The following is a 144,179-nucleotide window of genomic DNA, read 5'->3' as shown; positions in this document are numbered from 1 at the left end:
TTGCTTCAGTAGATACTTAGTCAGTGGTGATTATCAATCATTTTATGCTACTTGTTACTGACTACTGAAGCAATAAATTCTTACTGAAAGTTTAACAGAGTGCACAGTGTTATTGTGATTCTTTTGGCTAACAGTTCTTCGTTAGGATTAAATGTTTTGTAAATGAAAACTGCAGGTTGGGAAAACCCTAAAAGAGTTCCTAACAAGTCTTTACTAAATGGCCAATGTCTATGGCTATGAAAAGTTTACCTGTTTGTATAATTTGATATCTAATCTTGGGTTTTAAAAACACAAAGCAGCAGCTTCTTTTCCTGGTGGAAAGTATTGTGAAGAAGAAGGTGTTGTTTTAGATTTACAAAGTTGATTCTTTGCTGTTTTTTTTTTCTTCATTGGATAATTCCTAAAATAACCTCCTTTTGAGCTGAGCAGCAGTGTTATATCCTCAGGCTGTTCTAGCCCCGTCTACCATGAATGGTAGCGCCGGTGTGAGCAATGAGTCCAGCTTTTAGCGGCACCAGCATTCAAGAGGAAATATAGCAACAGAGAACAGAGACAGAAAAGAAGCAATTTCAAAAATGCTGCTAGTGTTTGGTTTAACTGCATAGACTTATGCAAAACAAAACACTTTATTATGAGTAAGGTTTGATAATTACACAAATTTCAATTTGCGCTATTCTATAATTTTTAGTTAACATAGACAAAAAATCTTATAGGATTATATAAATGCGACTATATTTCTTTACACAAGGCTAGGCAAATGCTGAACGTTGACTAAGTTAGATGTTATTTTCACAGTTCTGTAAAACACTGACATGATATGATTAATATGGTCATTTAGATTTTGTCTGTCAGCCTAATGTTGGTATTTTCATCACTTTAAATGCAGTTTTTTTTAAATGATGCCTTTATAAGGTATAATCTCCATAATATAGTGGAATGCCCTGATCTCTTTAGACTGGTTTGGTGTCTACACAATAACTGGTCATCTCTTACACTTTCAAAGCACAATCTTTTAACACTTTTTGTTTGTCTGTCCTTGATTTAAACTCACTTCTTGACAGTTTTTTGTTGTTTTTTTATATCTGGAATATTTAAACTGTCTGTATGCACATTTTGCACAAAATTTACACATTTGGTCAATTTTGTCTCATTTCCTCTTCAATGTTTTTATATAGACAGTTTCATGTCGGTTTGAGTCACCCGGCATCTAACTGAATACTGTTTCTCTTTAAGAAGGTTTGAAGAACCAAAATGTGTTCAGTATACCCAGGACCAGCCCAAGGCATATTCTAAAATATGTTCTAAAATGTTACCAACATTTTAGAAAACATTTTTTTACTACTAGTAAAAAAATAATGCAGGAATTAACTAAAATTTATCATCAAAATTCTGTAATTAGCTTAAACATTTTTGTATGTAGATACATTTTCTGAATCGCTTTAACGTCTTTTAGAGGTTTTGAATCATGTTTTTTCCCCCATTAAGGTTAAACTTAGGCTCTATTAGTAGAAAGTTTTACGATTATTTGGCTAGTCGATCATTAATGCAACCCTAATCATTCCTCTAAGATACATATAAATGAACCACGGTATGGATGAATTGACTGCAACGATACACATCTTTTTGAAATTCAGTGTTCAAATTTTAATGGCCATTCCCAGAGTTGCTTACTGACAGACCTTCACAATCAAGAATCACTTTAACAGAACATGTCTGACAACATGAAGTTGGCTTAAAAAACAAATCAAACAGCAAAACGTCAAGACTGTCTCTAAAAGAAATTCAATAACATGTGGAAATAGAGTTAACTATTAATCTGTATGTGGTTAAAATTTATGTTTGATGATTTATGGCACCAGTGGACCAAAGTGCACGTAGTACTTACTCAGTTTATCTTTGGTTTAAAAATGTGCTCAATAATCTAAAACAAAACATATGTTTGATGGGAATTTGCTTTTCATGGGGCTGATTTACAAAAACAGTCTTCAGATGAAGACTTCTTCAAATTTACTATGATACAGACTGTAATGAGTTACAACATTTAATTTCACCAAAGGGAATTTAAATGTTGTATTTTTGAGTTTGAATCTGAACTGAATGATATATTCTGTAGTGTTCCAGCTCACCCACTTCCATTACTGTACATCCAATGACAGTTTTGATTCAAGCAACCCTCAGGATGTCGGTGTCAGCTTCTTTTAATGCAAAACAGTCAGTGCTGTCATGTAAAAATGGCAAAATATGACAGTCAAGCAAAACTGCTCAACCCTGCCAATTTAAAATCCAGCCCACTAACTGCATCTTTGATAAGGCTTGGAAGCTATCTGGACCATGAAGAGTGTCTTGTTGGCAGATGGTTAACAGCTCCTTACAGGGGAGAAAAAATCAAAAGACTCAAGCAACAAAAGAGTATAGTTCTTATAACTCATTCATCGGAGAGTCTGTATTTCTCCCCTCTGCCTTCGGTCAGCTTATTCTCCACTTACAAATCCAACAGCATCTCTTTAAAGCGAGTCGCTCTCCTCTTACTCACACAAACAAGCTTAGTTCTCCCTGTGTTTAGCCTGTGTGCAAAGACAAATGGCTCCTCTACATTTTCTAAACACCCACTGTTAATATTGGCAGGATAAGCTCTCTAAGAATGAGTCCCACTCAGCCAAATCATTGTGAACAATAGTGACGGGAAAACTTTTTGGCACTGAGGAGCGCACTTTTGAGCTGTATTTTTTCTCTCTGGAGTGAATGTCATTAAGACACAGAGGAACAAAAGTAGAGAATGCTCATCATCTCCTGGTTATCTTGATTTAGGTGGATATTGAGTATGTTTTGTATGCTGATTATGTCATATTACCATAATTTAAAGAAAGACTAACGCTCAAGTTGTCAAAATCAGATGCATCCCAATAAAATTACAGTATTATTCAAATGTAATTTTATTCAAGTAATTCAGTTCAAAAAGGAAAACTCAGATTCAGTGCACACATTGATATATTTATTTGTTATTGTTGATGATTAAACTCAGATTCAGTCAACGTTATTTTAAGTGATTTTTAATACAGAAATGTCACTGCTGACTTTACAGATGTTCAGACACTGAATGTCTGCAAAATACCGTTACTCATTCATGTAAAATTGAGTGGAAGGAAAAAATGTGGTTTAATTAAATTGTAGTTTTGAAGATATGAAAGCCCATTGAAGAGTCTATGGAGAATCACAACTTGGGAGGCACAACACATACATACGCCCTGACACGTACATACATATCGAGGATATAGGCTAAAAGATTCACCTTCGATCTGTTAAGCGACTTCTAAACTAAAGACAACTGGGTGTGTTTTACCTGGACTAAAGAGAAAAGTAATAGGATTGATGTTCAATACTTTAAAATATTAAAACCCATTAAACCACAAAATAAAAAAGGGTCAGTTAATAGCAATTCCCATCTAAAGACACTTGACAAGACAAAAAGATATAATTTACATACAAAAGTATACAACCAAATCATACTGATAGATTTACTTTTGATTGCATGCATTCCAATTTAATCCTAGTTATTATGAAATTTCTATCTTAGGAACTGCAGCCATTTGCATCAAATAGCTAAATTTGCAGCAATCCTTCACTATAGGCTTAGAGGCAGTAAGAAACAACTCACTTTTAACAATTGCAGTCGTACAGCAACCAACTACTGAAGAAAGAGCAGATATACAAAAAACACAGGAGCAAAGGTCCATGAGAAGTTTCTGCGTTATAAATCAAGGTCCTTGAACCTGGCAGAACAGTGGAGAGACACAGAATCCAAAATACTTAAAGTCAAACATGACGTTTCCACAGTCTGTTATGATTCGGTATTGTTTGATCTGCTGATATTGGATAAACGTGTTTTCATTTCCTTCTGCTGACGCTTTATGGAGACGTTGATTTCATCTTGCAGAAGGACTTGGCACCTGCCCACTGTTCCAAAAACACAAACACCTGCATTAATGACCAGAGTTTATCTGTGCTGGCCAACAAACTGTCCTGACTTAAACCTCCCAAAAATCTGGGGCATATTGTCAAGAGGAAGAAAAGAAACACCAAAGCCAACAACGCAAATTAGTCTAAGCCCACTATTAAAGCAACCTGGACTTATTTCATAGCTCAGCAGATCCACAGTCTGATCACTTCTTTGCCATTGCATTCATGCATAAAGAGCCCAGGCCAGTATATATAAGATATTATAAGATATTCTAATGTTATGAGAAACTAACATTTGAATTCTTGTCAGCTGTAAACCCTAATCATCTAAATTAACTGAAATTAATGCTTAAATTAAGCATAGTGTGTAATAAATCTATATAATGTTGTTTTTTCCATCCAGTGACTGAAATAAATCAGAATTTCCAGGATATTTCAGTTTATTGAGTTGCATGTGTAAATGCCTAACAAAAAATCCAATAAAAAATGTGTCATTTTTTGGACAATGTCTTGTAACAAAGAGCAGTTAAAGTTTTCCCTCTGCTGTTCTCATCAGACTTCAAGATTTCCTCAGGAACTGTTTCAGAGGGATCCTTCCTCGCCTTCTCATCTCCAAGATAAATTGGCTGCCAGCCAGTTGGTCTGGATCGTTCTGGGCTAAATAGGGAGAGAGACAGCAAAGACGGCTTGTCAATTTGTTCCCAATATCCTGCCTCACAGTGATCCCCGACCTGCCCACTTCAATCCTCAACACTATTAAGAGTGTCTCAATCCAAGCGGAAAGCAGCAAAGCTATTAAAGCAAAGTTATGTCAAGACGTTCGTCTTTAATTAATCACATATAAAAATTAAACTCCTGATAAGCTAGACCACAGATTTCAGGTTAGAGTGACTCCACTGATGGAGGAGAGCCCGTTTCCTCCGCAGTAAATTCTGATGCTTGATTTATACGCAGTCACTTTGGCATATACATGTCACTTTTCCATTTTGTTCAAGTAAATGCCCCTGGGGTTCCTTCAGCCATTACTTTATTCTGCTTTCGGAGACTTTATGGCAGTTTAGAGAACAGCCACGGTGCCCAGACACAGTTGTCTGGACCATGAAAAATGAGTGCCATTTCCTCCAACATCTGATTTAAATGTTGCTAGCGTGATTTAAAAGACCCATGCGGTATTTGACAAAAGCGAGCGGTAAGACAACCTCTCCACAAATAGCTTTGCTGACATTAGGAGAAACAGTCTGTGTTTGCCTTGATTTGTGCAGAGCCGTTTTCTTGGACAAACTGCCTGTTCCCGGAGATAAATGAGTTAATCCTACCAATTCTCTTGTCCTTTCAGTGAACAAGGGCTGTAAATAATCACACACGAAGGGGTCATTATGCACTTAAGGTATTTAGCCCTCCTGAATGCTGGGGTAAAATGAGAAAGCTCTATCTCAATTGTGACTGATAAACACAGAGCTGTTTATGGAAACAGAAATAAATGCCTCAGTGAATCAGTACAGAGAACCCGTTTGGATTACGCAGTGTATCAGTGGCACTTACAGTAGCCACTTAGTGTTTGTTGATGGTTCCAACGGAGCCTGGTAATACTTCATAATTATGTGATGGAAACTCTTTCCCTGTTACGAGCTTGACTTTCTCTCGCTGTACAATTTTCTCCAGATAAATCCAGAAATCTTTGTTTAGTAAAACAAAGATCTCTGGTGTAACTTGTACCTCCAAGTTGCTGTGTGTAACTTGAAAGTTTTTGTGATAAAAACAAATTAAACCATGAGATATTGTATTAATTTTTTTCTTTTAATGTGGCACAATTCTTGGATTATTTTATTAACAAAGATAAATAATTCATACTAAGTGCGAAATTTGGGTTTTGGGATTATTTTTCTTCAAATGGTATTGTTGTTTTTGTTGTTTTTTCAAAGTGGATGAAATTAAGAACCATCCTATACACCATTCAGATTTTACTCAATAACTTTTGGCATCTGATAGAAATCTGAAGACAAAAAAGGGATTTAATTTTTCACTATCACAGTAAGTTATTTATAGCACACATAAAAAACAACAAAAAATTGTTTTCACCAGCCTTTATTTAGGAATTCCCTTTATTTAGAGCTTACTGACCAAAAATCTGTGCGATCAGCTGAAGAAGTCTGTGGAGAAGAAATGTTCTCATAATCTGAACACAAGCAAATATTGGAAATGAATCAAAATGTGGTTTAGTAAAGTATTAACTTAAGTCTGCATGTTTTTTATGTCACAAAATTTGCCATTTTAGAAGAGATGTCACGGTAATCATAGTATCTCAACAGGCGTGTGAAGAGTTTTTATATACATGATGCAAATAGATAAGTCTGTCATGGAATTAGGTGCAAATCAGCGATTTCAGTTTGTTCTATGTGTGAAATGTCATTATCTAAATTTAAATAATTTCAATGAATAAAGCCTTGTCAGCTGCATTCTTCAATCTTCACTTAATCATCATAATTGCATGGGTGTGTGTGGCAAATAAAATAATTTAAACAGCCTATTGACATCTCATTTTCATGTCATTTTTGACAAGTTTCCAATAATTTAATTCAGCACAATTTGCATAATTACCTCTGCGTGGCATTTTATCTACATTGCCATAATTCAAACAGTAGTGAAATTTTCCCCTTTGCAATTCTGTGTTTAAACAATCTTCTCAATCAAACAATTTAGCCACAGTCAGAAAAAAATAAATAAATCAAATGTTGGTCATCAAGGGTAACTACGCCTGGATAGTCGCTGGTACAACAGTCTTTGTACATTTTTTACATTAAAACCATAAACTGTAACATTAAAGAAGGTGCACATTGTTTGTGATGTGCCAAAAAATTGTGTCTGACAATTAACAAATTGTCCTCAAAACACCACTCCCAAAATGAAACTGGTGGTGGCAGTATCATACTGTGATGACACTTTTTTGAACAGGGAATTGAGAGAAAGACAGATGGAGCTAAATGCAAAGAAACACTCAACACTGTTTATAGTAGAATGGCGGTTGTATGTACTTCTGTTACTATCCTTTTGTTGCTCTTGCTTTCTTTTTTTTTACCCTGAGTATCACATGTGTCTATTGTAATTGTATAAGCCCACAAATGTTTTATTTGTTTGCTTTCTGTCGATTGATACTGTGCCCAAGAGACTCTTGTATTGGATTGTCAAAAGCACCGATACAAAAAAGCCAATTCACGTTTACCTCAAAGCACTGTTCATTTCCAACAAACACTTGGAAGCTATTATTCTCTCTGTGTGTGAATTGAAATTATTGGACCCAGTGGGTAACAATGGACAGCCACAACAAAGAAGTGTTTTCTCCATGTGGCACATTTCATCATGGCTGTTTAGTAATAAATTACTGCTTCACAAATGGGGGTGATCAGATCTAATGAATGCTTAAATTTGAGTGGCCATTCACGCGAAACTGTGCTTATTGAGGGAAAATAATTGACCATGAGAGTAATCTGTGGGCAAATTCATCTGTGTAATGACGCACATGTTTCCACTAGATGGCCCTTGCACCCAGCTGTGTTGCCTCTTTGGGAGTCATGTTTCATTACCACTTGATCTGATTGCTACTTATTATTATGTTTGTTTTGTTTTCTTTCTTTTTTTTGCTGGAAAACCCCCAACTGACTCTAATTTCACAAAGACTGTTTGGAAATTCAAACAAAAGGGGAGCTGAAGTCAAAAGGGGGTTTCTTATTAATGTTTTGAACATCATTTTAAAATTAAAATAACTTTAACCTTTGCAAGATGCTCCAAGTTAATTCCAGCTGGCTCCAACTCTGATGCCCATTGCCTTTTCTTGCTATCAGACATCAAAGCATAAAATTGCATAAAATCATAAACAAATGTCGTGCAAAGGAAACGGCTTAAGTGCTTCTCGCATGAAAACATCCCAAGCTACGCAGTTAGCCAAAAATAGCCACTGTCATTGAAAAACAACCTGTCAGTGTTCAGCTGTGTACAATATGTTCTCCCCAATTGAGGAAGTGGTTTGCTCACTAGACTGTTTCACATGCAATCATCTTAGAACGCCTGATAGTGAAATCATTTCACTTACTGGCTGCAATTATCTGCTCTTTGGAAGAAATCGTCCTGTGCAGAGGCTAGCAGGTTGAGCTCGGTGAAACCAGAAGCACCACATTGCAGGCTGGGAGATGTCAGTCATGTCTCACATTGGACATAAATTGCTCTCCATGCAATGATGGATTTCCCTCCTGAGCTGCCTGATGGACACCACTGTACCAGATGCATATCCACACACACTACAAGGTTTCTGCTGTTTGGTCTTTGGGTAAGGTGTGATGTTATTTACCCACGCAAAGCATGTAAATCATATGTCATGTTATAATTAGTCACACTGTGTGCACAAGTCTTATTTTTGAGGAGTATTTTTATTAACCAATAACAGTGTTCTTGGTCAATCCAAAATGTTGATAAACCTCAAACATTAACGTTTAAGAAAGTAAAGGTGAGTTTTTTGGTTTTCTCACAAGAATATGTGCAAAATTATTGGGCAACTGTCACTGTGGAGAGTTATTACACAATTAAATGAAAGACATGTTTTACCATCTCACTTTTTTAATTTTCATCTCTTTATTTGAGAATTATAAACAGACTTGCGTGTTTCCAATCAACATTCCTGACTTTTAAAAATAAAATCAGTCACCAATATAGCCATCCTTGCTTTCAATAACATTGATAATCCTTCAATTCATGGAATCTGTCAGTTTATTGATCTGTTGTCAATCAACTTTTTATGCAACACTAACTACCGCCTCACAGATGCCGTTCAGAGAGATGGATTCTTTTCCTTCAAATCTCCCAAACTGACCACAAGTTCTCAATTTGGTTCAGGTCAGGTGAAAAAGGGGCTGTTTCAAAAGTTTTTCTTCTTTAATACCTTTACTAGTTAGACATGCAGAGAAGTACTTGGATGCATGTAAAGGAGTGTTGTCCTGCATAAAAACGTTTGTCTTTTGAAGGCGCAACCTTCTTCCTGCATCAATGCTTAAAGAAAATGTATTTTAATGTAGGTTTGGGAGTCGACTTTGAGTCCATCTTCAACCCATTAAAGTAAAACTGGTTAATCTTTAATAATACCAGCCCATGCAGAACCCCACACCCCCCTTGCTGGCATCTGGCTCCTAGTGGAGCTCTAGAGCCTGTTCCTAATCCAGCCAAAAGCCATTCAGTCTCGTCTGTCAAGAGCCACTGTCATTTCTGTAGTCCATAAAACCTTTGAAAAACATACAGTGCATGATGGGAAAAAGAGAAAGACCAATCGCTATTTAATAAACAATCATGCAGAGACAGTTCAGAGACATTATTTTCCTTCAAGACTTTTGTCAAACAGGTGTTATAAACTGTAGGGATGCCAAACACAACATCTCCAAATAACCAGATGCACTTTGATTCCCACTCACAACCAGAAGTACTTTTATTCCATCGGAGTAAAAAGCTCCCAGATTTTGATGGAACCTTCTTCACTGTCTAATGTATAACATATTTTCTTTGCATCTCCCTGTTATGCCTTCAAAGATGAGTGCTACCAGGACAATCCAGACCATCTTCTATCATTGATTTTTCCATCTTTAGTGCTATTTTACATAGTCCAATAAGTTTGAGGTGCAGAAGGAGACTCTTGAAGAAATTTTTGATTTAAGTTCTTTTATCCCATGTCCTTATGGACATCACCAATAAGAGCCTTAATCTGAGTCAATTTTAATTTTCTTAGGTCCACCAATTGACTATATTTGTCTCAACCTATGGAAGCATGAAAAAACACAAAAAAGTTGGTGTACTTGGAAATAGATTTAGAGGAACAACACTTAGGGAAAATAGTTTAAAAATCAATTATGACCTTCTTTCCAAGTTAATTTCTTGTCTAAATCTATTGTTTCAAATCTTCATCATTTTGCAAAACCATATCTCTATTTAGACTTGAACCTGACATTTTGGCTGACTTATGACTTATGCTGCCCTGTGACAGACTGGCGACCTGTCCAGGGTGACCCCACCTCTCGCCCAGAAAGCTAGCTGGAGATAAGCACCAGCACCTCGCAACCCACTAGGGACAAGGGTGTACAGAAAATGGATAGATGGATGACTTATACTTTGAGATATGTGTGCATCATTTCTTAAATGTTCTGACATTTTTAAAATGTGCTTATTTAAAAAGAGTAGATTACTATGCATAAATATTTAGTTTACTTTGTACTTTTTTCTTCCAAGTAGTTTTCATGTAAAAATTCAAAGTGGCTCTTTCAACATTTCATTGTTAGATGCAACAACGAAGTGCAATGTTTTCTTGAAACTTCACCTGGCGTTTCATTGGGGTACATGTCTGCAACTCTACGACCCATGCTGACACATTGGGACATGAGGTTTCATGCGGCTGCTCAGGCTTGACATGGCTCCAAGGCTTTAGCTCAGGCAGAGTTGGTACCATTTCTCTCTGAGAGTTATGGGTTGTAGACAATGACGCAAATTGGCTAAATGTTCGCCAAAGGAAATTGAAAACAGCAAGGGGAGTGGGATAGAGGGTCTAGTGGGGTGGAGGTGTTTTGTCTTAAGCTAAAATGTCTTCGACCAGAGGGCAGGGTGTGAATGGGAGTATGTCCAGGTGGTGTGTATGGGCTGTCCGGACTGGGTCAGTTTACCTCTCTGTCCCCATACACTGACCCTTTAATATGGGCTGTATCTCCTCTCCTTTCACCCTGGCTTTTATGGCCCCATGTAAATCTCTCTCCGGTAACACAAGCTTGTCAGCCTCCTTTCTTCTCAACACATTTATCCTCATAGAGAATTCAAAGAGGCACTGCGGCAAGGAGGCGGTATGCGGGCTTATAAGACTTGAAATAGATTGAAAGAGACTGCGGGATGATCAAAAAGGAGAAAGTCCAGCGTGAAACCTTAGACATGGGAACACCGGACACTAGAGTGGGCAAGAAAGCCCCTTTCAGATGAAAGGCAGTCGTCCATCAATAAGTCATTAAAGCAGACACGTAGGCCCAGGAAAAGGGAACATTGATGATTACAGTCATCCCCAATTCAAGCGTAAGAACACACGAAGGGAGATTACAAGGTGAGAGTGATCCTTGCCTAGGAATTAATAAAACATTACGGGAAAACTAAAGATCAAGTCAAATGAGGAAGTGAGGAGCACCATCTGGTGGATTTTGTTTTTATGGTCTTATAACACTTTCCGTGTGATGAGGACGAAATCTGCATTTGGTTTGTAATCATTGCAACAGTGGAAATTAAGTGCAAGGAGGTCAGTAACTGCTTAAATAGGATTTCCTTTTGCAACACAAGATTCTGCAATAAACGACCAGCCTGGGTATTCTGTCAGTTTTATGCCCTCAGTCCTATTTGTGTTCTATGAATAATAAAAAGAGCTACCATGGATGAATAAGCAAACAAAAACACTCAATTTGCATTGGAGTTTCTCCCAGCTGATTAGAGCACACTGCTCCACAAAAGTATCTAGGCCCTTTTGAACTTTCCCACATTTTGTGATGTTGCAAACTCAGCTAATCTTTATTCTAGTGTAAAAGACTAATGGATCAAGACCAAGCACAGCAGAAGTGTACATGGATTTCAGTTTTCACCATGTTTCTATCAGCATTACACATCTTGATACTGATATATTTTTCTTTGAAAACAGTTCAAGCTCAGTCATTGGATGGATGGTATCTGTGAACATCAGTTTTGAATCTTGCCACAAATTCTCATTTCTTGACTTCAACTGGGTTGTTTTAATACATGGTTATGAGCTTTGATCTAACCCTTTCCATTGGGTTCATCTGGTTATAGACGCTGGCCCAAGGTTGATGATTTACATTATATTTATTTACTGAGTCATCAATAAATTAAAAATAAAAGCAGCAATTAAATCAGTCGCTGATGTTGATGTGGTTTTACAGAGTAAATACAAGCAATCTTGTAAAGTCTGATTACTTTTTTCTCTGCTGTTAAACGTTTTCACTAATTTATCCCACTTGCTACTGTGAAGTAGAAGAGAGAAGTGCAGCGAGGGAAATAAATAACTAATAAACTATTTTCAGAATGTGAAGTCTGATTACCACAAAGTTATTTATCAAAACAAATCAATATAAAATACACACTCTGTTTGCTAAGCAGGTGTCTTATGAGGACAGTGGTATGGACTGGATTTCATTAAGGGATATCAGTTTAAAAGGGACTGAATATATATAAACACTGTCAGATTTTTATTTAAAAACCATTTATAATGCTCTAATTTGAGGTGATCTGTTACATAAAACCTCAGTAAATATATGGAAGTTTGTGGCTTTAATATGTTGTTTGAAAAGGTTGTGAATAATTTTTGCAAGGCTCTGTTGTCTGACCCTTTCCGTTCTAACATGGTAAGCCCATAATTTTAACACAGGTGGTCCAAGCTATGGTGTCCCTGACCCTGCTCTGTCTTAGTTAACCAGTAAGAGCCATTATAGACTTGCAAGGGTCACACTGGCACTCATTCATGTTGCTAATGTCAAACACTGAAAACAGCAAGGTTCTGAGGCGAAGCATATAACAAAATTTACTGGGCAGTAAATTTAGCCACGTTGGTGAGTATAGTGACAGCACAATGTTGGGTTTCTTGCAATAAAACTTGTTTTCTGGGAGAGTAAAACCGCAACAGGAATGAGGAGGTTGCTACCAATCATATGTATTTCATGATGTGTCCTAATACGATTGCGTTTGCCCGGCTGTTTCAGTAACAATGTGTAATATCAACCTCAGGAAGCTTTAATAATTCAAATAGGGGGGGCCATTTCTGCTGAATTTGTTTCACACAACTTTTCGAAATAGCTCTGTATTTTCTCTGTGTAGTTGCTGCTAGGTGTTCACCTGAAAATCTACAGCTGTAACTCTATTGGCCTTTGCACTGAATCCTAATCATCCAGACTCACTTCAGCTCTGGGCCAAGTAAAGATTTCGATTTGTTTTACTGGCAATTATTGTTTAAACGGCTGAGGATGAAAGTGAGTCATTGTAAAGATGTTTACCCGTTTCAGCCATTACTCGTGGGTGACTTTATAGCCCCCTCACAGACCCTCTGTTGGGCCGGGGCGACTCTGGGGCTCTTGGTGTTTTAATGAGCGAGAATTCACTGAACAAACACACAACCAGCTGAGAGGTCACGCAGCTCTTCTTGCCCTCTTTCACTCCAGGGTCAGGCTTGTTTGTTTGCGTGAAGGGCCCTTAACGCAGAATTTGACACAGAAACACATCAGCCTTCTTCAGGATTAAGGCTCTTGATTAACCCAATGGCTTCAAAACGTAATCTCTGAAAAAGACTCAGATACTTTTTGTATTTGTCCTGTAATGGGAGATGAAAAGCTACTAATGATCAAACTATGAATAGACCTAATAATCATTGAAAACTGTTTTTACTTAAAGTATTAATTCAATTCCTTAAAGAGTTTTGCATAAAGAATATTTGAATTTAAAGTACCGGCAACATGCAAATAGCCTTTTGCTGTTTAGACATTTTTTTTCTTTGATCATGTGGCTCATCTGCATTTTTTTAAGTTTCTTGATCCATTCGCATTATGTTGCTTTAGGTGATAGCCCCATTCATTGTTGTGGTAGGAGATTTGACGTCTGCCCTTGTTTGCAAACGAGTTTTTGACCTGAATGAGGCTTCCTGAATAAATAACGCTGACCTAAATATGAACCAGACTTGCCGAAGACTTGGCCGCCTGGTGGAAAATGCTTACTGCTTCAGGTGGCTGTGAAGGAATCACAGCAGCATTGCCATTTTCACAATTAGGCCATGTCAGAGAATGAGGCGCACTCTGGCAAATGGATATCGCTCTATCATCCGCATAGAGGAAAATGGCGCAGGCTGGGTGTGTTAGAAAGATGCATCTTGAATGACTGACAGCAGGACGTCACTGTAGCTGGTCTTTTCCTGCCCACTGAGCAGCTAATGGTGCAGAGAGCATTTCCCACCGGGGGAGACAAACACCAAGGCCCTGCTATGATGCCAGATGTGCTGTCAGGTCCGTATTGTCAGCGACAACAAAGCACACACTGGGCTCAGTGCTTATAGTCTATTCGCATTCATGGTGAGATACCCGGCCATTTAGTCCTTCGCTGCTAGTGCCTGCCCGCCCACTCTGAATAATCCGAAACTGCTATTAGTCTGATGGTCATTATTTAAAGCTGACACTTTTGAAAAATGTGTTGGTTTTTATTTTTTAGTTTCTTCTTATTATACTCTATAGTTTAAAGGGATTTCGTGGGGTTTGACAGGTTATCCTGAAGAACCTCATTTAAATGAGGCATTTTCACCCATTTGGACACCAGCAAAACAGGAAGCTTCTACAGATAACAAAAACACTGTACACTATGGTATGTATGTCAGGGTACTTCACTACACAGAGAGGCAAGTTAGAGATGCTGATCATTTTGCCCCCTCATCATTTTTTGCATTTACAGTTTTGATCGTTTTTCGTTTTTTGTCCATTTGTACCATATGGTAGACTATAATTAATGACCCTCACTTAATGTTTTGGACTTACAAATGTTTACAGAAATGGCCTGGACATATTCAAAATCTGGAAAAAGAAGTTCTGGAGGAAAAAGACACAGTCTACATAGAGCCAGATAAATTTCCATCACTCCACTGATTTTCATAAAAAGGAAAGGCCAGGATGACAAAATCCCTTACTGATTTTAAATGGATATATTTTTCAGACCCTTGGTATACTTTTATGCCATTAACCAGTCTATCCCTTAATGACATTCAAACATGCAAACACACTAGCATACCCTCCCCCACCGGACTGCCATCTGTCACCTGCAGCAGCAGCAGCACAATGACCAGATCAGAAGAGAGCTCTAATGAGCAGGACTTTTCTCTTGTTAAAAATTCATTCTCTATGTCTTGCTGTCAAATGATCAACATACCCCCGACACCCCAAACACTTGAGCAACCGCATTGTAGTTGTGAGCAGGTTCATGTTAGGACTCTGGTTTGCTTGTCTCTAAGGCACTGACACATTCTGTGGTGGTAAATATGACTAACTTAACTGTTACCTAAAAAATATAAAGCAACACTTCACAAAGGTCAACTGTGAGCCAGCTAAAACATGAACGTGCATTAAATGCAAAGGAATTTGTGACACAACACTTTGTAGCTGCGTCAACAAAACTGTGTTTTGACATGGTCTAACGCCAACGCGGCGGCCCGCTCAGACGAAAACAAGAACCTCTGCATTGCTTTATTAGCTCTTTTTTTCCACCCACTCTCACGCAATCGTGGAAAAGGGAAGGCGGGCAGGACTACTGCACAGCACCTGATGGCCTGTGCCTGAATGGGAATGGGTTAGAGCAGGGGTGGGCAATCCTGGTCCTCGAGGGCCGGTGTCCTGCAACTCTTAGATGTCTCCCTGGTCCAACACATTGAATCCAACAGCTGAATCACCTCCTCAGTGCAGTCAAGTTCTCCAGAGTCCTGCTAATGACCTCATTATTTGACCCAGGTGTGTTGAAGTAGAGATACATCTAAAAGTTGCAGGAGGCCGGCCCTCGAGGCCTGGAGTTGCCCACCCCTGGGTTAGAGGAAGGTTATTGATCTGATCTCACAGTGGACATCTGTGGCATCTATCAGGGGTTGCTTGTCAGTCACGAGAGCAGGGAAGTAAACCACATGTTGGTTTGCATCTCTTCCCCTTATTCTGCCTGTGATGACGCAGGCAGGCAACCAGTGAAAGACAAATAGGTTCACTAAAAGTTCACTTTGTTTCACTATCCATCTGTCATAAGTAACTTGTCTTTGTTTTTTCTTTTTGCTCTGCCACATTTTGGTTTGCTTCTCCTCCACACATTCTGGAAAGTGAGAATGAAAGTATTTACTTGCTCACAAGGAGTTAAGATCTGCAAGAGTTGGGCAAGAAAAGGCAGCCCTAAAGAAGATAAGAGGCACATCGGCAGCTACATTATCATTTAATTATCAAAGCAGAGCAAAAATGTGCCTGCATGGGCCAGAAATAAGAAATGATGCCAAAAAATGGAGCACAGGGCTGATAATTCACATATTTTGAAGGTGGAGCAAACCCACACGGTACATGTGTTTGAAAAAAAAATGCTGTCTATACTTCTATACGTTTATTTTATTATATGATAAGTAGAAAGTTAAAAGAGCTGTGAGTTTTTCTACAAATCAGTTCTCCGTGGCTCAAATGCTGATAGGTTAGAGCCGAACAAACATTTTGACAACGCCATACAAAGGAATCTTACCTGAAAAACATCACACAACCAAAGATAGACGAGCATTTCTAACAGTTATGCATCATACAAGTGAATACAAAATGGATGCTTTTAAAAACTTGATTTATGACATCTCAGCGCTTCAGCATTACAAAGCCGGTAAGCAATCATTATCTGTGAAGGAGGAATAGAAAAGCCCTGAAGATAGTTCAGAAATTTGACGATGGAAAGACACAATTTTGCTCAACATATTATTACAGCAGGCAGCCACCGGCATTCAAACACGTTAAATCTCATGAATCACGTTGGACGAGGAAAGCAGAACTGAAAAGAAAAGGTAGTTGCTCCATGATGTCGGAAAAAAAAAAAAAAAAGTAAAATGTGATGCATGAGTCACAATTCCAAAAGTCATGTTGGTGATTACAGGCAATGTTGGGTGAGGAAGACTGATAAAAAGTTTGAACAGCAGAGCTATGAAGCAGCTCATGTTAGAGGTGCAGGAGAAAGTTTATCTTGTGTTCACAGTAGTAAAGAACGCCACCAGAACTTGGAACTCTATGCAATTTCTTAAGGCAGCTGTTCACAAAGTTATAATAATTTCTGACTTAATTCCTACCATGTTTTCCAAGTGCCACCCTCTTGATTTTTATAATGCATTGCATTTTTTCTGAAACTTTTCCCCCCCAAAATTGCAAGGTCCATATAGGTCAGAATTAAAAGTATTAAAATAAGAGGTTTCATACTTCAACTGTAACATGGCTGACTTGCCATGAAGCATAAGTGTTATATTGTCTCTGCAGAAGCACATGTAGATATTTAAAAAACTGCTGCTTTGTACACAATAGACTTTTGCAGATTCATGTACATGCTTCAGATGCTAATGTTTTCTTTTTAAAAATATTTCCTGAATTCACATGTCATGTTATTTAATAGAGAGGTGTATTAGACCCATGACTGTTTTCTATGTATTTGGCAATTTTAGGTCAGATTATACAATCATTCCCTTTCACTTCACTTGCATAAATAGACTTGAGGGGGTAATAAACACAAAATTTCCAACCACTTATCTCAGCAGAAACAGATCAGGTGGTTTTTAGTTCACTAAAATCAAAACATCATCATAATTTCACTGACCTCAGCGTCCACTGAGGCTGCTATGGAAATTAATCATTGTTGCATAATTAATCTGGGATAGAAGTCATTCCCTTATTCATGTTCCTACTTCAGAGGCAAATGCTGCTAGGAGTTCTTGAAATTTTCTCTACTTCTCTTCTGTTTTATTTGTTGTGCTTAACCAAATCATCTTTTCATGTGGATGTGGATCTATGTTACAGATAATTTGCAGGTAAATGCCTCTTTTTGAGACCAATATTTCTTCAGAGTACTAACAAAGGTAGCTCTAAGCTGCAGAAGTTAAAATTTAAAATTTTTTAGTTGGAGTCTAAGTTTTGGGTTTTTCCAACTCTGACTTTGAAAACAAAATATGACATTTTGGCTAATTACTGCTTTAAAAAATGCCTTTTTTGCGCCTGTGTATCTTATGACATTATTTCATATAAATATGGTACAAGCAATTAATGTTTGAAATTACACGGTGCTGGGAAATACTTTGAATTAAATTCAGTTTGTTTACATAGAAAGCAATTCACAACACGTTGTCTCAGGCACTTTACAAAAAGATCTCAATGCAAACCAACAATTCAAAAGTCAAGTACCTAAAGACACTGAGCGCAACTTCTATGGTGTTTCCTGGAGTGGTTCTTTTTTTTTTGCAGCGCCACCTGCAGGCGAGTGGTGCCAACAGGCACTTCAATTAATTTGTATCGTTTAACACAGTACAGTTTGAAAGCAAACCAGCCAGAAATGTTACAGTTTTGTTTCCCTACTGAACCGAGTCAACCGGACTGTCAGGTGGGAAAACATCAGATAAACTCTGAGCTAATTTTCACATCTATAGGACGAAGGTGGCCACATCCAGTTACAGTAGTTCAGCCAGTAGATTTGTCTAGCAGAAAGACAGGGTTAAACACTTAAAGACATTACCAATCCAGATGTAGTTTCAACGAAGGGAGAAAAAAAAAACTGAATGAGAATATTTTCAACCAGTTCAACCAGAAACAACAGTTTGGGTTTGATGTCATTTCCAGATCCAAATTGTGTGGTTAAATGGGACTGGCACAATCCACTGTTCCTTGTTTATTGTTGCCCACTTCAGTCTATTCTGGGTAGTAATTACATTTCTGCTCTGTAGCTCAACATTACAGTTGATTAATTGGTTCTGCCAGAATCAAACTTTTTTCTGAGTAGCTCTAAAAGCAGGCAAGTACCACTAGTGACATTTGTACCACACTTTGGGAACCCTGGTGTTAAGATCTTGTTAGTTACATAAATAAGTTTGATTGAATTCCCAAATGTGTTTAATCATAACATTACTGTCTTCTATTCCCAATTGACCCCGTTTTTGATAAGCACCAAATCACCCAGGACTGTATAAATGCCAAGGATTTACATTTTGGGAAAATTGCTCATTTGCTTTCCTGGGAAAAACAAAAGAGAGGATCAATACTTGCATCCTGTAAGCTCTGCAACTACTGAGCTGAAGCCAAAGGTCAATTAGCCAGGCTTAGTCTGAATACTGGGAGCAGTGGGAAAGCTTCAAGTGTGACTCTCTTTCCAAACATGTGAACTATTCACTAACAGCTCTAACACTGAGTAATTAACTTGTGCAACATTGTGGGAGAACACTGAGTGCACAGTTGTGGTCCAGACTCGTTAGGGAGCGAGCCAAGAAAAGCCAAAGATTTAAGTAATTATACTCATTGGGTCAGATTTATATACTATAATATATACTTGCAATTAAATATATTTGTAAAGACTACATACAGTTTATAAATACAAATGCCAAATCCCCAATTTCTTATTGCTCCATCTGATATCTGTTCAAATCTGAAAATTATCAGAAGAAATGAAGAAAAGTTCTGGTCTTCTATAATTACTTGAGATTTTACTTTTTGAAATGTCATGAACAGTTTTTTTTATATGTACAACTCATTCTGGGTCACAACCACCTGACTACCTTATTGAGATTTTCTTATTGCGTTTCTAGCTTGTTTTGCCTTCTGCTTTCTAGACATTTCTGTCTGTTAATTTTGTGTGGCATGAATGAATCTGTTGTCAGAGTTCATTTTATTACAATTGCTGAGCACAACTTCTGTTTGACCTCAAATGTTGATGTCACCATAAACTGTGGCACTTTCCAGAGAGGTCATGACGCCGTAAGTAGGAACAAAAGTAGAAAAAGGAACGCAGTTCAGTTGTCTCAGAGTTGGTTGGCAGACATGCCATGTTTTCAGTTTCACCACCAAAATAAATCACAAATACAAAACAGAGAAAAACAAGGTTATTTTTTTCCATTTACCATCTGTAAACGTCTTGTTTGGTATTCGCAATGACCTTATTCACTTTTTTTTTAATCACATCTTGCATCTTGGGCAAATGTTAGGATCATGTTTTCTTTTCATAACCAAAAGAAGAGCATATTTTTATAATCTGCTTCAATTTTCTATTAACTATTCTGTAGCTGTATACTTACTCTTCGCTTTAATTTTTTTTACTATATTTTATGGTTATATTACTGAATCCTATTTTGTTATTTAAAGACTTCTCTCTATAGTAGTCTTTTCCATTAATCATAGTTTTAACCTGCATTCAGGAAAACAGATTTATAAAAAGTATAACCCCCAGTCACACCAAGATAACCATGAGTAACCTCTGGACTAATGAACTCTAGAATTAATAAATTGATTCTGAAAACAGGCATAAAATCTCTGCAACATGGATTCAAATTATCACAACTTTGTTAGGAAACATCTTGTGGCAGATGGCTCCTTTTCATACATGAAAAGGCAGGTGAGAAATACATAAAACTGCAAAAGTTAAATTTGGAAAAGGGGTAAAAAAAGACACAAAAAACTAAATTCACATAAAGGCCATCAACCTAATAAACCTTTGTCCAAGTCTACATTTTTATTCATAATTATAAATGTCAGATGCTGTAAATTCTGCCAATCTACTGCTTTAAACGCAAGATAAACTTTTTCCTGTACATTTAAAATGAGCGGCCTCGTATTGTTGTTGTGGGGGTGTGTATCGATTCACTACTGCTTTGACACCTTTACATGTCAGATAACTAATCCTTTAGAGCTGCAGTTCTATGTTCTTGTAGTCCTTCACAATTGGTCTGTAACAAGGTGGAAGGTCAAAGAATGGTATTGGATTCAAATTAGCTTAATCAGGGGAAACTGGAACAGTTGTGAAGGACACTGAGGGCCAGAGAAGAAAAAACACAAAGGAAGTCGAATTAGACACTAAGGAGTTACAAACCAAGAGAGAAATTACTTAACTAAATGAGTAAAATGTAGAGAGAACTGGACACAAGAGAATACTTTTCTAAAAATAACAATCACAGAGAAATTAGCTTAATACTCTAAGACAAAACGTAAATCAATAACAAAGAAATGGCCAGCACAGAAGATTATTTTGTGGTTATTTTGTTGACAGTTGCAGTTGTTTACTGTGATGGAAATTCAGGTGGCTAACAGTTCTGATAAATCCAGTTTTGCAAGACCATTTACTATTTTTATATGCTAAGAGAAACGCCTATCATGATCTTTAATATTTGGATTTTCATTCGTTTTAACCGCCTGAATTTCCATCACAGTAAACAACCATCAACAAAATAAACCTAAACCATTTTATCATAATTAAATAATTGCTTACATGAACAGACATAAAATGCTCCTAATAGCAATGCATCATTAAAAAATACATAAGTTTGTTGTTGTTCTCTGTCTTTTGTGGGAGGAAAAAGACAACATCTGCTAAGATGCAGTTAACTTGTGATTTGGTGGTCCAAGTTTTGAGTGTCACAATATTGAATACATCCTCTAAAAGCATCCTGTCTGACATCTGCTAATATATATATAGGTCTATGTCACCTAATTATGACAGAAAACATATCAAACCAGATGGAAAGCTCCCAAGAGGAATGAGGGGAGCCCTTTTTAACTCCATTACCACGTGCACACTCTCTCCCTCTCACACACACGCATAATTACACAAACACACACATCAATCCAAGACATAAGCAGCTTGTAGATACCACAGAAACTAGTTCTTAGATTTCTAGAGGTGCCCCAGGGACAGGAGGCCCATGATGGATCACACATTGATTTGATTTGAAGTGAATGTGAAAGCTGCTGTCGTTGCCCTCTGCCAGAGAGGTGAACCATGATTGAGCAATGACTGTCTGGAGGGTTCACTCAGGAAACTGTAAGTGGACAGGCTGGACCCGCTGCTAACAATCACCTTTTGTACAAATCAGCTGGAAATGAATTGTTGATTCACAGAGTGGAACAGAAAAAAGGGAATTCCTTCTGCCAGCTGTGTCGCCATCACGACACTGTCTCTGACCTGCTGTTAAAATTTGTTTTTCCTGCAGTTTCCATGGCAGTAAATAAATAGAAACGATCTTAGAGTTGCTTCTTGGGCGATGGAGACCAACCTACCTGTGACTCTTCTGTTTACACAAGAAGAAATAATGTGTTATGTGTCGCCATTCATTTCCTTCTCATGTGAATGAATCACAGTTTCAGAGGAAGTTTCAAATGAAATTCCAAAACATCAGATAAAAGAAAAATACCGTCTATGCAGAAAGATCTCTATTTATCCAATGTTTATGCTGTCTATGACGGAGCGCCAGGCTGTTCTAGAGAAAAGAAAAAAATAACTGGCCACACAGGAGTAAATTTCTGCCAAAAACCTCAGGGATTTTTGACATTAATTTCACATACTCACAAGGAAAAACTTGGGAAAGTTTCATTGTCATAAATTTGCCAGAAAAATATACAATTACAAGAAAAAGATTACTGTTACATTGAAGCGGTAAAATTAAAATCATGCATTTAATCCTTTAGCTTGGATTGTTTTTCACACAAGTATATTATTTTTCAACATCAGAGAATATCCCAGTTTTTTCTTGTAAATATGTTAAATTAATCCAAAAACGTCTGGGGGTTTTGGCACAAATTTATACCCACATAGCCAATTCTGTTTTCTTCTGTCTGCAATACTCTGTCTTAGTTATCACACACAATATTGAGGTCAAATAAATCACTGTTCCCTAATAACTTTCACTGAGGCATGGACTAGGCTACTGAAACACATTTTATTCTATTTTTACATTTGTTGCTGTTCCAAAGATTATTGTCCTTTTTCATGGCACAGTTTTCTGTGAGGTATCCAGTTAGAGAAGTTGCATCTGATGTGACTCTAGAATACTTTCTTATAAAAGGGGATTCTTCATTAACCCAGAACTGCGCAAACCCAAATACCATAGGTTTTTTTTTTACCCAGACATTTCTATTTTAAGATTGAGTTGAGTTTCCAGTTTCTGACAAATCAAATGTAACAAAAATCTTTGACATTACAGTGTGAAATATTGCAAGAAAACCCCTGTGGTGTACAGGAAGCAATCTGATTGCACCTGCTATTTCTGTGAAATACAATGCAGAAAAGTAAAGAAGCCAAAAGGAAGAAAAAACAAAACAAGAATTAAGTTTCACTGATACCGTAACACAAAATCAACAGTACCACTGCAGAACGGAAACATAAAAACAGAAACTTCAATAGAAAATGTGAGGTAGGGAGATTCCCAGGTAATTGTATGCAATAAACACTTCAAAACACACAAACCTGCATGCAACTGGTTAAATGTGAGAAGCAGCAAAGCATGGAGTAAGAGCACATGCTGCTCTCTTTGTCATCCAGATGTTATTGACGATAACCCAGGAGCTTTGTTGACACTCCTGATAATGACACTTTCTGCCACCTGCCTGGGGTTTGTCCTCTCTGGTCACTGCAGCTCAAAGCAAATCTGAGTGTCTCACTGCTCAACAGATAATAATCAGTCTAAACATTACAGGCTCACAGGAGCCTCTTCCCACCTGAGGCCTGAAAAACCTCTGTCTGTCCTGAGAGTGGTCACACTTTATCACTTCCTGCGTTGACCTAATGTTGTAACTCATGTTGACATTTCAAGTTTTCCTACAAACAGACTTCTAAAGGTTGAGAAGATGCCTTGCAAAGCATTTATACCACTTAAACATTCCCCATTTGTTACATAACAATGTTTTATCAAAGTTTTATGTGACAGACCAACACAAATTATTGTGTAATTAAGAACAAAAAAGAATGGGATGGATGACTTTTAAAACATTAAAAAATAATACGTTTCTCTCTACCTCTTTTAGTCTTTGAGTGTGTGAAAGAATGTGGTTGAAATGTTTGTTACCTTGTGGGTGTGTCTTTTGTGGCAGCCATCTTGGAACCCTGCTAAAGAGGAAGCCTGCCTCAAACCCAGCTCTTTTATAAAAAGTGCAGTGATAAGAGCTGGAATTTGATTGGTTGACGCTTAAAGTAATTAAAAGAATAAAATGATTTGTAAAATACACAAATGTTTGCCTGATATTGCATTACTGAAAAGTAATTGTTACTGTTTACATTGTGTATGTGAAAATTAACTTTGTTTTCCTTTTTCCCCACTCTGGAAGGCTGAGGTGATTGGCCGATGTAATTTGAAAAGGCGGGGTTTAAGCAGGATATAGGTGGATTGCTGAATGTAGCAGGAGGATTGAAGCTGCCATTTTTTAAATCTGCTGTTTTGCACCAGTCTTAATAAACCAGCTTTGTTTACAGCCAAGGTAAACTGACTTCTCTTTCCACACCACACCTCTCAGCATAACACATATAAAAGTCCATAAGTTGTGGAGAGCATTTATGTGGAGCCCTCTTTTGCTCTGAATTAGATCAAGTGCAACCAACTGCCTTCAGAAGACCCTTAATAAGTAACTAGAGTCCATATGTGTAGGATTTAATCTCAGTGTAAATACAGCTGTTTGTTAGGGAACATTAGTAAACTATAAAATCGATATTCTAAGGGTGGAAAATCTCCATTTGTCCTCTGAAAATGTCATTAATTTGGCAAAACAAAAACCACTGCTGTCACCTGAACGAACAGGCTAGACAAGACGGGTATGATTGAAAGAAGCAGCTAAGACACACAAAGTCACTCTGGAGTCAAGTCAAGTCAAGTTTATTTGTATAGCACATTTCAGGGACAATGCAGGTCCAAGTGCTTTACATCAAGCAAACATCACAATCATCAATTATGAAGCAAGAGGAGCTGCAGAACTTCAGAGATCAGGTTATTAGTTGTGCTCTTTACAAATCGCCCCTTTGTAGAAAAATTTCACGACTGTTGAATTGCTGACAGATAACCTAAAAGAAGACCTGTTTGAAGTTCCCTTCAAGTCAAGTAAGGAACAAATCACAACACATCACCCAAAACACACCATGTGTGGAGGACAGATGGTCAGAGATGATGGGAAGACAAAAGGAGCTAATTACAGGTCAGTTGTGAATGAAAACTTCTTGGAGGCTGCAAATCACTTGAGACTTTAAGGCTCAACTTCAGGCAAGACAGTGACGCTTAGATAAATAAGAAAGATAGATAAGAAGAAACTAAAAAGCTCCTGTACTTTTCTATTAGTTTTTTTCTTATATGAAACAAATTAAATAAGTTTACATTTACACATTTAACAAACGTTATTTGTAAAGAGAAAAATGAATAATTGTTTCATTTCTTTGCACCTTCCAGTCATGCCCTATTTGCTATTCTCTCACATACAATCCCATTAAATACGTTTAAGTTTTTGTAAATATTTTGTGAATACTTTTGAAACAGAAGTAAAAATGGAAGCCGGTTGCATTGTTTCTGTCCTGATTGACTGGCCTTTCTGTGGGAATTAAGTGCTTTTGCTTTGCTAAAACACTGACCAGTGCCCAACGCGTATCCTGTCATAAACAACTCCAAGGTAAAACAATCAAAGCCAGAGGACTGGAGACTCTTCTGGGTACAGAAAATCCACACGTATTATTTTCTCCATGTCTTCGTTTACACAAAAACACAATAATCCTCACAGATTTAGAGCTGTCGGGGGAAGGGGAGCGGGGGGCGGCGCGTTATATCAACAGAGGGATCTACAATCTTTGCAACCTTTAGAGAAGTTAAGAATTCCAATTGTACAGGAAAAATAAACCTGAAGGCTGCAGTACAAAAGGGAAGTTGCTCTCAAGTGAGCGCCTTTAGGATTCAGTTGAAGAGTTGCTATCAGAGGACTGAGGGAGCCTTCCAGATGGGTTTGTTTTGTTGTACATGCTTGTGTTTTGTTTTGTTTTTAATCTCCAAAAGGTACTACCAGTTCAGCTCCATACAAGCATGAGTACGTAACTAAAACGTTTGACTACTGTCTAAGAGCTTCTTTTGTTTTCATCTGGAAAGCACAGAGGAGAAACCACTCAACAAAACAATGAGTGTACCTGTGCAAGCTCCAGGTAAAACAAAAAGTTGGCTCATAATCTCAAGTGTTTAACATTCACGAGAGGCTCCAGCCTGATCGGCAGACTATGACTAAACGTCTGACTCATAAACTGTGAGTGAAAGCAGAAAAACAAAATTTCATGTTGTACCACCAACTGCTACGTCCTAGAAACCACAGGAAGAAGAAAATAAAACAACTATTTGTTCTTGGTTTGGCTGCAGGCAGTCAGTGGAGACGGTGTCATCTTTCAGTCAGGGAGGCACAACAGAGGCGGCGGAGCATCCCTCTGGCTCCGGCTGATGCATGTTCCTCTGCCTGCGCTTTGTTCTGGTCCGGTGCTGGACACTCGCTCCAGACCAGAGCTTAATGTCACAACAAAAAGATGGTCACATGTGTGCGTCCAGCTTTCCATCATTGTGTTTAAATGATAAATGAAATGTGTCTTGCTGTGCTGAGTGGTGCGATCGTTCAGCAAACTGCCACAGGCTTTTATGCGCGCAGCCATTGAGGGGTTAATGCAGACTGTTTAAAAGAATCAGTTGGCACTTCTTTATTTATGCTAGGTTTTCCCAAATTTACCAAAATAATTATAAACAGTAAGTTTAAAAGAAACCAACTGAATTGACTTTTATCAATCCATTTACACCGTGAATACCAAATGCAGGCCATTTGTGCAGCAGAAGCGCCTGTGAACACACGTTTATGACTCCTCAGGACGCAACCATCAAAGTTTAGGTTAGTCTGGAAAAGCGGAGATAATGAGCTTTTGTGCAGAACATCACAACCTACCCTCAAGCTTTTTTTCTTAAAGCATGTAACATTATTACATTATTATCTGCAAACTGCAACAATTTATGTAAACAGATCATGTTCCTTAACAATTACAGCTTGTATTTGCGAAGTAAATGTGGATGATTGGGTTGTACATATTTATTTTTATTACTTACCACTTATTTATGGGGGAGTCAAACCGAGTATCTCTTCAAAGGGTTCACTCCCTCCCCTGTTAAAAATCCAGGTTCTTTTGATCTTTTTTACTTATAATAAAGGCAAAAAAGATGCCAATCTTCTGATTGCATCCACACCTTGACATGGTTGTATATCTTATTCATTACAGATGTGTAGTGAGATGCACTGCTCACTACACTTTTCAGGTGATCCCACATTTTGTCTGTGCAACTTCACTTTAGTCATTATTTTTGTTTAATTTAGGATGCTCTCTTGGATTCACTGTAATGCAAAAAAAAAAAAAAAAAACATCTTCAGCTTTCCAGCAGACACTTGGAGGTTTGACTGGCATTCAAAACGGTTCATAATTTATTCCATCTTGCCAAAATGCTTAATTCCATTTAGAGAAAAATTTGGTTTCATCCAACCATAGCACATTCTTGTTGTTACAGGTAGAGCACATCGAGTTCTCAATATAACTTCCTGCAGCTCCTTCATTATTGTCAGGCCTCATGAAACTGTTCCATATTGAAGTCAATTACCAAAAAAATGCCAGATATTTTTCACGTGTCAAAAATTTTAGAAGTTTATTGAATTTTTAAAAGTTCAAAAAGTAAAGTATAACACAACCACGACCAAAATAAACCTGGAAGGATGCTAAATAAATTTGCATGGATCCCAATTTATGGCAGGGAAAGCAGTTCTAAAAAAAAAAAATAAAATCCTGTTTATGATTTTGAATTAATATTAGCTAACAGTAAAAACTGCAATCGCAGTGGTAGGTTTATGTCAAGAGAAAGTCCGGATGGCAGCAGATTGCTTCCCTCTTTTCTTTGGTCATTTGACTCTGGAAAGCCTATCTGCTCTCATCTGGCCTATTGTTCCCGTTATCTCAGATAATCGGGGCTGAGCTGTGCCCCTGTTCTGGTCCGAGTTCTTTGAACCATACACACAGGCCAGATGGTGGCCCTCCACCTGCAGAGCCACTGAATGACACTCACTAAAGTCTCCTGTCCCAACAGGTTTCTCTCCTAATTACAAAAATTCTATCAACAAGCTTTTACAAAAAATAATTTTAACTTTTTAATTTGCATGTTGATGCACTGAGGCAGTGGCAGTTAAATTTTATTTATTTTTTTTAATGTAAAAGAGCAGGTTTATAAATTGACATCTGAACTGTCATGCAAATGAAGGCTTTCAAAGAGGCCAATTTGCATTGTTTTTGTGTAATTACTGTTCAGCTGCCACAAATGAACTCCCTGATCCACAGGAGGCCATTCGGCCAGAGTTAAAATATTGTCGCAAGATAAAAACCAAAATGGAGACTTTAGTGAAAAGGAAAAGCAACCCTGATTGCATTTATCATGGGCTCATAGAAAACACCCTTCCTTTGCAACAACTGACTGCCTTTCTCAAGCAGCCTTGTGACTTGTCTTGGATTTATGCCACACGTGGGATCTATTTCTCCACTGACTGCTTGAGGGCATTGTCACCCTTTTCAGTTTTTTTTATAGGTTCATGCCCTTGTGTCTCAGTCTGCATGGAGTCCATGTCAGGACAGGCAGCGGACGGATTCGGGTTAATCAGCGTGAAAAAGTTAAGAGTGGTAAAAAAAAAAAAAAGCTGCCTTTCATTTGACCCCCACTGACGATGCCAGACCAACACTGTGCGTAAGCTTGTTAGTAGCAGGAATGATAAATCACCTCGAGCGTGACAGTTTTGTGAAATCAATATTTGAAACTGAATTAGATATTTGAGGTTTCATCAGTAAAATCCACTGACGAGGTTACTCCAAACTTTCACAGTTTTGTTCAGACGCTGGTGATCACAGCACTCTGTTAATAGCTAAGACCAGCTTATTGCTACTCAGTGGTGGTTGTTGTGTCTTGTCTCTATGCTGCTGTAACTGCGAAATAATTTCCCTGCTGGGATGAATAAAGTAATTCTATTCTATTCTATTCTATTGCAGCATGGCAATATACAATTTAATGAAAATAGAAAAAACAAGCCTTTAATTTAAGTGCTTTTATGTGGAGGAAATTATGATTTATTTTTAGCTCAAATGATATTTTTGCAAACTCACTGGTAGCATATCTATTTGCAGCTATAACAATTTCTTTAGAATAAAATGAACTGATATTAGGAACTTTTCATAATCAATCCTTAACTTTTTGTACATATTATGTACAGAAAGCTACATTCTATCAGCTATTCGTCAAAATGAGAAAGACATGAGCACATGCCATTAAATTAAGGTTTACCTTCACACAGACTTTGACATAAACTTATTTCTTTTTTCATTAAACAATGCCATAAACAAGTCAGGCAAGTGTCATAAGACAATAAAAACAAATGAGTTTTAAAAAAAATATTAATCTTTTCTCATTAACATTTCATTAAAAAAAGTTATGCTGATAAACACAAACTCTTGGAGGTTGGGAACACCTCCTTGCCATCACCCAAATTTGGCAAAAACTTGTCCATATAGTAAGAGCAATAATTAAAAACTGTCAAACTGGAACTGTGACAAACAACCACTGATAGTAAAAGAAAAAAATCTCCTAACCTCAATGTTAAGGAAGTGTGGTAAAGAGTGACATCTTGGGGGAGCACCAAGTCTCCATTACAACCATTAAAGGATGTTTACATGCCAATGGGTTGTTTGGGAGGGACATCAGGAAAAGGCCTATTCTGTCCCATCACAGACTTAAAAGAGTTTAGCTTTTAATGGAACTCTACTGGGACTTAAACTGGTGTTTTAGTCAGATGAGTTTAAGATTGTGCTGTTTAGTAAAAACATTCTGGGTGCAATTACTGTAAAGCAAAACACCTCATGGACACTGTTAAGTACAGAGGATCTGTGATTCTATGGGGTTTTTTCTCTTAAGAAATAGTGAGTTAGGGAAAAAATTTGGTCTGAACAACACAGAAATGCTTCACCAAAGGTAAAACAAACTTTCTTCCATGGCCGTGTCAGACAATAGATCTAAATCCTTTGGTAAACATTTAGGGTGAGGCGAGAGAAGACGGCATCGAGCTCACAGGATGATCTAAAAAGAAAGAATGCACAAACCTGCATTTTACACTCAATTCACCAAAGTACTCTGAACTTGACTGGAAGGGTCAAAAAACAAAGTGTTTAAATAGCCAATAACACAGAAAGTAGGAAGTTTAAATGGGTGAAGTCCAAAGATAAGAGGCTAGCTTTGTCCTTAAAAGTGGCTCCATTGTTCAAATCCAAACACTTTCTTTGAACACAAAAATAGATGACAGGCATTCCGGAAGCTTTTACATTTTTCACATTTTTTTCTGCCTACTTTATAATAATCCATATCTCTTTTTTGCAAACCAAACCACATCCTTTGCAAGTAACAGCTCTTACAAGTCACTCAGAGGTAGAACAACCCTCTGCGTGAGTTTGTAGCCTCCTAAAAAGAAAATAAAAGTTGCGTCCTTTTTTTTATCTAACTCACTGAGGCTTGATGTGTCGTGTCTTTGAACAAGACAAAACCCAAACAAAGGCGCCAAGCATGTGAAGGATGGTTCTCGTACTGGCCTTGAGCCACCAAACGTACACACAAGCACACCACAGCCAACCTTGTGCCTTGAAAGAACAACCACACAGACAGAAAAAACAACAGCAAGGCGGCAGAGCATTGTCTGATGAATAGATAAAGAAGACAAGCATTCCAATTGAATAATGAACAAAGTATGCATGAAGGTGCAGGGATGCATTCAGATAATTTAAAGTCATTGGGAAACAGCAGCGTTCACATATCAGCTCAAGAGGATTGTGGAGGCTACAACATATAAGTTATACCCAAAACAGATTCTGTACATGACTCAGACTGTGTGAATATTAACAGAATAATATGAGGTTAACCATTCTGATAGAACAACAAACAGAGACGTTCCTGAGTACAAACATAAAAAAACCCGTCTCTTACTGTTTATGATGAATATGTAATTCTTCTTTGCACGCACTGAGCCAAAATGCAAACATGCTTTTCAGAGTCCAGACATGAGATTAAAGGTTTTTGAGTCAAATCTTTTAGTGCTTTTGTGGCCAACGCCCAAAATCAGCCTGACTGACAAACCCTGGATGTCATTCCCTGTTTTCTGATTTTTAAAAACACCATAAAGTGATATTTGAGCCGAGCTATCATTATGAAAAATGATCCGGTGCAGACTTGCAGGGATGAGTTGGAACCAGAGAGGTGGTGTTGTTGGCTGAGCAGCTCTGCTCATTCTTCTCTTTATCTCACCGGCTTTCCACTGCCTCGTTTCAATAGCCATTCTTCACTAGAGAGAACCCTTTGCGGTCATTCACACTTTTCCTGATCTGTATTCTAAGTAGCTCGCAGATCTTTTGTATTCCAGGCCGATCGCAATCTGACTTCTGATGCTGACGAGGGGGCTGTAGGTATCCTCCTGGAGCCAAAATAAATGCCTTTTACATCTTGAAGCGTGAAATTTGTTGTAATGCAACCAAATGATGTGTGCATATCAAGCTAAGAGGTGATAGAAAAAAATCGCAAACGAAAAAAATAACATTTTTGGTCTTTATGTGTTAAATTTCTTCACTTAGTTGTGAAGAAAAAAATGGAATATTAAAAATAACCTGATATGAGAAAAGAAACAAACATAAACATCTGCCACTAAGCCATTTTTCACCCTACAACTGAAATAAAGAAAATCAAGGCCCAGTCTTTTGGAGAGTTTTGACAGTTTACAAAATCTTCCAGGTTTTTTGGAGTTTCTCTAATTTCAAATAGCATCAGAAAATTAATCCTTCAGTAATGAAAGCAATTTGGACAATGTAAATAGTGAAATACTGCATGTATTTTTGATGAAATGCCAGTGTTCTGCTTGCAGTTAGATAATGTAACAACTGCCTGCCTCTGAATAGAGCTGATAAGAGCATCATACCCATACAGAGGGCTTTCTTTGACAGAGTTTCTTCTCCACAGGAGTGCAGCTGCAGGCAGATCTGAAGGATGACATGCTCAAGATTAATCCAGCTACTAAATTCATTCCTTTGTGTCTATATTATGTTATTATTATGTTATTATATATATGTCTAAATTGCTGCACATTCTTATATTCGAAAGTTATAATTGTTTACTTCCACTTCAAATACATACAGAGCTTCTCATTTTCTGTGATTTATGAATTGTAATTTTTTTTTACAGCAATCAATTGGCTCTCAAACTGTCAACACAAGAACCACTGTTAGTATTTGGGGCGACTTTAGTAGTATTCAGGAAGTGTTGGCATCAATTTTTTGCAAGATTAAACTGAGCATATTAACTATCGTAGAGGAAATAAGCACTAACAACAGAGTTTCTGACTTCAAAACCTATATTTGGGTATGACATGAAGTACAACTTAAAAGTGTTTTGGAATACAAAGACTGAAAAACTACTGGCATTTGCTAATTAACGTGGCTGCTGACCAAGCTCTAAACTGAAGCATCTTTTTTCTGAAATCAGTGGCCTCCAATGACCCAAAGTGATTTTTTTTTTACTCCCCCAGACCTGTAGGTGGCGCTAAACGTTGGAGAGTGGAACATGTACAAAAAGCCTCCACTCAAAGTTAATGGTAAACACAACAGGAATGTTGTAATTCATCTCTGTTCTCTTTTCAGTCAAATAGCACAGAGTACACTACACATAACCATGACCTTTCTAGGTGTTGGTTGAAAAACTTCGGTATTTACCGAAGTGTGATTCAAACCCTGCAAACCACGTTTGAACAGAAAGTGAAAAACACATCTCTGAAGTTTTAGGGGATTTTAGACACAGCATCAGGGGAAACGGAAAGTGTTGAAACGTTCATCAGCCAAATGATTCCAAGTCATATGATGAAGAAATACGACATAAGTCATAGTGAACTGGAGTCTTTAATGTTTGAGAAAACATGTCAACACAGTCAGAAATGTCCAGCTCTTCTAAGGAAAACAAGTTCGAGTTTCATTTGATAGCCTGATTTTTTATTAATCAGCAATAATAACAACCTGTTCCCCCTGAAACTTCCCCATTTGTATCTGTGAATTTCACACTCAAAAACAGTAAAGAACCGCGGTGAATTTTTCAAGATCCACTGCACCTCTAATAGAGTCAGTTTTCACAGATAAACCTCCCACAAACCATTTATCTGTGACATATGTTTTCAGTGCTGCTCTGTCCGATATGAAAACAATCATGATCTGTCTCTTAAATCTAATCCCCTACCTAAAGCAGATGCGAGTTGATATTTGCAATCTCTCTTTGAGACAAGTGGGATGTATCAGAGGAATCAATGGTGCAGATCAAGTCACTGGATCTGTCATTGCTCTCATATATCAAAGACTCAAGTAGGATATTCAGTTTCAAACAACCGTCAGCCCTTGTGTGTCAAAGAGAGGAGGGCGGGGAGTTTCGTGTGGCCTCGCCGTGCCACCACCACCACTCTAACAGAACCCCGTAGAGCATGAATGCTCAGCACACCGAGTCCCCAAAGCCGTTTTTGAAAGAAACTCACACGTCACTGGGTGTGTGGCACTTTTCACATCCACTGTGGACTCAGACATAACAGCAGTTGAGAAGTGACAGAATGTGGAATCCTCCTGTGATGAAAACTGTCATCAGACATGGCTATGAAGTGGCTTGTAGAGAGGGAATGTATATTTGGAAAGGACCCCAAAAATTGTAACATAAGCCTTCACTTCAGGCAGAGATAACGCATGCTTGAGCCTGCAGAGATGAGGCCTGAGAAGCATTTGTAATCTTTAAATTGCTGTGATTTGCATAAAACTTTCCAAAAAGGGGCTTTGTTGACAGGCTCCACCGTTTCTCTTCAGCTCTTTTTTTTAAAAATGACTGTAGGATTCTTTAAAAACTATGCAAACCTTTTACAAGGTTTGACTTGTAGTTGTGGTAAAGTGATAGCATGTGTGCTTTGTGCTTGACTGTATTAACAAAAATAAACAAAATGTCCTGAAAATGAAACTGAGCAGTTTGCTGTATCTGGTCAAATATCGGGATAAAACATGAATATCTGTTTGATTCCCATAAAGTATACAGCTCTGGAAAAAATTAAGAGACTACTTAAATTTCTCTGATTTTAATTTTTACAGGTATATGTCTGAGTAAAATGAACATTGTTCTTTTATTATATGAACTACTGACAACTTTTCTCTGAAATTCCAGGCAAAAATGTTGTATTTATTTGCAGAAAATGAGAAATGATCAAAATAACAAAAAAGATGCAGTGCTTTCAGACCTCAAATAAAACAAGATTATATTCATTTAGAAACGACAATACTAATGTTTTAACTCAGGAAAAGTTCAGAAATCAATATTTGGTTTAATAATCAGGAGGTTTTTGTCAACCCCATAATTATTTTCCAGAGCTCTTTGTTCTGTACCTCAGTAAATTTACCAAATATTATTTCAACTGAAAGTTGCCCCCAATTTAGCCTATAAAGATAAAGGTAAAGATTTAAACAAACGTCAGCTTAAAACATAGAGGGATAAGGAAAGACTTACAGAATTATGCACAGTATGGTTAATAGCAAGTTACTCTCTTCATTCTTTATTCACTATAAAATTTCAAACTAATTAGAAATGCAACATGCTTATGTCCAAATTTGATTACTTAGCCAAAATATCAATTTTACCTTAAAATGGGAAATTGTTTTGCAAAAGATCACAGAACACTCTTAAGATAACTTTAGAGGAAATAATAAATTTGATATGCTTGTATCTTTATATGATGCCATCTAGTTTAGAGGATTCTGGTGACAAAGCCAGACTACTACGTATGTTTCAAATGTTTCCCAAGTGATTACATGATCTGCTAAGGTGTTAAACTTAAATTAAACTTTTAATTAATATGCAGTGTCGGGTTTATTGTCGGTGATCTTCCTGTTTTCAATAGTCTGTATGTGGCTTAGGTGAGACACAGTAACATTGTGGGAAAAGGAGCAGGTATTGGTACTTTTGACAGTGTAGGCAGGTGCTAAGTTCTGTTGGAAAAATAAAATCTGCAATGATGCTGGTCAGCAGAGAGAAGCATAAAGTTTCCCAACATTTACTGACTTGGTTTTGACCTGGATTTGATCAAACACAGAGCACAACAACAAAGGATGACACAGCTCCACAAGAAATCATCTACTCTGGAAACTTCACACAGGACCTCAAGCAACTTGGATTCTCAACCTCTTCACTCTTCCTTCAGACTTTCAAACTTTGAATTATAAAGAATACATTTACTGGACAACAGTGTGGTTTATTTTTCTCCTTAACCCAAGTAAAATGCTTTTATTGTGATCCCTTTCTAAAAAGTGGCATAATAAAAGAAATGCAGTTGCATTAATTGTCCTGGATTCAGTGAAGCAGTGAATAAAGCTGCTAATGAAATATTTCTAAGTTACCTCATGCACCTTTTTGTCCTACTTTTTCCTTCCAGTCAATTTTCAATATTCTTGACTACAACACTGTGAAGAGTTAGTCTCTTTAGTAATCATCCTTTACAACTATAGAATAGAATAAAATAGAATAATACATAGTTGTGATAAATATGCAGTGAAAAACTTTGCAGGTATACACAAATAGTAAAAGAAAATCTTACATTTATATGTTCATGTAGAAATATGTTCTGTACAAAACTATGGAGATTTGTGCAAGGAACAGTGGGAATTCAAAGAAAATATCTGGTTTGTTGGGAGTTGTACTGGGAAAGAAAGTCGTATGGGAGGAAAGCTCTTTGATTTTGTGGCCTGTCCTCCATGTGGAGGGTGTAAGTTACTGTCTGCTGACAAAATTTCTCCTCATCAGTCTCCCCCACAATTGCAAATAACATAACATAAGAGCAAAAAAACATAAAATATAGGATAAGTTAACCTTCAAATATTAATAATTTAGTTTTCTTATTTTAATTAAATTTTTCATTTATTTCCTTTTTTTAATTTTAGATCTTGAACCCCTTCTGCTTTTTTTTTTTTTTTTTTTGGTCTAGCAACGCCCCTGTCTGGGGCCGTTATTTTAATGCTTTAACGTCTTTTTTCGCAGACAGAGAAGTCTCACATGTTCCGCCTTCACTACATGCGGAGTGTTTTCGGGTTTTATAGTGAAGCTGTTTTTGGAGACCCGGTGTGCAGCACAGCCCCGCCTCCCCATCCTCCTCCTCCCCGGGGAGGCGGAGTTGGGGGGCCGGCTGACTGTTCCTACTTAATGGGGTAGGTCCGCTTACAGAAAGCCACATCTAATCACCTCGCTAAACGCGCAAACACACGTTCCCTGTTGCCAAAACTTTTCGTGATCGACGAAAGCTAAACATGGAAGAGGTGAGTCTTGTTGTTTTCCTTAACTGACGCAAAGGTTGTTTCCTATATTAATTAGAGTTAATTCTAAACGTGATTTACAGCTTTTTAAAGTTTTATTTTTGCTTCCTTTTATTCTTAAGAGCAGTTAAAGTTAAGACGGATGTTGTGGTTAGAAACCTAGTTTGTAAACAATTTTATTTTTTTAAAACTGAAATTTTGTATTTTCCTTTTAGGACGACTATACTGAGTATTCTGATAACAACACCTACAACATCTCCGAGGAGTTTGCAGAGTTTGAGCTAAACATCCCGGAGCCATGTGGTCAGTTACTCAGCAGCAAGTTCAACAAGATCTTCCTCCCAACGGTTTTTGGAATAATATTCATCCTCGGGATTGTCGGCAATGGACTGGTCATTGCCGTCATGGGCTACCAGAAGAAGGTCAAAACGATGACCGACAAGTACCGGGTCCACCTCTCTGTGGCTGACCTCCTGTTCGTCCTCACGCTGCCCTTCTGGGCCGTGGACGCAGCCAAGACGTGGTACTTTGGAGGCTTCCTCTGCGTTTCGGTGCACGTGATCTACACGCTGAACCTGTACAGCAGCGTCCTGATCCTGGCCTTCATCAGCTTGGACAGGTACTTGGCGATTGTCCATGCCACCAACAGCCAGGCCAAAAGGAAGCTGCTGGCCAACAGAGTGATCTATGTTGCAGTGTGGCTACCGGCTGCCATCCTGACTGTGCCTGACCTGGTGTTTGCCCGAGTCCAGGATGTAAACTCCTCCAACTACTGGTTTGCGGAGGACAGCATGGAGAGTGCCGATTCCAGAACTATCTGTCAGCGCATCTACCCTAGGGAAAGCAGTCTGATTTGGACTGTGGTTTTTCGCTTCCAGCACATCCTGGTGGGTTTCGTCCTGCCCGGACTGGTCATCCTCATCTGCTACTGCATCATTATCTCCAAGCTCTCCAAAGGCGCCAGGGGCCAGGTGCTGAAGAGGAAAGCTCTGAAGACCACAGTGATCCTCATCATTTGCTTCTTCGGATGCTGGCTGCCCTACTGCACCGGCATCTTTTTGGACACGCTTATAATGCTGGACGTCGTGCGCACTTCTTGTGAGCTGCAGCAGGCGGTGGAGACGTGGATCTCCATCACCGAAGCATTGGCCTACTTCCACTGCTGCCTTAACCCCATCCTCTATGCCTTCCTGGGGGTGAAGTTCAACAACACCGCCAGGAGCACGCTCACAAGTAGCAGCAAATCAAGCCAGAAAGTGACTCTCATGGCCAAAAAGCGCGGGCAGATTTCTTCTGTGTCCACAGAATCCGAGTCTTCCAGCGTTTTATCGAGTTAACCAGCTATTATTGTTGGGAGTTCTTGACTTTACACTCTCAGGAGAGACTACAAAGAAAAAGCTTTATTTTAAAGAACTTACTACATTTTGTACACATGTAAAAAAAAAAAAAGAAGAGGTTTTTTGTATACGTGATTGTTTGTTTGAGTTGAAAACTGCAGTTGTGTGTGTCTTGTTACATTTGTTTCCCAATTGTTCATCTTCTGAAGTAGGATTTTGTTCTGGTCAGAACTTATTTCCCATTCAAGATCCATTATCTGTATTATCCCCACAGACTGTGATACTCCACTATGGATCTTATTGTTTTCCTCCACTGGTAGCTGCTTTTGCAAACCTTGTACATAGTTCTGTTTGTAGCATCATTTTTGTGTGTGTGCCGCACGTAAGTTAAATAAATGAAAGCTATAATTTATTGCTGTCGTTTACACTGGGCTTATGCTTGATTTAAGAATGTTGTTTTTGTACTTGTTTTTTACTGTAAAAAATAAAAGTGTCTTGTACTTTCCATGACTGTTGTGTGATGAGGGGGTTTTACCAACCCTCCCCTGTGGGGAGTTTGTGGGTGAGTAGTGGTGTGGGGGGTAGAAAGTCTCCTAACAAATGTCACCACCTGAACTGGCCTGAAATGCAGAAGGACTGCACAGACAGACCCTGTAATTGCAGGAACATCTGTGCATTTTACATCTTAACCAGACAGTGACACAAAAGCAAAAGAAACCTCTTGGAATTAGCATCCATATGGCTCCTAAACAAAGCAATTAGCATGTTAAGTTTTCCTTCTGACTTATTTTCTTTCTTTTCCAATTTGCAAGATATACTGCCTTCTTTATGTTTGGCTTGTAAACAAGCAATATTCTCATTCAACTCATCGAAAGGGTCATCGGGTCAGCTTAACCATTAAATGGATCACAAAAACTGAAATAAATGTATTCAGTAGATGCAAATAGACAGGCATTGTCTCTCATGAGGGGTTTTGTGATATATCATTTGCATGAATTTGCTGCAACAAGATAATAGCAACATTTGACCTTAAAATGGCTTGTTTTTAGACATTTATCCACATTAATCTCTTTTAACTAAGATATATGTTATACATGTAATCAGCGCTGAACTAGTGACAAAGACTGATGTTCAAGTTGGGAGACCAAAGGAAGCGGATAACAATTGATGTCAAGGAGAATGAAGCCATCAAAAGCCCTTTGTACAACACCACAGCCCTGCCATTCACTCTAAACTCCCATGGAGATACATTTCCATATCTTTACGTGGAGAGGACAAAAGTGTGAAGTGCTTCCATTAAGTCAAAGTGTTAATGCCTGTTTTGGTGCAGTGAACCAGTTTAAAACAAGAGGAGCTATTTAAAGTTGGGAATATAGCCAAATGAGCCTCATTTAGCATAAGACCTCATCCTGTGCTCTTCTCTTCAGTTGCATTTATGCTTAGACGAGAGAAAGTTTAACTCCCAGCCTGGAAAAAAAAGCACAGCTTTTACAGTTTAAATTAATACAGCAACTGCTGTGGGGGGAATAAATCTCACAAAAGTATTCATGTCCCTTAAATTATTTCATATTTTGTTCTGTAACGACAAACTTTAGTGAGTCTACAATTAAAAATCTGAAAAGTTTGGCATGTATTTTTATTCATCTCATCTTAGTCAACCACCTTCTGCTTTAAGCACTGCTGTAGGTTTTGCAGTGTGTCCTCAGCATGAGTCCTAAGTTCAACTTAGGACTCAACTTAGGACATTCAAAGTACTACAGACCATAAAACAGAGTGGTGGTGGTGGTAACAAACTGGGTTTATATTAACAAGAAAGAAGAGATAAGAGTTCTTTTCACAACTTGAAACAAACCATATAGTGGACCCAAAAAGAATACAAAAGAAGATTCTCTTTTCACATGAGACCAAAGTAGAACCTCATGCTGTAGAGGTGTTTGTCCTCAGCATGGAGAGGGAGTTGCAAGGGGTTAATAAGAAGACATAAAGATCTACAGATCAATCCTGAAGGAAAACTCGATATACGCTGCAAAAGACTTTAAACTGAGTCAGAGGTTCACTTTCTAACACCAAAACAACCCCCCAAAATACATCCAGATTTATTATGAAATGGTGTAGATGAAAGGATGTTCATGTCTTAGAATGGCCCAGTCAAAGCATAAACCCTAAAGATCAATTGAGAGGATGTGCAAGACTTTGATACGGATATTCATGGATCCTCTCCCATCTAATCTGGCTGAGCTTGAGATTTTCCAAAGAAGAGTGAATAAAAGTGAATGATTAACTCAAGAGAGCTGAATACAAATGCACACAACACATTTTTACTTTAATTTAAGATTCTTGCTGACACATTTTGCATTGTATTCAATTTAGGGGCATCAGAATAAAAAGGACTTACTATGGACTCCTCGCTTTTAAACATTTGATTATTAAAAGCATTATCTATTTCCTGTTGCTTCACAAATATGTCCAACCTAGTGTTGGTCTGTCACATAAAATCCAAATAAAACGCACTGAAGCTTGTCTTTAAAATTGTAATCGACTACGATGATTAAAGTAAGGAGATGAATGGGTTCTGCTTCTCTACAAACTGACTTTGGTCCCCAAAGCTTAAATTTTAGATAGGCAGTCTTGTTAGGAATTCACATCTTGGGTGCAAGAATGTTCCCTTCCATTCATTATTAAAGCTTTCATTCTCTCTGTGCAAAGACAAACTACAATATTCAACATCACACACCTCTAGCGCCTCCTTCACAGGAGCGGTTTAGGAAGTTTCTACCTTCTGTGATGTAAAAGTTTCAAGAGTAAATGGAGAAAACTGATGTTCAATTTGAATGTTTTAAACTTACATTTGATGAGTTAAAACACACTCATTCAAATATTTCCCTGCTGGAAAGTCAGTATCCTGGGTTAAAGGCTAAAGTTGTTGGAGAGAGCAGGAAATTGCTCCCACTGGTGATTCATTATCTCTACACCTCCACATCTCAAGCTTTAAACTTGGATTCCTTAAAATTATTCAGCCTTACCTAACTGTTAAACAAAAAAGGTATAGCTTAGCAGACACCGGCTTAAAAGAACAACTAATAGCCCGAGCTCCTTTTGTGCAGTGACACGCTTCGCAAAGGTTGCACTGTTTTAGGGAGGAAAGTGAATGACAGGAAGCCTGTTTCCTGCATCAGGAGCTCCTGTGGCCAGCAGCCTGAGAAAAGCTTTGAAGACACCCCCGCTGAATTCAAACCACCGTCACTCGCTGTGCCAGTCCGCTCCTGCAAAGGTTACTGGATACCTGTGTGCACTTAGAGCACTCAAGCAAAGGTGTGAATGTGCAGTTGAATTTTACACTTGCTGTGAGAGTAAAGCAGCCCCCTCATGCTAATTACCTGCTGCTAGTTGTTTATATGACCTGTATTCCATGTGGACTAATTTATCTAGGTCATATAAATAAGTGTAGTTAAAAAGTGTTTACATGGTACTAAAACTCTTTCGAAATTATCACTGCTGCATGTGACATAAGTATGTTTTCTGAAGTCTCTGAAGTCAATAATTAACTGTGGCATCAGTGTAAAAGGTCAAAAACAATCTGCGAAGTCTAACCCCCAGCCCACAAAACAGAAGAAAAACGCCACGATAAGACCACCAGCCAACCACAAATGCAATGCTGCAGTTCCTCATGCCTCATATAGATTGGGCAAAGATTTATCACTAAGGTTCAGATGACAGCAGGTGTATTTTCTTTAGACATACCATGTTTTTAAATTGATTTTTCTTAAAAATACTTCAAAGAAAAGGAGGCACTTTTCATAGTTGTTTATGTTCAAAAAAGTAATTTATGAGTTTTTGGATTGGAATGTATTTAGATGATTTGAAGTGAGCTGCGTTGCACTAGGCCAGTCACCTCCATTGAACTTTACATTTACATATTACAGCAGTACTTTATCTGGATTTTAGCAGAGAGATTGAGACAAAGTAGCACATATGCCTGCCAAGGGAGTTATTTGCCTCATCATGAAGATGGAAGCTGCTGAAACCTACTCGGAAGCAAGATGGAGGTAAATACATGACAATAAGAAATTAAAACTTGTTAGATACATAAAAAAATAAAAACTGGGACAACGGTTCATCTTTTTGTAGGTCAAAATATATTCATGTTTAAGACTAGGATGACCTAGGCAAAGTCCAGAATTACATTACAACTGAGAATATGATGCAACACTTGATAATGGATGTTCATGGATGGTCTGCATCTAATCTGTTTGAGCCTGACTTATTGTACAAAAAATAATGACAAAATAACATTTTATATGCAAAACAAAAACAACAACAAACAAACAAAAAGAATGCTTCATTTTCTTTATAGCGCAATAGTATTCACTAATTGTGTTGGTCCTTAATATAAATAGGTTTGTTGTAATACTCCTTGATAGGAGGAAATCCTATAAACTGGATGGCTTCATGCAATCAGCTAGACTTTCTTAGACAAATGCCTTTTTATTTTTTGGCCTATTACTACTTTATATTAAACTTAACCTAATTAAATTGTGTTGTATTTGGAACTGGATTTGACCTGATTCTTACAATTTATTAGAGTACCTTGGAATGAACTGGATAGATATGAACTGAATTTAAATCAGAATAGGTTCTGCAAATCTGGGCATTAGATAATTTCATTTCTGTAATTTAGTTTGAATTATTTGTTGCTTTGAAGTTCTCTGCACAGCCTGAGGAAATTACTCCAGACGCATTTCCCTACAGATGTTTGGTGTATTTTGTCTGCTCCGGACAAACACTAATAAGGCGGAACTACAGTCTGTGACTCGTTTCCAGCCGGAACTGTGCTCGGTCAAAACAGCTCCTTCCTTGCTGGTCCCGTCCATGCTGTGAACAGCTGATGCGGTTTTTCTTCCCCTAACAAGCAGTTGTAAAAAAAAAAATATTCCAACTTTCCAAGAATAAAACCGGAGATGACGAAAGAAGAAGCAAACGGGTAAGAGCGCTGTGAAAGTGGCGTTTGCTGTGGCACAGCTGTCAGAGCGGCGTTTTGATTTCATCAAGGTGCTAACACGGCTAGCAGCTAACTTGCAACAAATTGCATCAGCAATCAGTTTCATTTCAGTTTGACAAAGTTTAATTTAGCAACTTATTGAAATTAACGGAAGACCACAAACAACAAAGCACGGAAAACAGCAAGATAACTACATGCCACGGTATAGATACGTAAGCAGGATATTTTCATGTCAGAAACTATTGAAAGTTGATATGACTAAACTGGCTGTTTTCAACACAAAGTTCATAATTGTGCTAAAGCCTGATGGTTTTTTAAAAATTAAAAACAATATAAAGTATTCACAATTTGTGACAATCGTTGGCCATTCAGCAGCAAAATTTACACTATTATTACGAGAAACGACTGTTGATTCTAATTTCCAATAAAACTTTTCTTAGCTTTAAACATTTAGAAAGGAATCTCGTAAAACTTGTTCATCATGTGCTTTTTAATTGTTCCATATACAACACGCACTGTTATCTAATTATGGCAACAATTGGGGTCATAGTTGCTCCCAATTTTCTCACTATGTATTGTTATTTTGTTTTATTTTTTTACATAATCAACGTTTCCACCACCTTGCTTGAGGTGACATGAAGGATGCATTACTGGTAATGAACGTTTTATGACTTGTCACCAGAAGTTTGATAGATATTTCATCGAGGCAGGTTTTTTTTTCTCGATTATATTTCTGGTGATTTGACATTCAAGACTTTGGAGCTTTGTGAAAAAGCTGAAAAACTCAATTGAATTCAATTTAGTGTATCTAGGTTAAAAATCCCAAATACATCATAATTTTGATAAGATTGAATTGATATTTATTTCTCAGGAATTTTAAAAGCATATATTACATTAGTGATTTTTTTATTTAAACTTGACCTTGCAGACCATTAGGGATTTAGAAAAAGCAAGCATGGACCAAATATTTAAAATGTGATCTTTGCTGAACCTCTGGTGGATGACTGAAAACAGGCCTGATTAAAATTCTTTACACATTATTTTTTCCTGTTTAAGATATAAACATGTAGCACTGCTTAGAAGACAGTGCTACATCCTCAGCTCCAATAATCAATAGGAGACTTTTTTTTTCTTGTTTATATATTAAAGAACTTGCGTATTGTAGAAGGTACTAAAGTATTTTTGATCAGTTATTGAGATGGTTCAATCTGAAATATAATTTAATTTTGTTTCATTAGATTATAAAAGTACAAAACATTGAACTTCTATTGAGCAGCTCCTTTTGTGGTCACCCAAACACGTAAGATGCCGTTCAAACTCAACAGCAGTCACTCAGATGAAGACTCTAAAATTAAAATGTTTTACTCTAAAGTAAACTTTTAGATTTAACTTCATTTTATAGGAAATGGCTCTCATTCTGTTTGACTTTAGCTTTGTGAACTTTGCTCAAAAAATTATGTCATTTTGTTTTCTATTTAATCACATAAAACACGTTTTATTGTTGTTTTATGTGGTTATCTTAGAAATGTTTACTATTTTACAGCAGAAGAGGTATTTTGTTTGGGGACTGAAGTTGTTGGATCCTGGACATGTTTACATAGTTATTTTTAATTTTGTTGAGCTGTCATTTGTTTAATAGTTGAGTCTTTCTGTAAGCACAATATGAATCTTCAGAATCAGAACATTTCTTCAGAATCAAAACAACAATAAAACAACATTTTAGATGGTTGCATACCACTACTGCTGTATCAGAACCATTACGTATCACAGATATCCATATACTGAAGATTAGTTTCAGGTTTTATAGAGGGAGAACTTGGGCTGTTGGCTTTGCTTTAAAGCAGTGGTATCAATGGCACATTAGACAATAGAGGAAGTAGAACCGGGATCTGATTCCTCCCTTGGAAGTCATAATATGTTGCTGTTTTTGACTTTTGTTTGGGCTTTATTGCTATTCATAGCTATCCTCTGCTCCCTGTTATTTCCTGATCTCACAGGCTTCCTTCAGGTCGAGACTCCTGGTGTTTTGGGAAACCAACCAGCTGCTGTTGATGCACCTGCAGATTTAGAAAATAATTATGAGTTAATAGATGAGTCCAAAGTGCAAACTGTATGAATTTTGTTCTTAAATCTAAAATATCAACTAGAAAGATTATTAGGCTATTATTCAGAAAAAAATCATTTACACACTTTTAAAAACTAAATAGAAAATTTAAAACTAGGAGACAGAGAGAAATTATTCCAAAGCATGATTATCCATAACCCCAGAATTGTATCATATTTTACAGCATAATTGATTAGGATTCTATGTCATTTTTATTTTTTTTTGTGAGCTTTGAGTTGATTCTCCTCTTGAAGAAGTGCTGCTAGAATCTGGTGAAATGGATCTCCACCCACTGCATCAGCAGAATCCATAGTTTAATTCAAACAGTGAGATAGGACCAAAACTGCAGTAATGTCTGATTGTTTCATAGTTGTAACAGTTTAAAAACCACTTACTGCCAGTCCAAACTGTGAGCAAACACATAAGAATATATTGTTTTGTTGTTTACTTTGGACAGCTGAAGTAAAAACTCTTAAGCTGACGTGGAACAAATGCAGCTTCTGTCATGATTGCTCTTTTAATTTGCCTTCTGCTGCGACACATTACCCAAATCAAGCCGAACTTTGGAGCACATCAGCAGACGCCCTCTCTCGGTCTCTGCTGTTTATCCGACCAAAAGGAGCGGCGGCGTGTTAACGCAAAGAGACAAAAGGATCGTTTTATCGTAACCAAAGTGTGTTGGCCCCATCTCTATTTAACAATTTATAATGCTTTCATGGCCATTGGGCTCTGAAAATTGATTAAAATCAGTTTTATCTCTGAAGAAAATCCAGAGAACTTTAATAAATAAAGCCTTTCGAGGTGAGCGTTGAAACATCAGCTACAGCATGTTTGCTCCATTCGGACAATCAACACAATCTAAATCAACAGTTCTGTGAAGTTGTGATAGCTTTAATTCATATGTCAGAACATAAACACTGTGCAATATTCAAATTTATTTCTACAGTAGTTTCTGGAAAAGGTTCCTGCCCTTGAAATGCACCTTCAAAATCTTCAAAGCACCTGAACAAAAACATCTCTATATGTGTTAAAAGGCAGATGCTCTGTATTTGTGTACATTTGGGGTAATTTTGGCTACTCCTGGTTTTGTCATGTCACAATTTGTTAGCCTGTTTATACTATAAAATGTAGGTACATTTCACATCCCTAAGAGCTCAAGTAAAGAGTTTTTAATCTGGTAAATAAAGACACCTTTATGTTATCATAATGGGATAATCTGTGTTCTCTACAAACAGTTACAGAGTTAGAGATTGTCAGTCTATCTCAGAGCTGGAATGTTTATCTACCTAATCTTACTTTCTGATATCTCAATCTTAACTACTCTCCAAGCTCTCTCCGACCCATTCATCTCAACTCCAGCTGTTTTGTTTGGAAGAACAATAGGATTAAAGAGAGTTCAGACTTTAAAGCTGGAGGTAGTGATGGCTCAGAATTAATTTTCCCAGGCGCTCAACTACTTCCTCGTGGGATGCAGGAGAAATAGGAGGTGGAAGTTGACTTTCATGTTTATGTTGTGTCTTTCTTCCTGTTTCAGTGCAACGGAGGAGGAGCAGCAGGCTCAGTCAAAGAAAGCCCTAAAGAAACAGCAGAAGGAAGCAGAGAAAGCTGCTAAGAAGGCTGAGAAACAGGCCAAGCTGGTCAGTGTTGTTGTTGCATTTTTTTTCAGTTTTGATGTTTCACATCCGCCAAAAATCTTACAGCTGTGGAAGATGTGACGTGTTGTTCTGGTGGGCATTGTTGGCCCAGCAGGGTTGGTGAGCCAACAGGGTGTTGAACTCTATTGTTCAAGTATTCCTGTCATTTCGGTCATGTTTATGTCCATGCGTAGTGTTGTTTTCTTATTGAATCATCCCCACGTCCTACACAGTAATGCTCATATTTACTAAAGCACTTTTGCATTTATGACAGATGGATTATAGAGATATTTTTGGATCATTTTAATCAGATAACTAACAATAAGAACAGTTTCTGCAAAGTACATAGATTTTTTTTTACACATTTCTGTAACATGCTGAGGAACAATTTCTTTGCCAACTTAAAAAGCAAAGATGGACTAAATATTTATCAAACTTAAGGTTTAGATTGTGTGAAATTAATTACACATCCCTGACGGTTGTATTTCGTATTATTCAAACTAAGGTCCATTTCCTGTAGGTAAAAATGAAGCAAAATAACATAAAAATACCAACAGTTTAGGATCTACTCCTACAGCTAAGAGATGTTTTTATTAAATAGAAATTCATGTTCAAAATATTATACAACTGATTAAAACTAACTTATCAACATTTTACTTGGTGGTTTCTCTGTAGTTTATACAATTGATTAAATGTTTCAAATACATATTCACACATTTATCAGCTCAGAACCGCCTTAGCAAAACAAGCAGAGTTATTGTGGCCTAATTGTAGTCTGGATGTTGTTGTGCCATGTCTTTGTGAACAGGTCTGAGTCTCTTGACTTGTGAATCTCATTGTTTCGTTTCTCATCTCAGCTAACGGGGGTTTTCTGACAACCTGAAAGACATCATGCTTCTGGAGGTGGTGGCTTATCTGCCCTCTCTGGTCACTCCAAAACCAAATTAGATACAAAAGTTACTGTATTGTTGGAGATGTTTCGGAAAAACAATGGATTTTTTTTCCAGGAACTCCATGCAGAAATAAGTCAAAAATAACAAACTGTGCAATGTAGCTAACATTTCTTTCAATTGAGCTCTGATAAGGTTGTTGGGCTTCATCCAAACTTGATTGGTCTTCACCTTCACCTGCAGGTCAGGGAATAACACTGTCATCACAAAGGATTGTTTGGAGTACAATTGTTCCTGGCTTATGTAGTCCAAGTGCTATGACCTCACATTTTACGTGGAAGTGTCATATTTAGCCAGTTGGACATCAGCAGAGGCCACATTAGGAAGTGTTGGAAGCAGGGATGAAAACGAGAGGAAAAAACAAAATTGGCATACATTACAACTGTTAATACTATTGCAATATTTATCAATATTATCGTCAATGCAATAGTTATTCTTTTAATATTGTACAGCCGTAGGCCTGAGCAACTTTTCAGAGGAAGATTTTAGGAGACGTCATTTAAACTTCTGACGTTTTCAACACACGTCCATCTTATTGAATAATAAGATTTCAGGGTGAAACACATTAATCACTATTTAAATTGAAATAATTTAAAAAGCTTTATTACTAAAATTCTAAATGAAAAAAAAACTTTCATAAAAAATACAGTTTTTCAAACTCTAGAAGAGTTTGTCTTGTAAACTGTCAGTTGACGGTTCAAACTCCTACTCTCTCAGTCATTGTGTCCTTCACTTTTATCAGTTTCTGTTGTTGCTACAGTGTAGCTTACCTCCATCAGCATGTGAATGGATAAAAGAATATCAGTAGTGTGATATGCTTTGTAGTCCTCTGGACTAGATAAAATACTATACAAATACAGGTCATTTACTTAACATGTATTCACAAACATTCAGACAAACTAGTTTCATGGTCAGGAATCAGAATGATATCAGTGCAGAATAAGAAAGTGTCTGGCCAGCTGTAAGAGAATCATGAAAGGTACTGACAGAAAACTGTAAAATGTGTGTAAAAAGTCATATGTAGGGTGTGCCGTGGTGGCGTAGTGGTTAGCGCAACCCATATTTGGAGGCCTTGAGTCCTCGACGCGGCCGTCGCGGGTTCGACTCCCGGACCCGTCGATATTTGCCGCATGTCTTCCCCCCCCTGTCCTTCCCCGTTTCCCATCAGCCCACTGACATATAAGGGACACTAGAGCCCACAAAAAGACCCCCTGGAGGGGTAAAAAAAAAAAAAAAAAGTCATATGTAAATGTTCGTGGTGATGTAAACAGACCTTATGTCCAGTCACTTATGAACTTGTCTACAGAATACAAATATCCTTGCTCCTTATCTGACGTTGACATGCATTTCCTTCTACCAAAGGCCTCTTATAACTTCATAAATTATAATACACACCTTTGGTGGCTTTTCTCTTTTATATACTTCTAAACATCAAGATGGAGGATTTGTAAGATTTATCCTGTCCCCCTTTTGCCATACAGGAGATGGGATTTTTGCTGCTACTGAAGTTTCAACAAAGAGACTATAAACTTCACTTTTTTATATACACACCTTCTGCAGCCACACACTGCTGCATTCACTGATCAAAGCTTCCCTTTAAGTCCTTTTTCATTAGTTTTCTCAAAAGTTCTGTCGATTTTTTGACATCAAATTTGGTTTTCTTGACTACAAATGTGATTTTTATTTAAAGGTTGACTGCTTGATTAAGTTAAAAGGCAATGCTGTGCAATTTAGTTCATCAGCATTTTTAAGAAAACTCATTCATTTTCCATTTAATTATTCCTCATCTTTTTTTCTTTTGACTCCCTTCCTCCAAATATTTCAGAATTGTATGTGTGTTGCTTTGAATTATTGTCTTATATTAAAAGATAAAGGGAAACAAACATGAAAGGAGGAATATGCTGAAAAATGTAACTTTCTCTTTGACTGCCTCAAACACGCAGGCATGTTTCTTTCTTTTGGATCTCTGTGGGTTTGAAAATAACTCATTCAGTGAGGAGTTTATATTAGCTGAAGAAAAGCACTCTACTGCTCAGGTTCAATAAGACTTAGTCTTCTTTAAATTCTCCCAATATTTCACCTTTGAAATATTCTACTCTAGCAGTTTCTTGGTTGAATTTAGATTTTTTTCCAGGTTGTTTTTCTGCTTTCTGTTCCTTTTCTGCTTTCACAAATGTCACCTGAAGTTACAAATAGATGCTGTACGCTTAGTATGAACTGGATATATTTTTAAATAAACACAAAAGTAGACTGAGAACAGATTTGTGTTTCAGAAAATCAGGGATTGCAAACAGTTCAAGAGCCTTGTAAAATTAATTCAACAGATAAGTCATAGAGAAGTTACAACATTATGGTCCAAACGGTTTATAACCCGCCTGGCCGGCTGCTGTCTTACTCCAGTGTTTGTATTTGATGAATGTTGTCTTAGTAACCTATTTTATTTTAACGTACAACTAGCAATGAGATAACACAAGAAAAATGAATCATTGCCAATTACCTCAGGGCAAACTGCAGACAGGAAAAATGTAAATATTTGAGAACACTTGAGGTCCTACAACCTGTTCCTTGATTGCTTTATTTGCTATGTGCTGTCATGAAATGCTTGGTGGGTTATTTTATCATTCCTTCATAGTTATTTAGCTTAATTTACAGTCTGTCAATTCTTTGCATAACAGAAGAAAAAAAATTATTAAAGTATCCAGTTATTATCCTTAAAATCAGACTGAAAGGCAGGCAATGAAATAGAACCTAATTACTGTAATCTCACAGTTTGACCAAAGTATACTAAAGTGCATCTAAATTAGAGATGTAGTTTTGATACAGTGCAGCGTTATCACAGCTGAGGTGCCTTTGAAAGGTGAAAGCAGTGAAGTGTCATCTTCTAGTTGAATTAAACCAGTCAGCATCATTTCATGGAGGCAGAGGCTGCTGTCACTGTTAGATCCACCAGCTGCTGCTCACATCACTGAAGCATAGTCGGCATCGCCTTGGGGAAGACCTGAAAGCTGAGTTGAATGTTTATTGAGTGAACATCGGTATGTTTTTTTTTCTTCTTCTCTTTTTTTCTTTGCCCCTGCTAGCTCTACGTTCATTCTGCAAACACTTATCACTTTTGTGGGGCTCGGCCGCTTTACGGCTAAAGCGGGTCTATATTCAGTTGATCATAAGCTGCAATATCATCCATCATGTGACTGAATTATTATATCAAGGGTGGGTGATTCCAATTCACTCCACTGCCAGCAGCCATTTCCGTGCCCCAATATCAATTTGCATAGAAAATGGAGCCACAACATTGCCAGGGCTGGATCTCATCGCACTCTGGGAGTCATTTGCCTGGAAGTCCATGCAGAGATAAAGAATATCCGTCCACTTACACTGTTTCTATTACATAGCAATATCTCGTGCTGCCATTACTCATTGCCCGTGATGTTTCGAAGCAATGTGTGGAAGAGCTGTGAATTCCAGGGATCTGACGCTCGGCTCTGGGGTTGAACGATGAGTTATTAATTTTATTCAAATCCTCAACAGCAAAAGATGGAAACGCAATTTACATGACTGTTGTAGCAAAATGTTTCTCCATTTGAAGGCAAATGTTTTGGTGTTTTCTTTTCTTTTTTTGTTAATTTAACAGCTAGGAAATAATAAGATGACTATCTACCAGTAATGCCCCCTGACATTTCCTGTTGTTTTCCTGTTTCTTTCAGGCAGCTGAACAACAAAGTGCAGAGGAAGATGTAAGTATCCTCAAATAACCTCTGGCTTATTTTTTAGGTAGTTTTTTGCTTTTCTGTCTTTTGGTATTCTGTTGCAACAACTGGTATGCAAATACCTGCACGCATGACTCTTGGATCCTGTTTTTTTGCTGCCCAACTTCTCCTTAGGATCATGATAAGCCCTAGTATCTCTGTGTCTCTTATCGTAGATGTAGTAGACAGACAGACGTCATTACAACAAAGTGAAAAGACTGTCTCAACTGTGATAGCATTATGTACTAAAATGTGTTTTGTTGTCTTTTTAAAGGACTTTGCCAAGGACCGATATGGGGTGTCAGCTATGGTGCAATCGCAGCAAAAACTTGGTTGGTATCGGAGCTACCTCGACTCACCAGCACATCTAAACCCTCACAATGAATAAAAACACTGATAAATCATCAATTTAATAAGCTGATTGACGGAATCCAAAAATAAATAGTAGTTTTATGCATATCTCTAAATACTGTGTTTTTTTCACCGTCATTCAAATCTGTATGTTATTTTGCTTTTTTAGCCTGATGTCTAGCAGATGATTTCAGTCTTTGGTAAGGTAGAAAAGGTCCACTTTTAATTTATTCAACAGAAATCCAATGTCTCTACAAAGTATACATGTTCCTGTAACCTTTTCACATTCACCAGAAACTTCAATTTATTTCATTGGAATTTTATGTAATTGACAAACACGAAGTGCATGTTTGTGCAATGGAAGAGAAATATACAATGTCTTTAACATTTTATTGCAAATACAAATATTAACAGTTTGTCAACCTGAAATGGAAATACTTTTTAACAAAGGAGAACTGTTCATCAGATCCCAATACACTGAGCCCTTCTCTGAACAATTCAAGAATCACACAGTATTTCAGGGGTGCCCAAAGTCAGTCCTCGAGGGCCGGCATCCTGCATGTTTTTGTTCTCTCCCTGGTTTAACGCACCTAGATCAAATGATGGCTCATTAGAAGGCCTAAGAAGAACATTGACCTGCTGAAATGTTCTCTCCCTGGTGTTACTTCCACCAGGGAGAGAACTAAAATATACAGGATGCCGGGCCTCGAGGACCGACTTTGGGCACCCCTGCAGTATCTGAAAGTAGTAGAAAGTACCTGAAGACAATGTAGGGCTGGACGATATGGCTGGAAAACCCATCATGATACAGGCATTTCATAATAATTCTCAATTTTGATAATCATTGATTAGTTTTTTGTTTATATATTTGAAATACTATCAAACTGGTAGCATGACCTGTTCTGATTTATCCTCTGTTTTCACCCCAATTATGAGGCAAAGTGGCAGAACCTGAAACTGCTACTGCGCTAGTTACTCAACAGGTTGTTGCTAGGTAACCAAAGTTTGGGGCAACTTGAAACTACATGTTACCAAGCAGGTTGTTGCTAGGTAACCAAAGAGTGAGTTAGTTGATGCCACAAACCTTGCTTCCCTCGACATGAGAGGTTGAGAGGCTAAAACCTTTCTCCTCTGCCTAGATCCCCCAGATAGCTGTGCGGTTCTGGATCAAAGTTCACTGACTCTACATCTGCCCTACCTAAACTTAGTCTAGAACCGTCTCTGGTCCAACAAAAGAATAAATAAGTTGAAAACGATATAGTTTTTTTGCTTCTACTTTGTAATAAACCCCTTTATTTTGGTTTATCACAAAATCTGGATAAAATACATTCAACAAAATGTGAAAATATTTAAGCGTATGTATGTATTTGCATTTAAAGGTTGTATGATTTATTTATTTAAAACGGGGACAATGTACAAGATGTATTAACCACAATAGGAGAGATGCACTGTACCACTTTAAATCTCTAAGTGCTAATTTCCATTGCTGTTTGTTACCAAGGTGACATTACAAAGTTTACACACTCATTACAAAGACATGAGGAAATTACCAGTTATTGTTCCACACGTTTCATCTACACTTGTTGAGAAATACAGGTTGTGCATCTGTTTGTACATGCAGTAAGAGTGTTTCAACCTGTTTTTCTGCATGAACTCCTTCAGCATGGTAGTAGAGCTAGAAGTATTCCAGTCAAGCAAACTGATTAAACAGGCTTATGATAAACATCACAAAACAACACCTCTAGTAGCAATTTCATCGATACCAGAGATAATTCATCAAACTGCCTGTGTTTGAGAACTCCCTAGATGGGGAAAGCAGCAGACAGACCTGTTGCTGCCGTCCATCTGTCTGCATATTCTTTCAGCATCAGTGGCAACAGACAAAGTGGGGCCTCCCTCCCTCACCTGCATGCTAAGTTCAGCCATAGGGATGAAGCGGGAGGGGTTGGGGAGCGGGAGAGTTGACGGAGAGTTCTCAGCCAAAGGGGCAGCTCTTTCTTTAGTGTCTCTGCATGATTATCAGCAGTAAGCATGCCTTAGAGTGATACAAGTGAAACTAGACTCAATTTGTCATAAAGCCCAGGGAGAATAGCCAAATTTTAGACAGCTTTCAGCAGCTCTTCTACTGTGTCTTATTTATTAGGCATGCCTGTAATTTGAGCAGTTTTACTGCCTGTTTCACCACAAGCACACGCTTGCTTCTTCACATTTTGTTCTACCTTTGGGAGTATGAAGGATAGTCGAGGGAGATTATTATTTTTTTGCTCAAAAGTTGGGGAGTTCTTTGTACTAATGAAAAATTTGTATGTCTATTTGATCCAGACAGGGCATTGGTCCGAGTCGAAGACCTTACTCCACAGAAAGTTGACCAGCTGATCTGGTTGCGTGCCCGGGTCCACACCAGCCGAGCCAAAGGTGAGATCACTCCTTTGCCTCTGGGCGCTTTGTTCACCTTTTATATCAGAGCATACAAAGAGCCAGGCTGAGATGCCCCCCCTTGTGCTTATCCTCGGTGTCCTATACTCTGCAGACTAAATCATCTGCCCCTGAGCCATTTTCCTCCACAGCTCTCCTTTTAGTTCAACATCAAACAGCAGAGGCAGCCGACAGTGATGTGGACTTCTTGGATTTCTTATGACCTCAACAACTGACATCACTGCCCTTAGCTTTAATACTAACTTTTACCACCCACTGCTATCTACATAATGCAAAAAGTATTAAAACTATTTGAACTTTTAATTGATGCATAAATGAAGAGAAAGAAATACAAGGTTGTGAAATACAGGAAAAATAAGTGTTTTGCAAATAAAAATCTAAAGTGTGTTTTTCTCTGGACTCAACATTTTGTAGAACCAGTTTGTGCTGCATTTACAGCTGCAAGTCCTCTTTGGGATACGTCTCTGACAGCTTCGCTCGTCCTTTTAATGGAAATATCTGCTAATTCTGGGCAAATTACCTCGACACTTGCCAGACTGGATGGAATGTGTCTATGAACATCAGTTCCCAAGTTTTGGACAATTTCAACATATGAATACAGTTTGATCTAAATCATTCCACTGAAGTTCTGGCTGTATTTTTAGGTTAGTGAGCCTCAACTCTTCTGCAGCCTACAATACATTTTTTAACATGTTTCCTCTAACAGAGCTTTTTTTGTCTCCACTGATGGTTCTTTCAACACCAAAAGTCTCATTTGACCCAAACACCTCCCACATGTTTGCTGCATTCACCTACATGGGTGGTGGCAACCTGAAAATGTTACTACTTATTGCATTCCCAGAGTTTCCCCCAGAAAACTTGCTAAGCCCAGTTGTCCGGGCACCAAGGGGGTGCACAGTGTTTTGGTATTAAAAGAACAATATTCATAGTTAGTTTGTTTTGTTACCATAGCAACAATCTGATGCTATGAGTTTAATCTTTGAATTTGAGCTCTATTTGTTCACAAATACAAATTAGTAAACTGCAATTATAACTTATTGCTTTTTAGGATGGCCAATTAAACTACTCCCCCTCTCCCAGAATTCACTAAATTTAACACAGAAGCTGTTTTTAGCATCAAAAGGTGATCCTAAGTCAAATTCTGCTCAAGGCCTCATAAAGTCTTGGACCAAACCTGCATGATGAGTTAAAAAAGCTGCACAATGGGAGATTTAATTCAATGCTGCTAATGGGGCTTTAGTAGCTCTTCCATTTCGTGTTGGTTGAGTTTTTAATAAGCGTCACAGAAACTGTTTTGGTTGCTCAAGTTTATGGGACGAGTTTCTCAGATCTCCACGCAGCCATGCGTATTGACTCCGGCAGACTAAGTGGACAAAGCATTTGATACGGTTTGATGCATCATTTAACCGGAAAAATAATACTAAAAAAATTATATAATAATATAAAACCAGTGTAAACCATGGCGGGCTGCCAGGCTTATAATACACAGGGGAAAACCCTGCATTCCTTCAACAATGACTTTTGTGTGGGCATTCTTCCATAGAGGTCAAATTAAGGTGCAGTTCAAGAACAATAGTTTGACTGATTTTTCCCACCTGATCTCTGCATCTCTGCAGCTTCTCTATAGAGTTGGCATGAACCTTTTGGCTGCTTCTCTGATTAATGCTTTCCTTCCCTAAACTTGTTTAGGTGGACAGCCAAGTAGGTTTTCAGCTTTGCCTTGCCCTTTCCATTTTAGGATGATTAAATTACAGAAAGATGGACTGTTTACTAATAAGGTGACTTCTGAAGGCAATTCATTGTGCTTGATTATATTTACAGGTATCAGAGTGAAGAGTCTTAATACAGAAGCACACCTAACGTTTGAAAATTATGCGTTATTAAACGTCACTATTGGTGGATTAATATTATAATATGGAATGATTGAAGGGGTATGAATACTTTTTAAAAGAAACTGTTAAAAACAAGCAAAAACTTCTAAGATCTCAAACCAAACAGAATTTATGTTGAATTGGACTTGTCCCATTATTTGCCTACAATTTTCCCTTTTCCCACCCTCTCCTGGTCAAGCAGTTTGACAGTCTAAGGGTGTTTTCTAATAAAATTCTCAGACTGGCTTATCACTGCCAACAGGAAGATCAGATAACTCAGTTGCAGCAACTGACAGCCTTGGAGCTTTTGAGTTTGAATACAATGAATTGCCTAAGCTTGACTTTGTTACTCCTCGGCATTAAACACCCCACCTTTTTTCTGCTCGGCTAAACCTGTCATCACAAACAAACCTACTGACATCATAAACAAACCTATTATTGTATTTTTTGACTATTTCCTTTCAAGATAACTTCCAGGGTCAAGAGTTGCTTCCTATCCACTTGTGTTTTAATTCTCCGTGCTCGCTGTGGGATGTCCGTGTGAGCAGACCAACATCCTGATTCGGTGTGGAACGAGGTTTGTTTTTTGGTGGGACTTTGGCATCGGCGCTATCCCCACCACTCCCCTCTTTCTCTCACCCAGCAAACATCAAAGTATCTGGGTGGTCCTTCTATGTGCAGACCTGAGGTTTTGTGAGCTTGTTTGTTTACACTCTTCCAAGGTGTGTGTTTGACTTTAAGGTAGCTATCAGACTTTCTCCACAAAGTGCTGTTCAAACACAAGGCTTTGTTTGCAAATGTTTGACCCTCTGCAGCTGCAGGATCCAGTCTTCCTTTTTATTTCACTCAGCAAACCAACCCTGCTTCCAACTAAGTGTTTTTCTTTTTTGTGATAAGTCTGTTAGGCCTGCACCACCTATTGTTGTTGCTTTGCTTTTGCAGGGAAGCAATGCTTCTTGGTCCTGCGTCAGCAGCAGTTCAACGTGCAGGCGCTGGTCGCAGTGGGAGATCGTGCCAGCAAGCAGATGGTCAAGTTTGCCGCAAAGTGAGTACCGAGACTGTTTTTCCTGTCAGCCGGTGCAGACAATGGTGGGAAAATCCTGGGCTCTAATCGTTCGCTGGTCCATTTTCACACATTCTAAACCATGAGAGGAGGAGGGGGTTGGCAATCAGTCATTTTTCACATGACAGCTGAGGCTGGCTTTTAACAGGGTGGAATACGACGCAGTTTTTAATGGAGCACTTCCTGTTAAGATGGCAGATACAACGGTGTGGAAGCCACACTTAAGTGCAAAACATCATTAGTCATTTTAACAGCTAAATTGTAGCCCATTACTGCTAGTCTATGAATGAAAGCAATTTTCCGAGGACGGAGGAAGGGACACAATCGCGCTGACTGAGGCTCACATTAGAGGTTCACTTAAGAGCTTGATTATAGAATAACTCGTAATGGGAGCTTGAATTAGATAGAAAAATGCTGCATGATAAAAATCATGCACGTGCTGAAATATGCAGCACATTGATTTCAAAACAAGCATTTTTTTACGCCCTGTACTTAGTGAATTTCACGTGTGAGACCTTAATTATTATATGCAACGTTAATGGCTTTTCTGTGGATGTTGCCAAATTAGTACAACGGTGACACCCACGGCTGTAATCGACCACATGAAAAAGGCAGTTGATGCTCGGCTTTGGCAATTCAGGTATTGCAATAACAAACACCGTTTAAGATGTGACCATAGCTCAGTTCAAAAGCACCTCCCTAGATCTGTATTCTATGCTATTCCTGCAGGAAGCCATTCAAATGATAGAAAGTAAATACTCTGAGTAAAGGCAGTTAGCCAGACAGTTCAGATAGAGCAGAGTCAAGCCTGCTTACAGAACATGTTGAGCTTTGTAACTGTTTCAGACAGTTGCCTCATAAGCTCTGCAGGTTCTGACATCTTCACTGTGATCTGAGCTGGCCTTCCTGGCCTCTTTTTCTCTCACTGGTTATTTTTAAAATCAGCAACGAAAGATCAAGAAATACCAAACATTTCAAAGAAACTTTAAGCATCTGTTTACAGGGGCCTTTCTTAAAATCAAGTAAAAGTCCTATAGATTTTTGGATGCATTACCTGCATAATCTTCACTTCCATTAATATTCACCATTTGCTCAATGTATGCAATAATATTACTAGACTATTGCTCTATATATTTTAGCAATAGGAAATAAAGGCTTGGCTTAACGGTTGAGAAAATTAGCAAGAGTTATAACTTCAGTGGTATAAACAAGTAAGACTGCAACTAGCAATTATTTTATTAATCTATTCTTCTGACAGTCGGATTAATATAAAACATTAAAAAGCGCAAACAACTGGCTGCATAAGTATGCAAAGGCTAACCTAAAGCTTTGCTAAAACGCACAATTATATTCATAGAATTATTTAGTGTTAAATGAAATAATTTATTCTGAGCATTCTCTTCTTGAGACTGTTGTGCAACAGCCGACTGGCTTCAATCAGAAGCTTTTTTAGACTCAGTTGTAATACAGACCTCTATAGAAGATCCTTCCTGCACACGGCCGTCAGCATCTACAACTGAGGAAAATTATGAGCTGCATCAACATTTAATTTCCGCTTGAAAATTATTATTATTTTTTTTGAATTTCTAACAAGCCCCACTGTTTTGTTGCAGAGCTTCAAAGACTGTGAACATCTTGTCATCCAACAAGTATTAGTTTGATGTTGGCTAAGGTATGCCAAAATAAAATTTTCTTTAACATTTTTTAAATTAATTTACATGTATGCCTGGACTCACTGTGATGCTAACACATAAGTCTTTTGATTTGATTTTTAGGATTTTATGTTTTTGATTTTATGTTTAGGATCTAAACCGTTTTTTGAATAGTCTTTATTTTTATCTCGTTTTACAAGACATGTCATCCATAAAAAAAAAAGAAAGAAAAAAATCTACATGACACAAGGCTACCACAATCGAATATTGTGTTCCTTTGAATTTAGTAGTACAGATATATGGATTATATGTAAAACAAAACCAGTATTTGACAGAAATTTGTTGTTAGGCAGGAACTCAAAAAGAAATAAGATGTGTAATTTCAGCATTTTTAGTTAATAAATGACAATTTACTTGATTTATTTATTTTTTTAATTTAGCAGTCCTTCTACACATACTTTACATCCAAGATATGCTTACCACATCCATGTTTTATATGGATCCTCTACAGTTTGTTCTGCTATTTAGTGATTCACACTGTAATTATGATGGTGAACCTACTGATGCTCAGACTGGAGTGTTGACGTCAGCTTGAGCATATGGCTCAAACTCCTGATGTTTGTTGCAGTTCCTCTTTAGATGACCTTTGGGCTGCACTTTGCCATCATGTGGGATTAGTGACTCTGCAAAATAACTGATGGTTCTCACGGCCATGAACTTAGTTTGCTCTTTGTTGTCGTGTTAAATCACAGAAACCCATCTCTGAAAACACTAGAGAGAAAAAAATGTCTTCAGACTCCTGAGTAATTGTCTCTCTTCTGTCTGTTAAAGCATTTCATCTTCAATCATAAAATGATCTTCATGGGAAAGAGATCTTGGGCTTAGAAAACTTTGCCTAACATTTGCCCTCCTGTTCATTTTTTACTGGGAAAAAACCCCATCACCTGTGAGAAAAGATAAAGTAGATAGCAAACAGCATATTACTGTTCAGAAAGATCTTGATAGTAAGGGTTGATAACCAAAAGATATCCAAGATAAGTTAAATCTACTAGAGGTCAGTAGTATAAAGTTAAATATTACTCTTCTTATCAAAGCTTATTGTACTGTATTTCCCCAAGCATTTATTTAGGTTTCGGGTGTATCTGCAACTCTTACGTATCACGGTTCCTCAATCTACTTCTGCAATGTTTGTGGCATGACAGTTGGTTTGTGTTGCAAAACTTGGCACCTAGCAACGGAGCAAGTGAAAGTGACGACACGGTTGTCAAAGCAACTTGTTTTTACTAAACTTTACCGCTTCTCAGAACGCAACTGGTGGGTTTCTACCCTCCCCATCTAGTTTCACATGCTGTGGTTTGATGATTGACAAGCTGAGTGGGAACCCAGATTAAAAGGAAATCCTCTCATAATCATACCGAGGCCAAAGGTGGCATCATAGTGGGAAGTCGCCTTTCATTTATCCCATGTCCAGGACATCCTCTTCTCACACACAGTTTAATCAAGAGCTCCAGAAGCTCTGCAATCTCTACTCTACTGCCAGCGAAGCGGAGCTGAATGTGAAGTTCCCAATTCAACCCATACTCTACTGTAGTTTAGTTTTCTTTCTATAGAATAGACCTCCTAATTCTTTATTAGAAGCAGGAGTCCTCTACAAATTACTGCTTGGAGATCACTAATGCGTTCAACGCTAGAGACCTTTCCAAAAGCAGAAAGTAGACTATAGAGGAGGGCATTTGGGGTAAATGCAACCAAAAACAATAACAAGACTCTAATGCTAGCAAGAGAAATGTGCCATGGTCTTTAAGCAAGGACAAAATATAAATTCTACAACCGCCAGTCCATTTTTGTTAACATTTTGTGAAGAAAGACGTTGCGTTCATGTTGTCTTCAGAGGTTTTCATGTTGTTTTCTTCAGTGATTCATGGTACAGCGCCACCACAGGTGAGGGGGTGAAACAGATTTTTCAAAGGGTTTGGTTTGTTGGATACAGAACCACACCAGCCCAAAATATAGCAAATGTGATGGCTTTAGTCCTCAATCAATCACAGTGTACCAGACTATCCGGTGTGAAAACACCTCAGCTCTCAGGGTGAGCCCAGCCTCCCTACAGATGCATCACATTTGAACTGCCTTTATAAGTTATGTGGTTATTATAGTAGTACTCAGTATCTCATGACCACATGTAAAGGGTTTGTGAAGCCAACATAGCGGGTAATCACGAGCTTCACTTTTAATCTTTTTTTAAAACCATAATATAAAAGATCAGCGCTCACATTTCTGCAGACAAGCTCCAGTTAATCAGAACAAGACTCCAAGATAATTGATCTGTAGTCGAGGCCGGAGCGTGACCTTTGATTTTTCCCTCGGTTTTAAACCACGGCTTCAGACTTGGATTAGTCGAATCAAAAGTATTTTCCTCAAAATTCTTAAAGTGATTGGAGACGACCCACAAGTACTGAACCCATGTCGTGGTCAGTTTTTGTCAGGTTGAAGAATCGCACCATCTTGGTTTTCCTTGGGTCATTTACTCAAGTTCATCTCTCTTCTCTTCCGTCTCATTTCCATGCGGTGATGTCAGTTACGTGTCGTGTATCCTCAGAGTTTTGGGGGCGAGCTTAAGACGGTCATTAATGTAGGGGATTTATTTATTTTACTGATCTCCTCCTGGATGGGAAGGACTATGGCGGCAGCTGTCGCGGGGCTGAAGGGACAGCAGTGCCCCGGCGTTCAGTCCCTCATTACTGCTTTTTAATGAGGAGGAGTGACGGATTACAGCAGGTCTCCCATCTGGCCCGGCGCTGTTTGGCAAGCAGGGGGGTGTTTCGCTTTTCTAACACGGTACACTGAGTTTCCACCAGCTTGAATCTAGGGGCCAGGCGTTGGTTTTGAAACCAACAAAGATCAAGTAAAAATAAAAAATGGCCTTTCTCCATATTTACTTTAAATTTAATGTAGGACAGGAAAATGATCACAATGGGAACAAAACCCAGATGATTTTGTTGTATAGCTGTGTACTTCCTACATCCTGAAATATGATGCAGTTCCTCACCTTGATGCTTTTGTTTTATTCTATGCACACTTAAAACTATTAAACTCTGAATTTTGTTATTTGAAAATTAAAACTTTGAATTTTTAAACAATTAGTGGTTTAAGTTCAAAATTATTTGATTATCTGAAGGTTAAAGATGAATTTGATTAATAAAAACAACATATAATCTTATCAGTGATGATCAGTTCTTTCTCAGGTAGTTGTTGGTGCAGGAAGTTAGATGACTTCTGCATGATTCTGAAGACTGAAAACATCCTCTTCCTTAGGTTAGGTGTTATAATTGAGTGACAGTCTCTTCTTTTCAGCTTCTGAGAATTTGACAAACTCTCCATACCTTTTGTTTGATTTCTACTTCTGCTTTTTAAATCTGTTCTTCAGTTGTTTGCATGATCTGCTGTTAATCTTACATAGGGTAGAGTTGTTATTTGGAGTTGATCAGTATTGAGTAGATGGAGGTGTTTGTTAATAAATTAGACTGTCATCATAAGGTTAATGTATTTCCATTATTCTATCTGGAAAGGTAACTTCTTATAGTATAGGTTCATTAAACAGATGAATCACTGATAACATATTTCAAACATTTATTTTTACTCTTTTTTTTATTATGCTTCTCAGATAAACAAAATACAAAATGTATTTCTCATAAAATTATAGTACTGAAAACCAGTTAAACAAGATTATAATCCAGAAGTATACCCTAACTTATAAGCATGTCCATATACTGTATAGTAGATGCACTGAATATTTCTTAGGACTCCTTTTGGATTGAATGCCATAAAAGTACAGCAAAACGGAAAGCCCAAGTTGCTTTAAGCTTGACTGGAGTTTTGGTTCAGCTTTCTCTCACCTACCTGAGAGAAACCCGGTGAAGTTTAGGTCAGACTAGTTTAATGGCATCTCCATGTAACTAAAGTCTAAAGTGGACCAACACCAGCTGATCACAAGGCTCCCCAAATCTTCGCTGTCTGTAGAAACATCACACTGGATCTTAAGCAACTTAAAATCCTTGCCCATCCTCTCTTCTTTTAGAGTTTGGGAGCTTGATTTTCAAATGCAACACAAAATTTCAGCCATAATCCATTGCTTTCACTCCTTAGCCCAGGTAAGATGCTTAGATCAGATGTCACTAATTCAGGATTGACTTAACAAAATGGTGTCTGCATCTAGTGGTCCTTGAAGCACTCACTACTGCTGCAGTCCACACCTTGTAAATCTATCAAATGGACTTTGGTTTACAATAATCTCAAGGCTGTAGTTTTCCTTGTTGTTTGTGTATCTTTCTTTGCTACATGCCATCAGATTTTTCAGTAATTTTCTATTCAAATACAGAAAATATTCTGTTAACGCGACCCCTGAAATTAACAAAAATGACCCAAAATATATTTTAACAATTTTTTATTTATGATGATTAATTACAAATAGTCTAAATTTGAAAAAATATTTTCCCTCAAACTACCTGAGCAGTCTGTATTTTGTTCTAAATGAGCTTGTAGAGAAATTGTACATGTCATTGCAGCCTGCTGATTAAAGCAGCCGGAGGAATAGGGGAAGGTGGTTTTGATATGAAAGCCACAAGTGCACGTGGCATCTGAAATACCTCTTCACTTTTCTGCAAATGTCACTTCAACAGTTGTATTTCCAGCATGATTGAAAAAAAGAAGAAAAATGGCACAATCAAGTCAGAAATCACTCACCCATGTCCCACACGCTTGCTTTCCTTCATGTCTGCAGGTTGAGGTCAGAGTTTAACAGAGATGTGGGTTTGATGCAGGCGCAGAAGTTTGTTTTCTAAGTGCAGCTTGTTCCTTTCACTCTGCAGCATCACGAAGGAGAGCATCGTGGATGTGGAGGCCATGGTGAGGAAAGTGGAGCAGAAGATCGAGAGCTGTTCACAGCAGGACGTGGAGCTCCACATCGAGAGGGTTAGCTCACCTGCAAGGCCTTCTCATGCACCCTGTTCCCTTTCACATCCAAATAAACACACAAAGTTGTACATCTTTCCTGCCTGGCAGCATAAAAGCATCCAGACTTTTAGGCCTTTATAGTTCATTTTGTTCAGGCAGGTACACAGCTCCCCTCACAGGAAGCACACAGCTGCTCTTAGAGTAGGCAAAACAGTGCACCTAATGTTTACCTCTTTGTTAAAACTCATTGTTCAAGCAGATTGGGATCATTGACCAGGTAACCCTCGTGCTAGCAGATGTGGAGAAATAAAATTTCAAAGCTATGAGACAAGGTGTTCAGGCTCTACACTTGAAACAATAACCAAACCGATAACAATAAACGCGCACGTTTGTCAGCTGGAGTCAGTTTTTCACATAAACAGAGGGGGGTGTCACTTCTTATTCGGTTTCACTTTGACGTAGATGTCTGGAGGTCAGGTACTTTCCATTTTCTTAAGCCCTTATGTAAACATTGCAGCTTTGTTTTAGACATTTTATTGTGCTAAGCTTAGTTTTCTTTTACTTGTTTTTTTTTTATTCCTCTCAGATTTTTGTCATCAGCCAGGCAGAGCCTCGTCTCCCCCTGCAGCTGGAGGACGCAGTCAGGCCGGATGGAGATGGGGAGGAGGTGAGGTGACTTGAGCCGTTTCTCAAACAAGAATGGACAAAAAAACCTTAGACTGTAAGATGGTAGAGGTGTACGTCAAAAGAACTGCAATTGCTTCAAGAAGTGGTTTTATATAGGAGGGGTTGGAATACAAACCTTTCAGATTTTTATTTGAGAAAACTTTGAGGAATGATGTCATTCCATTGTGACAAATGTGGGGGAAAAAATCAAGTTGTGTTAAAATGTTAGTTACATATTGCTGTTGTGCAGAACTAAAGCACCAGTTTAACTCAATATTAGCTGTTCTGACATGATTTGTAAAAGCTGCTTCTTATCTCTAGTGATATGATTTCACATGGTTAAAGCATACAAGAATAGCCTATCTCTTATGGTCTCTGTTTTCAGCCCATCCCACAAGTTTTCCATATGCTTTAATTCTGCTGATGGAGAAGGATGTTTATTGAATGCATGCGAACTGTTTTGGTTTGACTTGAAGTTTATGTCACCATGCACATCTCAGAATAATCCCATGTCCTTTGGAAGAGAAGCAGGCCCACGTCGTTGCATATATTCCACTGTATCCAACAGTGTATTCTTTGTGTTACATCTAACCTACCTTGAGGGGTTTTTTTGGGCTACAAGCTCATTTAATTTTTAATTAAATGTTAATTTAATTAAAGTTAAATTATAGTGTTCAACCAGAACACTATATTCTACTTAAACTCTACTTAAAGTATACTAACTGGAGTTTCTGAAACTCCAGTTTTTATTTATTTATTTGTTATTTTAGGACAGATGGTACATAGAAAGCATCTGATTGTCGTAGAAGCTTTGACAGCCGTTTTTGGTCCCTGTTGCAGTTGTTTTGAACTTTATTTGTTTCTCTGACTGTAGCTCTGTTTTGAGGACTAGGAAAGCAGCTGTTTTCTTGTAGCTGTTTCTAGACGTATTTAGACCAGCACATTTCAGAGGAAGTTGTATGACATTTTAAAGAAAAACGGGCGTCTGACACGGCATATTTCTACCCGAGGGTAACAGAAAAACATCACTTCATAATTGGAAGTTCCTTGTTTTTAAACTCTTGTCAACTTAAAAAAATAAAATAAGAAACAAGGGTGAAGTTATTTATTGCGAAGGGATGGTTGCGGGTATCATAAATGCCATTTTTGATGTCTTTGGTGAAACCATTTACAGTATTTCGCAGCATGAAACTGAAGTGAAGGGTGAAATTTTTAAAGACTTTTTAGCACATTTCAAACAGGGGTGTCAACAAATTTGTCCTTGTATGTACACGGGTCGTGCCTTGTTGCAGTGAACACACCTGTTTGTATCCACCAGCTACATTTCACATCTGCAGCAGGATCTCAGGTGTTTTCTGTTGGGATTCAACATGTCAGTCACACACTTGTAGCAGCACCTGTCGTCCCCAGAGACGGAGGCCAGATCGGCTCTGACTGTCTGCCTAACGCTTTTCCCCCACTGTATGAGGCTGTCTGGGGCAGGATGTAGCAACATGGGCTGTTAACTCGCGCCCCAGAGGACATTCTGAGGAAGCACAACATGACCCTGGAAGCATTAGCCTGTGATGAAATGTTTACTTTTTTGTTTTTCTTTATATTTCTCCCTTTTCTGAATTGGTTCCCTATTGTCTTGAACAGCAGATGTCTTGTAGCAGCTGACCATTTTTGTTGTTGAATCTGCATCTGACCTTGTTTCCCATTTCCATTCCCATAGTGCTTGGTGCGGACATTCTTACAGTCGTGAAAATATTAAGACATGTCAGTGCTCAGTTTATTCAGAGTTGTTAGGGTTGATGTCACATTTTATTTATCTCAGGGAAAATAATTTATTTGCACATTAGTGCTTTCTTATTTAAACAAAAGATATTAAAAATCTGTTTTCTATCTAAGGGAAAAAAGTTGGTCACTCTATCGCCTAATAGCTAGTATTAGCACCTTTAGCTAAAATAACGTAAGTGAGAAATTTGCTGCAATCCTTACTTTATATTCACATCGTTTTCATGGTTTTTGTACAATGCAAAGGATGATTTAAATCTTTTAGGCCTTATTAAATCCTTATGAGCCCTTGTTAGCTGCTGCAGTCTTATTTTTTTAAGTCCTCTGGCAGCTCTCAGACTGACGTTTAAACGACCCAAATCATCTTTAGCATACCGAGTTGTCACCTCAGTGGGAAAATTAAAATGGCCAAAATTACACACTGGGACAATAAAGGAATATTTATTTTCTATTTAATATAGGAATACATTTTTGGATTGCCCTAACTAATTTCTCACTTGATTTTGAATTTCTTTTACTTAATTTTTAAAGAAACTTAAAAGAGGTATTTTCTTTTAATGGCTTTCTTGACATTTTTAATAGCGTTGAAATGGACAGAGAAATGTTTGTATGCAAATATATAAACAAAATTAGACAGATTTTCATTTACTTTTTTCCCTCGAATGTATTAATAGAAACTACTTAGCACATCTCTGTTGTTGCAGTTGCTAATTTATGTTTCTCGACAAATTAGAATATAATCAAAATTAAATTCTTCTTCTTTGGATGCTTATGGCATAAAGCTCATAAAAACCTGCTTTAATTTTTTTCTATCACACTTTTTCCTTCCACTAAACATTACTTTGATAAGCCGGCGACCAGCAAGCTTCTTTAGCAAACACTTCTGGCACCGTATCCTCCTTGTGGAGGATGTTATGACCGTTTTACTGGATAACTTTCAAGTTAAAAATAGTTTCCAGTTTAGTGATAACGTGAGTTTTCTGTTTTACTTTTATTGCATAATATGTAATGTTTATGTTTTCAGAAAAAAAGTCAATTTTCAGCTTTATTAACTAAGCCATGATCATCAAAATTAACACAGATGAACATTTGAAACACATCATGCTCTGTATAATGAATGTTTGAGTTTAACTGAATTAGTAGAATGAAGTAACTTTTCTAATTTGCTGAGAATGTTCCTATATGTTTTACATCCTAACATATCCAGATATGCAACACTCCTTATGTTTTAACCTTTTGTGAGCTTTAAAAAGCCTGTAAAATATTTACACATCACTGAATACAAACACCCCTGTGTAAAGAACAGGAGCAGAGCAGATCAGCTCTTTTGAATATTTCATAAGTCAAATGTTTGGTTGTGATGTTACAATGTTTTTCCCCTCAGGAAGGAAGAGCCACTGTTAACCAGGATACCAGACTGGACAACAGGGTGATTGATCTCAGGGTAAGAGACAACAGAAAGGTGTCAAAACTATCAGTTGGTGGATCTTATCCTAAAAGTGACTCTCGGTGAAGGAAAGGAAAATCTCAGTTTACATTCCTAAAAGCATGCTTGATGCCGTGTCTTTTTCAGTAAAAAATTCAAGCAACGCCATTCAAAGCTTATCTTTTACATTCCGTCGTCTAAATTTAGAAACGTCTTCATTCAGACTTTACAGGTTAAGCTAAAACTGCCATAGCATTGAAGCGCGGTACTTTAGATCAAACAGAACGCAAACTACCTAATAACTTCAAAACGACTGAGCAAACCGCTGCACCTTAGAAGAAAAAACGTTCGTCTGTGATTTAGCATGCTGCCGTGTTGTGTGGGAGATGTGCTAAATCTATATGAGCAGCAGAAGGCACACAGCTGCCGAGTCTCGCATTGTTTTGATATGTATGGATGATACGGCTGGCAGGAAGGCAGCAACACCACAGCACAGAGACACGGCGCTCTAAAGGCTCACAACAACACCTGTTTCTGTAACACTTGAAGCTCACAGACGAGGGTCTGTCATCACTTGTACACTTAAGGGCCCGGTGAAGCTATAAAGCGGTTCCCACTCTGCTAGATAAACACTTGATGAGGGACCAATAAAGCTCCTCTAAGAATAGTTGAGTTTCTATGAAACTTCTCTCATGTGATACTTTAACATCAGGTGCTTCGTACAATAAAAAGCAGAGAAAGTTCAGTTGTGTTAATTTAGTTTGTGCAATAAAGCTTGGACTTGCAATCTGTTCAGAGTTATTTGGTGTCAAATAGATACAGAAATTAAAAACATTTTTTTGACTGAAATAGTGCATTACAAAACATTTTGAGTAATATATGTACGCTGATTGCTGTTTGACCGTTGCATCATAATTTTTTAGATGTGCCATTGTTAATTTTAAACAGCATTGCAGATTTAACATTTTTAAAGTATATTTTTGTTTCTAGTTCCTTGCAGGGGTGTCAAACTCCAGTCCTCAAGAGCCGCTGTCCTGCAACTTTTAGATGTGCCTCTGCTGCACCACACCTGAATATAATAATTAGGTCTCCAAAGCTCTGGAGAACTGATCTACACAAGAAGGAGGTAATTAAGCCATTTCATTCCAGTGTTTTGTACCTGTGGCACATCTAAAAACTGCAGGACACCGGCCCTCGAGGACTGGAGTGCGACACCTGTGCTCTATTGGGTGACAAATAACAAGTTGGTTGAATTCATTTGATTTTATGCTTTAACTGCAACATATGGAGATAATTTAAACAGCTTCACATACAGGAACTCTGTTGAAAGAGAAGTGTATCAAACTGAAAAAATATATGCAATTTAAAGTTCCAGAATGATTCTGTAAATGAAATTGAGTTGACCAGATGTTGTGCAAAATGTAAAATATACTTCTACTTATGAACTTATCAGAGCAAAACTGTCTCTCACCTCATCACAACATGCAAGTTTGGAAAATAAACTATAATGGTAAATTTCTGCTTAAATATAATGGTTGCAAGGACATGGTAACTTTCAACAAGAGTCTTCAAGAAAACATACAATTTGTAATGTCATTGGTGAATGTGTTAATGGTACATTGCAAAAATTGACCCTCTATAGTGAGCAATCTACCCAGTTGGAAAAAATAAATATATCGTTTTTTCCCCAAATGCATGATTTAATTGAAAAGTTGAAACATCTCAGTACCGTCTTAAAACATTTTTCTGCTGTTTTAAACAACAAGTGTTACCAAATGTCTCCCTGGCAAAGTGAGCATGAATGTGATAGTTGTGTAATTCACCAATAACTTTGCATTTCTTTAAGATATTGAGATTTTATCCAAAGAAAATAAACTTCCTATATATTTTGCAACACTACTTTTTATCTGTTAATATGTCACAATATAAAATGCAGAAGTTTAACTATGCAATGCAGGTCATTGCATAGTTAGGTGTTCTGCAGTTCTCTGGAGCTGGTTTTATAATTTCTCTAAGGTATTTCACATTTGCCAAATACTTTGAAAGCACAACTAAGTTGTAGGATTAACTTTAGAAATTTTTATTACTATCAAATTTCAGTATTAACAGTATTTTAACCATTTTGGAGTTTGTTTGTCATCGTTTACTATAGTAAGGGCAAAAAAATTCCCACAGGATGAATTCTATGCTCGTCTTGCAACGTGGGCCTGAAACCGCACTTAACCATAAATTTAAATTTTGGACCTTGAAATCCGTCTGTGGTATCTCACCACCGCAGCTGGGTTTCTAAACCGTAGAGTTTGCCTCTTCAGTCGTAAGTGATAGTGATATTCAGGTGCTTCTTATAAGTTACCGCAGCATCAGAAGAGCTGCCAGTTTAGGGGACCAACTGCTACCTACATATCCCCCATCGCACCTTCTCGCTGCAGACTTGCTGTAAACAGGAAGCGCTTTCGAAGGTTTAAGCGTGGCCTCACTCAGACCTGCTTTTTGCTGATTTTTTTTCCCAGATTAAAAGAAAGGTTGGGCCAAAACGTATGACGCACAGCAAAAATGAGTCAGAGGCATTCTGCTTCGCAGCTTTGCAAAGGTGTTGATAAAAATTCTCAGGAAAGTTTTATATCTTTTTCACTTCTTCTTTTTACCAATTGTTCTCGCTGATGCTTCAGATTTCAGTCAGACATCCCTGAAGCGTCGTCTGTAGAGTTACAAGTTGGCCAGTACTCGCACGCTATCACTTTTCATTTTTTTGTCAAAAAGTAGTCATGATGTCTATTCAAATTTAGGCCGTCGGTACAGATGAGACTTGATAGCAACAGTTTCTTTCCTTTTGATATGTAATAACTGTAGTTGTAGGCCAGTAAACTGTAGAGGTTTTGTGGTAATCTGAGATGAGTCAAAGGGTTTTAGGGAGTGTACTTTTATGTTTCTGTCTGCTTATTTTACTCAACTGTTACACATTTTGGTTTGGGGGTTAATTTTTAACAGTAATCTTCCCTACCTCGCTGTCAGCATTTACATTGATAATGATAGGTTTTGCATTCCCGGAGCTCCCACCGGGCTCTGATGCAGGTCTCGCCCTTGCCAGCAAATAAATGTTTCAACCTTCGTGCAGACGGGAGGTGCAAGATAAAAAAAAAAAAAAAACAACTAAAAAAAACTGGCAATCTTGTTTTTGCACATCTGTTACGATTGGGTAATGAGTCCAATGAATCACTCCGTGTGTGGTAACGCTGCTCTGCTTGTGGTTCAATGTTTTATGCGTGTGTATGTATGTGTGTGTTTCCTCCCAAAGACGACCACCAGCCAGGCCATCTTCCGCCTGCAGTCAGGAGTCTGCCAGCTCTTCAGAGACACCCTCACCAAAAAGGGCTTTGTGGAGATCCAAACCCCCAAAATAATATCTGGTAAAACTGTTTTCTTATCTTCCCCCAGTTGGGGAAACTGATCTTTTTTTTTTTTTTAAACATATCTCAGTGGAGGCACCCTTTTTCCATCCCACCGCCCGCAGGTGCCCTGTGAGTCATGAAGTGACGGTTGTAAATCACACTTCCTCTACTAGTATGCATTTTAAAATCATAAACCAAACATTAAGTTCAGCTGAATCTCCCAGCTTTAGTCATAAAACCAAAACAGTCATGCAAACATGAAACAGTTTGGAACGTGAAAGAATTTTAGGCCACTCTGGATCTTAAAACATTAGCCTCTCTGCTTTATTTTAAGTGAACACCAATTTATATTTGGAGAAGGGACGTTTTAGGGACGTACTAACCATCTTTGGTCCAGAACATAATAATAAAAAAAAAAAAACATAATTCTTCTGTCAGTGATTCAGAGTTCAGAGGTATTTGAGCTTTTCCTTGAATTGTTACCCCTCCTACCAGCTTTTCCTATCATAGGGAACAAAAACAAACTTTAAAAAATAGTAGAAATGTTCAACTGCTTAAAGCAAACATTTTAAAACTGTAGCAAGAAAGTCTGTGAAAACCAAGGAAAACATAGCACAGTTCAGGGATCAAGTTGTAAGGAAGTTTAATCCACTGCACACTGTTCTATCCATCATCTGAAAATGGAAAGAGTTTTAGATATGCAGCCAAAGTGGCCCCTGGCAGCTCTGGAGGAGGAGAAGATGTTTGTTCATTCCACAAATCGGCCCTTTACTTTAGGGAGTCTACCCTTGTGTTTCAGTGTGCTCTTTCACTCAACTGTTACACAATTTTGTTTTGAGGGTTAATTTTTAACAATGCTCTGCCCTGCTTTGCTTTCAACTGTAGCAAGAGTTAAGCCACTTTGAAAAAAAAAAGCCAAAAGCATAAAAGAAACTGCAAACCAAACCAACCAATGCTTGTTATTCATTCACACTGCAGAAACACAAATTCTTAGTATTTTTGGTCTAGTTTCTTGTGCAAATATCTCAGTACACTTGAAATAAAGCAAAACCAACTTAAAATGAGCTTTTGAGGATATAGGAACTTGATTTAAGTGAATCATTTCTTAATATTGATGAAAAATTACAAAAGTATAACGAAACAATCTGCCATTGGAACATGACAATTTCCCCAAGTTATAATTTACTTGCTTCACACATACCTGATTTCAATTGATGGCCGATTAACAGACTTTTATTGAACTGCAATTATCTGAGTCAGATGTGTTAAAGCAGGGAAACATCTGAAACCTGCAGGCCAGGATGCCTCGAGGACCAGGATTGGGAAACATGGCTCTTGTCAAAGTCTATTCAGAAGATTGTTTTTGTAGCATCAAACCTTCACCTCTCCACTTTCATATTTTTTCACACTCCAAGGTTTTAATTAGATGAAGAAGTTACTAGCTGGAGAGAATATAAAACAAGCAAAAGAAAAGATTCCTCCAGAGTTCAAATGTTTTTGAGCTCTTTGAATTGTTTTTCTTCTCCTATTGGTATTTTTTAATCTATTCTAGTAGAAATATTCAACTTGAGCTAAAACCTGAGACAGAGGCGGCAAAAGCAGGTTACGTAAAAAACTCCAAAACATGTTACATAAAAGGGCAGTGTCTTTGTGCTATCCCTGGACTCCCACGTGATTCTCACATTTGAAATGAACAGCTTTGCTCTCACTTCCTTTTTTACTGTGTGGGAGCCAATCGTTGCGTCTTCGCCACATTTTAAAACTGCCGCATTTTTTCGTTTTGGCGGCACCTGCCAAGCAACATGATGTGCTTTCTGCAAAACCACATCTTCCTGCCTGGCTACACCCATCACATACGCAGCGTACCGTTTGTGCTGTGTGAGAACCCCCCTGCCCACGCCCTATTATATATTTTCATTGTGGCACGAGAACATCAGATAGAGTCCTCCTTGATGACGTTTGTGTCGAACAGAAAGCTGCAGTGGTGTTTTGCATGGCTGGTTGTTATGTAATCCTCAAACTTGTTGTTTTTGAATAAAAACACACCGCAGTCTTGGTGAAGGTTAAAAATAAGTTTGTACCGCAATATGAAAACTTATATAAAGTAGTTGAATATTAAGTTCGGAGACTTTGCTGTTGCGCAAAGTGACCTTGAAGGGGACTTTGTTATGCTCTTTTTTTTAGCTGAGTTTTTTTTATTTTTTATCTTTGCCTTACCCAAAATAATGCCTGTTAAATACAAAGTCTTCATCTAACACGACTTTGGGAATCTCGTTATTTGAGCTGAAGTATTATTTGTTTTAGTTGAATTCAACCAAACCCATGTTGGAAAATGTAAGTTTTTTCCAATATTTAAACATAAGAGCAGCTAATGATCAATATTTCCGTCCAGTTATTTCTAACACTCAACCTTTCCAACATTCGATAGATTTGGCAGTGCAGATATTACACAGGCTGTGTGTTATACAAAGGATATTACAAACTTTCTTTTTATTATTATTATAAGGCTTTGTTATTAGGAAAATCCCATTGAGATTAAAATCTCTTTTGCAAGAGAATCCTGGTCAAGACTGTCAGCAGCAGCTTCATTCCTACCAGAAAACAAACCATTTCAGTCAGAATCCAAACACTATTGTTGATTTTTATAAACCTCTGAGGTAAAAAAATTAGCTGCATGTCTATTGGTGTTCAAAGTGTAATCAATGTAATCAATTTAACAGTTTTTAATCTTGGAATCAGAGCACAGTTGAGTCTGAGCGCAATTAACCGCCATAACAGGTTTGTGGTTCACCTTCAAATCACAGCTGAAAATGACTCCACCCTCATTTGTCGTATGCCAGTTTCTATTTGAACAAAGATCAAAGTGCTTAAAGAAATAATCTTTAATCCATCCTTTACTTTCAGAAAATCTTATTCAAAGTTAATTCTAAGGTGAACTAAATGCAGTCCCACCAATGGTCCTTAGTTAAGTTATAGCTCAAATGTAGAAAATTACTTTAAATTGGCAAAATGGCTCTCCGTGAAACATTAGGTATGACATGAGCAGATCTGCAAAAGCATCATTTTGTGTTTGCTAGAATATTATCTTGAAAATAATAGAAGGGTGACAGTTTTTCCAGAAACAAAAACAGGAAAGTGGTATGAAATTTTTAAGTCTCATTTTCCATGACCCATTTGTTGTTTATGAATTGGAGCAGCAGGTGGCCGATACTTCAGAATGATTATTCTTATTTTAAGTTGTTCATTTGTTCCCACCCCCAATCAGTTGGTTTTTGTTTTTCTCCTGAGATCAGTTTCTTGCTTATCAATCATCTGCGTTGTGGTGGACAGAAGCAAACTCTGTTAAGAATCATTTCCTGCAGAGCTGCTTGAAGTGTTGGAAAGGGTCAGAAGTCAGTTTTTTAGGCTTATCAACCCCTTTGTCATGACAGTGAGATAAGATAATCTGAGACAGAAAATGACTAAGCTTTTAGATGCATCCCAATACACATAAAATAATCTTTCAACTATTTTCTTGCTACTTTAAAACCATAAGTAATTCACGATCAGTAATAACTTTAAAGCTTCTTTTCTGAATGCAACCTTGTGTTTTCCCCTGCTAAATATAGTTCAGTGTGTGTCTGAGACCTTCAGTGTTAGGGTATGAAACCATCTGTAAAATGTAAACAAGGTTTCAACAAATTCTATATTATTTTTAGCCACCCACGCACACTCTCACACGCGCACACACTCACCTCCACATACCACAATCGGAGGTGTGGAGACAGCAATCAGAACCAGTTGAATTTCTCAATTCTGATCCATGTGGTTAAAATTTTTGTTTTAGTTTGCTGTATTTTTTTTCTCAAAGTTTCTGCAGATGTCTTCATTCACCTACAGGTGAAGCAGAAGTTGGTTTATCTAAAAACATGTCAGATTTGATTGTGAATTTACATTTCGGTTCAGAATTCCAAGTGAGGGAAACCATTGAGACTTTCTGAGGTCAGAGCCAGGAGAGAGGCCACAAGCCAACCTGATTGTCGAGGTATTCCTCCGCTGACAGTCTTAGAAAGGTCGGAGGTCGAACCTGAGTTTGAGGTCCAAACTTGATTTCCAAAGGGAGGAGACACTGCAGTTGAAGGTGATCTGATCTGATCTGATCTGATCGACCAAAAGGGACATTCCTGGAGTTTTTCCAAGTATTGCTTTTCTTCCAAACCTTCCCCGAGTCTGATATTGAGAATCTAAATTATGCACAAAAGCCTTGAGTTCACCGTTCAGAGGCAGACATCGGTAGACAGCTGCATGAAGGTTATTCTCCTTCAGGTGGTTGAAGGGTAACACTTTATTTGACGGGTTGTCCAGTAGTAAACTCAAATCCGCTCAAAGAAGATAGGTGTTTAATATTTTTTCTGTACTTCTGAATTCCTACCATGAGTAAGTAAACGATTCTAATTTGCATTTCCCCCCCAAAAGTGGATGCATTTTACTTTGTAATGTGGCTCACTTCCTGTTGTACTCATCACTTTTCCATCAAATTGCTACTTACCTCCGAATCTGTCTTCTTCAGACAGTTGGAGACACATTGACAGGGAATCACTAGACTCCATTGATTTTTAACATCTTCTAATTGCTGCTTACATCATCAGAGCCGCTTTTCTGTTGGATCGGATGCTAAAACGGATCTGTTGTGTTTTGATAAGTTGGACAGGTGATACATTTCATAATATAATGAGACTAATATGATTTTCTGTATAATTAAACTTGAGACTTTATTAGTGTTTTGCACACTGGTTCTACTCTTCCATTTTGTGCAGATAAAGTTCTCTACACTTCATGGATCTGGTTGTAGAGACATTTCAAGCAATCATCATTCATCATGTTTCCAGTTCTGATTTGGAAGAGCAGATACTTTCCAGTCCAGATTATAAAATATTAGTTAATTGCTTTGAGACCTTTCTAGTTGGAACTCATCACTCCCTAATTAGATTTTATTGAAGTCTTACAATTATTCCAGCAGCAAATAGATAAATGGAAACTGTTGCCATGCTCACCGTGCTTTTGGGTTCTGCTGGAATCTCGGCTGATTTTGGGCTAATTTGTCAGTCTCAATTTTAATTTTTTAGATATTTTTTGGCACAACAGTGGTTCATCCCTTGAGTTTAGAACCTTTTTTATCCCTGGTTAATTTTTCAGTGAGAGTAAGAGGCTCAAAAAACACAAAAGGTCTGAAATTTGTCAGACAGGATAAAAAAAAAAGTCAAGGAACTTTGAGTTGCCTTCAGACTACTTGAAAAATAGTTTCCAAGGAAAACTTTAAAACACTACAGGACATTTCTTTGCTCCTTTTAGGTAAAATATAAAGAAAACGTTTTGTAGAGTGCCATGCCTCAGGTAAGATTGGGTAAAGTTTTGAAAAGCACTCTCAGCCTTTGCAGGTCACAGTAATCTTTTTTTGCAGGTTGAGCTGAAAAAAAAATCCCCCCCCCATCACTCCTGAAAATTGTCTTTGCCCTTTCGTAGCTGCCAGCGAAGGTGGAGCGAACGTCTTCACGGTGTCTTACTTCAAATCCAGCGCCTACCTGGCCCAGTCCCCTCAGCTCTACAAGCAGATGTGCATCTGTGCTGACTTTGACAAGGTCTTCTGCGTCGGCCCAGGTAAAAGGGATGCCTCTCGTCTGACACCTTATGAGCTGGCAAAGTCCTCACAGGCATAATAGGAAAATGAGCAGCAGGAGTGTAATGAAAACGGTAGACCCTATTAACTAGATGACACGTTTAAAATGGCTCCAAATGTGTTTAAGAATGTTAAAGTTTAACATACATCCCACTGGTCCTGTTACTGTGGGCAGAGCTTGTAGCTGGTCCGTTAGTGACATAAAGGGACTTGTAAAATACTTTTTACACAGACTTGGGAGAGCCTCATGCTTTGTAACTCAGCAAATACTGCCACCATCTGATTAGGTGAGCAAACACTTAAATCGCTTCAATGAGTGCGTAGCTGGTTTTATACAAAGACGTTCTTATCTAAAACACTTTGTTTGATGTATATTTAGGAAGAGAACACCACTCGGTGGATTGTGTTTTTCCCAGTTCCTCTGTGGCTGCACCTGAGGAATCAAACGGCTCAAGATCGTTACTGCTTCTCGGGCATCATTGTGCTCGCTGCTGTTGCCGTAGTTACAGTCATGCAGGTTCAGTATAAAGAAGTGAGGTCAAATGTGCTCAAATATCTAAATGGTCAGAAGCTCAGCTTTAGCCCCTACATCTATGGTGCGCTTTAGAAAAGAAGCAAGAGGAAAAAAGGTCCAACTACAGTATGTGGCTGGTTATTTGTTCAGGGGAGGAATTGAGCCTGTTGAAGATTTGTCTCCACTGTCACAATACAGTAGCTTGTAAAAGTCTTTATTCCCTTTAACTTTTCACTTTCAGTTATATAACTTCTAAGTTATTTGGGAACATTAGTGAACAAACAGCATCATAAGGACCAAGGAACACAGTCTTTCGGATAACTGATATCAAGTTGTAAAAAAGTTAAAGAAAGGCCTGTTTGTAAAATATTATGCAGACTATTAATCAGAGAAGTAGCAAGGAGGGACTTCAGAGGAGCTCAAGTTGATTTGAAAAACAATCTCTCAACATAACAATTAACTGAGCTCTCCACTATTCTGGCCTTCATGGAACAGTGGGGAAAAAACAGAACATTGTTGAAAGAAAGCCATAAAGGTTTTCCTTAAGCCATGCAGGGGACACATCAAATGTAAAAAGATGCTCTGGTCAGATGAGACAACATCTGGACGTTTTGGCCTACATGCTAAAAACTTTGTGTGACTGGAAACTATTACTGGAGATTACATTGAACACACCATCACCATAGTAAACCATAGCATTATACTTTGTAGATCCTTGGAATAGTGTGGTTTCTTTTTTTGAATAATCCAGAGGTGCTGTTTCTGATTTGTTAGTTTGAGCCGATTGGTAAGAATTTAAGTCTCTAAAGTCCAGTAGAGACTTGGCACACAAAATTCAGCAAAGAAAAAATTAACATAACTCTTAATCCACATTTATTTTACCCTCTTCTTCCTTAAGATCCAGTCAGGTTGCATGTTAGTTCTGTCATTTTTAACATATGATTTCTTAAAACTGTCTCTGCTTCTCTTTAACTTCTTTTGACCCTGATGTTAAATGTCCGACGTTCAGTTTTCAGGGCAGAGGACTCCAACACTCACCGTCACCTGACTGAGTTTGTGGGTCTGGATATTGAGATGGCCTTCAACTACCACTACCACGAAGTGATCGACTCCATCACTGACACCATGGTGCAGATATTCAAGGGCCTCAGAGACAAGTAAGAAGCCAGACAGGATATTTACCAAGTCACAGTTAGACGTACTTTAGAAGGTAATAAATGTGCTGAGAAGTGATGAAAACTTTGCTTATTCAAGCTGTAGATTGTGTCCAAAGATTACACATAATAATACTTTTTATTCACAATGTTTTTGTACGAGCATAAATATGCCAAGCTGGGTTGGATCCCAGGAACCTGAACACAACATAAAACTGGGTTAATAAATTTTACATTTGCTTAAATATTTCATTATTTGTTTTCACAAAGGGAGTATCGACTCTTTACTTTATTAATCAGAGTTAACTAAGAAAAATATTTTTTACACAATAAGAAAACATACAGATGAAAACGAACATTCAACTATACTGTATGAAAGTGTAAAAAAACATTTTTCATCTCCATCTATATATTACATCAGGCTAAACATTTCTTGTTTTAGGTCAGTGAGGATTACCAAAATTATTCCTATTTACTAAATACCAGAAAAACAAGTTAGATTTTTTTTTCTTTGTTCAAATTCAAACGTTTATATACACTAAGGACTCTTTAAACAATTTGAAAAAAGGCCAAGACGATACTAAAGCTCTGTAAACTGAATAATTCAAACATTTGGGTTAAATGAAGATGCACCTGCAGATTTATTCAACATTCTGCCATCTGTGACTTAATGGAAAATTAAAATCAACAATCCCAGATACCTGAAGGAGCCACAATCATTAGTTACAACAATTATTTCCAAGTATAAAGACCATGAAAATGTCCAGCCATCATACCATTGTGGAAGGTTTTGGTTTGGTTTAACCGTCTTCTCAACTGTGAAGTACGACAGTGGCAACATCATGCTGTCTGAAGGTTTAGCTGCAGGAGGGACTGGTGCACTTTGCAAAATAAAAGGCATCATGACCGGGATCATATGTACCAGCATTTTTGAAAAACAATCCATGACTTGATGTTTCTTTGGATTATAATTATAAATAATAAATAAAACCCAGTTTCTCTTGGCCTCTTTTCAAAATGAGTTTTAATCATTTTTCATATATGTATGCAAATGATTGTTTCAATTTTTTGTGTTTTATTTGTTAAACTAAAACAAAAGATGATTTGGAAGACAAACAGATCCAAAATAACATGTTAAGCCAGTTGCACCATATGATGTGGCTTTACTGCCTCCCAGTGGCAGAAATCAGTGCAGCAAGAAGCAGATGGCCAAATCGTAGAGTAAATATCTTACACATAAAGCCCTGCAGCATTTCTGTCAGTTGGTGCGTTGCAGTAAAAGGAGAACACAATAAACAATAAAGTCCCACTTCATGAATTACAGATTGAAGCATCTGTCCAGGGAAAGTCGGCTCCATCAGGGTTATATACCGACTAATGCAGTTCATGTTGCCTTTGTTGGTTTGTTTTACCTTATGACTGCTGTTCCTCTTTTCTTTCCTAAGTCCAGTTTGCTACTTCTGTTCTCATGACTTCCCAGACTGTTTCCTTTGACGTATGTGCTTATTTTGAGCTCTCACTCCGACTCTAGAGCAACAGATGACTGTTGTTTTCTGGAAACATCAGTCATCACATGCTGTTTAGACATAATTTAAAAAAGAATATTTATTAGAAGATATAACAGTTAGCATCTGATTCATGTTTTCTCTGTCTATGGAAATAGTGAGGGATTTTCATTTCTTTACAATCCCTTGTAAAAACTTCAAGAACCTTTGGAGTTTTTCACATGTTGTGACATTACAACCACAAACTTTAAGTGAAAAATTTATACAAACCAGGGCATAAAGGTGAATTAAAGGGGGAAAAAAATATTTTCTTGTTTTTGTATACTTATTCATTTGTATTCAGCTCCTTTGAGTCAATACTTTGTTGAACTACTCATTGCTAAAGCTTTTTTGGCTATAAATCTAATATACAGCTCTGGAAATAATTAAGAGCCCACTGCACTGAACCCCATTGAAAACTTCATGATTATTCCACCAAATATTGATTTCTGAACTCTCCCTGAGTTAAAACATTAATATTGTTGTTTCTAAATGAATATGAACTTGTTTTCTTTGCATTTTTTCTGCAACTTTTTCTTTATTTTGACCATTTCTCATTTTCTGCAAATAAACACAAAATTTTTGCTTGGACTTTTGGAGACATGTCAATAGTTCATAGAATGAAAGAACAATGTTCATTTTACTCAAACATATACCTATAAAGAGTAAAATCAGTAAAACCGATCATTTTAAGTGGGCTCTTAATTTGTTCCAAGCCCTATTTGCCCATTTCGACAATGATATATCAATTCTTCTTTGCAATATACTTTGAATTTAACATCAGGAACACCGTCCCTACAGAATGATGCTACCAATACCACTTTAAACCATGGAGATAGTGTGTTCAGAGTGATGTGCAGTGTTTCAGTTTGATGATAAAGAAAAAGCATGAGGTGTGCTAAAACTGTAAAGTCTACTGAAAATGTTGTTTTCTTTTAATGTGATGAAAACAACCTAATTTAATCCTGCATTATATATTTCATGTTAAATCCTTGAAAATCAGTGAATAATGCAATTAAAAATGTTTGCTGGTTTTTCTGCATCAGCTTCCAGACTGAGATTCAGACAGTGAACAAGCAGTTCCCCAGCGAGCCGTTTAAATTCCTGGAGCCCACTCTGCGGCTTGAATACACGGAGGCCTTGGCCATGCTGCGCGACGCCGGAGTGGAGATGGGAGACGAAGATGACCTGAGGTCAGGTTACGTTACACACCCTCTGCACGGGATGCCATGTTTTGTCAGATGGCTTAATTTGAAAATACAGAAGTCAGGATGAGCTTTAAGGAACTCGATGTTTATGTAATTCTCGTGATAAGACCAGTTCTTCTGAACTTTTTCTTGTTGAGCAGGAAATGAAAGAATTTGAAGGCTGTGTGAAAGTTTCTGCTGATGGTAAATAAAATGTTTAACGTTGATGATTTTTGTTATTCTGCAGCACTCCTAATGAGAAGCTGCTGGGTCGTCTTGTCAAGGAAAAGGTTTGTAGAGTTTAATCCAGTCCTCAAAGGTCGTTGTGCTGCAACGCTTTTGGGTGCATCCCCGCTCCAACACACATGAATCAAATGGACAGTTAATGATGAGACATTTGCTAAACTTACTGACATGCCAAGGAGTTGATTATGGCATTTAATTCTGGCTTGCTGGAGCAGGTAGGCATCCAAATGTTGCAGGACTGGAGCCGCTGGCCACTGCCATATTTAAATCCAAAAACAAAAATGCTTTATTCAAGATTTGGTTCCTTTTGTTTCACTTTTATGCAACTAGCTGTTGACCATATCTATTGTTCTTATTTTTATTTTTCCACAGTATGATACTGACTTTTATGTGCTGGACAAGTACCCACTCTCTGTTAGACCTTTTTACACGATGCCGGATCCAAACAACCCTGTAAGTTTCTCATCTACACAAAACACTGAAACACTTATCATCTGAAAAGCAAAAATATGTAATAATAAATCGGCTTCCATACATTTTTAGAAGGAAGTTTTCTGACAGACCTCTTCAGCTCCATAAAAAAGACTGATATTTTCTTACTTTTAGAAAGTTATTTTATTGAAATGTTTCTTGCAAAATTATTAATGACTCTTAATTTCATATGTTGTTACTTTATAACCACTAACTTCTTTTCATGACCAACAAAATATCGAGAAATGGAAAGAAATTAAGAAATGTAAATTTTTTATATACAAAGAAAATTTGAGAAATTTGATATTCTGGACATCCATTACTGACACTTGGCACCAATCTGACCTTTTATACTGGAATGGTAAATGGATTGTAGTTGTTGAAAGAAACAGAGGAAAGGTGCTCTGGACATGTGGGATCAAAATTTAACTTTCATTTTCCTTTCATGCCAAATGCTGCATGTGGCAGAAAAAAGACAAATTTCCCTGGTCTCACCACTGGGATGCTTTTCTTCAGCAGGAATAAAGAAACTGATCAAAGTCGATGGAGATAAATACAGAGCAGACCTGGAAGAAAATCTTCCAAGGTCCAATAGTTTGCAGCAGTCCTCAACGCACTGCTAAAACTGCATTAGAATGGTCTAGTCAAACTCCAGACCTACTTCTAGGTGAGAATCTGTGGAAAGAAGTGACAAAATGCTCCAACTATAGACAAAGGTTGTTTTACATGTTACTGACTCAGAGTGGATGAACTCAGAGAAATGTTCAGGGGGTTTTTAGTTGGGGAAAAAAAAGTCCACTTTCATTTCACTTCACAATTATGTAATATGATGACTTGATGCATCATATAAAATCTGCATAAACAATACTAAAGTTTGTTTATGCAGTGAAACTGTGAAGCAGGTCGAGGTACGAAGAGTCATTTAACCCTAATTAATATTCAGAAAGTTGTTTACTTATCTGTATATAAAACCTTATATACTTAGTGTAAATTTTTTTATGCTGACTTCTATTAGTTAACAGATAACATGATTCTTTTCTGTATTTTCTTCCAACCAGAAATACTCCAACTCTTATGACATGTTCATGAGAGGAGAGGAGATCCTGTCTGGGGCTCAGAGAGTCCACGACCCTCAGCTGCTGACCGAAAGGGCTCTGCATCACCAGATTGGTAAGAAGCAAGTTTAGACGTAAACGCATTCACAGAATGTTTTTGAAAGGATTTGTCTCCCTCTACAGACAAATGGCAGGTATTACAATAGCAGAACATGAAAAGGATGGGGAGCATTTGTGGAGAAAAAAGCAAAATGTTTAATGTGCTACTTTGTAACAATTCTGGGTTTTTTCTGATTATTATAGATCTGGAGAAGATAAAGTCATACATCGACTCATTCCGATATGGAGCTCCCCCACATGGTGGAGGAGGGATTGGTAAGAAGCTTTTTAAGCTTTTTTACTGGAATCTGAATCTGGTGAGTTACCAACCCATCCTCCCTCACAGGTCTGGAGAGAGTCTGCATGCTGTACCTGGGTCTCCACAACGTGCGTCAGACCTCCATGTTCCCCCGTGACCCCAAACGTCTCACACCCTGAGCGCAGCGCCTTGTGGAAGAATCCCATATCAACCGGACTCAAAGCTGTAGGTGACGGAGATTACAATTAATCCACAATCTAGAAAGGGGGCAATGAGTGGGATATAGCTCCATCCCCTGTTTCTAACAGGCTGAGAGAAGTTTATCACTAAGAAGAATGAAGCAGTTGTAATAGAAGGTACTTTATTGATTTGTGTGCATAGTTTTCAACAACTAAAAACAGACGTGTTGAAGAGGGAAGGAATTGGCCAGAACACTCGCAGAGGAGGCTGCACACGTTTAATTAATCTTCTAATTAACAAGGGTTTTCGAAGGGTTAATTATGTGGATTAAACAACTGTAACACAAATCAGAGTCCTTTGTATTACCAGCACGAATATTAAGTATAATGATTGTGGTTTTCAACAGTTTGCCTGTAACTAAATGTGTTTTATAAGGAATTAATGAGAAATAAAAATGGCTAATAAAATTTTTTTTTGTTGTTTCTTGCTGGGAGCTGAAAGGACATAAATTACCAAAATAATAATTAGGTTTGAAAGGATTAATAATTCAGATACATGTTTGCTTTATGTACTTAAATATTACATCATAAATAAGTGTCTTTCTTCACTCATACTTGGCTAAGGCCTCCGATTTCTATTCCTGCTCCAAAGAGAGCATCAAAGTGCTTCAGTGTTACAAACATAAATAAAACTATAATAAAGTTTACATAATGGTGAATAAGTTTTACACAAAGTATTTTTTTGATTGGTGCACATGCATACATGTGACGTTGCTCCCCAAAATACTCTGTACATTCAGGATTTACTGATAAAATGTTGCTGGGTGATTGCTTTACTCGGTTGCCGCTCCGCTGACTTGCAGGATGAAGAGGAAGATTTGAACGATATCAATGTAGAGAGAGAGCGCTCCGTAGATGTACTCCTCTGGGCTGATGGCCAGCTCCCGATTCCCGATGAGGAGCTGAGTGTTGTAGACTAAAAACTAAGAAAAGAGCAGAAAACCAGTTTCACATGAAGAATCTGAAACGTTTTAGTGTTAACACGTTTTTTCAGTCTCATGTTTTACGGAACCTTAATGAACAAGATCAAGAAACAGCAGGCAGATCAGGCATTTAGTTGTGGAGAAATTTAAAGCAGGGTTAGCTTTGAATATTTCAGAGAACAAGCACTTAGGTAGACTGCAAAACTGGTTCACTCTAAGCACAATAACTTTGCTTTTCTTCACAAATGGACAGAGAATGGATGGTGCTAAATACAGGGAAATCCTAGAGAAAACCCTGTTGGATGCTGCGAAATAGATGACGCATTGGCATGATGACGACCCTAAACAGACAGAACTACAATGAAACAGTTTAGATATCCTGGTGTTAGAATGTCTCAGATAAAGTCCAGAGCAAAACTTAACAGAAAATTTCTGATAGAATGTAAAATTTACTCTTCACAGACACTGTCCATCCAGTCTCACTGAGTTTGAGGTATTTTACAAAGAATGGGCAAAACTGGAAGGGACATAACCTGAAAGATGTGTAACAGCAATTGACCTGACATCATCTGTCAATCAGTCCAGTGGGTTTGTCACAATTTGTCCTGAAGTAAACGCCTCTTAGCTGGAGGAACTAAACCTCCGACAAAGTGTCAGGGTTTATCATTAGGAATGTACTACGGTCATAGAGATTTGGTGAAAAGTAAAAGGAGAAAACGGTTAAACGTTGTCAAAGGGGAACATACACTTAAGGTACAATTTGTAAAACGTTTCCAAAGACGTCTGGAAATGGCGGTTCTACAAAGTAAGAAAATTTTCAAACAAATCATCCCCATTACTTACATTTTAGCTTTTGCTACTTTGTGCTGTTTTATCCCACAGAATCCCAGTATATTAAACTTTACACTTCACAAGTCATAAATCCTTTTCAAGCACAGTTCCAAACACTGTTCACCAATTTCATCAATAAGCATTGACACTGTGAGAAATTCTGGTTATTTGGAAATGAAGCATTGCTTAAAAATAGAGTTGCACTGTGCTGCAATTCCTATAAAAACAACAAACATGCTATTTACCTCTTCTCAATATAGCTCAAAACCAATTTACCTTTTGTTACTGAACAATATAGAAACACAAAGCTGAAATGATTTGAAATTATGTCAGCGTTCACTCACCAGAGTGTAAACGATGGCTCCGATTGCAGCATAGAGCATATGCAGCCAGGGGACCTGTTGGGTGACATAAAAAAGGCTTCAAGTGAGAAAATTGGTCACACATGTACACCCCTTTTGAGCTGCTGCTGAAGCTCACACAGAGAAGCAAGAATATATTAAAGGACTTGACCAAAGAGTTCTCACATATTGGAAGGAGAGCACGATGGATGTAACAATCCCAATGATCATGAGCAAAACAGCAGCTATGCAGAGAAATCCCCCGCAGGAGGTGAAGTCCACCTATGATTAGAAACAAGTCATTAAAAGGATGAAAGGGAGCCAGAACTCGCTTCAAGCCACACATAAAGGAGCAGTGAAAATATATTTTTTCTTTTCTTTTTAGGTTTCTGAGTGAAGTTGCAATAAAAATTAAAAAAAAGTTGGCTGGATGTGCCATGTACTGGCCAAAACATGTAACTTACGTATCTGGAGTTGCATCAGATGGGATTCACATCGATATTATAAATATTTAAAGGAGCTCAGTGCCCCATTGTAATGTGAGACAAAGGAGTTCTTTTACACTGACAACAAAGACATCCTCTGACAAGCCACAGGCTGCTGAGCTGCAGCAGAAAAACCATTTTCAGATACCTTCGTCTGGAAGCAGAAAACTGTCACGGCTATGCACACTACTCCTGTTATTCCCATGGCGATTATCACCGCTTTGGTTTCATAATAGCTGGAAAAACAAGAATATACAGATTTAAATAGAATAACATTTTGCCATGTTTCAACCACAAACTTCAGGGCATTTTGTTTGGATTCTATGTGACAGAAAATGGAAGATTATTATTTGCTTTCCAATTTTATTACAAATAGAAATCTCCTTTGCTTTGAAACCTTCAGCTAAAATCCAGTGGAACCAATGAAACTGAAACTTTTCAACATACATGCAAAACACTGCATAACCCTGAACCAACATCACTGTGAAACATGAATGATGATGTGGGCATGCTTTTCAGACTGAAAAAGCTAATCACAGTTGATGGAGGGAGATAAATTCAAGACAATCCTGGAACAACCCCAGACATGGTTGGGAGGATCCAACTGGACCAACAACAGAATAATTTAGATCAGCACATAAATCCATGTGTTAAAATGGGCTAAAGCAAAAGGGAATCATTGGGAACTGCTATTGACAGATGCTCTCCATTCAATCTGGCTGAGCTTGAGTAATTTTTAAAACTACATTTGGCAAACCTTCTGGTGCGAAGCTGGCATAGCATACACCCAAAGAATGGTAAGTGCAACAAAAAAAAATAAATAAATAAATAAGTGGTTCCTCCAAAGTGCTGATTGAGAAAAACTGAATTCAGATGCATGGTGCAGCACACTTCCAAGATTTTTACTTCTTCTACTTTGTGTTGATCTTTTTTGAATGAAACACAGTGAAGTTTGTGTCTATAACCTGACAGAATGTAAAGAAAAGACTTGTGCAGTGAATTCAGGTGTTCAAAAACAAACCTTGAAACTGTTCCAGCCATATAAGACAGGGCAACAGTCTGCAAGATAAAACACGACAAGATGTTTTCTGTTAATTAAGAGCTTGTTTTATTCTTTCATCTTTACTTGCTGCCAGTCTTTGGCTCAAGCCCTAACTCCTCACCCAGGGTTTGGCTTCAGATTCAGGATAAATACTTACAAATATTCCCAGCAGAACCAGATTCAATGGAAAACGCCTCCTACACAGAAAATGAAGGAAAATAATGTGATGTCTTTAAAAACACATAATAATTTCTGATTATTTGGGAATGATCCTTGCTTTACCTTGGCTCTTTGCAGCAGATGAGAATGCAATACACCAAAAAGAAAACAGCACTATGGAGAAATAAATCAGGAATGTGGTTCTGCTTGGCTGACCGTCAAACGTAATAAAAGTTTCTTCTTTTTTTTTTTTTTTCAATAAAATTAGACATTTTTGTTAAAAGTGTAGTTACTGTTGATGGAAAGTAAACTCACAAAGAAGCCCAGTAGATTGCTGGGTATTGGGTGACAAACATCTTCACTGGGTTACTGTGAAACCACAGACAACAGGGTCACCAGAGAGCGCAGCAATGCTTTCTTTTATTCAGCCGCACTAAACAGATAGAAGTGGCATTCTATTGGACTAAACAGGGAGACTTACACAAATGTAAAGACACCAACGACTGCAAAGGTGAACGCAAGCTGCACAGTCAAAATCAAGTAAACCTGTCCACGGACATGGAGGTTAGATTAACAGAGTGATTACTGGCACACTGAACAACAGAGGAACAGTTTGAGTCCCTGACTTTGGCGAAGAGAATAAAAGAAAGTCCTTACTTTTCTGATGAAGGCGTGTCGAATGGACGTGCTTTCCCACTGGGTGCTGAAAAAGTCATCCATTTCTCCTGCAGAATTGAGAATTGCAAAAAAAGGCAATTTAAGCTTCAGAAGTTAATCTGAATTCAACAGAATTGAGTGATGAAAGTCTGTGTAAGCTCCTGGGAACCTGGGCTGGACGCAGACAGTCCTGCTGACAGAGTGGGGATGGGCATGGCAGCCGGAGGGAAGCCGGGGCCTGGACACATGCCGGGACTGGGGCTGTAGGGCGGCGGAGGGGGAAGAGGGGCGCCATGTTGTGTCTGGAAGGGGTAATTATTCAACTTAGGATCTTTCAGGGTGTCCTCATAGGATGGAGGAGAATCGGTTTTGGAAGACATTTCTCTGGACCACCTTAAAAAGAAAATTAACAGAATTATATGAGATGCATTTATGCACTAATGACTGTAACATGCTGAACAGAGAGTACTTTGAGTACTCAGGTAATGATTACTGTGTGCTTGTAATGTAGAGCAATTCTCATACAAATAAGTGGAGTAGAAACTGCATTGCACATATTAAAAAAGATAAGAAAAAAGTTAAAAATGTATACTTTAGTAAATTAATTATTTCTTATTATTGTTAGACAGGTCAAAACAATGGAAACTTAACTGTGATATGAAGAAATGACTCAAAAAATTACAGTGATTTGAAAATTTATTTTAGTCAAAATATTTGTGATAAAGCCAAAATAACAGCAAGCCAAATAAAATTAAATAGATAAGAACATAAAACTTAATTAAACAAAAAATTAAGTAAATTAATATCACAGAGAAAAGTTTTTAGTTTGCTTTTAAAACATTAACACTGAGATGACCTCAGATCTCCAGGAAGGCTGTAAACAAGATGAGGGCAATAATAAGATATTGATGAACTTTAGTTCTTATCGGCGCTATTAAGAAAACCTTCTTTCCAGATAACTTGAGGACATTGGGAGTAAAAAAGAAAACTAACAGAAAAACTTTAATATTGATTCCAAAACACAAATGCTCACTTTCTGATTACCTTCACCATTTTCAGGATTCTTGCTGCTGAGTTTTAAAGTAACTCCAGCCAAGCTGTTTTAATTTTTAGGAGGACAGGATAGCATTATGTAGCCAGTAATATAACCACATTGTTTAAACTGAGGGTTACGTTGATGACTTAACTTTAAAAGTCTAGTAATCCAGTATTATTATCACAAAAAGAACAGGTAATCTGAGAACATGGTTCTAATTAAACTCCCCAGCGTATCGTAATTTAGTCTGAATATAACTGAATAAATGTGAAAAATAGAAATTTACCTTTTTTGGCCTCAGCCTGTGATGGGAGCAGAATGCCCCTCCGTCCTCTCTGCTTAATGACTGTCATCCTTGGAACATGTGAAACTGGTTATACTCACTGAAACTCACACTGCTGTTTCAGAGAAAGCATGCCAACTGGTACACACTGGTACCAACACTGTTTACTTGATCAGAATGCAATGAAATGTAAAGACAAACGTGAAAAAAGGAACAAAATTTGAACCTCAAGTTTAACTTTTTTCCTTGTTTTTCTTTTCCCCATAATTATAGTTCTGTTCTGGGCAAAAGTTTAAACATACTCACATAATGGGTGTGATTTTGTTTTGTTATTATTATTTTTATTTTTGTCATATTGACGTGTAACTTAATGTAACAAAAGCAAAGAAAACCCTAGTTCTTATGTTTCTTCAAAAACAGAGGAAATACACAATTATTCTTTAAATTGTAAATTTAAGTACAGTTTAATGTAAATGTACATGCATTTTTTTCTTCATTATTTTAACTGTAAAAACAATAATTATTGCTTCTAAGTATGAACAGTAGCATTTCTTGTCTTTTATTTCCTCCGCCTTATTTTATTTTGATCAAACAGCCAAACTCATAAATTCCGCAAAGGCACGCTGTCCCATCCATAGACATGGTCCCATCAACGTTGACGTCATCACGTTGAGTTCAACGCACAGCAGGCTATGGCGCTTCCTGACTGGACAGTAACATCGTTGGCCGCTGCATCCTTCCTCTGTTTCTTGTGTTTGTTTTATCGGTGCAGACGGACCACCTTCAGGAAGCTGCTGAACAGGATAATGGCTCGAACCGAGAAGCCGCTGTTCCGAATCGCGTCAGTACAACTTCAGTTGTCGGTTTTCTGTCCGCGTAGCTTAGCGACATGTGTTGTTTTGATGGCTGTTGGTAGCAAGCCTACATTTTTCTTTTAGATTCGGGAAAACGTTGTTTACGTGCTAATAAATCAAATGTTTGTTAAAGTTTAAAATAAAATAAAAAACATACGGATATCTTGTTTATCTTTGAGCATGGTAACAATAATAAAAATTAAAAAAAAGCTGGGGTTATTGTGTTTTTTTTCCAGGTATACACTCTACACAAGGACCAGGCTGGGTTATTTGTACTACAAGAGGCAAATGAGGAAAGCCAGGGAGAATTATCCTGCTGGCCATTCCACAACTCATCCTATGGAGCTCAACGGTACCGATGCACATTCAGGGATTATTCACATTTTCCTAGCAGTGCAACCACAACGGCAGCATATTTTATTAGGATTTTATATGATAGACTGACATAAAATAAAAATAATTATTTTTCTAGCATATATTTGTAAAGCCCTCCATCTATTTGTATTCTTTCCAGTAGTTTCTGGACCTTTCCTGAATGGCTAAAAATGGTAACCAGCAAGTGTTTTTATATGTAGATATAATAACAGTAGTATTTTCATAGACACTCAAAGTAACTTAATATTTTTAGATCTATTTTTCTTGCCATTAGGTTGGAAACCATGTGCTTGTGGTAACATAATGTTCGATAAATATCAACATCTCCATAAAAGAAGAGGCATCCATTCTTTTGTGTTTGTCTGTGTTTAAGTTTAAATTAAATGTTGCTGTAACTCATTTAATTAAAGAATTATTGTGGGTAGGGATGGCTATGGGTAGGAAAATCTCCTGTAGCGGCCTGTATTACAACACATTTGAAGAAGCCTCTGACTGAAGTCACTCTGTTTTTCTATGACAGTCTCACGAATTGAATTTTCTAGTAGATATCAAATCATAATACATTTTTTAAGGTTTTTCTAAAGGTTCTGAAAAAACTTTGCGGCTCTAATCAAATTTTGTTTAGCTTGACTGTGGGCTTAAATAGCCAAATTGTAAAGGTTGCAGAGATCCCTGTGCTAAACTGCTTTTTTTGCAGACACACAAACACACACACACACATATATATATATACACTGCTCAAAAAAATAAAGAGAACACTTAAACAGGTGTTTCACACTTAAAGTGTTCCCTTTATTTTTTGAGCAGTATATATATATATATATATGAGTGGCTGCAAAGTTACACATAACTGCACATAACCATGAACCTACATGATGGCAGCATCCTGCTGTGATGCTTTAAAAAAAAAGGTTCACCTTCCATCAGAATAACAAACCCTGAGGAACAATGTAAAGGTGTAGAAAAAACAAAATGTTGTATTCTTCAGAATTATGTTGTAAATGTTTGTGTTTACAAGTTGTAAAAGGTTCAGCTGGTATACATTCTTCTGTAAACTTCAGCAGGGAAGTCATCTTATTTTCCATGGATTTATGGATTTTGTGTGTATTCTGATCTGTCTTCTTCTTGTTTGTCCACAGGTATAAAAATAATTCCCATCTCAGTTCTGTCTGACAACTACAGCTACCTTATTATTGACACAGCCTCCAGTGTTGCAGTTGCTGTAGACCCTGCAGACCCTCAAACAGTTCAGGTGAACACGTCAGCTGTCATTTCTTGTTAATACAGAAGCGTTTTGACACCTGAAGCTGTATTCTCGACAAATGTGGGAAGTATACTTTTTCAGGTTCCTGGTAAAATCTCCAGTGATGAAATGCTAAAGTTAAAGCATTTGTTATTAGTTCTCCTAGCTTACATGTAAATGGCACACTTTGTTGATGTTGTTTCTTTATAACTTTTCAGACTGTGCTTGAAGAAGAGGGAGTAATGTTAGAAGCTATATTTTGTACCCACAAGCACTGGTGAGTATCTGGTAATTTTGGAAAGCATACATTTAAGTATATATATACATTTAGCTTATTTTCAGCAACAAAATAAATCTAAATTAAATAACTTTTCAGATGTGTCAGTTCTGGCTGTTTTCCAAAAGTCTTTATCGTCTCTTGTGTTTTCAGGGACCACAGCGGGGGAAACAAAGGTCTGAAAAGGCTTCACAGCTCCTGTCATGTGTACGGAAGCGCAGCTGATAACATTCCTGGCCTCACACAGTAAGTACCAGCCTGCACGGGCAGCACACCAGACTTTCAAAGTTTGCCTTTTACTGTAATGAGTCGTGTTTTTTTCCCTCCGTCAGCGCTCGCAGCAGCAGCTGACTTCACAGTAAATTATCACGCAGCGATAAACTGTTCTTGTTTGTCTTGCGGGGGTTTATTTTAAATCGTAGGTCGTGGTGAATGACTTCCTGTTTTCTTTTTCTAGCTTTTACTTGTTTCTAATTACGTTAATGGTAATCAGCGTTAGTTTTGTGGACATCAGTTTGATTTATGTTTGTTCTTCCCAGCCCACTCTCACACAGAGACACAGTAAATGTGGGTCGGTTGCACTTTAAGGCCCTGTTCACTCCTGGACACACCGTGGGCCACATGATCTACCTCCTGGATGGCCAAGCAGTCGGTTCTCCCTCCAGCCTCTTCTCTGGGGATCTGGTGTTCCTCTCAGGATGTGGTCAGTTACACATCTTTTTTGATAAATGCTTGTTAGTTTCTGTTAAAATATGTTCAAACCCTTAACATTTATTTTTTTATCATCTTTTATGATCTTTTATTTCAGTGGCACATTGGCTCGAGTTCAAGTTCCTTTGCAGTTGTTCTGACAAACCTTTTGACCCTGAATAGTTCCTTACAGCAGGGCTGTGATATAGTCTGAAAAGTAAAAAAAATATTATTTTCCAGATCTGCTTAAGTAGTAAAAAAAATTAGTATAAAAAAACATAGTTTTTCCAGACTTTATTTCCTATCCCATTGCATAAATGCTGTTATCCTCCAATTCTTTCCTCACTTCCTTATGTTCTTCCTTCCTTTCCTTCTTTTCTTCCTTGTGGTCTTTTTTTTCCTTTTTTCTAAATTTACTTTTGTCCTTCCTCAGATCCTTTCTCAAGGCCTTCCTTCCTACCTTCTTCAAGTCCTTGGGTTCCTCAATCCTTTCTTCTCTACTTGTGTCCTCGCTTCTTTCTTGCTTTGTTTCATTTTTCTGTTTTTCTTCTCTTTGCATAAATTAATGTAAAGTTTTGAAAAACTCTTGCAAGCCAATAATTCTTTTTAAATTTATACTTAAATTACATCAGAGTTGTCTTGAAACTTTTAACTTGTAATCCATGGCATGCCATTCCCCAGAGGTATAAATATGATGCGACACATTCCTGTTAGACACTTTCAGAAATGGAAAAGACATGTGTTAGTCTTTATGAGTCAGAAGCTGGCTACAAAAGGTAGCTGCTTGTCTAAACTTGTTTATATCTAGAGTCAGAGCAAAAATTCAAAACTTTAAAACAACAAGAGGAACTGTGACAAACAAGGTTCCAGTTGTCTCACATTTATCTTGCTCTCACACATTGTGAGCATGATGGTAATGGAGGTAAAGTAAACCTCTGACGCTCACTGCTGGAAAACTGAAACAAAAGGAGACTTCTTTGGATCTCCAAATCCATAAAACAACCGTTGCATGCTTTCTACATACCGACCAGTTTTCTGTACAAATGTTAACCGCACTGAGACTTTAACTGGACCAAATGACACCAAGACAGATCTTTTCAGCATCAAACATTCCAGATTGTTAGTCAATGTTGTATTTAGATGTAAAGTCTTCATTAGCATAAAGTTATAAGAAAACCTTTGAACTATCATTTATTTGGGGAAAAAGCTGTTTTTTTTCCACCTGCATACTCTTTTATTAGTTTTTTTTTGCCTTTGGGTGATACTCATCATTATTTCCTCAACGTGTATTGAACAAGTAAGGACATGGGTCGAAGGGAAGATTGTGCAATGCTGAAAAACATCAATTTCACAACAACTTAGGTCAACTGGAAACAGGCCAGCTGTTGAAATAAAAGTGAAAAAATGCAAATGATAGGCTTTGATTTTATATTTCTTAATACTTTACAGTACCACTTGCTGTACCTATTAGGTTCAAATTTTTTCATCTTTTTTTTCAGATTGTCCTACTCATTTGCACATTTCTTTGAACTGTACTGTATTTTTTTCTTATGGTGTTGAAAAAATGGTCTTTAGTGTCCATTTGCTTTGGTACATGTTAAATTTCCCTCTAAGGGACAATAAAGGACATTTCTATTATTTTTTTTGATAAATACTCTGTATGCATTTGCTGTAACATGATGATTTGAACTTAATGTTTTCAGGGAGGATGTTTGAGGGCAGTGCCACAACAATGCTCTCCTCTCTGGACACAGTGGGTTCCTTAAGTGATGATACTTTACTGTGGCCAGGTGTGTAAACTGCTTCAACTGTCAGACAGCAAAGCTTTTTTTTCAAACTTCAGGTTGTAAACTTTAGAAACAAGAGTTCTTACAAAGTCATAAACTGTTTGGAAATGTGCTGAACTTGATTTCAGCTTTTCTCAGGTCTAGGTAAATATTTAGAAATGTATTTGTTTCCATACTTTATTTTCTTTTATTGTCCTTTCTGTCCTTCTTTATGGCCTTCTTTCATTTCCTTCCTTTTTTGCCCTTCCTTGTGTCCTTTCTTTTTTTCCTTCTTTTCTCTCATGTTTTTTCTTACCTCTTGTGGCCTTCCATTCTTCCTTCCTCAAGTCTTTCCTTCTTTTCTTATGTCTTTCCTCGTGTTCTTCCTACCTCGTAAAAGCTTTTAAGTCTCATGTACATGCAATTAATAATTTTTTTTTTCCGCGTGTCCTTTGACGACCCCGCAGGTCATGAGTATGCAGAGGACAACCTGCTGTTTGCTGCTGAGGTCGAGCCACACAACTCTGCCAGAGAAAACAAATGTCAGTGGGTGCTGCAGCAGCGAGGCCAGAAGCTTTGCTCGGTGAGAATAATATTTTGCCATTGTTATGCTCCTCAAGCCCGTCTTCCCAGAAAGGACTCGTGTTGTCCTGCACCCGGAAAACAAGGCTTATCGCTGCATCCAGTTTACATGCTGTCAAAGCCTGGTCTGCACACTCCCGACACCCCTCCTCCCTAACCTTCCAGGCTTACTGTAGAGCTTCATCTGTGATGCACTCTGCAGCTGGGCAAAGGCTCTCAGTTCAGGTCTTACCTGGAATTTAGATTGCTTTTTACCTCTTATCAATACAACATGACTGCAGAGGCTGTTCCATTAGTTTTTACCTCCCGGAGTTTTGTCAACCTCCATTTCCAAAATACAGCATGTTGCAGAAGTGTTTATACCTCTTGAACTTTTGTGTATTTGATCACCTGCATCTCATATTGCTTCATTTTTCTTTAATGTGGGCAAGGTGGATGAAAACACCTCAACCAATCAGACGCAGATCAGGAAATTGACTCAAAAAGGAAACATCTGTATGGAGCGCTACCAGTAAAAATCCAATCAGCAGCTGAATTTTATTGTGGGAAAATCTGTTGTAAAAAATATTCTATTATTTGAATACTCCATCGATTATTGTTACAATTAATCGAGTAATCGGGAAAAAAAATCTCTCTCTTTCTTTTTTTCAAAGCTCTCTCTCTGTTTCTGGGAGGGGAAATGCTGCCGTACTCCAAGCATCGCACCAGTCGATTTAAGAATGCTTATTGGTCCCCTAAAAATCGCTAAAAACCTGGAAAATTTGACATTATGCAGTTAGCACTGAACACGACTCATAGACGGAAGTGAGAGCGCTGCCCAACACAAACAATGATTCGGCCGGAACGCGGTGTGCGACATAATAAAGCATAATTTAACCAAACTTTAAGGCAGATAGATTTTCCTCGATGAATTTTAATAATCGAGGTAGTTGAATCATTCAAGGAATCGTTCCAGCCCTAAATCAGAGTAGAAGGAGGCTGAGGACAAATGCATGCCACAGTTTTCACGTTTTTATGTAGAAAAGCCTGTTTAAAATAATCCTTTTTGTTGTGCACTACTTTGCGTTATAAAATAAGAGCTCAATAAATTTTTTTGTTTTTGGTTGGAATATTACAGAAATTTATTAAAAAATATATAAAAGCGTACTAATATTTTAAGAGGCAGTGCATAGATAGATTTTCTACATCACATTTTTTACACAGTGGACAGTTGTTATTGGAGAAAAGCATGAACACATTTAATTAGATGTGACATTGTGTGAAAGCTAATTGGCCCATTATTTTCCTGTTCATGAAATAAAATCCCTACTATTTTACAGCTGGTTCCTGGCATCAGAGGCCAGTGTTCACTCATTTCTAATCCCAAAACAGAGCAGCTTTATGGTAACGTATTCCGTTCCAGGTGTTATTGGCTTCTGATTCGGGAATTTCTTTTGGAAAAGAAAGTCGCATCTGACTTCAGACAGGCGTTTTGGCTTTTCATGGAAGGGAAAGGCCAGGTGTTACTAATAAGATTAGCATAGACTCCAGTGTATCCGTGTGTCCTCTAAGCCATGGCAGTGTGATGGTGAACCAGTACGAACGACGCCAGGACTCTGACACTGAAGCAGCCTAATGAGATTCAGGCTCTGCTCATGTTTTCTGTTTGTGGCCGATTTTCATGAAGCTGCATGTCTGTTATGCAAAATGTATTCATAGCTTTTCTCACTTTAAAACTGCAAACTTAAATGTATTTTTGTGGAATCTTATGTGACAGACAAACACAAAGTTGAGCATAGATGGGCTATAACATAGAAAAAATAAACATTTTATATTGGACAACCGTTTTTATTTTTGTGGGACTCTGTGTAATCGCTGCACGTCTTGGACTTTGTGGTTGATCTACAACATTTCCAGTTTTCTGAAACTTGTAAATAAGTTTTGCTACAGTGTCGTGTTTGATGCTCGTTCCATGTTTTCTGTTAAAGTTTCATGCAACCATGAGACTGCTTCCCGATCCAGCCAGCAGTATAATTTTGCTCTTTGCTCTTTTGTCAAACGCATCTTCTTGGGAATCTGAAATATAAAAGAAATATACATGTTATATTCTCCTATGTATGTGAACTTATGGCCCACTATGTACAAGTTTTTTAAAGATTTGCATTCTTCAGGTTCTCCAGCATCAAGTAATTTTGGAACACAATTTTAACTTCCATTGCATCAAATATTTTGATTTGTGTCTACCTCTTTTGCACATTTAGAGATCACCCATTACTAAGTTTTATTCATCTTAGCCTTTGAGCAGCTTCCTTGATATATTCCTCCACATATTTGCTGAATTGCATTGGATTTAATTAAGGGGTACCAAAGGATACTGACTACAGATGCACAAATTTTGGGGGGAAAAAAATAGAAAACTATGTGTTGTTTTCCTCTCATTTTTATAATTATTTATGACTTTGCATTGGTTTTTCAAATGGAATCCTTTTAAAATATACTGAATGTTGTGGCTCTGCCTTTACAAAATCATTATGAATACTTTTGCCAAGAGGTACAGCAAACCTGAATGAATTCTGGTAAGTAATGATTATTCAGAAATATTTTTAATACCCTGGATACATATTCTTCAGCTACATAAGTCACTTCAGGGTCCAAAGATTGCAGCTGCAAAAATGTATGAATACACAAAGCAGTATTCAAATTGGGTCAGACATCCACTAATGTAAATCTGAGCTGATTTTCAGCTGCAGAAATCCTTTGCTGCATACATTTCCTTTCTACCAAAAAGAGAACAAAGTGATTGGAGCTTTCTGAGACTGAATTGTTTTTGTCATGCACTTCATTGTCAGAGCCCCTCTACTATCGGGGAGGAGAAGCAGTACAACCCTTTCCTGCGCAGCCACTCTGCAGAGCTCCATCAGGCTCTGGGCATCCAGCAGTTCCTGGATGAGGACTGGACCCAGTTCAGGGCGCGGGTCTTAGAGGAGCTGCGAAAACGGAAAGACCTCTTCAACAGGAGGTAGTAAAGCAGAAGACTGCACTACATAACGGACAAACCAGTTCTTTGGTTGGAAAATTTATGAATGGGCATTAAGACATTTTGAGCTGAATCTGTGACCAATAGGAATAGAAGTCCATCCTTATTATTTAATAGTAACATAGTAGTCTTATTTTCTCTCTCCAGGATTTTAGTGTAATGATAAATTTGTTCCTGTTTAGAGAATTGCATGTTCATCTTATAGTATCATACACATAATAACACACGTAGTGTAGACCTTCAAGAGTAATGTTTGGTCATTTTACAAATAGGTACAATCAGTTTTCTGTTATGGGTGATTTAAGTAGTTTAGCCTGCAAGGTTTTGAATTGTTAAATAGTTAGAACTCTTAGGACTTTTTGCTAATAATAATATGATACACAAGTTTCCGTACAGACCTTGTTTAACAGTCCAGCAGTATGTTTCTCTGACTGTTAAAATTTTGGGAATAAGTATGTAAACTTCAAAGGTAATGGTGAATTTAATTTAACAAATCCAATGATGGAGGTTTTTTGTTGGTATCTTTTCCTTTTTCTAGCGATAGTCTGGATTTTTCTACAGTTTGATTTGAGCCAAATGGAAAACCACTATTCCCTTGCTAAAGGTTTTTTGTTGTGTGCTCATCAGTGAATATTTGCTTTTTGCTTTTCAGCTGTGTCCATGATGGAGGCTTGTTTGTTTTAGAAGGGGATGTGTGAAATATTTACAAGTTGTCAGTGTCTTATCTGCAGTAGACGGGAATCAGAAATCTCCCAGTGTAGAGTAGCACAAAGAAACTGTGACAAATGGCGTAAACTGTAAGCTGGATGAGGACACAAGAGGCGATGGGGTTAAAGAGCTGCAGTAATATAAGATGACTTCGACTCCAGGTTTTGTATATATTGGCAATAAGTGCGGAGCATGTGGTAGCATGTGCTCAGTTCTTCTGAAACTTTCTAGTAATTTCATTTTACCAGTTAAACGCTGGAGTCCTCATGCTGGATCTTGACTTGCATACTACACAAATTTTCCACCTTCATCGTCTGACCTCCCATTACTCTGATCGCTGTTAACTGCAGGTAAAACACTGAAATGCTTTTCTCACTTATAAGAAAACAGAAGTAATATTTTAGATCTTAAAATGCTTCACTTTATGAATGTGAACAAAAATATGTGAAGGCATTGTGATCTAACTTCTGTCCCCCTACTGAACTATTATTGAAGGGAACATTTCGTATGGCAGCATGTGGAACTGAGACTGCATTTAATGGTGTTAAAACAAACAGGATTTGCAGCTAAATGTTCCAAATGAGTTAAAAACAAAAACGTTATTGTGATCAGTGTTTCTCTCTGAAAGATGAATCTTCACTGCATCGACTGAAGGAATGTTTGACCAGTTTAAAACTGTAGATACCAAACTTATTTACGTTTATAAATAAGGGTAAAATGGTAAATATTTTGGTACTGAACCATCGCGGTACGGATTTAATTTGTGGCTATATGAAGTCAGATAAAAAAAATATATTGACCACTTATCCAGAAAAGGATGGATATAAGCTTTTATCGCTTTCGGGTTGATTAAGCTACGACCTAAAGCCCTCCACACCAAACCAATGCAGGGATGACTGATAATAATGAGGCACAAGTTAAATATTAGGTTTCTTGATTTTAATGAACCGTTTACAGAATTAGTTTACAGTGATAAAAATACAGTGGATAAGGAGTGGTGCTGTAGGGAAAGAAATGTCCTGAGAGCAAGTTTATACGTATTTTATGTTGGTGTTTGGCTTCTTTTTCACTAAGTACGCGGCTAGAAACCAGCTGACATAAACACCTCTGTTGATGGCTCTTGAACAGCGCCATCTACTGTAACACCACTTTAATAACTGTTGCCATTGAATTATTGAGTTATGCTGTACTTATGCATTAGACAATATTCAGTTCTGTACTGAATGTTAATTTGTATAATATTGAGCCCAAATAAGTCAAAACAAACATTTTCGAATGTGATTTTTATTTTATTTTTTTATGTTAAAGTGACTTTGTTTGCTACTTTGGGGACCTATCACTGCTTGGGCTGATTTTATATTTCTGCCTTTCTTTGTGAGGGTTATTTTATGTTTAAAGTGAATCAAAGCAAAACCACTGCATTTTCTTTAAAAAGAAATGTAACTGTTGTCCATTATCTGAACCAAACGCAACCAGAAACACAGTTATGTACATATCTTTGGCTTTCATGACCACTTCACCCTAAATATGAAATACCTTAGGGGATGAATTATGCTGTGACAAGAGCTGACATCCTCTGTTGAGGTTTACTTAGGAACAACCTCCCTGTTAGCACAATAGTGATTTATCAGTGTGAAACTATCAAATCTGTGAGAAATGTTCAATAAATATTATTTTTATTGCTCCTTTCTGTTTGTCAGTGTTTTTTTTTTTATCTCTGTGAGTTTTTTGGTACTCCAATTAGATATGTTTGTAAATTATAAGATGTTTATTATGATTTATTGGTTTGAAAATAAATTAACTTTTGTCATTTTATCCCTGATATACAATAAATGCTGAAATTAATACATCTGAGCCTGTAGAAATAGCAGTGTATATATAAAAGTATCTCTTAACAGTTCTATATCAATAATTAATGAACAAAAATCAAATATAAACTTTTCTCAATGTCATCATTTATGCTCAGAGAATTTAGTATTTTAAGCTGTGCATTGTTATAGACCCTGTAGTCATGGACCGCCTCAATACTCCACATAATATTTTTATTGTTCATAAACCAATAACAGTCTAAAAACTTATGAAAATTAAAAGGGCAATGCATCGTAGTAATCACTGAACAATAATCATCACATTTGAATTAAACAAAACACTAAAATAAATACTTCAGTTAAAGATTATGGCAGAACGAAGACATTTTTGTCTTGGTTAATGTCAAGTTGTCATAACAAAGACAATTTGAAAAATGTCAACTTTGTATTAAAAGTGTCATGATTTACTGAATGACACTTTATGACAATAGTCATAAATATTCATGAAAACTTACTCATGTTTATGACAGGTGTTATGACATGTTTATGACGGTATCATGACAGTCTTATTCACAACCCGTCAAATAAAGTGCTACTGAAATTATAGAGGAACTGACGGTCAGAATTAATAGTAAATATTAACCTAATATATGCCATTCCTTTTTAATCAAAATGAAATTTAGATTATAAAGATGCAGAACTAGTTCTAGTCTATCACTACAGAATATTAAGATGTTCTTTAATGAGGGAATGAATATTGAAAATATTTGGGTGAGTTTATCAGACTCTCAGAATTAAAAGGAAATGGGTTTTATGGCTTCATTTTGACCCGAGTCCGTTCATTAATCTGACAGGTATAAAGAAATATGATGGGAAAAGTTTAGACCCAACTTTGATCTGCCATCTTTCAGAACCAAAATGGGCGTGTCAGAACATGCAGGCTAATAACTGGACCAGTTATTAGTCTGCATGTTATTAGTCTTCAATAACAGGCAGAACCACTGGAACTGAATGTTAAGAATTTAGTATTTATTCAGTTTGTATCTTCATTAGTTAAAAACTGTCCAAAACTGCAGCAACCTATAAAAAAACATTGTTTAGAAGCACTATAAAAGAAAACAATCTGTTTAGGCGGAGAAGTCGGTGAATAAAATAAATAAATCTTTAAACTTTAGATAGTTTGAAAGTGCTTCACATTCCTCTGCTTCTCCTCCAAAGGATGCCTACACCAGAGCCCCTTCACCCCTTGGTGACTGAAATGTTATTGCATTTTGTTTGATGAAAACTCACACCTTATTTGCATATGTTTGAGTTCTGAACACCAGAACTCCGGAGACTGTTTTACTTCAGGTTATGTTTTAATGAGGAGGAATGAAAGCAGACTCTTCCATTAGAGATGACTGCACACTATTTGCTGTCTTTATGAGTCTTTCAAACTGACAGCTGAGTTATTTTGCTTTCTGCAATAACTCTTAAATAACAACTTAACCTACTTTGTGTTGGTGCAAAAGATTCTCTGAGAAACAAGACAAGGACCTGAAGTTTCAGGTGACAGAGCGTTGTCAGGAAATATTAAGCCAAAATCTGGGATCATGTACTCACATTTTGTATCACTGCCAGGTTGTATTTCTCATTTATGGGAGTCTGGTTACACTGAACACAATTACATCACAACAACATAGCTTTTGTTTTGCTTTGTTTTTTTCTATTAAGAGAACTTACAAAAGTGTGAATACCTTCAATTATTTTTGGCTTGAATTGATTTGAAAGCTTAGTTGTTAATGTAATGGCTGATGTGCATATCTTAATGTTTTCTGCATTTTTGTGTTTCAACGTAATGGAAAAACAACAAGGCTGACCAAAACGTTGGACTGTCAGAATCAGTATTACTTTGTTGTTGTCCCAGTAGGGAAATTTTTCCTGCACCCTCGTGAAGAACATAAACACAAATACAATCACTGTGTGTTATGCTGAATAATATGAGTTAAAACAACATTTAATTTCGCTTTGGGATTAATTATGTATTTACCAGTGAATTGAATTGAAATAAAATAAAATTCAGACAGAAATATCTACAAAGATCATGCTAAAATATAAAAGTCATCACACTCAATCACATTTCAGATATTTAAATAATGGATTGATGAATTCGAGTTTGTCCATTTCTGACTATCTTTCCAGATGGTAAGGCGTCAAATCCATCATTAAGGGGACTGGTAAATGTCGCCTTTTGTGTGACTCTAAAAATCTTTCCGTTAAATAAAGTAATTTAGCACCAATAATTTTGTGAAACACTTTTACTGTTTCCTTCATCCTTTATTTCTCTCTTACTAATAAGTTGCTCCACTGGTTATTCTTTGATGAGATCTAAAGGCGGTGGTCTGGACTTTTTCTAAAATCTGAACTTTACTTTCTAAAATTGTTGGTTTTGGTGAAATTTAGTTTAGTAAGAATTGATGCACCACATAATATATAATTATAACTGTGTCCTCTGCAAACTTCAAAGTATGCATCCCTGTTCAAAGAAAAATGTTTTCAATTAGTTTAATAAATATAATAAAATTAAATTATAAAAGTAACTAAAACTATAAAACAGTGGAGCATAAAGAAGCTGATTGGACTTAAATTGAAGTCAAACTAAACCCGAAGTGAAAAAGTGAGTTCCAGGTGGGATTTTAAAGAATGTATTGGTTCTGCAGAGTGAATGCTGAATGCCAAGAAACACACCAGATAGGTCAGGATTAAAAATGTGGGGACATTTTCAGCAAGTTTAGGTTGCAAAACAACATCCCAGCCTTAAAGCATTTCTCTGAGCATTTACTCTAAATGGAAAGAGTATATAACATTTTCCAACCTATGAAGACTTTGTTGTTCACCTAACCAACAGGAAAGAAGAGCATTAATAGAGAAATTGTTGGAGCTGCAGACATCCACAATTCAGATGAAAGAAGCTGTTAATAGGACACTTGGGCAAGCCACATATCTGGCCTTATTAAGCAACAAGAAAACCATTGTTTAAAGAAAGGCACAAAAGTTTCTACAGTCAAGGTTCATTAATATTTAGGCTGTATGTGCGGTTTTGTTGTGTAAAATAATATTACATGTTGAGTTTTGATGCTTTGTATTCATTTCTGTATGTCTTGTAACAAAATACTAAGAAATAAATGATTCCATCTTTCTTTATCTTTGACACTTACCAATGATCAGCGTTATAGACAAACATTTAAAGTAACAACCGTTCAAATTCTGTTTTGTTTTACTAAATCTTAAGATATTTTTTAAGATTTCTAGTTTAGAAACTGAACAACGCCTCTTAAATCCCGTTCTGCCACACACTCTGCTCCGGGTTTTCACGGTAATCTCGTGACGTCACAGGTGGCACGTGGATGCGGAAGTGAGCAGCCAGCTGTTACAGGTTGACATCAGGCAGGTGTTCTGGCACAATACAGCTCCTCGGTCAACATGCTGAAGGCGGTCATTTTAATCGGAGGTCCCCAGAAAGGTGAGAGTCCACCTGCATCCTGTCCTGTCTCCATAGTCGGTGGTTTTGGTATTATTGAAGGGAAGCTAAGCTGCTAATGCTAACAAACTGGCTGAGCTTGTTTATGTGACTGACGTGGCTTAACCCGAAGACACACAAATCAAGACATCTTCTAGTAATGTTTAATGTCCACACGTCTATGCTCTCAACCTATTTAAAGCCGAAGGAGAAACTCTTTTGCAGTTACACTTGTACAAGATTTATTTTGCCACTTTAATAGAATAAGTATATCCTATATTCTCCCACAATGGGGAAATTTCTGTGCAACAGCAGCAATATGACAGGCAATGTATGTAGATCCACTCAAAAACAGAAATGTATAAAAGCTGAATAAAGAATAAAAGAGCAACATTTCAGCATAAATGTTGTGTTTTTCTAAAAAGAAATGCTGTACAGCTGATGTGAACTTTCTAATCGTAGTGAGGAAGAGACACATCGTTCTGGATCAGCTGCAGGTGTCTGATTGACATTTTAGGCAGACTGGTGAAGACACTATTGCAGTGATCAATGTGAATAAAGATAAACACATGGATGACCTTTTCAAAATCGTGTTGGGACATTAGTCCTTTAATCCTGGAGGTATTCTCCAGGTGATGGAAGGCCAACTTTGTAACTGTCTTTGTGTCTCTGAAGGTTCAGGTCTGACTTCATCAGTACAACCAGATTTCACACCTGATCACTCATTTCTAGATATAACAACCAAATCTGTGTACTCTCAGACTCTATATCTATATTTATGCTGACTGTTGTTGTTCCTCTTTAGGTCCAAAAGTAACAACTTCAGTTTCAACTGAAGACAGCTATGGCACTTTCACTTTTTTTACACCCTGACTTTTTCTTTTCTTTCAGTGCCTGTAAGGGTTCAAATGGTGACATTGTAAAGTAGAGCTGTGTGTCATCTGTGTATTTATGGCAGCTATTTGTATTACTTATTGTAATTTGAGAAAGTGGGAGCATGTAAATATTAAATAAGAGGGATGCCAAGATGGAACCCTGGTGTACCCCTGATGGGATTTATGTTAGCTCAGATGAAAAGTTACATGTTGTCACAAATAAGTCTCTGTTCTTTAGGTAAGACTCAAATCGGTCCAGTGTTGTTCCAGATAATAATATATTACAATGTGTTGTTAAAGGCAATCTGTTTTTTTTTTTTTTTTTTTGCTTTTCAGGGACAAGATTCAGACCATTGTCTTTTGAAGTTCCCAAACCATTGTTTCCAGTGGCTGGTGTCCCCATGCTTCAGCACCACATTGAGGCGTGTGTCAAAGTGAGTGCCTCTCTCATCACTCCCAGGTTGTGTATAGATGTACAGTTTCATCTCAATAAACGAGAATTTGTGATTTCTCTCAATTTTGAGAGACTGATAAATTGCATTTATGCACACTGCAATGCAACATGAAATTATATTTTTTGGGCACTGACCAGTAGTACACTCACTACTAATAATAGTGAAATAATTATTTGTAAACATTGTAGATAATGATGATAGCTTAATGGTGCATTTATTCATCTGTTAAATTATCTTTGCATTTTTACTCGCTGACTTTAAATAGTTTTAGTCATTTAATTATTTAGGTTTTAAATTGTTCTTCTGGGTCCGGTGTTCTGAGAAAGCATATTATTGGTTAAAGCTTGTACATTGTGACATAACTTTACAAAGTGATGCAAAGACTGACTGCATGTTTCCTTTTCTGACCCAACTTCACTTTTTCAGTGAGGTTTTTTGAAACTTAAAATGATCCGTCATTTATTTTATATTAGAGTTATTTAAATCGAGCCACAAACAAATTATTATACCTTTGAATTTAAACCTTTACCAATTGATGAGCATGTTGCGTGTTAGGGAAACCAGCTTTATCCATAATTTTCATGATGTTTTTTTGACAGTCTTTGTTTCCTTTCAAATAAATTTTCTTGTTCTTTTTCTTTTTGTTTTGTTTTTTGTTTTTTGTTTAGGTACCAAGCCTAAAGGAGATTTTGCTCATCGGCTTTTATCAGCCAAATGAAGAACTGAACCGATTCCTGTTTAATGCGCAGCAGGAGTTTAAAATGTCCATTAGGTGAACAAGAGAGCTTTTATTTTCATCATTAGAGAAATCCATGAAAAAAACAGTGGCAACATTTTTCTTTAAAACATACGTATCATCTTTTGTTATTTAAATCCATGGGAAAGGAGGAACTTTACAGCTCTAATGCACCAACATTGCTAAACAATTACAGCTATCGCTTTGTTCCCCTCTCTGCACTGCAGGTATTTACAGGAGTTTGCAGCCCTGGGCACTGGAGGGGGCATTTATCACTTCAGAGATCAGATTCTCTCTGGCAGTCCAGAGGCTTTCTTTTTTCTGAATGCTGATGTTTGCTCAGCGTTTCCTCTCACAGAGATGCTCAACTTCCAGAAAGAGCACGGAGAGCCAAACAGTTTTGTTATTCTAGGGACAACGGTGAGATTTTACGATTAGTGGCCACTGTTGCTTTGCTCACTGTTATTAAAACTTTTCTGTCAGACTCTTAATGTGAAAACTTCTCGACTCTCAGGCAAACAGGAAGCAGTCCCTGAATTATGGTTGCATTGTGGAGAACGAGGAAACAAATGAGGTATTCACTGCCCCTTATCTGGTCCACCTAGCCATTCATCAGTGTTAAAACTTTGAAAGACATTGAAAATGAGACTTTAAAATTATTATTTTTTTGTTCAGGTTCTGCATTATGTGGAAAAGCCCAGCACGTTTGTGAGCGATATTATCAACTGTGGTATATACCTGTTTAACCCAGAGATCTTCCAGCACATCGGCGCCGTCTTTCAGAAGAACCAGCAGGACATGTTTCTGTAAGTTGCAGCACTTTTCTCTTTCATGAGGGTCTGAGGCTGCATGTGGATACCATTTTCTCATTTCTTTGATCCTCTTCATTTGTTTACTTTTTTCCATTTCTTCCCTTCTATGCCATGTTTTCTGTTTCCTTATTCAATCATCAGCTATCCATACGATGGGTAAGTTGGTATGTTTAGGCTGTGTGGTGTGACGTTAGAACAACTAGAGTATGTGGCGAGTTTGAATGCACAAAAAGCTGAGATAACAATGGTTTTTGTGTGAATGCTTGCCTAAATCAGTTTTCTAAAGAATGCTTTGTGTTTGTTGTTGAGACTTTTGTTTATAAGGTGGCCCTTTATTTTTTTGAGTAATTTACTTCAAATCAGAGAAGTGGATATCTAATATATTTTTTGTTGAAAAGAATCCGTGAGTCAAATAGATTTTCTTCTAAATAACAAACTATCCTGGATTTGTCTGGATATTCTGTCTCCACCACCTGCTGGTATGTTTGTTTCTTCCTTCAAATGGTTGCCATCACAACACTTTGATATATTCAGTTGGCTTTACTTGGTCAGAAAAATCCTGTAGTCTGTGATCCTTCAGCTGGCGCAGTTGTAAGGTGTGTGATCCCCCAACTGCCTTAGTGTGAACACCTATTTTTATCTAAACCTTTGGTAACTATGAAACTTGTGTAGCGTCTCCCTAACGTCAGAATCATTGACAGTACCTTGGAAAGTGATATTTTCCTTCCTGTTTAGGTATTTAGTCAAGAGGAATTACCAAAAATGTCAATGTGCAAATCTGGTGGAGACTCAACTTCAAAGTGGGACAGATAATTTTAGTAATCAAGTGTTCTATAAATTTTTCTAACGATTAATCTATTAATCAGATAAAAAGAATTTGGGAATTGTACAGATTTTTTATGTAACAACACCATGTAAATATGCAAATAAATATTTCAGTTCCTTTTTTAAAATAAGAAAACAAAACATTTAGTGCTGAAAACTCAATAACATAGCATTCCTTAGTGAAACTGAACCAGGTGAAGATAAAGCTGTTCCACTTGAGGAGTTTTGGGTGAAACATACAAAGTTGTTTTTATCCTAAATGCAAAATGTAGATATAATTCATACAATTTTGGCTTAATTACTGCTCTGAATAAGCTGTTCTTTCAGCAAATGGCCTTTTTTGAGTCTGTATGCTCCTGTTTACAATCAATTACTAAATTAGTTGAAGATTAATCTGATTAATCGTTTCAGCCCTACTTCAGAGGCTTGAATGAGACAATATGATAAAGGTCAAAGGGCGTGAATACTTTTACATACATTCTAGACTTTAGTATTTTTTAATCATTATTTATCTGTATGATTCATGTAAAATGTCTAACAACCAAGAGAGACAAACTTATGCCCAATGGTCTAACACATTTTACAAAATGGTTTAAAGGCATAAAATGGAAATAAACTGGCAAAGGGGCAAATTGACCTGGAGTGCATTTGTTTAGTCTAGAATAATATTTATAGTGTTGGAGTCAGAGCAGAGTAGGTGAAATTTTGTTGGGGATCCTCTATGCCTTTTTCTTTTGTTTGTTTTATTCTTAACTTTAGAACATTTTACCCTCCTACATGTAATGCTTGCAGCTGCTTACATACGCTTAAACACCACACTGCTCTCACAATGGAACACAAAGGACATTTAAGAAATCTGAGGAAAAGACAACCCGCACCATGAATAATTCACCTGCTAACATCAATGGACCTTAACTGGAGCGGGTGCTGAATCAGCAAACTTTGGAGCACATCAGAGATTCTTGATAGAAATGAGAAGGACTTTACTGCAGTCTCTCAGGGATTGCTCTGCTTTTTCTCACATCCACTCTTCTCTTAGCAAGTCTTCGATTATGGGTTTGATCCTTTAAAATATTCTTTTTCATCAATATTTAAGACTCTCTTTGATCTTACAATGCACCAAGTCAGATACCCTGATTAATATGGAGAATGTAAACTCTTCTTTAAGAATTTTTTTGGGAGGAGTTACCACCAAGTAATTAGCTTTGGTTTCACCACTGAAGCCATCAAAGTCTACATGCCTTTTATGTGTCTCATCTGAAACTGCAGGCTAGATAATAGTTTAATCATAGCTGTGTTTTATTTGTTAAAGAAAAGCGTCTTTCGGAGGAATCTGGGTTACTGGGGACAGCATGTGACATACAGTAGATGTAGAGCGGGTGCTCCATGTACAGAGGCTAATAATAATGTATAATAATAACAGGTTTGATTCCTAACCTTGAAACCTTTGCAGCATGATCCTTTTCTCTTATTACCCGTTTGATTCTCGTCAATAAAAATTTTGCAGCAAACTCTTAAAATAATGGAAGAAAAACTAGATAGTTTTGTTACTGGATTGTTTTTTTGTTTACAAGTTATGTCTTAAAAGTAGATAAAATATGCTTTTTTTGTTTTAAGCATTTGAATATAACAATATAATTGAGGTTCCTGTGCAACCTGCAGCTGGATTTGTTTATTTATTTGGATCTCTATTCACTATTGCCATGACAATGTGGGGTCCACATCATAAAAATAACATTAATAACACAATTTATACAACAATAGTTTCAATGCATATTGATTCATAAATGTGCAATTTTACCACTTTACATAATAAAATAATTAAACAGGAGTTTCATGTTTTCATTTATCTAAAAATGGCCGCCTTTTGTCCAGCAGTCCTTTTGCGTGGTGAAAGAGTAAAAACATCTTACAGCAGGCTGTGTATTAACAATGTGGCTAAATAAAAGTTGATTAAAACCTTTAAAAGAAAGAAAAAGCATAACGGTAATTTCAACCTAAACCTTTGTGCATACTGATAATATTTATGTATATGGAACAGCTCAGTTGGACTAATTGTTTGGTTATTTTTTTCTGAATCGAGTTTAGAGTGACATCTTCTTCTTAAATTGATGCAAACACAATGGTTCTTGGAAACTGATGCCACTGTAATGTGTTCCAGCCCACAACCCAAAGCTTTTCATTGCATGCTTCACGTCTCCTTTGCTTTTTAGTGATTGCTTTATATCACAACATACATGTTTGTCACAATTATTATCACAGTTTTAGGTCAATTCCTTTAATTTTTTAAGAAGACCTTTCATGACATACTGCCATGTTTTACAAGGTTTTTTAGAAAATTCAAATGCAATGATTGTTTTGGAAACATTCTATTTTTATGTGGACAAGCCTTGAAAACTTTAGTTGCCGTTTACGTACCACCAATTTATTTTAAGTAGCTTGTGCAGAAGAAATTTTAAAAAACTCTTGAGTGGGAAGGACAAAAAAACTGCCGTTAGCCCAAATGCCCACGTTGTCCTAAAACTTCATAAAGTTTTTATTAATTGTTGCCTAAACCTTTGAAGTTTTCAGCCTAAGTCTGACAATCTGTTTGGTGCAGAGAGGAGCCAACCAACGGCTGGCACAGAGCGGAAGCCATCAGGCTGGAGCAGGACATATTTACTGCCCTGGCTGGACAGGGCAAACTCTACGTCTACAAAACTCTCAGCTTCTGGAGCCAGATTAAATCTGCAGGGTGAGTGAAACATTTTTACCTGCCGCATCACAGACATCGTGATCTTTTATGTGGTCACAGCAAATCTGGTAACCCACTCAGTTGTGAGTCATTCAGACGAGAATCTGATTTGTTTCTGCTTTGGTTTGCTGTCAAACTATTTTTGTTCCGTTTCACAGGTCTGCAATTTATGCCAGTCGATTGTACCTCAATCAATATCACACAACTCACCCTGAAAGACTGGCTCCTAATAAAGAGGGAGGACCCAAAATAACTGGTACGACTTATAAACTTGCTGTGCATCCACCCCAAAAAATATTGACTGGTACACGTCAACTCACACTCACTTTCCTTCTGCCCAGGTAATGTCTATATTCATCCTACAGCCAATATTGATCCCACTGCTGTGGTAAGAACTCTAAATAGAAACACAATACCTCTGTTTAAATACAGCAATGTAACAGTAGCCAAGAAGACATCAAATACAGCAGAGGCAGACTTAGTCATACTGGGGCGTGGGATCCCTCTACTTTATTATTGCATGCATTTCTAACACTTATTGGTATAAAACCTACTGGTAGGTGATTGTTGCTTATTGCTACAAGTCGGCTTCATCTGTTAAGTGGTGGTGCTCTCAAAATCTCACTTGTTAGCCTCTTGTTTTTGAAGCAATGCGATCGTGGTTCGCTTGATCGAGGTCAGAGGTGACCAGTTTGTTTTCCCAAAAAGTCACATGAGTAACTTTAATTGTTGCTGAGGGCTTCCTCATTGTCCTCTACTGGTAACAGTCAGTGCAACTAAGCATAAATAAACTCCAACGTGCCTCACTGACAACTGAAACTTTACATTACATTACATTCCAACATTTTAAACTTTAGCATATATTATTTATTTTAAAGGATTATTGATATTATTTATATTATATTATGTTAATATATATAAGATATATATTTTATTATATATAATACATGATATATTGTAGATATTGTTAGATATAATACAATCTAATATAATAAATATTATTATTTATTTATATATAAATAAATAATTTATTTATTTATTATCCTATATTATCTTGATCAATGCTACTAGTATCTGTGGGGAGCATCTGCTGCTGTCCAACTGACTAAATATTACATTAGTATGTAAAATGCAAGTTCATCACACATAAAATATATTAGGCAACAGTTTTTGCCTAGAATTTGTTTGTGAGAATATCTATAAAAGTCTAGATTATTTTCCGTTTTGACTCCTCATGATTCAGTCTACCTCTCAGATAATTAGTGAACATTTTCCATAGTTGTGCAATGGACTAGTGAAATGTTACCCTGCCATGTATTTTGTTGTGATGAGTTTGGGTTCTTTTTTTAATTTTTTATTTGCTTTTGTATTTATTTTTGCAGTTAGGTCCCAACGTCTCCATTGGCACTGGTGTTACTATCGGTGCTGGGGTCAGAGTGCGAGAATCAATCATTCTTCATGGTGCAAACCTACAGGTAAGCCATTCTGTGCACTAAACTCTGAAGTGAAACGTTATTATAATGTTTTCTTTTAATTTAATATTTTCTTACCGAGTAAAAATGTTACATTTTGCTTAATATTAAGGTGACCTTAGAGCTAAAAATGAAACTGTCTTTATATTTTAGTGCCGGCATTATCTATCCTTCGCATCTGACATCCCTAAAGTACATCATCACCCTCATCTGTCTCCAAAAATATTGTTGCCACTGCCTGGCACAAAGATGTCATGGTTAACGATTTTCAGGCTGCTATAATTTAATCCCACGTCTCCTGTGAAGACCGGGGGACATTTAAACTGGATTTATTCCACTGGAGATTTATTGGCTTTCATTGCATAATGCATACAAGGCCAAATTCTTAGTTGATGTATTCCTCTAAATAAACGCTCCCTGCTGGATGTCTCAATATTATTTTACTGGATATCTGAAATCCATTGATGTTTTAGTCAAAGTACAATCAGCTGTTAATTAATTCTTGATTACAAATGATTGTTACCTTATTGCGTCTTTTTTATTATTGCATTCTTTTTCAGGATCAGTGCTGTGTTTTGAACAGCATTGTGGGATGGGATAGTACCATAGGCAAGTGGGCAAGAGTAGAAGGAACTCCCAGTGACCCAAACCCAAATGATCCATTTGCAAAGATTGACAGCGAGACGCTCTTCAGAGATGGAAAACTCACACCTTCTATAACTATTCTTGGTAAGCCTCGCTGAATGTCTTTGTTTGTGACATTATGTGTATTACCCATGTCGGACACAAATGAAGTGGAGGGCTCTACTTCCTAACTAGGTAACCTCTAAAGGCTGGCTGCCTCGGATTTTATTTCAGTTCATCAGAGTAAATTGGGCTGTAGGCAAAACACTTTCATCAAATGTTTATTTTTGAAAACCGCACATCATTTACCTTCTCCTTCACAACTTTCTGTTAGTCTATAAGGCTGCGTTCACACTGGAGCTCGAAGTGACCCAATTCCGATTTTCCTTTTTTGTCAAGTCGGATTTTTTGCCGTGACCTTTCGCACTTCCAAATATATGCGACTAGTATGTGATCTCCAGTGTGAAATGCGAACAACCTGAAAGTGTCCCACATGCGCAGTAGAGGGCGCAATAACGTCAGCGTTCTCAGTGTTTTGCCAACTGCCATAAAAAGAAGAAATGCTCAGTGTTTTTCAGAAGTACACATGGATGCTAACAGTGGAGCATAGCTTATGATCTTGAAATTGTTGTTCTACCGGAACCAGCACTTTAACAACTTAATCCTCATGCAGTCCGTCATGGTTGTTGTTTTTCTTCCCACTTGCGCGTATGAGGACGCAGAATAGTGACGTTTGTCGAGTATTAATGACGTTCAGGTCGGATGAACGCGACCTGGACGTTGGGTCACATTTGAATCGGATACGTATCGGATAACCAAGTGGCCTGGGTCGCATTCAAAAAGAATCCAAAAGTCTTGAAAAGATCAGATGCAGGTCGCATTACGTAAAAAAATCGGAATTGGGTCACTTCAGGCTGCAGTGTGAACGCAACCTGTGTAAGTGAGTAAAACTTTGTTTTACAAAGCATTTTTCAATATATAGATACTACAACATACTTCAATATAGGCACTAGGTAATAGTGCATAAAATCCCACAAGAATTAATAAAAAGCAGATTAAAAATATGTTTTTAACTGGCTTTTAGGAGTGATAGCCAGTCAAGTCCAGAGACACAAAATCAGAAAATCCCAGTCAGTTAGATTGAATTTGTAGTCATGAAACAAGATGTGTACTGTACATTAATGGTGATTAATTTTTAATAGAGCAAAGGACAGAACTTTTTGAGGCGCTGCATCCAATTTAAATTTCTCTTATCACACTGACTGTGTTTTGACTGAGAATTCATTTTTTGCTCTCATTATTGGTGTAATTTTTTTGTTTTCTGCACAGGATTTAAAGCTCTTTTCTTTCTCCTCAGGTTGCAACGTGACCATTCCTTCTGAGGTGATCATACTGAACTCGATTGTGCTTCCACACAAAGATCTGAACCGCGGCTTCAAAAACCAAATCATCCTTTAGTATCTGCTTCACTTCTGTTCCCGTCAACAATGAAGGCTGCTGCTGGCCAAGCCCTGGCTCTGATGGAGAGTTACTGTACATAAGATGTTTAAGATGGATATGAAAAGCCTTCATTAAACTGTTTTTGAAAAATAGGTGTTTATATATTTGTTCTTAAGAATTTATGCAACACTGGGCAGCCACATGCATGTTGATTTACCTTGAGTCATGCCAATATATCATCTCAATATATATTCTTTTAGGCTCGCTCTTCTCTCTGCAATTTTCACTTGTCAACCTAAATGTGAGGGGTAATTCTTTAAAATAATAAAACAAAACCTCTGGTAATTTGATGTGATCACTTTTTTCCAAAAACATTGATCGAAAGCTTTTAGTGGCTTCCTTGTTAGACTCATGAAATTGACTACCATCAAAAAAATCAACAGGATTTAAGACTTGGGCTGCAATCAAGTAGCATTGCCTTTCTAAATGTGGATTTGCTCCACCTCTGTACCATGCATACTTAAACAGTGCCTTGGCAATCACTGGAGAAGCTGCTCCAAATTATTCCTTCAGCTTCTTTAACATTTACTTATTAAGCCCTTGAGCTCTCGTGATCACTTCAGCAGTTTTGTTCAAATTAGTGTAACAAGAGTCTCTATTAGAGATGAAAATTTTGGTGCTGGAGCAGCCGCGTAATGATTTAATCATGTCTGTTAATGTACAGTATTTTCCTGTGTTGATTTGAGGTTTGTTTTTATTAACTGTCTTAATGGAGATGGCTCTCTGTTGGCCTTTACTGCGGTCTGCAGGAATCTCATCAGCACAGATCAAACTTAAACGTTAGAGGCGATCCTAAAAATCATTACACTTTCATCTCCTACAATTGTTGAATTCACACTTGAAGGTTGATGAAAATACAAATATAGAGCAATTATCTGTAATGGTATTGCTTGGAAATCCTAAATGTTGAGACACTTGGCAGTTTTTCTTTCTTGCAGAATAATGAAATTCTTAAATTATATTTTACAGCATTTCTTCGGTTGTTTTTGCAAACTTTCTCTTCAATCAGTAATTCATTATTAAAATTTTATTCACTTTTGAAATTGGCAAAAAGAAATACATTTTAATATATTTTGCGACTGACTGTTTTGCAATCTGCTTTTCTTATTCATGACACTGATGGAAACGTCTGCATCCAAACAAGAATATTTGCAGGTGGATCTTGAAGTAGAAAATTATCAAAATGGGCGTTAATTTCTGTAATTTGTTTCAAATGTGAGTTACTAACTGTTACATGATAATTAAGGTCAGAGGTCTGCAACTTGTGGCCATAAAGCTGCAAAAGGCTCTTTAAACCTTCGACAGTGGCTACTAATAACTTTGAACCCACAAATGTTTTAGAATTTGTTATAACTAATGCAGCTTATAGCGATTTATTCATGATTTTTATGGAATAATTACATCATTGAATTTTTAGTTATGTGTTGTTTTTTTTACTATTTATCGCAAATCTCAACATTACATAGAAGAAAATATGTATCCATACTCTTTGTAAAGGTTTTTTTTTTTAAGATAAAAAATGAGTAAATATGGTTCTTTAACTATTTTTCTTTGGTAGATATTTATTAAAAATTATACTGTGTTTTTAAAGTTAACATTCGCAGCTCTAAGCTAGTTTTATTTACCTAGAATGGAGGTAAAAATGGGTTTTTGGATTGTCAAGGTTAAAAACCCATGGTGTAGAAGGCCATGGCCCCACATTTTTGTTAAACTCTATTTAGTTTTGGTCTTATGTGATGTTGTCATTTTCTGATAAACTTTATTTCTGGTTTCTATTCGCTGTAATCAATACATCGTAATCATTGAAGCACTTGAAATGTGTCACTCTGTTTCATGACTTGTTGAATTAGTGAAGTAATGTACTTTTCAAAGACCTTCTGATTTATTCAAATGGACACACTATGACCAACTTCAGTGCCATCATAACTTCATTTGTTATGTGATGAAAAGTAGTTCAAGACCCTTACCATAATGGCAGCCTGGCAAATGTCTGACTGGCCAAAATTAGCCCATAAAAATATCTGTTCACTTTATTTTAACTATGATTTATCTGGATACTCAACCTCAAACATCTTGTCATATGTATTCCTTCATGTAGGTTGCTGCATATTCTTCAGATTTTGTCACTAAGTATAATTGAGTCTGTAATTCCTTTGATAAAAAATATATATTTTTGAGCTCCATCACACATTATTATGTACGTATCTTGATGCTTTTTACATCTAGAAGCTGAAAAAATCACTGACAGAACAGAATGAATGAATTATAGGGAAAGACTAAGTTTATTTATGTGAACTGAATAACTTTTCACAGACTCTCACAAATCTGAGCTAAATTAATTTTGCACAGAATAATGAGCGAAAATCTACATAATTCTCAATGTGGAAAACTGATAGAGACATAAACCCAGAAAACAATAAAAAAATGTTGACTTAATGAGTCTTAAATAAAAATGCAAGACACACCTGTCAGAGTTCTGCTTATAATAAGTTTGCCAAAGAACATATATTCTAGACTATATCATGGTGTAGCTGTTGGTACTGTTGCCTTACACCACTGGTTCCCAAAGATTTTCTGGGCCCCCCTATGGATTACAATAAAATCCCCCAAAAAATTGAAAAAAAAATCAACTGGGCACACACATCGTTCAACCAGACATAAACCTATACACATATTTTATTTTCAAACTCCACTGAACTTTATTTCACACTTCAGGTAGCAACAAAACACACTACAAACCATCTTTACAAACACTTTTGTGTAACTGTTTTTTTTTTTCATTCATTCATACCGCTTCCCGCGCCTCCCCTGCAATGGCACTGTGCCCCCCCCCCCCCCCCCCCAGGGGGCGCACCCCACACTTTTGGAACCACTGCCTTACACCAAGAAGGTTCAAGGTTTAAATCCTGGCCTTTCTGTATTTTTGCTGGGATGTTTGTAATATCTTACCTCATGACGCCCCCAACCTCCCTGCCAGTAGCTGCTGCAGACGGAAACCCTTTTGCTTGTGACCCTGAATTCACTGAGTAGAGATAACTGGCAGGTGTTTCTTTATCCTCTCGTTTCTCAATTATGCTCTGATTTATATTAGTCTATTACATAAAAATCTCCCTAAAAATAAACTTTAGGTCGTATCATCAAAAAACATGAAAATGGTGAACAGATATGCTTTCATGGCTGACTTTTAAAAAATCCCTAAACAAAAACTGAGATGTTTGTAAGTTCAGCAGACAAACATGTCTGCTTGGGATGATGGTGGAAAGATAAACTCAGCACCTCTTTTTATTTGCTTCCAGGCGCCGTGTGAGTGTGTGCTAGACTACAGCTCAGGAGGTGAACGTACAACTGGCTGCAGGCAAAGGTCCAGGGATGTTTCCACTCGAGAGGACTGGTGGAGAGTTCCTGTCTGGATACCAAACGGCTGATAAGGATGATGACTCACAAAAGCCTATAGGAGTGACAAATGAGCTGTCAAATAGAAGCCGAAATTTCGTCTTCTCAGATTCATATGCTACAGAGAAATAACGCCGTACTGCCATGCATCACTGGTAAAAGCTAATCTTTTCTTAAACTGTCCTCTGAAATATCTGAATGTGCCAGTTCTTTCCAGAGGTGGAAAATAGACATTTGTTTCTACCCAGCAAGTGCAGAGGAAGGCAAAAAATTACTGTCTTTGATGAATGCAACTCACCTTCAAACTGAAAAGATATGATTTAAAAAAACTTCTGACCCATTGCGACTTAAACGAGCCTCCATGGATCAAACTTATTTATTCAGCATAAACCAAAAAACTGACTTTACTTCCTGGCTTTCGTCTCTTGATGCACCCCGGTGTCATGTTGTGTTCTCCATAGTGATGCACACAAACCAGATCCTCCATATTATCCCAAAACAAAACCAGATTGAGCTGACAGGGCCATCTTCCTCCATCGGTCTGTGGTCTAAGGCCGAAGCTTTTGTGTCCAGGAGAAAAAAATTAAGAGACCACTTAAAATGATCAGGTTCTCTGATTTTACTTTCTATAGGTATATGTTTGAGTAAAATGAACATTGTTCTTTTACTCTATGAACTGCTGACAACATGTCTCTGAAATTCAGAGCAAAATGTTTTTTTATTTGAGAAATGGTCAAAATAACAAAAAGGTTGGGGTGCTTTCCGACCTCAAATAATGCAAAGAAAACAACAATACTAACGTTTTAACTCAGAAAGAGTTCAGAAATCAATATTTGGTGGATTAACCATGAGGTTTTCAATGGGGTTCAGTGCAATGGGCTCTTCATTTTCAAAGAGCTGTAGGCACCTTCACTATCCATACAGCGGCAATCAGAATAAGCATTACATTTTTGTCAGTTTTAGCTATAGAAGTTCAGCTGGATAAGAACATGGGCCAGCTTTTGATAAGCATGTTCATCAACAAACCTTGGTTATAAAATGGTAACGGTAATGATAATATAAAAGAAACTGGCCTCTGCAAACTCAAAATTCAAGAACACATCGGAAATGTGTTTCCTGGAACTCCAGTGAACAACAAAATGCTGAAAACATGAAATAATGGTGATTCTTATCAAGAGTGGCCAGCCTACTAGTATTACTTCAAGGGCACATTGAATATCAGAAAATGGCTCAGAAAGACGTCTAAAGCACTGCAGGCCTCTCTTGTCTCTGTTTAGCTCATTGTTAGTAAAGGGCAAAGGGAATCCATGGTAGGGTTTCAATGCTACAACTGGTGAAAAATAACACAGACTCATCTCAAAACATCTTGATACTCCCCCAAAATTTTGGAAAATATTGAGCCAAGAGCAGAAGGTTTGCCTCCTAGTGCGTCTGGCATAAAACTCACCGAACATTGATTTCCAAAGAAGAAAATCATCCCAACAGGGAAATAGGATGCTGGTAGTATGATAGCCTGGAGCTTCTTTACTTGTGCTGAATATCAAGTTCACCTCTGGATGGCTCAACAAAACTCAAAATTTAGGTTTTTGAGTGACCTAGTCAAAGTCCAGTCTCGCATCCGAGATTCTCAACCATGAGCTTAAGCAGTCCATTCATGCTCTAAACACAATTAAAACAATTCAGCAGAGCAAACATTTTGATACAAAGGAGTCATTCCCTGTTATCTCAAACGCCTGAAGGCAGCTGCTGCTGTTGAAGGTGGAAAATGAAAAGATTTGCTTTAACATGTTAAAATAAACTCTTTCTTCAGTCTGAGAGGTATAATAACTGAATCAAGATACTCCAACATAAGTTCAAATTTCTATCTATCAGTGTTTATGGTCTTCACAGCTTTAGATAGCAACAATATAACGTCTTCCTGAAGGTGAACTGATAAAACTGATTGTTTTTACTGGACTCTGGTATTAGTTACAGAAGAGAAAAATGTATTTTAGCTCCACTGTCTGTTTTTCTCTCTGTATACTTTGGCAACTGTAACATAAAGAACCAGAGCCAAGCCAGAATCTGTGCTCTGAACACATCTTAGTTCCACTTCTCAGCAGACTAAACCTGCATAAACTCCCCTGTTTTCTCCCTGGTCAAACAACTCTTTAGTAGAGGATTACACACCAAGTCTGAAATGAAAAACACAGTCAGAAAAATGCGTCCGCCGACAACTCCTCGAACAAAAATGTGGCTATTTTTATTTTCCCTGTTTACACAGAATGCTCTAATAAGCTTCTTAACAGATATGCTTATAATTTCTTTTATTGTAGAGTTAATATTAAAATTTTCTTCAGTTTTTACAAATGGAAAAGGATTGCAGCTTCATCCTGACGGATAATAACAAAATGGAATTGAGATTTAAAGAAAAAGGAGGATATATTTGACTAAAGCAAAAGAAAACAAGATTAATGCAATTAATAGCAGCAGAATTTTTAAAAAAGGTGATTTTGACTGTGCATAAAAGAAGCAAGAAAGATTTTCACATGAACCCATTAAAAGCTTCACATTCATTTTGAACATTATTAAGCATCTAATTGCATCTGTTTAATAAATATGAAAAAACGTGTTTCGTTTAATCTATTGTGGTTCAAATACAGAACAACACGCAGCCCCTGTACTTGCGGTCAATAGTCCTTCAGCAAGCTGCAGAGAAAACCTGCTTTTTGGAGCCGTTAACAAGTTCCTGACATAATTCTGCCCAGATCATTATCATCAGATTTCACGGCGCTTATCTGAATCAGCTGATTTCCTGACACAGAGTGACATTTTAAGCATAGGACAATCATTTTCAATGTGGTTGATTCCTCTGGCATTCCAGAAACTTAATATTAACCCGCCTTGACCATTCCAAAACGGGTTTTGATGATGGGATCATTGATTTGTTGGAAAACCTAATTGAATCCGTGATTCAACCAGTGACTTCTGCAGTCGTTTATTGCTACTGGAAAGTATCTGGACTGTGTCTGAACATCCACCAATTTCCTTTGATTTGATGGTGACCACTTGGGCAAAATTGTTTAAATTTGGGTCCAATGGGGTTTTTAAACAGAACAATGTTCTCAAACACACATCAATGCTGGCTATAGGATAAAAAAAGACTACCAGTGAGGTCTTTGCAACGAAACCAACCACTTTAACCAAACGCTTTCAAATTTGCAGATATGAGTCAATTATCCAGCCAGAAGTTTGTTGCAACTAGACGTTTGTGGATGGTTGCAACGAAATTCTACCCCAAACCGAGATTTTACAAAAGACAGTTTTAGATTCATGGGAAAAAAGGGAAAAAATAAATAAAAATATGGAGAATAGGGTCAAGAGTATTGACCCTATTCTCCATATTTTATCAATTATTGCTTCGTAAGAACCTAAAATTTTGTGTCACGTATTAAAATATTACATAAGATCAATTAAAAGAGATATTTTAAGCAGAAATGTCATTATTTTAAAAGATGGTTCATTTGCACCCAGTATTTGATTAGATCTCCTTTTGCATAATTTACTGCACCAATGCGGTGTATCATGGAGTCCATCCATGTTGATTTGTCTTTTTGATCATCTGCATTGTAAGGTCTGGCGTCTCTCATTTTCCTCTCATATATTCTCTATGGGGTTCAAGCGAAGCCAGTTTGCTGGCCAATTAAACGCAGCAGCAACACAGTGATTGAACCAGCTCTTGGTACCTTTGTGAGTTTGATCAGGTGCCTTCACCTGCAGGAAAATTAAATTAGCATCTACATAAAGGTTCTCAGCAGAAGGAAGCTGGAAGTGCAGCGCTGCAGCCCCCTGGGGTTCTGCGCTGTGGCTAATGGGTGGGTCCCTGAGGCCATCTTCTGCTCCTCTCTGGGGAGCAAAGAAGAGCAGAGCAGCACTATTGGACTTAAGTATGCTCACACACACATGTTTGGGTTCAAGTGTTAAAAGACACACTTGATCTCTACCTGTGGTTGGCAGTAAATTCACCTTGCATTAATTAGTATCTTGTAATTTTCAGTGATGTTATTTATGCATTGTGTGTCACTGTGAGGTTTCTTTTCTCTCTTTCTGCAGGTGTAGAAACAGACTTCTAGAGTGTTTTTTTATTTTCTTCTTTTACTGTCTCTGTGTCCACTGAATTTGAAATAAACCCAAAGCAATTTCTAATACAGTTTTTATATCACGTGGAGTATTATAGCAAAAGCTGTAATGCTCCCCTTGTAAAAGTAAATCTGTTGAACTTTCTGAGAGCTACACTGTTAGACAGGACATGTTTAAAGAAAAAGGAAGTTTGAAGTGCTCTAAAATTTCCTGGTAGATGGCTGAGTTGACTTTAGATTTTAGAAAACATCACTTGATGTGAAAACTTCCCAAAACTGTGTTTCTTACAAAATATAAAACTTGATTTGATCAAACATCTCACACCTTTGTCAGTGTGGTTGAGTGTCCAACATATGTTGGGCTTCTCAAAGCACAGCTGCAGAATTTGAGGCATTTAAGACAAACATTTTACAAATTAAATAAAGGTTTCATTCTGATGTCATGGGGGATAAGCAGGTAAATGGAAGAAAAACCTTTTTTGAATTTGTACATTTGATGCCATTTCTGTTTCCAATTGATTTAAAATACCACATTTGTATCTGATCACATAAGTGTATTGTCATTGCTATGATGTAACCCTCGTAGTGCATCTTTCTGTCACTATGGCAACACATCAGACAGGGAATACAGTTAGGAAATATGTCGCTGACACAGAAGGGGAAAAGAAACAGGCTGACAGCCACCCACCATATCAACATGACTCTGTATGTGTAGTTTTAGGTTATAGGACATTTATGCACTGAATAGGATTGGAATGTAATGTCATTGGAAAAACAGACCAGAAAACAGATTTCAGCTGGTAAGAAACCAACGGGGGACCACAGCCACGAACAGCCTTGAGGTTGACAGAAAAGTTTTCCTCCTCAGCTACACAGAAGAAAACATGAAACAGAGACAAAAACAGAAGCGACAAATCAACAGAAACCAGCAAATAATAGCAACAGTGTCTTGCAAAAGTTTTCACTCCCCTTTTTGACTTTTTCACATTTTATTGGGATAGTTTGATCCTAAAATGATGCATGGTTTTCAACATGACACTATCAGCTTGTAGTTTGTAGAACAATTTCCTTCAGTCAGGATGTTGGTTGGTGTAGTGCGGAAAGGCGGAGGCAGTAGCTGAGCTCAGTGATTTAATGAAATAATTATGAAAATAAGACCAAAACAAATCCAGTCAGGGGAGACAGGGAGGACACAAGAAAGCACAAAAGACTGACGAGAGTAGACGTGAGGATCCGGCGAGTTGTGGGTGAGACTGAGGAGCTTAAATACTAGGGAGTTGTGAGTATGACAAAAGACCTGGGCTGATGAGTTAATTGATTACAGGTGTGAGCAGTTAGAGCAGGAGCCAGGCTGGGGAGGGAAAGAATAACTTTGACAAAAGAAACATGATGACCTGGAACAGAAAATAACAATAAAACTCGTAACTAGAATTACTAAGGAAAAACAAAGGTGGAAAACAGGGCAACTAAATAGAAAAAGAAAAAAAACATAAGGAACACCAAAAATGACAAAAATAACAAAAATCAACAACTCCTGGTCCAAACATCCTCTGCAATGACAACTGAAAACATTTTGAAGTTTCCTCTCCTCACTTTGTGCAAATAGATGAAACCAGACTGGATGGAGAGCATCTCTGAACAGAAATATTCAAGTCTTGCCACAAAATTCCCAATTGGATTTTAGTCTAGACTTTGACTTGGGGATTCTAACACTTGAATATGTTTTAATAGAAACTGTTTCCCTGTAGTTCTGGCTGTAAGGGTTCTTGTCCTGGTGGAAGGTAAATCATCCAGCCAAAGTCCAAATACTGTGCAGTCACCAACAGGTTTTCTTTTTTTTTTTTTAGGTCCATCTATCTTCCCATCAACCTTGAACAGCTTCCCTGTTTGTACTGCAGAAAAGCATTCCTATTCCATGATTCTGGCACTTATGGTTCACCATGGGGATGGTTCATCTTCCAGCATTTTGGATCCAAATAATAAATACATTTGAATTGGGCCTCATCTGACCAGAGCACATTGTGACTTGATGCTTTTTGTTCACTCATGTTCTCTAATAAACCATCATAAAGCAGCTGCACAATGAAGATTTCATTTACTAATTATCTAAAAGCTATTATTTCATCGCATAAGAGTAAAGGATTCTGAATTTGTATAATAAAAATATACAATGAAACGTGCCATTTTCATCCATTTTATAAATTAGACACTTCTTTGAGTTGATCTATTGTATGTTAGATCACATATATGTAATCTATTATTTGTGGTTGCGAGGCAACAAAACCTGTGAATTTCACATACTGAAGAAAATCATTTACAATTTACCCTCCTTAAATTTCTCTTCATATTAGTTTTCTTTTTATAAATAATAACGTTGAGCTTCTTCTTTAAAAGCAAATAATTGCAAATGGAGGGTGGAAATTGCTTAAAGGGAACAGTCAGAATTATCAATAACTCTCTATATCACGATCAAGCCATGGCATATTTACACTTACAGATAATCTTTGCTAGTGAAAAGGACAAAGGTCAAAAGCCTCCATGCCGATAGGTTTGGCCTTGGTAACATTTGGGCTGGAAAGTGTCTTGATTTATGAGGTGAAGTAGATGGACCAAATGTATCCCCCTTGCAATATTTATCAGACATGCAAGCCATCACTCTGCTCTCTGAATGCAAAAGTGGTGGGTGGACAGAACACTATGCATAACATTGCATAATTCAAGGCCATGACACACTAATGGAGGATGGCAGCGTGATTATTTGCATCATTTCCATAAGATCGTAATTTTGCACACTCTGCGCCGCTAAGATTAAAGCATCCGAGAAACGCCCTGTCCTAGAGGGGTTTCTGGGGTATTTGCCTCTGCTGTGCTGTGCTGGCAGCAGCTGTCAGACAGCTCCTGCAATAAAATGGTCTTATGTATATTGATGTCTTGTCAGAAGATAGTTATGATCACTAACACATCCACATCGCTCTCCCTCGGAGTGAGCTGGGTGCTTAGAGTTTGAACGGACCACCCTGTGTGTTGACAGAGTATCTGCACTATGTGTGCAATTTTTAAGCAGATTTATCACAATACAGCAGAAGTAAAAGGATTTATAATTACATATAGAAACAGAAGTTCCATTGTGATTGATGATTGATGAAAATGTCTACTTTAAAAGCTGGGACTCCTATTTAAGATGTCTCCTTTGTAAGTGCGTGTCTCTGTTTCCAGTAGAGGGCACTGTGGGTATTCACTGAGGCCTGTCACCTCCTGTGCGTCTGAGCCTGTGACCACCCCAGTGATTACAGTGTTTGAGCAAAGCCGTGCCATATTTGCTTGACTTTGTGGCACTCAGTAAATAGTCAGCAGGGGTGGCATTTGAGGCCATTTTTTTCTTCTAATGTCGCCTCTCTGTAAAACCAGGAAAGCATACACATGACTATTAAAATCACATTTTCCATCGATCTGTCAGCCTTTACAGAGGACGGAAAAACTCTCAATCCCCTTAAAACGCATGTAGATTTATGCATAAACATAACACGTGTGAAACCCTGACAAACAAAATACAAGTTTCTGGTTTGCAGCCCATTGCGATGCAAGAACAGACACTGGCACTGATACAGTCCAATTGTGTGAAAATCAGTTTCTTCATAAGAATTTGAATGAATATCATAACTCCTCCAACTGTGATGCAAATGACAATTGATACATCAGAGGAAAAGAGTGATTTTGAATATTGTAGGTGAGTCTCCAATTTCCTCACGCAGTCTCTGTGATCTTTTGGAATGAGAAATGGGTTCAGTTTTATCAGCGAACCATGTGGATCCTCATTCTTGTGTAAAATGTAATATATCTTTCTTGTTGCACGACTCCTTTTCCTGCTGACCAATTCTTCCTCCACCCCTGTTACTGCTCAAACAAAATATGCAAACTCGTTGGTTTTTATTACTGGTGCCTGTCCACACCAGGGACCAGCTGTGATTGTAGAAATAAAAGTTTACTTTCTATGAAAATCTCTTGCTGAGCCTCACTGATTAAAAATACAGTCAAGTGCCATGTTGATGGGTACAGCCCTTCTGTCATCCTCTCAGCTTTATAAAACATTATTTACAAAACACTCAACATTATCAGCAGTCAGTTATAAAACAATGAGTTTACTCAGCATATTTATTTTAATGAAAACAAGTCTATTTATGAAAAATTTTGTTAATTGTCCTCGTTAACTGTAATTACAGTTTTGAGAGAGGAAATATTTGCTTTCACAAGTTGGATTACTTTGGCTGCTGTAAGAGAAAGACCATCAACCAGATGTCAGATAACTGGGAAAATGTTTACTCTGTTATTTTCCACTATTTTACCCAGAAAAATGTTAAATAATTTTTTCACAGCCCTATTTTAAGCCTTACATAGATATAGCAAAACATTTAGTTGGTGCATACGTGGGAATTATGTATTTACTGGTTTCAAAACATCTCATTAAGTTGTCTAATTTTCTCTCTAATTTACAATCTGGAATGTGTGCTTGTCTCATTATGAAGGGTGGAAAAAATCACTAAACAACATTCAGAAAACTTCCAACTCTGTTTGGAGGCAGAATGCATTTATTTACCTCAAAGAAAGTAAAACCATGGCTCACAGCTACTCATGGCTACTAAAGATTCCTGAGATTAGATAGTAGTTTTTGCGCAGTAATCTTGTCTACCTGCAGAGGCATGACGTATGGAAACTCTTGCAAGGCATTATAAAGCTTCATAATAGTATTGCACCTCTTTTGTCACAAACACAATCTTCAATGTATTTTATTGTGATTTATTTGATATGCCAACACAAAGTAGCACATATATGTGAAGTGGGAAGAAAAGGGCACACATTTTTCAACTTTAATTCCAGATGAAAATCTGTAAAATCTGTTGTTCTTTTGTATCGTACCTTCTTGAGTCAATCCTTTAAACAGCAAACTTTTGTTGACATTGCAGCTGCATGTTTCTGTGGAATATTTTTCTTTGCAAAATAGTTTGAGATCAGTCAGAGTAGATGAAGAGCATTTGTGTGATGGAGCGAGTTGAAAGGCAGATCAAATCACCGGAATGATTAGAAGTTTTGTTTTAATATTAACCCAATACTTATGATTAAAAATTCATCTGAGCTCATAAAAGAGATCAGAGAAACAAAAGGAGGGGAAAAAACATTAACTTCAAAATCAAACATAACTGTCCTAACAAACAAAGGACACACATGGATATAAATAATGGCAGGTCAGATCATTTCAACCCAGAAGGGATAACTAACCAGCATATCACCACTAGCTACAAGAGAAACAACAACGTACTGTTATGTCTGCAAGTAATCTAATAAAGGTAAAGGTATACCTTTATAAACAAAAATACTAACCATCCATTCCCCCTTCTCTAGCAGGACTCAATGGTACAATCCAATTAGCATTCGTGTATTTAACCTCTCTGAGCCCTGGGAACAGTCTTTTGTCTGACCAAACTCCCAGAGTAAAGAGGTAAGAAACCAAACAGAACCTTTGCAGAACTTTACAGAATCTTTGCAAAGGAATTGTTGCTTGTTTTTGTTTTTTACCAAATGTTTTTTACTCTTGAATAGTTTCTTGGAGGACTACTTTTTTACTTTTATTTCAGTGGAAAATGTTGCAGTAGTACTTAAATTTTTGGGAGTGTGTAATTGCGAGGTTGTCAAACAAATGCTACATAGTAGTGATGGTGAGATGAAGCCTCATGAGGCATTGAACCACTTGAGCCAATTGGTTTGAGAAAGGGTTCATTTCTTGAGGCTTCATGTGCACACGAAACCACCTACTGGCCAGGTGTATAATCACAGCCAGCTGTATCTTAACACGTGTGATGCATTGAATTTTTGTCTATTATGGCTCTTGAGAATAACTTCACAAAAGGTGTAGGACGAAATCATTTGTCTACATAAATTATGTATACACATATGTGTATAATAAAATATTGTTTGAATGCATTCTCTGTGTGTAATTATTCCCAAAATAGTAGTGTCATGTGATATGGCATGTTGTGTAATAATGTTTTTCTATAACTCTAGAAAAATGGCCTGGGCTTAATCAGGCAGAGGACAGTGAAAGTGCTTGTGGAACTAGGGAGGGGCAGTGAATAGGCTAATGCTTGTGTAACTTGGATGATTTCATGCATTTTTATTAAGAAACAACAATTTCTCCACAGTTTTTGGTTTCAAACGATTTCTCTTTTTTGACACTACATGGATGAGGTGTTATTATTGTACCCCAACTCCTTGGAGCACAATAAACACCTCACCTTTACAGAAAATAAGAAACAGTGAAAAATACAGTTCCTCATAAGCAAACCTAATGCATCTGCAAATGTTCAGTTCACCTTACCTTGTTAGGGCTTATCAAATCAAAATATTCCCACATAGGGGAAATCCTCCTCTTTCTCGCTGGCTCCATCCTACTCCTATCCTGTCCTCGCGCTCCTAAATCTCTCTCTCTCTCTCTCTCTCTCTCTCTCTCTCTCTCTCTTTCTCTCTCTCTCTCTCTCTCTCAACACCAAACTAACTGTCTCAAACTAAATAACCACTATCCAAACTCTGCTATCCAAACTATCAAAACTCTATCCACTCTCTCAACTGACCGCAACTCGCCTACAACAACCCACATTTTGAATGGAGCCTGTGGGGTTTCTAAAGCTGTCAAACCCCGCGCCAAACTCTGAGCCACTTCCCGAAGCAGTCACGTGGTACAGCCAGGCAGCGAGGCTTCGGACGTCATCGTTTTCGGCTCCTCCCCTAAATGAAGCAAGCTTCGATACGCGCTTTACGGAAACGCCCCCTCCATTACTCGACACACGCCTCGAAGCCTCGGCACATCACGTAACATCACTACTACATAGTGAATTTCTCAAATAAAGTAGTTTTGCTTCACGTTTTATTATTTTCTCAGTGTTTGACTGATATTCCATTATTTTTTTGTATTAAAACCGATAATTTCTTCTGTAACCTGTGGATTTCTGCATAGTTTAATACTTAGTCTATTGCTGTTTTCATATATTCCTCGCTTGGGATATGTTAGTTAGTATTTTGCTTTTTAATAAGGAACAACATTTAGTTATATGTCTCTTCAGGACCACCTTGATTGACTGCCTGACTTTAAAGGGCTGTTGTAAGGAGTTGCTTATTGAACCACTTTGTCCTGTTTTGGTGTTTGTGAGGACCTAAATGCAAACATGAGGATGAGATGAGCATAACGGGGAAAAGGAGTTTAATAACAAAAATCAGGAGACAGGACCCGAATGGCTGCAGCAGGGTGAGGACAACACAGGATCTGACAATGGAGTAACTGAACCAAGGAGTATTTATACTGGGGAGCTTGATTTAATGCTACATACTTAGGTAGATGAAGGCACAAGTAACAAGTGATTCCAGTAAAGAACTGAAACATAAGAGGCAGCAAACAAACCAAAAAGATTGAGATTTTATAAGTGAATTTAATAGGACATTCTAATGCACACATATAATTCCTATTTTGTATTCATTACCCTCCTTTTGGGTTTAGAATTAATTTTAGAGTATTAGTGCTTACTTATAAGGCAATAAATGATCAGGCACCAGAATATCTGTCTAATCTTCTGACTTAACAGTTTCTCACCCTCAACGTTCTCAATCAAATCTAAATTTGTTAGATATTCCCCAAACAGGATTGGAAAATAAAGGAGATCAGTGTGCCTCCAGGGTTGCCTCAAGCTGAATTATTTTATAATAAGTTAAACACTCTTTTAGGTAGTCAGGGATTTGCTAAGGGTTTTTGCTGGCATGGGGACTTAAATTTATGGCTTTATGCATGGTTTAATGTTTTTGTTTCCTAGACTTAATTAGGTATCATATTTTTGTGTTTTGCGATCTGAGGAAGAAGCCACTTTATAAATAAATCATTCATTTAAGATTTTTAAAATTTTCTGCAAGATAATGTCTTACTGCTGTCTGTATTATCCTGTTTTGTGAATGGCATTTAACCACTTTTCCAAGTTAAATAAGATTCTCTAAACTGGGAGCCTCAGGAGCGTTTCCTACAGCTGGAAAGGCAAATGACTGCAGAAATATTTCACACGACCCAATTTTAATAATAATAATAATAATAAAAGAACAGTCTCTCTTTCAGAGTTTTCCAATGATATTGACAAGCCTTTATTATCTCAGTTGTTGACAGCAGCGTTGCTCTGGTGATAGGGCGAAAACTGTCATACCGACAGTGGTCTCATGTTACTATAAATGCAGATGCCAATAAATACCCATTGGAGCCATTTAAGCTGGACAGCAATGACAATTGTACCTTTTCCCCGCTGAGCACAAAAGCCGGATAGTGGGTGTTTGTGGGTTTTTTGTCCAGTGTGACAAGGCCTTTAGTGGCCGTGAAGAACAGATTACAGCCACAGCATAGTAGATTGTGATAAAATGCTTTTCATCACCGCAAGCCCATCAGCCGTTGGGGTGACTCATTCCTTTATCTGAAAACATTTCCAATAAATTCCCTTCCAACACATTGCTGCAGGTGACAGCCTACACTTGTGTTTGACATAATTCAGTTGGAAATAGTGTGACTATTTTAGAATATTTATTTTCTTTCTCCTTGACTGTAAATTGCAGCTGCTTGTTTTGTGCTGAATTATCTATTAATAATTAATCTGATTTAGAGTGAATGTTTGATTTCAAGGTATTTATAATGAATGAATTTAGCACAACTGAAAGCAACATTTTCACATTGATCAGATGATGGTGAATAAATCAATAGAAAGCATTCCTGCTCTTGCATTTGATATAGATAATGAAATAAAGTTTCACAGAGAAAAATTGATTTAGGAGAAATTAAGGGTTAGTTTCTCAGCTTGCTATTTTTTTTGGCTGTACAAAGAGCAACGCTTGTCTAATTTATATTTAAAGCTGAAACTGTTAATTAACAGAATGCACTTCAAAATGGCAGCTGCAATTAGTGTCTCCATCAGAGCAGCTTTGCCAAATCAATTCCACCAGCAAGGAGACAGGTAAAGCTGTTTTGGTCCCAATAACAATTAACTCTGAGATTTGACATTGAATCTTTTTCATTGAGAAACGTCACAAAACAGGGAGAGACAATTTAAGAAGCTTATGAAAGAAAAGAGCAGCTACAACAAGGACGACGCTCATAGCAGAGCGGTTGAAATTATCACTTTGACTAAATGGATGAATAATTTATTTCACACAAATAACACATACGGAGGGATTATTCATTTGTAAACAAATAATCAAGATGCGCGCGCAACCTGACTGGCAGCGAGCGTTTAACGGAGCGGCTGCTGATGCAACGTGACATATAGTCCCTGTATACATGCTACAAGAATTACACTTAAGAATGTAATTGTGTGATTATGTTTGGAAAGGGCTATGAAGAAGTGAAACTTATTTTGTCATATTTCTTCTTCCTATTAGCTTTAATGTACCTCTCACTTTTAAAATGTCTGGAGTGTTTCTTTTGTTTGATTAAAAAAGACAAGTCAGATCATTGCTTTCTTAAATTCCTAGTTTAAATGATTAAACGGAAACTTCTCAATGTTATCACCTGTCTCTACTGTCTTTCACAATCTTTAACAATCCTCTTCAAACTCTGTGGGAAAAGAGCCAGATGCTGAATTTTGTGGTTCTTCCTCTTTCCTGTTGTTTAAGTTGTCCAACCAACCACTCAAAGTCAGTCTTCTCTGACTTTAGAGGAAATCTAAGTCAGACTTTCATGCTTGATTTGTGACCCAACAACTTATGTAATCAGTTAACGGATATCATGCTTGTACACGCGCTAATCTCATTTATAGTGATCCTGATCCTACCATTTCTGTCCCTTTGGCTGCATCTTTATTAAAACACTCAGTGTTATTGACAAAAGAGGAAGAAAAGAAAAAAGCTGTTTGATACAGTTTAACTGAGCTCTGTTTTTTTTATTTAGCACCAACAAATGTCATGTCACAGAGAAAGATATAATTTGTATTTGATTGCGAAAAAGTTCTTTATTTTTTGAGACCCATTTCAGGAAGTGACACATGTAGATTCACACTAAAACATTTCACGCCTTTAAATATTTTTGATGATTATAGTATATGCACCTAATAAAAGTCCAATGTGTTAATTCAGTTATATAAAACTGCCTGTACTGCATTTTTGAAGACATATTAACACTTCCCAGCAAATTATTATGCTTGTGTTATAATACCAACACAAAGTATCACGTAGCTGTGAAAGGAAGTTGCACAGATTTCAGCTTTTATTTTTTACAAATAAAATAATAGAAAGTGTCACACTCTATTGTCACTTTCACTGTAGTTACATTGCTCCACCAGCGTTGAACATCTGGAGATCCTTTTCAAATTTCTCTTTTCATGTTTCATCACAATTCTCAATTAGATTTAGGACTTAGTACTTAACATGAATGGAGATGAACTAAGACACAAAAGAATCTGCAAAACCAAAAGACATACCCTGAAGCTAAAATAAGAAAATAAACTAAAATGCATAAAAGAAAGCGCAAGAAGTAAGAAACTAAGCCAACAACAATAATTAGCAAAACAGTGAAATAAACAATAATAAGAAACACAATTATGGTTATGTTGGTCTCTTTCCAGTGAAATAGAATTTGCTTCTTTAATGTGACAAATAAAAGAAAATTAATTTCTGTGAAAACTTTTCTCTACTCCAAATACAACATAAACAAAGTATATTTAACTTACAGGTTCATTACTATATTTAATGAACCAAACATTTCCTAACTTAAACAATTAAAGTCCTTGAAATATCAGTTTAAGTGTGTTTATGCGTGCTTGTGTGTTTTGAATTTCTTTGCCGACGTTGCTATGAAGGCACTCTCTTCTTAGCAGGGAAGGTGAACGTGTGGCACTTCAGAGTCCTCTGGGAGCCATTACTGGCACCGCTGATGCAGGAAATGGATTCAGTGTGGAAAATAATACCCTTGAATAATTAATTAGATGTGTTTTAAATCAACAGCAAACACACTGACTGCATAAACGGGAGCAGGTCGAATTTCAAGAATGGTGTTAAACGCATGTGAATCTAAAAGATAATCAATACACTAAGGGTATGTAGTTAAATTTAATTATATAGCTTTTAAAGTCTGTAATTGAAGTTTCACAGAGAGGCCCAGAGTCTTTTAACACAATAAAGATTCGGTAAATCTATTTAGATGTCGGCTGCATGGAATGGTTGTAATGTAATGGAATTGCCAGTGTAGAAATACAAAAAAAGTAGGAAATGATGTGGAAATATGTTGTCTGGTTTTTAGCTGCCTTTGTTATTGCTTTTACAGTTTCTAAATTGTTTTTCCATTTTCCATTACGATGTGTTACTTTATAGTAGATAAATTGTTACGGTGCTTTTCTGTTCTCTGTGCTTTTTTGCCCCTCAACCTTAAAAATTATCATGTACATTTCTATTCAGTTATTTAGCTGGGAACCCCTAAATAAAAGTCCAGTTATTTTGTGTGGTAAAATACTTATGTTCTTGTCCAGACTTTTGATTTTAATTGGTTAAGTAATATTCGTTTTCTTAGAAATATGTGGTCTATCACATAAAATCTCATATGAATTTAGTGGTTGTATTTTGATGAAGTGTAAAAGTATCTAACGTGAAAATGCTACACCAGCCAAACTTGGATGTTGTAGAAGCTGCATGAATGACCAACACATGAATAAATACATTTTTTTCATTTCACATCAACAATTTTCCTCTATTTCTTTCCAGATCCTCATCATTTTTCATGTTCTACTCACACAAGACCTTCTGTCTATTCCGCTTGACCTTTCTGCTTCTCCAAACCATTTTGTTTTATTTTTTTATCTAAAGAAAATTGCTTCATTACCTGCACGCTACCTGCCTGTTAGTTCGCCAGTTATCTCTAAATCCTTCAGCACCAGTCTGCAAGAAAATTATGTGGAAATAAATGGACTAACATTGAGTGGGCCTCAGCTTTAAGAAAAAAAATATTTCTTTGATAAACTATATGTGGCATGTTGAATATTCCAATACATAACCTACTTTTATTGCTGGCTGAGTCCAAAAACTTTAGTCATTTACATTATTTTAAGCAATCTTTAAAGCACAATCTGCCACTCTGCAGATTGTAGCAAAAGTATTTAATTACCCAGCTCACTTATTTAGCTTAAATTTTGCAGTTTCTTCTAAAATAAGCCTCTTATTTGTAGCAATTTAAGATTAGTTTGGCAGGGGAGAAGTGCAATTAATCTAATCCATCATTCTATAACTGTACCCAGACTTAAAAATATTAATTAGCGGGGTTGTGAAACAATATAAATGTATTTACAGTTAGCAGAACACTGCTGAGGGTGATAACTGCTGAAACCCTGAGCGATGAAGCTGCTAATTCAGGGTAATTTTGATTTGACTCAAATCAAGAAAGATAGATAAAGAAACAAGACATTTTAATTAAAATTTAGGTGTTATAGATTTAATAATTATTTTAAAAAAGCTCTCTATAAACTGTTTTCCCCTCTCTTTCTGTTGTTTTCTTGCCCAACAGTACAGCTTGAGAGTACACTCATTGTAACTCGGTCATTAACAAGTTTTATATCTGAATGGAACAAATTAAACTCCATTATATTTTTGCAAAGATAAACTGAAGATGTAGCTGATAAATCAGTTGATACAAATAACAACTAATTGATGCCGAAGGCAGCTTATTGCAACCTTTAAATATAAAATCTTAGCGGTTTAGTTGTACAAAGCGCGGCTAAATGCCATCAGATGGTGATAAAGTCTTGAAGGATCTGGCCAGAAACTTTAATCCCTAAACACTGATGACTCTGAAAGATAGCCTTACAGATTATCAGAACTGCAGAACCGTTTTAAACTCAGTTTTTTCTTTCCTTTTTTTTCCCCCCCTTTTGAATGAACATCTAGTTTGGTTAAAAAAAAAAAAAAAAAACGAAAACAATCCTGAAGAGACAAAAACAAAAATGAGACAAAACTAATGCCAGGTTCAGTATGACTATGAGCTTAGCATTGTTCTTTTCACTTCTAACTAAATATTGTAATTTTTGTTTCTAATTTATTGATTATTTAGTTTTGTCAAACCATTTAATTTCCATTATTTAACCAGGTAAAACCCTGTTGAGATCTCATTTGTTGCTTAATATAGCAGTCATTTGTGTCAACCTTTTATAAAAACATGAAAATTAGTGAATTGACCGCAGCTATAAAGTGATTATGTGATCTTGACTCTTGTATTTCTGTGCAGTGGATGGCTATGTTCTTGGTTTTCTGTGATTTCTGGGCTCTGAAAAGCCAATCTCCTGTTCCAAAGGGCTTGACTTTCCTCTCAGGCCTTAGCTCTGCTGATCAACTGTGCTCATCTCAGATATACAGTTTTCTCTACATCTTCTTAGGGACGAAAAAAGTCTGGTTTAAGCACCGTCTACTCGAAAGTGAAGCCCTTAAGTTGCCTAAAAGAATTTTCACACGAGTCTTGCTATCATGTAGTTTTTCTTCTGCTGTGTAGGGAATAAAATATGATTCAAATATATACATTTTTAGGGTGACCATACAATTTGAATAATTTGTATTATTTGAGCATCTGCAGTCAAAACGTACCAAAAGAAATGCAGTTCATCTTGCACAGGACAGCGGCCTATGACCAAATTCTCATAAATTAAGGTCCTTTTAGAGCCAACATGTTTTGGTTCATGAGAGGGAGCAAAAATTTGCAAACATGTAAATTTGCCAAGCTGAACACATTTTTTACTGGACAGAGACGAGGGACGGAGGAGATTGAATCGGGAAGCAGAGCACAATGCAAAAAAAGCATAAAAAACTGCACTAAAACAATCAGCCAAACAGTGAGGCCAAGAAAGGTGAAGCATGTTGTAGCGAGGGTTCACTGTACAGTAAACAAATACTTAGCCATTTAGTTTTTATGAATTTAAATAAAAAATAGTCACAAAGATATCACCACGTTGTTTACACTCCAATGCATCCTGGGTAAATGTCCTATGTTTATAGTTTTGAGTCCACTATAATCTGCCTTCGTCGTCAGCCGAGCATGCATCGTGCAGGTGAAAAAAATGGCGACCTCTATATCAGAAAATTATAATAGATATACAATTTTTAAAGTAATTATGAGTTTCTACATATTACAAACATTAACAATGACTTCTCAGGACTCACTTTGCCATGGACAGGATTCTAGCTGGACTTTTTGTTTCAGTAAATTTTGTTTCCATTTTATCCCATTTTTGGCTGATTTTACCTATTTTGCAATTTAATTATAATAAAATAACATCATGTACAAAATGTTATTTCTCATATTAGTCTTCTAAATTCCTTTTTTTATTCCCGCTCACGTTTTTGGGTGTTGTCGGTGATTGTCTATGCTTCAATTATGTTTTCTAATTCTTTTTTTTTTTTTCTGGTGTCTCTCAGCAGCGGTTTACTCCATACGGATCATATTTTGACACCGGGAAGAGACTACCCTGCTTTAACTGTGTGCAGATTTTTATCCTGAAATTTGCAACAGGACAACATAACCTACCAGTGTGTAGACAGAGCCGACCTGAGCTACTGCCTTTTCAGACTCTGAGCTTTTGAGCTACAGCTATTCTGCCATTGTTAAAGAAAAAACAATTACAAAACAAATTTGTTTTGCATCAGTGCTTTCAAGAACATGCATTTTGAATCCTTTCAAATTTATTGACGCTGTGGCGGAGAGATCAAATTTAATTGTCAATCATGTGAACTCCCATCTCGCCTCTTCATCAGCACCAGCAAGTGAGAGCTGCATTAGTAAGTGCTCACTCTCACTCAAACAAAACAAGAGCTTTTAATGTGAGCTTACATTAACTTCCATTTTGCATGAACTTTACTTTTATTTGCTTCATAATGGGCCACACAGGCTTGAACTTGACTTTTTGTTTTTGTAAGTTGAATAGCTGGGAAAAAAAGGGGTTTTGTCATGGATATATGTAACGTATTTCAAAGGAAATTAGTTTTTTAAAATTATTATTGAGCATAATATTTCTTGTAAAACCACCATGCTCTATTTTATTCATGCTAGATAATGAAGAGGGACAAAACAACACATTTATCATTTTTGGACCCTGGGTGAAACTGATCCAGTGTCGACCTCCTGCAATGATCGTTTTAGTCAAGAAGAAAGCAGAATACATCGGTTTGTCAGTTCTTACTCCGTGAGGAATCATCTGAAGTCCAGTATCGCTTCTGGATGTTTGCTTTATCTACCACCAGCGTTAGAAGGACTGTGTACTATTTTCAGCTCCATCACATCACCAAGCTTGGGGAAAAAATTTATTCGAGAAATCTTCCCTGCTATTAGTTTCTGTAGCAAATCCACTTAGAAAGTCTGCGCTCACTTCCTGTCTGAATGTCTGAAGGTGATTTGGCTCGCACCTGTAGAGCGTGCAGAGAAAATCACAAGTCTGATGTTTGAGACCAATACAGAAGGTTTCATATACCTGAATGGCGTCGAGTCTCTGGATTTGGCCAGTTAAAGTGCAAGGAGCTGTACGAGTGTTCAGCTCTTCGCCTGTGGGACTTGGTGAAGACTTGTCGCTTTCAGAGGGCCAGCCGCAAAGCTGAAGACTTTCAGTCTGTGAGAAATTTTCTAGCTTTCCTTTGAACTTAATCCTTTCAACAGAGGTTTTGGCCTTTAGGCTGTCACAGTTGTTCGGGAGATATGAATAAACCAAGAAATATGAATACAATTCCTAGTGTATTGCAGAATCAAAGAGTTTTTGAATTTATATATAATATATTTTACCTGGTTTGAGAGTGTGGTTGGTTTAATAGTGGGACAATTATACGGCATTTAAGTTTAACATAATAATAGTGTAGATCTTGTTCATCCCTCTTTGGACAGTAAGTAAAACATTTTTCCTATTTGGTACCCACGCATTAATATGAGCATGGATTACAGTTTTAATTTATAATGGTGCGTTCACACCAGACGCGTTACGTGGGCCAAAAACGGGTCTGACGCTTCAAGTTCAACGTGTGTGAACTTTTGGTGCTTTTACACCAAACGCGTTTAGAGCATCAGGCGCACCTGGTTGACATTCAGAGTCTTATGTGAAATGTCGGGAATGTCTTTCAAATGCTCAAAACGCTACAAATGGTTCACAACGCGCCGCACCAGGCGCTTGAAACGCGCCCTCGACACGCCTCCACATAGACCTGGAATGTAAACCAGATGCGCCTGACGTTTGGTGTGAACGCACCATTACATATATTTAAATTCTTACTTGAGTAGTTACCCTACAACTTTAATACTGCTGCATTCAATAAATGTTCAAGTCTAATGCTAATTCTTGGAACAGAAAGCTTTATATTAGTTTGTATGTTGGTTTTGGTCATTGTTAGCAGTTAGTTGGTAGTTTGAGTATTTGGACTGTTTATATTAAACTTTTTTTGACACCAAAACAAATCCTTAAGACGTTTTCTAGTAAATGTTTGACAGCCTTTCTGTTCTCTTCCCTAACAGCACAATAAAACTTTTTATATTTATTTTTAAATTCTGAACAATGACCTTGACAGAGGCAGGTGCAGCCTGCAGCGCTTCAGATGTTGATCTGGCCTCCAATGTGACGTCCTGGATGACTTGTTTATGTGTCCTTGGAGCAATTTTGATTGGTCAGACTCCTGGGAAGGTTTATCAGTTTCCAGTGATTTCTCCATTTTTCAAACATGACTCTCAGTGGTTCCCTGGAGTCTCAAAGCCCTACAAAGTGTTTTGTAACCATCATTGACATCAGTGTCTTTGTTTCTCATCTGTTCTCTTATTCCTTTACGTTTGGGGAATGATAGGTTTCTATTTGAGATCTTTTTTGCCTTCTTCATGCTGTCAGAAAGGTTCAGGTGTGTCAGTAATCAGGTCTGGATTTGGTAAAACTGAACTCAGCTTTCCAAAATCTGTTAATTACAATTAATTCAAGCGGGACATAAACCTTTAGGTTTTGATTGTGAATGAAATTGTCAGTTGAAAGCTTATTTCGGTGGTTCCTCAGCTTATCTTGGTCTAATATGGACATTTGTTTGATGAAATTAAACATTTAAGTCTAACAAAGAAATCATTCAGGATAAGTGTGCCAATGTTTTTCTCAAAGCGCAATTGTTATGCAAAATATGTGAACTATCTGAGAGAAATATTCATACAAAATAAATCAAAGTAAAAAGAATAGAACAAAATAGAAAAATTTACCTTCTTGGGGAAATTCAGGTTTACAAGCAGGAAATTGAGAGGTAAATGAAAGCATGTGTCATGATCTGTGTTTTTCTGTGTATTTATTTTGAGTTTCTGTGTCTCTGAGTCTCTTTGTTGTCCTGTTCTCCCCTCAATTACTCCCAGGTGTGTCTCATTCCCTGATTACCTTCTGTGTATTTAGTGTCACCTGTGTGTCTGTGTCGTTGTCGGGTCCTTGTCTCATTTTGGCTTCTGTTCTGCCGTGTGTCCGGTTAGTCCATTCTGTTGCTACCTGTGTTGAGCCTCAGCTTCCGCTCAGCAGTGCTGCCAGGGATTTGGACTTTGTAGCATTATTCATCATTAGATCTTCATTTCTCATTTATACCTGGGTCTACCACGTCTGCCTCACCACCTCACACTGCACCTTATGACAGCATGCAGATTCACACAAAGATAAAAATATGAAAACAGCATCAGGGTTGTGACTCCAGTGCAGTTTATTCTCAATATCTCAACATTTTCATTCACAATAAATGTGCAAATAGTCTTTCTTGGTGTAAACTGGACATTTTTTCCCTCCTCACCACAAAAGCTGGGTGGATTATTCTGTGGTATTTACAATCTCTGTATATTTGATTAGAGATCTACAAGCATCAAGGTAGATTAACTCTGCCCCCAAGATGTAAATAACCCCCACAAATCTCTCCACATTCACGGCAGCCACTCACAGGGCATTAAGTTGTGAAAACTTTATCGATAGCTCCGCTGCTGTTTGGAGGTTTAATTAAAACCCAACTCACTCAGAAGGCAATGTCACTCCACCAGGATATCCTCCAGAATGTTTTATCGTTTGTCCCAACCTTGTATAAATGTCCGTGTGACTGACAATGACAGGGATGGCAAATCATATTTGATAACAGCCATATTTTGAAGATATGGTGCCAGGAAAAAACGACATCCAATATTCTGCCAGTGAGAGAAGCCAAGCTGTGAACGTCTTTAATTGTCTGCCTAACTGCTCAGAAATAATGATGTGGGAATTAGATGCCTCAGAAAAGTTGCCAAAACACATAAGCAGAAATCAGAATGGTTTATTTTTACATGAAGCGAAGTATAAAAGATAAAGGAACAGAAGTAAAATGAAAACACGTGTCTGCAGTAGGACTCTGTCTGGATAAAAGTAGATGATGTGAACTGCTGGGAAAATCCCATGTACTTAACATTTTTTGGGTATGTTAAGTACCCTTTGTGACGTCCCGACATACCCAAATTAACTGCACAACAAATAAAACCTTACTATAATATGAATCATTACGTTTGATATACTGTGCATTTGGAAAGTGGTTAACTTGTTCCACATTTTATTCCCTATTCTGAATTGTATTAAATTAATCTCTTTCCTCAAAATTATACACAAATTCCCAGTTAAGACAATGTGGAAATGTTTGTGATTTTTGGATATTTATACAAGAAAAAACAAGAAATCACATTTATGTAAATATCTATAAACTAAAAATGTAGCTTTTTGCTGGTCATCCTTGAGGTGTTTCTTCATCTTAAATGGACTCTGAGGTAAATTAATTTGACTGGATTTGATTAGCAAAGTCTCACATCTGTCTATATAAGGACCCACAATTGACAGTGCAGGTCAGAGGTCAAATGCCAGGCATAAAATAAAAGGATTTGCTGTATTATAAACTGTCAGCGTAACAAAGTTACAGCAAAGGCTGTGAATATAATGTGGAAAAAGTGAAGCACTGTGAATACTTTCTGGTTGCACTGTACCAGCTAACACAAACAAAAATGTCATAAATGTTTTCATTTGTCATGTAAGTTACCAATTGCTTCCCCTGCATTAGATGCAAAAGACAATGCACAAATATTAAAATTATTTTTATGATTTACATCTAAAAGGAATGACTTTGTGGGCCTGAATACAAATGCGCTCAGAGTTTTGCCTAGCATGTTCTTTGCATTCATAGTTTAGTAAAAATGTCTCCTGCTCAATCACATAAAATCTCAAAATATCATTCAAGGTTGTGCACACCTTTGGAAGTTGTTGTGTTTTTTCTTTTCATGGGCTCTGATACTGTAAGTTTGGAAAGTATTGTTGGCAAAACCTTGGCTTCCTATCCACCCACTTTCAGTTTATTTCAGCTTCTTTGCATAAAGTTTTTATCTTTACATTTAACTTTGCTTTCCCCTGTTTCTGCTCTCATATCTCCGCCTGGATAATTGCTCCCATCCCTGCTTGTACCATGTGTCTCTTGGCTTCCTACTTCAAACCCAGCCCACCCAGTTCCTCCTCACCAGCTCCCTCGGTGTCCAGTCTTCTCTGCCAGCATCCGTCTCCGTTCCATCTTCCGCTCAGTCTCAGGCTCTAATCCATTAAATCAGTCTACAGTTTGTAAAGAACCATGTTTAATTTGTATTTCTCCATATTCCTCTATGTAGCAATAGTTAATTCTGCCGTGGGTCAAATGTGACACTAGAAAGTTTAGTACACAAACATGGAGGACATGCCTTGAAAGTATAACCAGCTGCATATTTATTGAAGCAGAAGCAAATATTAACATTAAGCAAACATTAATTAATCTTACTAATTAAATCAGTCTAAAGTCTCCAGTGGCCTGACCACTGTAATATGGCAGGTAGCTGTTGTACTCGTTACAGATACTTGTCCAAAATGTGGTCATAATTTAAGTTTGTCAGCTACTCAAGAAATGTTTTCCTTCAGGAAGCCTCCATGTGCTTGAATATTTTAAAGATTAGAAGTTTAAATAACAGGTTTAAAGTCATAGCATATTCCAGAAGCTGCTTTATCCAAACCAAAACCTGCTTGACGTATGTTTTGGATCCTTGTCCTTATTTTAACCATTGAAACTATCACCCTCAGATGAAAGGAAATTGTTTATGCTGTTCAAATCTGGGACCACAAAGGCTTAGGGCTACCATGAAACTGCTTAAAAAATAAAAACACTACTGTCACTATAGCAAATCAACTTTTACATTGATATGTACCAAGAGAGTGCCAACAATAAAAGAACAATTTTCCATAACCGGCACCTTTAATCTTGACTGACATTTTCAGCTGCCAACATGCATAAATCAAGCACTTCCTAGAGATAATTTTGAACAAAACAACATATCCATAGTGACAAGACGAAAGTGAGATGTACAAACATAACATTAAACCAAGAGTCATGAATGACGGTGACAGCATCATGTCGTGGCTCTGTTTTAATGCCAGTGGCACTCACACATTTCACAAAGATCCAGATTCTCAAAGTTTATCTAAAATCAACAATTAGATGATGGAAACATGGAAAAATCCCAAACACATTAAATTTATTCAAACCAGTTTGTTCCAGGTTAAACCGTCCATTTCTCTGCCAAAAGCAGTTGAATATCGAGACAGGACTACAAAAAGCTTTAGGGTTCTGTATATTTTTACTAAGGAACATTTGGCTATACTCTAGACTGAGTAAGTAAATATTTAAACCAGTAAAGTTGCTTGTCGTATCATCCCAGTCTGGTAGAAGTGGTGTTTAAAGGCATATTTAAAAGGCTCTGTCTGACCGGAACTGTCCCTTAATCCTGAATGTTTGGCATTTTTCTAACAGCTTCTTCAATTGCCGGAGAGAAGACGAAAAACTTCCATCTTAAGATAAAATGTTGAATGCATGGGAAGTAGACCCTGGAGTCATTTGAATAATTTCTGCTGCCATCCTACTCACCGCCTGATAAGGAACCGGATGTACCTGAAGATTCACAACGAGTCCTCTGTACATGGAGTCAGGGGAATTACAACATAAAACCAGATTCAGTTTATTCCACATCAGTACAGTCCATTCCAGTTCGATTATAATCAAGTTCAAGTCGCCACAATTAGATTCACAAAATCCAAAAGCAATTCTGAAAGAAAAGTTTATTCTTTTTAGATAAAAGCTTGAGCAAGTTTCCTCTCCCAAGTTTGGACTGAGTGAAGCCTGTCAGGAGAACAAATTTTGCTGGAAGATAAATTGTCCCAGAATTTATTGTGATAAACGATAATATTGTTTTTAGACCATTTTCAAGTAACATAATGGTAATAATTCCATAATAATACAAGAACACATTTTCAAGGATAAATAAACTTTAAATTCTAATGGAAGTGGAAGACATTTTAAAAATACAAAAAAAACAAAACAACAAAAATTACAAATTATGAAGTCGTTTAAACTAAATTATCTTTCATATAAAGGGGGCTAGTTGAGACCAAAGCACCAGACTGAAGACTTTTATCATTCAGTTTTTGGTAAAAAGAGAAAAACAATAAATCAAGCAACTTAAGATTGAGTTTCTTTTAATTCATCATGCGATTAATTGATTGATTGTTTATTGTGACAGGCCCAGTGACAGAACAGATCTCCATCCAAACAAGACTCAGATGAACAGGAACCCTTTTTTTTCCTATAACCTTGGTCTCTCAAACTGAAGGTTGAGTGCACTTACAAAACCTTCCCGCAATATTTTCTCCCCAAAAGATTTTAATTGTTGCGCTCAAAAGTGTAGCTTTTATGGATGTCATGACCGTCAGGATTTCATCAAAGTGCACTAAACAGAAAGTGGCTGTTTGAGAATAAGAAGAATATGCCAGTCTTTAACATTGGGACAACTTATTGCCTTTGTCTGCATTTGAAAGAAAATAAATGAAAGGAAAGGACAGAATTAGATTATGAATTATCAATGAATGAGAGACGGTTTCATTGAAAAACCTTAATGCCTTTACAACATCCTGGAAAAACATTTTTGTGTGCTTTGAGTGAGGTAACTTTAGTTTTAGTTGTATGATCACAACTTCAGGCTTTGACACTATTGTACCAAAATGTTACTGTAATTAAGTATTTATACACGGGGGACGGTGCTAACACAGGCAGAAGACAACTGAAACAAAAGAGCTTACCTTAAAAAAAGATCTTATGGTATTAAAACACCAAACAATTTCTCATTAATGTCAAGACAAACTTGCAGAGCAGTTGTGCTTGGTGCAGAAATTATATCTAACAAACCGTCAGAAATGGAAATAGTTTGGGAGCTTAACATGTTCATCTTCATTAATTTCAGAAAAAATAAAGCATTAAAACATGTTTAATGTTAATACAAAATGCCAGAGGGCAGCACAGTTTAGTGGCATTTTTATGTAAAGAAGTTCTGATTAGTTGGAGAAGTCACACACTGAAACTTGCATTTGGTATTAAACTTCACAAATGATTGTTGCAACAGTTGAAATCTAAAATGATATATATTGTGGCATCCTGAGCAGAAAAAAACCCTGCTGAATATGTCAGTGTTGCTATGCCAACATGCTTTCAATCCAGGAAGTTGCAGCTGGGCTCGAATCCTTTTCTGCATGGAGTTTGTATGTTCCCTGTGCGAATATCTCTAATTGGTTTCTGTAAATTGCCCTTAGGTATTAATGTGAGTGTGTAACGTCTTTCCTTTGTGTGTTTCTCTTACCCCACCTCTTGCCAAATGATTGCTGGAGATAGGTCACAGCCCCTCTGTGACCCTGCAAGGGTAAGCTGCTGCAGACAATGGATGGATGGCTGGTTAATTATGCAGCACTAAGAATGGAGGGTGAGGTATTCACAACACTACATTTCATGAAGAGGATTAAAAAGATTTCTCTGAAATGCACCGTTTGTAAAACAGAATGAGGTTGAACACTTCTGAACAGAACTGTATGACAAACTCTGTCACATTTTTCCATGATAGTTGGTTATTAAGAAGAATATAAAGTGTAAAACTCCTGGTTAGAATTACATTTTGAATTTAATTTCATCTGCATAGATGAATGAAAGCCACAACATTCTAGTTTCTAGTAAGTTAAGGTAGAAATTGCTGTACTTTATAAAACACATTCTGTGTGTCTATTTATTCAGTCACTAACCAAAATTGAGAGAAATATGAATAATTAGGATAAATTAAATAGAAAGTTTATTTAATATCATCCTCCCACTAATTGTAAGTCTTCAGTGTCTTCAGTACATTATATATGTGTGCAGCCATGTTGGATTTTAAACTGAGTTAGTTTAACTTGTGAAAACAACGCAGACAATCAAAGAATA

At 37.2% G+C, this 144,179-nt stretch overlaps 5 protein-coding genes across 9 annotated transcripts; 4 read left to right on the top strand and 1 right to left on the bottom strand.

Annotated features, from left to right (window-relative positions):
• The first annotated feature begins 35,787 nt into the window (after positions 1–35,787).
• Positions 35,788–37,785, top strand: LOC114148729 (C-X-C chemokine receptor type 4). 2 transcript variants are annotated; one of them, XR_003596327.1, is made up of 3 exons: positions 35,788–35,946; positions 36,159–37,385; positions 37,458–37,785. XR_003596327.1 is itself a non-coding variant. In XM_028024180.1 (2 exons), the coding sequence occupies exons 1-2, from the start codon at positions 35,938–35,940 to the stop codon at positions 37,278–37,280; spliced, it is 1,131 nt and encodes a 376-aa protein (XP_027879981.1). In that variant the 5' UTR covers positions 35,788–35,937; the 3' UTR covers positions 37,281–37,785. The 2 variants fall into 2 exon arrangements, 1 of the variants encoding a protein (XP_027879981.1); XM_028024180.1 differs by having other exon boundaries at positions 36,159–37,785.
• A 4,322-nt stretch (positions 37,786–42,107) lies between these two features.
• dars1 (aspartyl-tRNA synthetase 1) lies at positions 42,108–83,130 on the top strand. The gene is made up of 18 exons (XM_028023387.1): positions 42,108–42,261; positions 45,918–46,020; positions 50,672–50,701; positions 50,988–51,045; positions 53,387–53,479; positions 56,314–56,416; positions 62,955–63,057; positions 63,626–63,706; positions 66,866–66,925; positions 70,203–70,314; positions 75,799–75,933; positions 77,476–77,623; positions 80,211–80,357; positions 80,599–80,641; positions 80,970–81,050; positions 82,127–82,238; positions 82,427–82,498; positions 82,569–83,130. The coding sequence occupies exons 1-18, from the start codon at positions 42,239–42,241 to the stop codon at positions 82,658–82,660; spliced, it is 1,596 nt and encodes a 531-aa protein (XP_027879188.1). The 5' UTR covers positions 42,108–42,238; the 3' UTR covers positions 82,661–83,130.
• On the bottom strand, positions 82,955–87,667 carry LOC114148246 (protein lifeguard 3-like). The gene is made up of 11 exons (XM_028023388.1): positions 87,328–87,667; positions 87,159–87,226; positions 86,983–87,047; positions 86,817–86,870; positions 86,625–86,675; positions 86,500–86,539; positions 86,322–86,359; positions 85,449–85,536; positions 85,002–85,097; positions 84,819–84,872; positions 82,955–83,643 (listed from the first exon to the last, which is right to left on the bottom strand). The coding sequence occupies exons 1-11, from the start codon at positions 87,536–87,538 to the stop codon at positions 83,494–83,496; spliced, it is 915 nt and encodes a 304-aa protein (XP_027879189.1). The 5' UTR covers positions 87,539–87,667; the 3' UTR covers positions 82,955–83,493.
• A 1,471-nt stretch (positions 87,668–89,138) lies between these two features.
• On the top strand, positions 89,139–116,661 carry pnkd (PNKD metallo-beta-lactamase domain containing). 2 transcript variants are annotated; one of them, XM_028022725.1, is made up of 10 exons: positions 89,139–89,318; positions 89,568–89,683; positions 90,846–90,958; positions 91,168–91,226; positions 91,380–91,472; positions 91,766–91,929; positions 93,620–93,706; positions 94,150–94,265; positions 97,093–97,262; positions 116,625–116,661. In XM_028022725.1, exons 1-10 carry the CDS (start codon positions 89,170–89,172, stop codon positions 116,644–116,646), a joined length of 1,089 nt encoding a protein of 362 aa, XP_027878526.1. In that variant the 5' UTR covers positions 89,139–89,169; the 3' UTR covers positions 116,647–116,661. The 2 variants fall into 2 exon arrangements, with proteins under 2 accessions (XP_027878526.1, XP_027878527.1); XM_028022726.1 differs by lacking the exon at positions 116,625–116,661 and having other exon boundaries at positions 97,093–99,676.
• gmppaa (GDP-mannose pyrophosphorylase Aa) lies at positions 103,141–115,237 on the top strand. 3 transcript variants are annotated; one of them, XM_028022722.1, is made up of 13 exons: positions 103,141–103,298; positions 104,507–104,604; positions 105,294–105,397; positions 105,589–105,781; positions 105,876–105,935; positions 106,037–106,167; positions 106,315–106,329; positions 109,598–109,732; positions 109,891–109,988; positions 110,074–110,120; positions 111,115–111,207; positions 111,765–111,933; positions 113,186–115,237. In XM_028022722.1, exons 1-13 carry the CDS (start codon positions 103,259–103,261, stop codon positions 113,284–113,286), a joined length of 1,284 nt encoding a protein of 427 aa, XP_027878523.1. In that variant the 5' UTR covers positions 103,141–103,258; the 3' UTR covers positions 113,287–115,237. The 3 variants fall into 3 exon arrangements, with proteins under 3 accessions (XP_027878523.1, XP_027878524.1, XP_027878525.1); XM_028022723.1 differs by lacking the exon at positions 106,315–106,329; XM_028022724.1 differs by lacking the exon at positions 103,141–103,298 and having other exon boundaries at positions 104,505–104,630.
• Positions 116,662–144,179: the final 27,518 nt, after the last annotated feature.

The sequence above is a fragment of the Xiphophorus couchianus genome, chromosome 7 (genome assembly GCF_001444195.1).
Source record: "Xiphophorus couchianus chromosome 7, X_couchianus-1.0, whole genome shotgun sequence".
In the NCBI taxonomy this organism is placed as follows: Eukaryota; Metazoa; Chordata; class Actinopteri; order Cyprinodontiformes; family Poeciliidae; genus Xiphophorus; species Xiphophorus couchianus.
Note: the sequence above shows the minus strand (reverse complement) of the source record. Positions and strands in the feature narration are given on the sequence as shown.

Coding starts and splice junctions, on each gene's coding strand:
- gmppaa (XM_028022722.1), top strand. CDS start 103,259: ATGCTGAAGGCGGTCATTTTAATCGGAGGTCCCCAGAAAG. Junction 109,989..110,073: donor GGGAGGACCCAAAATAACTG/GTACGACTTATA, acceptor CCTTCTGCCCAG/GTAATGTCTATATTCATCCT. Junction 111,208..111,764: donor TTCATGGTGCAAACCTACAG/GTAAGCCATTCT, acceptor ATTCTTTTTCAG/GATCAGTGCTGTGTTTTGAA.
- LOC114148246 (XM_028023388.1), bottom strand. CDS start 87,538: ATGTCTTCCAAAACCGATTCTCCTCCATCCTATGAGGACACCCTGAAA. Junction 87,227..87,327: donor ACTGTCTGCGTCCAGCCCAG/GTTCCCAGGAGC, acceptor TCAATTCTGCAG/GAGAAATGGATGACTTTTTC. Junction 84,873..85,001: donor TCGTGCTCTCCTTCCAATAT/GTGAGAACTCTT, acceptor GTCACCCAACAG/GTCCCCTGGCTGCATATGCT.
- pnkd (XM_028022725.1), top strand. CDS start 89,170: ATGGCGCTTCCTGACTGGACAGTAACATCGTTGGCCGCTGCATCCTTC. Junction 89,684..90,845: donor TCATCCTATGGAGCTCAACG/GTACCGATGCAC, acceptor GTTTGTCCACAG/GTATAAAAATAATTCCCATC. Junction 94,266..97,092: donor GAGGCCAGAAGCTTTGCTCG/GTGAGAATAATA, acceptor CTTCATTGTCAG/AGCCCCTCTACTATCGGGGA.
- dars1 (XM_028023387.1), top strand. CDS start 42,239: ATGACGAAAGAAGAAGCAAACGG. Junction 46,021..50,671: donor CTGAGAAACAGGCCAAGCTG/GTCAGTGTTGTT, acceptor TGTTTCTTTCAG/GCAGCTGAACAACAAAGTGC. Junction 51,046..53,386: donor GCAATCGCAGCAAAAACTTG/GTTGGTATCGGA, acceptor TATTTGATCCAG/ACAGGGCATTGGTCCGAGTC.